The sequence below is a fragment of the Epinephelus lanceolatus genome, chromosome 1 (genome assembly GCF_041903045.1).
Source record: "Epinephelus lanceolatus isolate andai-2023 chromosome 1, ASM4190304v1, whole genome shotgun sequence".
Taxonomy (NCBI): Eukaryota; Metazoa; Chordata; class Actinopteri; order Perciformes; family Serranidae; genus Epinephelus; species Epinephelus lanceolatus.
In genome coordinates, this window is record NC_135734.1 from 16,406,426 (window position 1) to 16,507,634 (window position 101,209).

The 101,209-nt window shown below is 42.2% G+C and overlaps 2 protein-coding genes across 2 annotated transcripts; one reads left to right on the forward strand and one right to left on the reverse strand.

Annotated features, from left to right (window-relative positions):
• The first annotated feature begins 3,901 nt into the window (after window positions 1–3,901).
• Window positions 3,902–86,671, forward strand: ppfia4 (PTPRF interacting protein alpha 4). The gene is given in 31 exon segments (XM_078166269.1): window positions 3,902–4,301; window positions 4,492–4,792; window positions 62,484–62,585; window positions 62,736–62,900; window positions 65,098–65,172; window positions 65,803–65,874; window positions 67,279–67,500; window positions 68,746–68,880; window positions 69,545–69,679; window positions 69,862–69,945; window positions 70,824–70,955; window positions 71,114–71,176; window positions 72,689–72,780; window positions 72,888–73,017; window positions 73,513–73,688; window positions 74,427–74,655; window positions 74,749–74,784; window positions 74,875–74,953; window positions 74,956–75,052; window positions 75,258–75,370; window positions 75,454–75,535; window positions 75,669–75,750; window positions 75,971–76,171; window positions 77,569–77,631; window positions 78,014–78,040; window positions 80,003–80,178; window positions 80,409–80,506; window positions 81,223–81,398; window positions 82,604–82,672; window positions 82,752–82,938; window positions 85,092–86,671. Coding segments are annotated over 30 exon segments (3,600 nt in total). The 5' UTR covers window positions 3,902–4,301; window positions 4,492–4,534; the 3' UTR covers window positions 85,136–86,671.
• A 1,830-nt stretch (window positions 86,672–88,501) lies between these two features.
• Window positions 88,502–90,821, reverse strand: myog (myogenin). The gene is made up of 3 exons (XM_033625713.2): window positions 90,125–90,821; window positions 89,448–89,547; window positions 88,502–89,363 (listed from the first exon to the last, which is right to left on the reverse strand). Exons 1-3 carry the CDS (start codon window positions 90,656–90,658, stop codon window positions 89,245–89,247), a joined length of 753 nt encoding a protein of 250 aa, XP_033481604.1. The 5' UTR covers window positions 90,659–90,821; the 3' UTR covers window positions 88,502–89,244.
• Window positions 90,822–101,209: the final 10,388 nt, after the last annotated feature.

Consider the following 101,209-nt stretch of genomic DNA (forward strand, 5'->3'; position numbering starts at 1 on the left):
TTTCAGTTACAGAATGCTTCATAAATACTTGAGAGTAAGATAAGATAAGATCAACCTTTATTTATCCCCAGCAAAAACATTAGATTGGACAGAGACCTCAGATGTTGTACCTAGAATTTGCTGGAGCCATTCTCCCAGTTTGGGGGTCACAGCCACTGATGCGCCTGCTACCACTGGGACCACTTTGGACCTCACCTTCCACATGTGTTCAAGTTGCTCCTTCAGTCCTAGGTAATTCTCCCTGGTACTTCTCAATCTTCTCATACTCTCTCTGCCACATCTATCACATCTGTCACTTTGCCTCTCAAAAGGTTTCTTATGACAACATTACCCAAACAGAGCTGCCCAGACATCACTGAGCCAGGTAAACTTAGATAACAACCATCGGTCAGAGAAAGAAGTCACTGGCAGAAATCACATTGTTATCAGACCCTAGGGAAACTAAAAAGATCCACAATGCTGTGTTCAGTGACCTGTGTAAGTATTTTGTGAAAGTGCTGTGTAGGCCACCGCAGCATCCCAGAATGGCTGTTGACAATATTGTTGTCGAGGCCCTGAAAACTCAACGGCAGAGAGCCACATCTCCCAGAGGTTACTGTGAAACTTAAGACATTCCTGCTGTACTTTAAAGAAGACCAAAAAAGCAGGGATGGTGTATTTACCTTTGGTCATGAGAAATGATTCCCTGACAATAAGCCTAAGTTGTCAGCACTGTGATTATCTTGTCCTGTCCAACTTTGGATGGGCCAGTGGAGAATTCAGGAGATCTGGCTCTTGTCATTTATGGCCAGATCTTTCATCAAGCCCTTAACTGTCTGCATCTCAGGTACATAAAGTAGCTCCAATGCTGTCCAGTATCTCATGACAGCATTCATTGTCACAGCCCTCTCTTTCCTGTAACACAGAATATTGATTTTATCCTGAAGGAAAACTGTATTTTTTTCCAAATGATGTAATTGTTTCCCCTTATCAACATCTTTGTGTCAACAAGATGTATTCTCATTGTTACTCACCCCAACTACAACAGCTACACCAAGTAGGTCAGCCATTCAAATCAAATCTCACCTGCTAACAGCTGTGCAGCAATTGTCGTAAAACTGTAATAAACTTCAGTCCACACACAGACACAGACACACACACACACACACACACACACACACACACTCTGCTTAAATAAAACTGATGCTACTGCGATGTAATCGATAAATTATGATTAATTATTATTGATAAAGAAACTTTACTGGTACCTTGGTGAAATTCACAAGCTACCTGGCAGTATAAGCACAACCTTGGCCAGCTTCAACATTTAAATAATGTACATATTGTACATATTAATGCATGAACAATAAAAATAGAAACTACAGTATATCATTTAAAAATGGGCAGTTACAGAGTATATTAACATGCAATATGTTACTTTTACTTCCGTAAAAGATTCAAGTACTTCTTTCACCTCTAATTGTTGCACAGAAAACATCCAGTGAGGATTAGGTTCAGCCATTAGGTGGCAATAAATAGCCATCGCTGACTTAAATTCTTTGTAGCTTCTGTATTTAAACTTACAGGTAAAACATAATTGAGTGAAGGCTTTTTCTCTGAAGGTTGTGATCATCTTGCACTGTGTGTGAATGTATACATAAGTATATCTGTATCATGTATTAAACTTACAAAGGTCATATACATTGATGGGAAAAAATAAGAGTTTTAAATGAAACCCTCTACACTGGGGCGTACAGTAGGAGAAAAGGAATAAATAGTGGAGGAATTAATAAATGATGAAATTAATATTTTTATGGGTCCAATCATAAAAATGATAATTGGACAGTGAAAATAACCAGAGCATGTAAGCATTTTATCCAGTAATCTCATATATTGATTATGATGCATGGATTTACTCTTTTAAACATTTCCCACGTTTATCCTAATATCATCTACTTTTACTTGCACAGCAGCCAAACTCCTGCAGGACTTAAGTCTCCTCTTTAATCATCACTTTTCCATGTAGGTATTTTATTATTACACAGAACTGAGGTTCCCATTCAGTCACAGTTTCACTGCTCATTTTCTCTTGTTCTTCTTAAGCTAACCTTGTTCACATTTAACTTTCAAGACATGAACCATAAGCTTAGTGGAAATGTGAGGATACATCAGCACTAATGGGGCTTTAAGACAAAATCAGGCCTATCTTTAATGTGTCTGAATGTTTCAAGGGAAGCACAGTGACTTATTAGATATTCTTTACACCACAAGAATTATTTTTTTTCAATATCTTATTACCAAATGTACTGTGCCCTATGAAGAACTGCCCTACAACATGCTTATGACTAAATTAAAATATCATATTCACGTGTCATGTTAAATCAAGTTGTAGTAGTCGTATGAAGTCCCTTATTCTTTAAACTTTTAACAGTTATATTGTTCACACTTTCAAACTCTCTTGTTGGCAAACAAGACTGGCAAATAAGCACTGTCACTTGTGTCTGATTCAAAAATTTATCTTCTATGTTGCAAGGGCACCTGCGAGTCTTTGGATAGTAATTGTTTTAACTCCATTGTCAAAACCACAATATGTCATTTGAAAAGGCTCTTGAAATAAAAAGCTCACCTGGATTTTGTTCCTTTCTTTTTTTAAAGATATTTTTATGGCCATTTTTTGCCTTTAATTGATAGGATAGTGAAGTGTGAAAGGGGGAGAGAGAGAGAGGGAGTGACATGCAGCAAAGGGCCACAGGCTGGAGTCGAACCCGGGCCACTGCGGCAACAGCCTCGTACATGGGGTGCCTGCTCTACCACTAAGCCACCGACGCCCCTTGTTCCTTTCTTTTACCTAAGGGGTTCCTGGCTTTGCTCCTTTCACCCACACTTCATTATATATGTGCTGAAACCGTAGGCAGATTATGACACATTGGACCCCTGGGCTTTGACGTGTAAAAGGCAGGCCCCCCCCTACACTCCCCTCAGCAGGTACAACATGCTGTTGCTTCTCCCTGCAGAGTTCAAGTCCTAGATAAACTGAGGGGATTAAGACTGACTTAAAACATATCATGGCTGTTTCTTTCTTGAGAAATCTTCAGTGTCAATGTTGAGTTTTTTCTGTTTTTTAAGACAGAATGACTAAGCCCTTTGCAAAGAGTGACTTCACTCAGAAAATCCATTTTGGGGGCCCCCTGAGCCCTTGGGTCCCTGGGCCTGAGCTTTGTAGGCCCATATGGTAATGCACCCATGGCTGAAACACAAATAATCTTGAAGGGAGACATAGGACAGTACATGGAATTTTTTTTACTGAAGTCAAAAGAGAGCTACATGTCTGTACTCCCAGCAGGTAATTGTCACTACAAACAAAACAAAGTCCTAAACTCTTTGCTCTTGATCCCTGGCACAGTGTAGGGTTGAGGGCCTTGGTGTTGTGGAATGGATGCCCACCAAACAATTTACTGACAGTCAGTTAGTCCCTCAGAACAATGCACAGCCAGAGTGCAAAGAGATCCCTGTTAAATAATCTCACGGTTCATTTCAGATCCTGCAGGGTGCGCTGCTCACTCTTAGCGCACAGCCTGCCTCCGTGGTGATGCCGCTGGAACGCGCATCCTGTCTGAGGAGCTGTCAGCTCGTGAACGCGCTCAGTGGTGCTGATGTGAAAAGTTAATTAAATTTTACCAGCTAAGGGTCAAGTGTGTGTTGACTGCAGAAACATGATATCAGTGCACAGTTACGAGATTATGCCGTGACAGTAGTGATGGTCCAGCTAATTCCGGTCCTCTGATTTGCACGTGCATGTGGTGCAAAGCGCTTATAGGCTGAACGCTGGGAGTTGGTCCCTTATTTCCAGAGCTGTAGCCTGGTAGTGACAACTGCAGATTCCCCTGTGTGTGAGAGAGAGTGTGTGCGTGTGTGTGTGTGTGTGGCGGAGCGACTGTGTGTGTGGGAGGAGGAGTGAGCGTCGGTTCGGTGGCGGTGTGGAGAGATGGAAGCGGAGAAGGCGGATGCAGATAATACTCGCTCCCACTGTCCCCAAGACTAAGGACGCAGATTGAACGTTTCCTCTCGGATATTTTCTTGCTTTTTTTTTTTTTTTGTTTAAATTCTCCTGCCAATGTGCTATGATCTCCGTCGTGCTCGCGGGCACCACCCCTCCAAACGTACCCGTCTATCTCTGAGCTGTCAATCATATCACGCCGGGATTTCTACATGTGAGTGCATGGCGCGCCGGGCAGGGCGGATCTGCTCACGGGGTGAAAAAACGCCGGTTAATATGGATGAAAGGTCAATCATCATCTCATCATTTCAGTCACTCTGATTAGGTAAGGCTATCTGGAGCTGGAGGATGCACGTTTGATGCACGAGAAATGTAAAGCAATGGGAGTAAAACGTCTCTAAAGGATTGTGCTGGCTGTCCGTTGCTACGGGGCGTTAATAGGCCCTCTTATCAGTTATTGTAAGTCTGTTTATCAGGCTTGTAACACACATATTCCCCCTTCTTAATCCCGACAGCGACACTGTCCTATAGCGTTGCCCAGACCACAGAGAGGGGAAGATGATGTGCGAGGTGATGCCGACCATCAACGAAGGAGACTCGGCTGGTCCTCCCAGAGGCACCGGCGGCGTCCCCAACGGCTCAGACCAGGAGGCCAACTTCGAGCAGCTGATGGTCAACATGCTGGACGAGAGGGACAAACTGCTGGAGTCCCTCAGGGAGACTCAGGAGACCCTCATTCAGTCTCAGACTAAGCTGCAGGGGGCGCTGCACGAGAGGGACGTGCTCCAGCGGCAGATCAACGCCGCGCTGCCTCAGGTGAGGAGCAGTCGGCTTCTGGAGGGGGGAGGGTCGGGCTGTGGTGTGGGGTGAGGTGGAAAAGATTCTCCAAGGGAGCAGCAACAATGATGTAGCTCACAATATGGTAATGAAATGCACAAATGTGTACCCAGTAGGTCTGTGTGAGGAGATGATGGGTCAGTGGTGATCCTGAACCCTTTGGTACAGAGGGTGGTGCACCAACCTGGCAGAGTGGGCCCCAGAACTCCATGACCCAGAGCTCCACTGGTTTGTGCTGATGTAACTGAAAATTTGTTTGGGAAGATGCACCAACTGGCATTAAAAGGGCATCACAGTGGGATCTGCTTCATCTAATCTTGATTACCTGTCTTGAATGGACCCCTGCTTTCCTGATTCCTGCTTATATGTTTCATACCATTTATGTTACTGCCAAGTAATGTTCTACCCTACAAAAGTGTGTAGGTTGCACAAAAGTGGAAGGAACTGGGGGCCACGAGGGCTGAGCACCTTATTTGCCTCAGGGCTAACTAGCAGGTTAATGAGGCCATGGTGGTGCTGATGGTGACTGATTTGGAGCTAATTAAATGACACTATACCTCGATAATAGTCCCACCGCTGAAACCAGACCTGAAAAAGTTGACTGTTTCATTTATTCTTTTAGAGGTGTAAATCACAAGTTTCATCATGACACGACATATCAGTTCTTTGGTTGGCGATATGATATTTGTTGATATCACAATGTCTGCCATGATACGATTTCGATTCGATTCAATTCAGTAGTCTGTGATCGATACGAGATGATATCAGAAAACATCCTCATTGTCTTTCTCTTGGCTTCTTGCCTTTATCTGCCTGGCGCACTGTTGAATGTTTAGGAAGGAGGTGTGTTTGGACGGAAATAGTGACACATGCCATGGGAATTTCAAAATAAAGGCCAAACTTAAAGATGACGATAGACGACAGATTCAGTATTTCAATCTAGATCGATGTGTTGTTACACCCCTAATTTCTCTGGATTTTCCTGGGTGCACACCTCTGCTGGGGAACCCCTCTAACACTCCTGCATGTCCCGGGATATATCAGCATGAGAATAACTGTGAAGATGATGGGGATATACAGGCACATAGTACTTCAAAAGCTCATAAGTGGCAGTGTGTCAGAAAGGAGGATCTGAACGTCTCGTAGGTAGACAGGTAATGTAGTAGGTTGAAAGGCGGACAGGAGGTACGATGGAGGGTTTTTACTCACTAGGAGAATGTCCGCTCTGACTGTGGAGGTCTGCGCCAGTTGTTGAGAGTCCTGCTGGTCAGAGAGGAGGGCAGGGCCCACCTATCATTATCTGGATTGAAACAGCCTCACCTCTGTGTGTGGTGACCGGCCTTGTCAGTCGCAGTGCGAGTGAAAGGAGCTGATGGTAAACTGGGATATCTTTGTAGCCTGTGTGTGTGTGTGTGTATGTGAGAGAAAAGAGAGCTGAATAAGGGCTGCTGCAGTCACCGAGCATGACGACAATGAAGCCTCAGCACATAAAGCTGTGTTACCCTCTGACCCTCTGGTCTAAATGCGTGGCATGATGTCACAGTATGGTGTGTGTGTTCTGAGTGTGTGTGAGGGCGAGGGAGAGAACCATGCTGACGATGACAGCCTCACTGCAGCCTCTTGTGAAAGAAACATGGCCGCCTGCTAGTGTACATGGCCCTGGGCTGCTTGCTTCCACACATGCATATGTGTGTGTGTGTGTGTGTGTGTGTGTGTGTGTGTGTCAGAGACAGAGAGAGGGGGAGAGAGAGAGAGAGAGAGAGAGAGAGAGAGAGAGAGAGAGAGAGAGTGGGAAGAGGCTGTCATGCTTGTTTTCTAATCCTGCTTGGTTCAGCGTAATGTTTTATTCTAGCAATAATACAAGTATTAGTTATACAGTCATAGACCTTGGGGACATTATGCAGACATTATGACTGGTGCGCACATGCATAAGCTGTCTCCTGCACTCTCTCTCTCTCTCTCTCTCTCTCTCTCTCTCTCTCTCTCTCTCTCTCTCTCTCCCAACACTACACACACTCATGCACAAAACACAGCAGTGGTCATTTCCACAGCAGCCACAGAGCAGAGAGATGATGCAATGGACAGTGGGTGAAGCAATACTGAGAAATGAGAAATATCTCAGTTGCAATCGATATCTACTCAGTTTATGTCTGCTCAACTGTGGAAGAATGAGGATGTTCTGGTCCTGATGCATCATTGGATATTGCATCTCATCATGATGAGGGGGAAGTGTGGAAAAAAATAACATACTGTCTCTGATATCTCAAGTTGGGGTGTGATGAATACATTAGAGAAATGTTGTAGCAATTGGCCATCCCGCCATCCTATATGTGTCAGTGGTAATTAGGCCAATTCGCGGCTGCGCTCAACATGACCATAGTTGGTGTGTCCATGCCCTCGACTACAATACAGAATCACAGCTTTGTGCTTGCTCTTGCCGCCTTTCTTGTGTAGCCCTCCAGTCAGCAGTGTCTACACGTGTGTTGCCGGCTATGTGAGACATATTTTTCTGTGTGTGTGTGTTCAGTTCTCTCTGCTCCCAAGGTGTAGACTGATGTATGAGTGTTGGCACAGCAAGGCAACCTTTTTTGCCCCAAAACCAACCACTTTTCCCTTTCCGTTTGCCTAACAAACATTTGTCATCTTCACTTACTAGGTGTGTACGTGTGTGTGTATTTGTGTTTTGTTTTGTTTTGTCTTCTGTAGGTTCCCTGACTCCATGGGACTGGTCTGACCCAGAACTGTCAGATCTATGTCTCTCCTCCACATATACACTCACACACACGCACACGAAGTACACAAAAAGTGTGTGAGCAATTCAAAATTCAATTCTCTCCAATGTCGTCATTGTTAAAAATACATAAACCCACATCACCTTGGCATCAGTGCTCAAATTTATGTTTGCCTCAGTAGCGTTGTAAAAATGGGACGACGTTGCCATTTTACCACACACACACACACACACACACACACACACTAGGATGGATATGTTCATTAGCTACAGAGAATAGAGTTTCAGATTAACATGTCAGCCCATTACAGTGCAAAATGCTTCTAATACAGCCCTCAGAGATGGGTTTGCCCATAGACAAATTAGGTTTTAAACACACACACAGAGGCTCACACACACATGCTTGCATGCACGCACACGCATGCTTATACAGTATACGCACACACGCACAGACACACACACGCATAATGCCTCCTCTGTGTGAGAAAAACTGTTCCGACACTGTCAAATAGAATGTGTTGTATTGCGAGTGTGTGTACATACTGTATGTGTGTAACACTGGGATAGAGAGAGACAGAGCAGGCAGCGGGTGAACACTGTGTGTCAAACAAAGCAGGTCACAGATCCTCTTCCATCACTTTATATCTGTATAATATATTTTAGAGCTGCACAATTGATATACAGTACAGGCCAAAAGTTTGGACACACCTTCTCATTCAATGCATTTTCTTTATTTTCATGACTATTTACATTGTAGATTCTCACTGAAGGCATCAAAACTATGAATGAACACATGTGGAGTTATATACTTAACAAAAAAAGGTGAAATAACTGAAAACATGTTTTATATTCTAGTTTCTTCAAAATAGCCACCCTTTGCTCTGATTACTGCTTTGCGCACTCTTGGCATTCTCTCCATGAGCTTCAAGAGGTAGTCACCTGAAATGGTTTCCACTTCACAGGTGTGCCTTATCAGGGTTAATTAGTGGAATTTCTTGCTTTATCAATGGGGTTGGGACCATCATATGTGTTGTGCAGAAGTCAGGTTAATACACAGCCGACAGCCCTATTGGACAACTGTTAAAATTCATATTATGGCAAGAACCAATCAGCTAACTAAAGAAAAACGAGTGCCCATCATTACTTTAAGAAATGAAGGTCAGTCAGTCCGGAAAATTGCAAAAACTTTAAATGTGTCCCCAAGTGGAGTCGCAAAAACCATCAAGCGCTACAACAAAACTGGCACACATGAGGACCGACCCAGGAAAGGAAGACCAAGAGTCACCTCTGCTTCTGAGGATAAGTTCATCCGAGTCACCAGCCTCAGAAATGGCAAGTTAACAGCAGCTCAGATCAGAGACCAGATGAATGCCACACAGAGTTCTAGCAGCAGACCCATCTCTAGAACAACTGTTAAAAGGAGACTGCGCCAATCAGGCCTTCATGGTCAAATAGCTGCTAGGAAACCACTGCTAAGGAGAGGCAACAAGCAGAAGAGATTTGTTTGGGCCAAGAAACACAAGGAATGGACATTAGACCAGTGGAAATCTGTGCTTTGGTCTGATGAGTCCAAATTTGAGATCTTTGGTTCCAACCGCCGTGTCTTTGTGAGACGCAGAAAAGGTGAACGGATGGATTCCACATGCCTGGTTCCCACTGTGAAGCATGGAGGAGGAGGTGTGATGGTGTGGGGGTGTTTCGCTGGTGACACTGTTGGGGATTTATTCAAAATTGAAGGCACACTGAACCAGCATGGCTACCACAGCATCCTGCAGCGACATGCCATCCCATCCGGTTTTGCGTTTAGTTGGACGATCATTTATTTTTCAACAGGACAATGACCCCAAACACACCTCCAGGCTGTGTAAGGGCTATTTGACCAAGAAGGAGAGTGATGGAGTGCTGCGGCAGATGACCTGGCCTCCACAGTCACCGGACCTGAACCCAATCGAGATGGTTTGGGGTGAGCTGGACCGCAGAGTGAAGGCAAAGGGGCCAACAAGTGCTAAACACCTCTGGGAACTCCTTCAAGACTGTTGGAAAACCATTTCAGGTGACTACCTCTTGAAGCTCATGGAGAGAATGCCAAGAGTGTGCAAAGCAGTAATCAGAGCAAAGGGTGGCTATTTTGAAGAAACTAGAATATAAAACATGTTTTCAGTTATTTCACCTTTTTTTGTTAAGTACATAACTCCACATGTGTTCATTCATAGTTTTGATGCCTTCAGTGAGAATCTACAATGTAAATAGTCATGAAAATAAAGAAAACGCATTGAATGAGAAGGTGTGTCCAAACTTTTGGCCTGTACTGTAAATATATTGAAATTGCAATATAGCCAAGTGCAATATCCAAATCACAGGAGGTGCATTTTTTTAAAAGTAAAGTGCATCACAACATACCATATAAATGAAGCATTATGGTGCTGCAGAGAGTCCCTGGCCTGGAAATCATATTCAAGACATAAGGGAGTATGCTTGTTTCTTACAGACCCCAGCAAAAATCACATCAGAGTTTGTATTTGTATATTTCTTTCAGTGAAAGTCAAATGCAAAAATTCATTTCACCATTCTCACTTATATCGATATTGCAATATCTGTCAAAATAATCCCAATATGATTTTTTTTGCATATTGTGTAGCCCTAATAATATTCCTATATAATCACTATGTTCTATGATAAAGTGTCTCTTATGACTCAGAAGGGCACCAATACTAAAGTGGATTAAGTATCATTCCTATTGGGGGACTCGCAAGAGACGGTTTTTATTTATTTATTTATTGTTAATGTGGTCATAATGAAAAAAATAGTTCAACATTTTGGGAAATGAGCTTGTCGAGAGTTGGGAAGATGGGTACCAGTATCGTGTCTGTCTGTGTATGGAGTTGGAGCCAGGAGGTTGTTAGCTTAGCTTAGCATAAAGACTGGAAGCAGGTGGGAAACAGCTAGCATAGCTCTGTTGTTGTTGTTTAATCTGTACACGGGGTAATGAAGCTATTGATTACTATTTTATTATTGTTTATAATTGTTTTTTATGAACAACACTTAAGTCTCGGCTGGTTACTCGAAGCTCAGATCTTCCCGTCAAACCACACACTGTCATTTTCACATGACTGTTGGGGTACAGATTAAAAAATATAAAAAATTATTATAAAATTACTGAGTTTAAAACAGAAATAGACAAGTTTCTTTGCTTTGACATGTCATGAAGTAAATGTTGATTGCACAAAGCAATGGCATGAAGGCTCAATTTATAACACAAAGGAAGTGTGTCATCCTCTACGCAACCAAATCAGGAACAGGATAGCGCTTTTGTTTTCCCCGCCAGCTATTATAGCCTGATAGCCTTCTCCAGTTACCAATAAGTATCACTGTAAGTTTCTTGCAGTTACTATCCCCTGTAGAAGAAATGGTGGATGGTGGAACCACCAAAGTAACTGTGGAAACACAACCTGACAAAAGGAAAAGAACCCCATTGCTAGGCTCTGAGGAAAACAGGAAGCGATGTGGTTGTCTTTGCACCAGCAGTGCCAGTAGTGATACCACTTGATGCTAACGGGGTAAAAATTTAAAAGCTGTTTGTTTCCACTTAAAAAGGGCCTGGTAGGTGCATTTTTTAACTGTGGCCAGAGCCAGGCTAGCTAGTTACCCCCTGCTTCCAGTCCTCATGCTAAGCCAGGCTAACTGCATCCCTGCTCTGGCTCCATACTTCACACACAGACACGAGTTCAGTTTTCATCTTCTTGTCTAACTCGTGACCAAAAAACCAGATGAATGTCGCACTGTTCCGCAAAGGGAACCCCACTGATTTCATTGTGCAGCAACTTTTTTGGCTCTGAAGTAAGCTTTCCAACAAGTCAGAGAAAATATTCTTTGTGAGATAACACCATACCAAGAGCCTCCAGTCCTCCATCTTTCAAAGAGGTGTGTGCCTTCATGGTGGGGTGTGAGTTACATGTTGTGTTTGATGACTGTGTGAGTGTGTGTTGTGATGTTTGGACACCTGTTCCAGTCAGAGACAACACTGGCTATTTTTGCCAGCATACAAATACACAGAGAGAAAGACACACACACACACACACACACACACTACACACAGCTCGCTGCCCTTCCAAAACAACAAATGCCTCTTGTTCTAAATTCTAACCCCTTCATCCACATTGAAACGCATCCAAACACACATACACTTGCCCACAACCTTTTGCGTGTTGTGTTTACTTGACCTCACCCAAAGACCTGTCCTTTGACCTCTCATACCAGTGCTGGTTGCTTACTCTTGTACAGAAACATAAACACGCATCCACACACACTGAATGTGCACGTACATTCACTGAGCCTCTCTGAAGTGTAACATATGTCTATGTGTTTATGTGTGTTGGCCTCTCTCCATCCTTCTTCCTGTTTCATGTGTTCTTTGCCAAAATCTAGATGTGACACCACTTTGTTTCCTGGCATCTTTCCTGTTCGTTGGTCATTTTTCTTCATTCCCCCATAAATTGTTCCTCCTCTCTTATTCCTGACCTCTTTCTTTTTCTATCTCACCGTTTTTCTTTCACACACTCTCTCTGTTTATCTCATCAATAACCCAGTAGTCCATTATCTGGTCCCTCAGACAGTTCTCGTCCCTTCCTACTCCTGCAGCTGACCTTAGCCCACAGCACAACACGGTCTAGTGTGGGAGGGAAGGTTACACACGTTGCCCACTGTTTAAAGCTGTGGAGAAGCACCCTGTGTCTGTTTGACGACATAACAAACAGGCAACAGTTATGTTGTCATCTGGACTAAATGGAGGTTTGGTTTAGTGAGACAAATACGAAGTCCAGTTTGATATATTGAGATGAATTGCTGTAATTCATTAGAAGTATAAACTGCAATGCGGTGAGGTAATGACATAAAAAAGTTGGCACCCTAAGTCAAACAATTAACAATGTGTACAAAGTCAAATAAAGGGAAACTTCAAAATGTAACCAGCTCGGTGTCATCATAGTGTTTGCAGATAAATGGTGTTTGGCATACCCTGTGCCGAGAGAGATCCGCCAGCATCATCTAAGTCTGCCACTTGGCTGACCTTCACCATCAGATGGGCAGGGATCTCTGGGTGCTTGAGTCAGGAGGGAAGCCAAACACTGCTCATCTGCACATGCTATGTTGACACTGAGCTGGTTGAAAATCAGCAAAGTTTTCATTTAAACTTATAGAAAATCAGGGACATGCACAAATCTTTCCTGAAGCTATTTTCTCTTGACCTTAAAATGCACCTTAAAATCTTGCTTTGCTGCCATAACTTCTCACTTTCTGCAGTGATGTACAAGTGTACCCCAAGGTGTGTTAGTACACTGTGACATCCCTTTTGGGTGCAGTTACAGCTGCAACAGAGCACTCAGGGCAATGCAGGGCAACAGGGATAAGACCCAAATGCAGACCAAGAAGGAAGCAGGATGACCTCAGGGAATTATTTGGTGAAATAGCTTTCAGGGAGGTACAGGTAGGCAGACAGGCAGACCAGGAGGCAAGCTGGTAGCAGATAGGCCCATAGGAAGACACAGTTCCAGGAAAACATACAGACAACAGAGGCTCTAACACAAAAGTATAAAGCTAGAAACCAACAAAAAAATAGAATAAATTGGTGAATGAAAAACGGGATGGTTAAATACCTGGAGGACTGATGGGAGTGTGGGGTCAGGTGAGCAGGTGGGCGGGGAATGTCAGGTAACTGCAAAGCTGACAAGAAAAGTCGGAACATATGAGAAGATGGGTGGGGCAATCAGGTGATGTGGAAAGGAAAGAAAGTCAGAGGGCATCTGATATTTGGAAGAAAAATGTCAATGGTTTGGTTTGGGGAATAGGGCATGGGACTGGAGAGGAGGGACAAACTGTGATATGGCTGGGCGTGGCCACAAGTCAGGACAATGAAACATGGCATTTCAGCCTGGTGTTAAAGTACTCCCACATTTGAGAACTATTATCAGTACAGTTTATTGACTTCGTGAACATATCAGCCTAAAAAGTGTGGGTTCATATGTATCAGTGTAAGCCTTTTTAAGGACAAGGAAACTGATCAGAGACCTTAATCACCCCCAGCATTGCCATGAATAAATATATGGGCTTAATAACCCCATTCTTTTTTTATGGTAATGGTTAGCTCGGCCAATAGAGAGCCTGGTATTTTACACTACTTGAAGCAGGGCCAGCAGAAGTGCACCTTGCAGGCTTGGTACTCCGCCATCATAGTTACTGTACTGGAGGTGTGTTTTGCTTACAGGTACAGTGTGAGAGGGAATAGGTGTCAAAGCTAATATACTGTACCACACTGCAGAGGAAGGAGGAAGAGCTCCAAGGTCCCCCTGCACTGTGGTTGGAGGTGGCCTGAGCTTATCATGACACAAACATTCAGCAAGGCACAACACTCCGCCTCACATCTGCATCCATCCACAAACAAATAATAACCACACACACACGCACGCACACACACACATTGCCTGTGTTTTCTTAAATGTCAGCATGCTGCATCTACATGTCTCCCTGAGTCTGTGTGTTCGTATGTGTGTGAGCGAGCATGCCCGCGGCTAGCGTTGCTTATGCATGGATGGCTGAGGCAGCTTTGTGCACCATGATAGGAGAATATTGAGGAGGGTGGGCAAAGTCAGTTGAAAAATTACCACATCTCATTGGTCTGCTGCTGATGTCCAAATCTTATGCTACGTGTTATGTAAGCACAAAATACTGGAATTTGGGTTGATGGGGAGGAAAGTGGAGCACGAAGTGAGCAGCTGAATGTCACCAAGAAACCCTGTAAGGAAAGAGAGGGAGGCAGAGAGAGTCACAGAGAGCGAGTATGAGGCTGAAAGAAAGAGAGAGGGCAATGTTCTTACAGACTCAACCAAGAATGATGTTCCATCCACATTCTTACCCTTAATTGCACCAAACCATTGCTTGTCCACAACCATCTCCAGTCTTTCTTTTAATTATGTTTTGGGGCAAGGGGAGAGAAAAAGAGGGGGAGAGAGATGAACATAGTCCCTGGCTGGATGTTGTACTTCATGGACGCAGTTTTAACCCATAGGCCGACCAAACCTTCACAATTGGACATGTTCCATTAAACATTATATATATATGACAGAAAATAAGGAAAAGCATACCTCCCCTTTAAGTTAAACAAATCAACTGTCCACTGAACTTATCCATCTTAAGGTTTATAACTTAACAGGAAAATCCCAATGTCTTACCACTTGGTCTGATTTCATAGCTCTGTTCATCATTTCTTTTGGTTATGATAGCACTGAACTCGCATAGCTAAAAAGAGGTGAAACAGGGAAAGAAACTAGGGTAGGCCAAGGACAGGAAGTAAATGAAGCAAGGCAAGTTTATAGCACATTTCAACAACAGGGCAATTTAAAGTGCTTTAAATACAAAGTGCAAAAAAAACAAACATACACACATTATAAAATAATATTCAAATACATGAAACAAGCCAAAAGTTTATCCAAATTTTCTTAATTCCTTTATTTATAGGTAATACTGTAGTGTGTCCGAATTTTTGGTAATCATTCCTCAGTTGACAGGAAGACTTTGCAGACATAGGTGTGGATTTTGGGGGGATGCAGGGGACATATCCGCCCAATAAAAACATGGAAGTACTGTAGCAAAGGAGACAAAAATAAAGACATTTACACCATAAACTGATGCTGAAAAGGCAAAGAATTGTGCATAAAAATTCACCAGAATGCAGGAAATTAAATGTTTGATGCTAAAAATTTTCTGGTGGAGGACCCATCCAACCCCTCATTTCATGTAATAATAGTAATAATAATAATAATAAGAAGAAGAAGAAGAAGAAACTTTATTAAAAGCAAAGTGCTTTAGAATAAGGGCATTATATGCACCAAGTGCTTCAGATGTGTCTTATGTGTGCCCCTCCAAATGCTGAAACAAACCCTATGCAGGCCTACAACTACAGCAAGTATGGTAGGTCAAAGCTTAACCATGGCATTGGTATGTAAGCTGTGATGGATGTTTACAATGGACAGTTTGGGTTTTCACCCTTCACCTATGTTTTCTGTCTCAGTCTTGCTAACCTGGGTGATTGTTTAAAACCTGTATGATCGTCTGACCCCTTGTGCCTCATCAGACTTCCCAGATTTCTGCAATTTACTTTATTATCCTTTAATCTCATGCCTTAGCCAAGCCTTATGTTCTGATGGACCAGTCAGACCGCTTCTGTTCTTTGGGCAGACGGATCCATAATTTTTCAAGAGAGACAGAAACAAACTTAAATGACCCCAGAAGAGTCGAGAAATGAATCTAATTAACAGCACATCTCCCTCCCAGCAGCTGACTGACATCACACCTCTCCCTCTATCTGTGACTCTTTCTTATCCTCTCCTCCCCTCCTGCTGCATCATGACCGCTTTACATCATCTGTCAGTCTCTTTTTCTCCACTCCTCAGCAGTTCACTCCTCTTCTTCTTCCTCATTGTGTATTGTCCAGTCTTGATTCAAGAACACCCAGAAGCTCTGACATAGTAAGGCCTTCTCCTGGCAAGGGCTTATGCACAGCTTTCGGGCCCCTGAGCACTAATAGATTATTAGTGTGCAAAGCTAGCTCCCCCACGCTGCCCTGCCGCACCATGGCTTCTGCGCTCCATCTCTCAGTAGCATCTATCCTTCGCTCCCTCCATCCCTCTGCCAGTACCATCTGGCTCTCAGCACCAGGCACATTTAGCTCAGCCGGGCGCCAATTTGTCCCCCTGGCTGCTCGGGAGAGAGAAGGGAGAGTGAGGGAAGGAAGAGGAAGAGTGGGAAAGAAAGACAGACGTAGAGAGTAAGATTTAGCAAAGAGAGACATAAAGAGAGTAAGTCAAGAGAAAAAAAAGCAGAATCAAGCATACCTGACGGTCCCCAGCAGCGAGGGACATGCTCTGGTAATGGGGAGAACGAACAGTCACTGTATGTGTGTGTGTGTGTGTGTGTGTGTGTGAGAGTGTGTGTGTGTGTGTGTCCCCTCTCCCTGGTAATAAGAGCAGAGTGATTGGAGTTGCAGGACCACCAGAGGGGATGGCGAGAGTAATGAAGGAGGGAGGCAGGAAAGGACAGAATGAGAAAGAGGAGGAGGAGGAGGAGCAAGGGGATGTGAGATGAAGTTTTCCAGCCAGCAGTTAAGCCCACAGCGGCCCTGCCATGTCTAACAACTACACTATTGGAACTCTGTCAGTTCGCTTTCCCTCCTGCAACCCCCTCAGAATAGAGGATAAGGCATTGGTGGGCGGGAGAGGGTGTGGATATTGGACTGGGGCTTGGGTGTAGAGGTGGGGGAGGCAGAGCGAGTGTGTTTGAGAAAAGTATGGCAGGGTGTCAATGCCCGAGGTTATGAACTTCAAGGACATACACTCTAAAATCGCCCACATGTGCAAAGACACAGAAGAAAATACAAGCCAATACATAAACACAGCACTGTAAAAGACACACAAATGCAAACACACAGTTGTACGGGGGGACGTCTTCGAGACCCCAGTTTTTTCCCAGCAAGAGACTTAAGCAGCAGCAGCAGAGGCGGCGGCATCAGAAGCTAAGTCCCCGGCTGGACCCTTAAAGGGATTTAAAGAACTTCAAAATGCTTCATCTGCTCCATGAAATACAGCTTGTCAGTGTCTCACAACATAGCACATACCCCCCGCTGCTGACTGTCAATAACACCCGCACACACACTCACACACAGGCACAGAGATTTGAAAGAGCGTGGCGGTGCAAGTGAAATGCAGGATTTGAGAAAAGGACACAGTGGTAGGACAAATATTGCTGTATATAGCTAATGGCTCCTGTGAAGCATATATTTCTCTGTGTGAACAAGCTACAGAACACACTCATCATTTATGTTCTTATCTTCATTTATGTAATCATCTGTTGAATTAGTTTTCAGCAGATTTGCATTTTTGAGTGACATTTATGCAGAAAATGTGCATATTATTGATATTTTTCCACTCTAGTAGCCTTTTTAAAGCAGCAAACATGGTGGGTGATATGGAGACTACTTTTCAGGGGTTGTGTAGTCAACACTGTTTTTTTAATTTAAATAAATCGCAGACAGCCCCCAAACATAATGAAGCAAAATATAGGCAGAGTTAGAATTGATTAGTGCGGTAGAAAATTGTTTGCTTGACACTGGGGTTATTATTTCATTTCCATTTGTTGTAGAATAATTTTACTCCTCAGTTAAGCAGGAGACACAGGGACCAGTGACAACAACATAACTGAATTCATGGGGCACAGCAACATGAGAAGATTAGATTACCAAGTAACCTGCATTTACTGATTTGGTCAGTTGACAGGAGACAGCTGCTAATATACAACCCTGCCAGATTCGGGGCAATATTAGCATACTTTTGGAGATGTGTTTCTTACCATCTAAGAAATATAAGTCCAATATTAGCCCTACTTTTGGCTCAGTTTTGCTCTTCACCAACTCCTATATAGCTTTTAAGCCGCTAAATGCTCCACTAATACCCATGTCCTACTGGATGAAAACCCCACTAACATCTGGCTTTTGTCTTTAGTGGAAAGGGTTACAATCGGCATTCATTCTCTGGACAAATGACTCTGTAGCAGTCTTGGGTATTTATCAGCTCCAGCCTCGTTTAGCAGTGATGGAAACGTCAACCATTGACAACTTCTACAACTGTTTGTCACTTCAGCCACAAAGTTTGTCCGACTACATGCAAGCAGTGTTTGAGCATTGTTCCAGATTATTCTTCATCGAGTATGAAAAAGTAAAGTCAAGTCAACTTTATTGATATAGCCCTTTTCATACGACAAGCGTAAACTCAATGTGCTTAAGATACATTGTACATGACAAATATAAAATATCATATGAGATAATAAAGTATTACAATATGAAAACAAGCAGGACAAAAATAACAAGATATTATTATCATTATTCTTACAAAAGGGGAGAAAAATAACAATAGTACTAATTCCTAAAACAAATAAAAATACACACAGAAACCTAACTATAAGCTTGCGAAAAAAGACATGTTTTTAGAACACTGTTGTAGCGGACCGTAGTTCATGTGGAAGAGAAATCCAGAGAGTAGGATGATTAATGACTAAAAGCACCATGAGCAAATTGAGAGTTGATTTTAGGTACAATAAGTAGACCTTTATTTGAGAGAAAGAAAGGAAGAGATGCTTTACTGGCCTCTGTGCTGCTTTGTACTGTTTACTAACCCTGTTTTCCAGAACTAAAACAGAAAGGCACTGGTCTACTGGCAATCAGAAAGGAATCCATCACCTATTTTTCAGGAGTTTTCCCGCATTTAAAAACCTGCATATGCGCACTAATGTTGGTGGGAAAAAGGTATAGCTTCCTCAGCTAGTTGCTAACTCTGCCTGCTGTTTGATGCTGAACAGGTAGTGTACAGTGAGTTTATCAGAGCCTTTTACTGAAACAGCAGTTACCTGACAACAAGATTGAAGAGAGCAGTGAGACCAAAGCCACGTTCAGCCAGAGTCTTGTGAAATTATCTGTACTGTACGTCTGTAATAATGAGCAAGACCTCTTATATTACACACAGTCATCTGATCCATCGTTAATATAAAAATATTGATGAGTACAGCTTTAATCCTCTCATCTAAGGGGAAGTGGAAACACAAGTGCTGGAAAGCAGGAAGTAGCTCTACAATGCAATGGAGTATGGGTAATAATTCATGTTCACTTCTGTTTTCACTTCGGCCTAAGATGTGCAGGTTAAACTGGACTGTCTTCTTCTTCTGTTGGATCCCTGTTTGCTTTAAATCTAGAGATATAGAGAGAGCATGTTTGAATTAAATGTTCTTGTAATTGATAAATAAGATGGCAGACATTCCAAAAAAAGGGGCCCAGGCTGTAAAATATAGAATATGATCATTGCTGTGTATAGTACTCAATTAGTTACTCCTGGTAAACAGACGCTGGAGGTATCGATTCCCTGCATAAGAAAATGGTTCAAGTGATGAATTGCCCACACCGAGTGAGCACTTCCTGGTTTTCTAAGTGTCCAACTGGGCTTATAGACGCACAGCCACACATCCATGTGTGCATAAACACACACTGGACACTCAGACTCGGATGTGTCTCACGGAGAAAGATGTATGTGTTGATGTGAATGAGATGTTCGCCAGCCCAGAGTGCTGTCATGACTGGCCAGACACCAAAATACACTATGTTCTGAGGGTAGGTTTTGATAAATACACGCTGACATACACTAACTTTACACTACTGAATAGACTCTATCTGAGGCAGACTTCACTAAGTACATACTGGAGAGAGAGACTAATAAGATATTTTTGGTGTGCGATGTACGTATCCACAGAAAGCTCTCAGATCATCTTGTCTCTGTATTAAATCACAGCCCGTTTATTCAGCACCACCTACAACAGTTCTCAGCTGCAGTCTGTTATTCATTTACTTCCAGCTCCATTCACAGACATGTGGGTTAGTGCAGACACTCAAACTGTTTTATACACACACACACACACACACACACACACACACACACACACACACTGTATTGTGCCTTTGAGTCCTGCCGCCTCTTTTTTTTATCATCTTTGGTTTAATTAGTTTTTGTCTCTCCTTGTTTTCCACAAAGCGCAAGAACCTGTTGTTTAAAATCACTTGAACGAATACACTTGAGTTGACTCAGTGAACATCCAATATCCATATTAAGATTACCGACACACCGATCTGTTCCCTCGCTTCAAAGTCTCGCTCCCCTCCCTCTCTTTTCCCTCCTCAGTCTCACTGACTCTCTATCTCTTGCGCTCCCTCGCTCTCTGTCTTATCAGTGCTGATGGCTTTACGCGCGCGTGCTGAGAGGTCTATTAGTTAGCTATCGTTCTGTCAGATAATGCTTCATATCTCTCAGCTAGTTCACTGTACTTAGAGCTCCGACTGCCTGAGGTGGGAGCACAGCTGCTGGGATATGAGACTCCACATTCTTTAAAAAATATATATATATTTGGATGCAGCTTGTGACTGATTTAAGTCTCTTGTTGCTTGGTGAGTTTTATTTTAGGTTCATTAACATATCAAGTGGAAGTGTATGTGTGTATATGTCCTGTAGCAATTGCGTGTGTGCATTGAATTAATCTAAATCAGCTCATTAAACAAGGAGGTCTTCACATTTCCATAGCAGCCTGAGAACATTTTATATTGTGGATATGTTTATATGTGCATGGATATTCGAGTGTGCATGTCTTGCATCGCTTCAATGAAACCAAGGAAACATTTGCTTTGTGATTGCATTGTAAAGTCCATGTAGTTCATCTAATTACAACGCCAATAGCCTGGACCGCTCCCACATATTGTAATCGTATGAATAACTGATACACACACACTCACTGTCATCTCTGTGGCCAGCTCTGTCTGTCGATGATGAAGGTCAGTAAGCATCATGGTGCCCCATTAGAATAATGGGGGCTGTGACGTGGCCTGCCCCAATGCAAGAAGAACATCATTCACACTTAGCTGCTTTCGTCTCTCTCTCTCTCTCTCTCTCTCTCTGTTGCCGTATGCCCTGCACTGTGTCTTCTTGCCCTCAATTCCACACTCCAATAGCCCTTTCATTTACTCATGCTAACTCTCACCAACTCCATCTCTCCTGCTCACACACACACACACACACACACACAATTAGACTTTAAACACACAACACAGGCTCCGTGTCAGTGACATCAGATGCCTCTTAGATGTTTCTGAATTTGGTTTAAACTTCAAGCAGTGGACTCTTTGTAGATACCATAACAGTAGAGGATATGAATTAAGTGTGCTGAGGAATGCCGTGACTGTTTAATTGGAAATGTCCTGCGGTATATGCGATTGGAAATGGCCTAGATCTGGATAATTAGACACCTGTTAGTCAACAGCATTCTGTTTGACTAAAGATTGATGGCAGCTCTGTCTGTTTGCTATTAACACACAGCACATTGGGTCTGACGGGACATTTTCAGAAGGAGTTCTTTTCATTTCCTCGATGATTTTAATATTGTAGTGTAAACCACAGTGCTTTTTTTGGCAGTCTTTGTAAGATAAACAGTGCCAGGAAGAATGGCCAACCTTACATGTAGAGAAAAATTTAATCAGCTCACAAATAAGCTTCATAACTTCAGTGCAGTCGGTGGTATATTTTGTGTTCTACTACTACTGGAACAGCTATTTTGTTTAATAAGGAAATATAGTTTGTTTAGTTCATGAATATTTAATGTATGGGTTTATGCAAACTGGCAAATAATGGGGCAGATTCCTTATTTACATTTCCTGTTGGAAAACTTTAGATAGAATATGTACAATGCATTGTCCAGTGCATACATTTATAACAGGATCTCTGTGTGGTAGGATATTTGATTTGCTTTTAAACCGTGTTACTCTAGCTCCCATTAGAAGTCTCTGAATATGAATTTGGTATCATTTTCTTGCATGTAAAAATGGGTCTGAGCTTTTTAAAAAGCTCTCAGATCCTAAGGGGGCTCTCAGGTAGTGCTTTATTAAACACAGATGCACAGGAAAGGGCATAAAAACTTAAGTGTCTGAATGTAAAATACTGGGATAGTGTCAATTATGAGACAAATATGTTCCATTTGTTGTATGCTACAGATGTCTGCTATTTGAAAATAGTGATCCAGACCATTTTCAACAGAGCTGTGAGGTGGGAGGACTTTAGCAGTTTGTTTTTAATAATATTCTGAATTTTCTTTTCCCTATTTTCTGTCACTTTGGTATGGTCAGATGGCTCTAAACACTCTGATACCCATGAGCCCCAGCCATCATTGCTGTGGAGAAGTTGCCAGTGAGACAGGCAAATTAGAGCTGTAGCAAATTAAAAATGCCTCATTGTTGATACTGGGAGGAGAAAATCCCAGTATAGTTACTGAAGTCATCCAAAATTGACCCAGAATCTGCAAGTAAACAGATTTAAACTGATGAATGTTTTATTGGGTTTCTACAAAGGATAATGTTGAGCTTCCAGCAGAATTTTAAGCCCCTCAAATGAAATTCTCAAGTCCACTGACCTACACGACCATAAAAGTCATTTGTTCCTACCTCTCACGACCCAGAATGTACCAGAAAACCGATCTGTTCATGGCCTCCCCTGACCAGTGGGCTGTCCTGACCCTAATCTCTCAAGGTCAGTGTCTAACTTCAACCATCTTTGCACATGCATAACAAAACAGGTTTTCAGTACGAACCAGGCAGCAAGGCTCCTATCCAATCCGACCCACTGAAGCAATTCCTAAAATTGCACCCTTACCAGTGCCATACCTAAATGACAGAATAAGTCATGTAAGACTCAAACTCTCCTCTCTATGTGGATATTTGGTGCATTCCATTTGCACTGGGAAGTCTGAATTTCCACATTTTGAACCAGAAATTTCAACTGGGATGCTCTCTGAAGTAAAATTTTTGACTTGGAAAGTCAGAGGAACCTCATCAGCCCCAACCTTAAAATCCAATATGGCTGCTCCGTGCATCAACAGTAGTGAAAGCTGTAGTAACATACTGTTTATTAGCACTTCTGTCTTATTTGTGTCTCATTAAAGCAGTCATACACACAGTACATTCCAAGTTCAATCCGTGGACATGTTACTACGGTGTTTGTATGCGCAACATACAGTGTAATGTGTTGGTATCAACGCGTTTTACTAACAATGGCTAACCTGACTTGGACTGGCATTGCCAACAACATCTTGGATTTCTGACTTGTAATTCCCAGCTCTGACATCCAACTTCCAAGGTAAACGGAAAGCAGCATTTATAATCGTCACGTTACCAGACTTCATCCTTTGCTCCCATCATCATAACCTTGGCCACTAGAGGTTGCCCTCTAAAAATAACATAAATATAAGTCATAATAAGCTATACATATTTGGTCATATTTTCTCCCGAAAATCTGCTCAGGAGTCATGGTCTCCCTCAATCCTTTTATTGTACTTCTGACTTTTCAATCATGAGGACATTTTCTAACAGAGGTGCTCATCATTTTAAACCGAGTTCCATTTCTGTAACAGGATTTGGACTTCTGGATGTCTAAAATAACTCCACTCTGTTAAATACTGTGTAGGTCTCAATTCAAAACATTTTTAAAAGCATCTCACCAACATTTCAAAGTTCTTGAATACAATTTTCCATCTTAATGTTTTCAATTTTAACAATACACGATGAGTTTACTAGTTCACATTTGACTAGCGTTGTATTAACAGGGAGGACTGTGTTTGGTAATGAAACCTGTGCTGTCTGTTTTTAATCATGTAAATCATTGTATCTCGATTGGATGCTCGATAGTCCATGTGGTCTTCAGGCCGACCCCTCAGAGATGAATTTTATACCAGTCTCACAATGCCAAACAGCACTGCCTGCATAACCTTGGCAAACATAATGAATTCATGCACTTGCCATTCACTCCTGCTTTGCAGATGTGACAGCTGTGAGCTAACACCTTTTAAAATTTCATAGGGGAAACATAAGAATGAAATTAAATTTGAATTGCAACCACTGTGTACAATAGTGTGATAATGAGTTGAGGGGTGGGCGTGCGCTCGTCTCCTCTGCTCAAGTTTAGGGAAGGCTGCTAAAAGCCCCTGTGGAAAGCTGTTTTAATTTTGACACCATTAAGCAAGTGTCCTCTTGCAAATGAGAGAGGGAATGAGACAAGACAATTGTGAATGAGAGATGGACTGAGACAGAGAGGAAGCGCCCGTAGTTGAGTTACATAAAGGTCATATGAAGCTCCGCAGCTTGCAACAGACAGCGCCATCTCTCCTCCCATCCCCCTCTCTTCACTTCCGCTGCCATCCTCCGATATTCCCCTCCATCCTCTGCCTCTCCAGTTTCAGTCACATCCTTTTGTCATTGTGATCTGTTCTTTTTTGCCTTCTCCTATCTGATCCTCAGTTTCCTCTCTCCATGTCTTGTTCCCTCAGCCCCCTCTCAGCTCTCTCAGCCTGTGCTGGCATGTCAGCATCTTGTGTCAGCAATGTCTTCTCTTCTTTTCACATCTCTTCTCTTCTTCTTCTTGTCTATTTTCAGAATCAGGATCAGCTTTAATGGCCAAGTATGTGTGCACATACAAGGAATTTGACTCAGTTTTTTGTTGCTCTCAATGTACATTTTAAATGAAAATATAAACCACTCAGCCACAACATTAAAACCGCACGTGAAGTGAATAACATTGATCATCTCCCTACAGTGCAATCTGATGCTGGTAAACCTTGGGTCCTGGCATTCAAGTGGATGCTACTTGACACACTCCACCAACCCAAACACCATTGCAGACCAATTAAACGCCCTAATGGCAGCGGCTCTCCCCAATGGCAGTGGGCCCCCCGAACCAGGACAACGCACCATGCCACACCGCAAAAACTGCTCTAGGACTTGGTCCCAGGAACATGACAAAGAACTCAAGGCATTGACCTGGCCTCCAAATTCCCCAGATCCCAATCCAGTCACACATTTGTGGGACGTGCTGGTACCCTGTAGGACTCATAGGATACGCAAAGCCCTGGTGCTAGAAACCACAGGACAGCCCTGATCAAGAGTGATCCAAAGAATGAGACAACAAGCTCAAGGCATCAACCTGGCCTTCAAATTCCCCAGACCCCAATGCAATTGAACATCTGTGGGACGTGTCGGTACCCCGCAGGACTCAAGGGATCCGCTGGTTAAGCCCTGGTGCCAGAAACCATAGGGCACCCCCAGAGCTCCTGTGTCCATGCCTCGACAGATCTGAGGCCCCACCGTGGATTGGACTTGGCTCTGACCTGTCAAGGCATGGACACAGAACCCTCTCAGCTGCATACATGTTCCACAGATGCTCAATAGGATTGGGATCTGGGGAATTCAGTAGCCAGGACGATGCCTTGAGCTCTTTGTCACATTCCTTGGACCAATTCCAATCATTTTTGCAGTGTGGCATGGTGCGTTGTCGTACTGTGAGGGCCACTACCATCGGGGAGTGCTGTCACCATAAGGGGTCTGTAACAGTGCTTAGGATGGTGTGTGTCAAGTGGCACCCACGTGAATGCCAGGACCCAAGGATTCCCAGAGGAACTTTGCATTGTTACAAGATGGTCAGTACATGTATATGTACCATATATTAGCAACAACACAATGAAGTTTGTAAAAAGCTGGACAGACAAATGTGCAATGTTGCAAAGGGTGCTGGAAAAATAACCCAAGAGTTCATTTGCAAAAACAGATTCAGCTTTTTTCAACATTTATAAGTCATGTTTTTTTTAATGTGCACTCAAAGGAAACTATGAAAATATGTTTAATACATTTACTGGTATTGTGGATGCTTAGTGTTTCAGGGTTATTCCAAAAGGATTGTTCCTGACACTATGGTCTGGTGTTCTTGTGTCTGTTCATTTGGCATACAGTGTTATATGGCACCTACCAAAGGTGAGAAGTTTGAACAGGTTGTGTCCCAGGTGTGAAGAATCTTCGCTGCACGTTTTCTGCTGTTCTGGCTATCCGTCGTAGTCTGTTCCTTTCCTGTTTGGTGGCTGATCCAAACCACACAGTGATGGGCGTGCAGAGAACAGACCGGACTATTGCAGTGTAAAATTGTATCAGCAGCTCCTTCTCTTCTCTCTTTTTCTCTTCTCTCTGCCATCTTGCGTGAGCCGAGGAATGGTGGGGGGGGCACCCTGTAGGGAGTGTACACTGAAACACACAAATGCACACACAAACACACACACTCACATTCACTCACACATGCACACACACAATCAGGCACCCACGGATCTGTGCTTTAATTGGTCCAGATTGGCTGTGGACTCTCAGCCAGGGTGGTGGGCATGTTGTAGCATGTGCAAAACACACACACACACACACACACACACACACACACACACACACACACACACACAGAACTCTTTTTAGAGTTAAGGACGTCTATTTGATATTTCTTTCCTGCTCTCTCTCTTTTAAAACCATATCCTTGTCCGCAGTCTGTTATTGTTCTGTAACTCTATACTGTTTCCATGGTTGCCAAATCACAGTAATAGACCTCCCCGCTCATAAACAACTCAAGATATTGAAGAGCAAGGGTAAGTGATAATGCAGAAAGCAGGATATACAGTAACAGTGATATAATATTTAATGGAGCCCCTGATGATGCTGCAATATGGCTTTCATCATGTGATCGTGCATATATTAAACGGAGGAACTGTTCTGTTCTGGTGCATCCGTTAGGTTTGATAATTCTGCTCCTTTAACAAGCCATTCATCTTTACAGCCAGTTACAGATTAACAGTTAATGCAGCACAACTGCACTTGGTCTTTACTGGCAAACCTCCATAAACAGCTGCTTAAATCCTTCCAGTCTGGCTGATTTAGAGCATTTGAGCTGACACACCCTGAGGAATGCCTCTACAGTTCTGCAAGAGAGATTATACTCTTTATTTTCATTCATGAAGATAAGCTATTAACTAAGCATTTAAAAAACAGGGTATTTTTGTCCAGATTTTTGAGAACTATATAAAGGCTGATGTCATTGCTTCCAATGTCAAATAATGGGCGTTTACTATTACTGCAAGATCATCTGAATTTGTCATCGGGTTATTTTTATTCCTGTCTTGTGCGAAATCACTTCTCCTTCCCTCCCCGTTACAAATGACATTTCATATTTGTGGTGCATCATTGTCATCTCACACACACACATAAACACAGGTTCACACGTTCACACACAAACATGAAGACTGCACACGCATCCCCGGTGGGAATACACCACAGATCCAGTTGGCGCTTGTTTAATGCTGACCCGACGGAATATATGTCCGCCCCTTCAGTGTTCCCCCTCACCCTGAGGGCATGACGCCAACGAGTCCCACAATCACCCGCATACATCCACACATGACGTATACTGTGTATTCATCGATAACCTGTGGTCCCTCTGTCCTTCCTTTTACCTACTCAACATCTCTGCTTGTCAGTCTGTCAGCCAGTCAGACTCCATATACAGTATGCTTTGTGTGTGTGTGTGTGTGTGTGTGTGTGTGTGTGTGTGTGTGTGTTCACGTGCAGACTCAGGGTTTTCGCTCTCTTCCTCACCTCTCAAAGCCCTGCAAATTCAGTCTCCATGGTAACGGAGGGGAGGTATAGGGAGGGGATGATGTTGTTGACTTTCTGACACCTTCTGTCCCGTGGGACACCAACTGTCAGCAACTCCATATGTGTGTCTGTGTGTGTATATGTGTGTGGCTATGCCCATGAGTGCATGTGTGCACGTGTTTTCTCACGTGATTAATATGATGTATAAACTTAACCACCCTGTGTGAGCCGTGAAATCTTAATACCAGATGCAAGTAGCTACACAAGAAATTGGCATTTTGACTCTTTAAAGCTGAGGCTGTTTCTGTCTGTGTGAAGCTCCAACCACGATGGCTGCTTCTGATCAGCTGCCAAAGCTGAGCAGCTCAGTGTGTTAGTGGGTCTGGCTGATGGACTATGTGGAGGAATCCCCTGTTCACTGGGACAGGGTGATGAAAGCAATGATAGACCAGGAGAAAACAAACAGGTTGAAGCTAGTGTGGATACTACAGTGGATGTACTCCATGTTTTATCCTCTTTTTACTGTTTCCCATCATTCAGGGCTGGGCAGTTAGATAATCATTTGTAGAACAATCCTGCAATGCACCCAAAGTACAACAACAAGTCATATCTAACCGTCAGTACAAACAAACAGTCACAGTCACTGGCAGTATGTTGTTGCATCCTTGGTGTAGGTTCGCTTTTAACAGAGGAAGCAGAAGCTGAAATGAAAGTCAAGCGGCTGTTTTGATCATCAATCATTTAAGTCATTTTTTAGATTGTATTACAAAAAAGTCACTAGTTTATGTTTCTCAAATGTGAATATTCGTTGGCTTTCCTAGTTTTCTATAATAAATATCTTTGAGTTTTGGACTGTTAATTTGACAAAACAAGCAATTTATATATGTTTTGTTGGCCTCTGGGAAAACGTCATGGATATTTTATGGGCAATATCATTAGATGCAGTCCTATAGTCAACATTGTCCCACCCAGGCGGTTATCTATAGGTCTGAAAAGTGAAACCAATGTGGAAGTGCCTTAAACCTGCATTCTTTCTTACTGCCAGCATGGAGTGACTCCACTGTTTACAAAGTCTGATTGTATGTAAGTTTACGAAAAAATTACCCTACTTCTCACTTGATTTATTACCTCAGTAAACATCCTCCTAATGTGTTTATGGTCTCAATTGCTAGTTTTAAGTCACTACAGCATGCTTTTCATTTTGTGAATTAGGGTCCCATTCAGAGTAAAGTAGACAATATATGATTTAAGGCATGGCTACCTTGTGATTGATAAGCCGCTACCCAGATGTTGCCCTCAGGCTCTCAGTGAGATCCGCCTGCCTCACTTCTCCACAGCTCCGCCCTCTTGTCTCTTCTGGCTCCAAAAAACAACATGGCAATGGCCAAACTGCTGATCCTATGGTTTCAAAACAATAGTCTGTAAACCAATAGGTGACATCACAGTAGGTACATCCACTTCACACCTTACAGTTGAACCATAAATTGGATTAACCATGAATGCTTAGTCCAACTGACAGATTTAGAGATACTACTCAACAGTTGGAGAAACGAGTGCTAGGGTACAGATGAGGAAGAGATGGTACAGAAAACAAAAGATGCTGTGCCAGAGGTATGGACACACTTTGGCCTCAGTATAGACATTAGAAAATCACATTGAAGCTCAGTGCAAATGCTAACAAAAATAGTTGCACCTTCAAGAGGAAAGGGGAGCAATTTGATCCATCCTGAAACACAGTCATGTCGTGCAATATGACCTGTGTATGGCCAGAAAGAGAAACTGATTGATATTTATTACGAACATGTAAAAAAACAAAAATAACAGCAATGAAAAAATGAAATTGAAACAAAGCATATTTATTGCGTATGGGGGGCATTCTGGCCTTTGACACGAAACATGAAATGCAGTAAACCTCCAAAATGGTTTGATAACCAATGATAACCAATACTGTAGTTCACCAGAACACAAGGTAACCAAGATGCCCATAGAAAGAGCCTACAGTATTTATTCTTTGATTTTCTATCTTAAACACTGCCTAAAAGATTTCTTAAATACTGAATATGTACACCTACAGTACTAAGAGGTGCACTGTGAGAACAGAGTCTTATGCACAGGTGTAGTAAAAAAAAATGTTTTATTTATTATTAAGGGGTGAATCCAACAATTAATTAAGGGCTAGCAATTGTTTTTATTATCAGTTAATTTGTACGTTATTTTCTCGATAATTTGTGAAGTCACTTTTTTATCACCAGGTCCATTTAGGAAGTTTTGCACTTCGCCAGCTATACAGTGAATGTAGTGTATCATGGAGTTTTGTAGGCTGCCATTTTCTTAAATCTTGGGATGAGAATAAAAAAATTGTGGTTGCTATTGACAGCAGCTTGACTATTTAAAAATGGTGGATTTGTGCAGGATGTCTGACACTGATAATTCTCTCTGCCCAATCAGTTGTCTGCAGTGCAACTCCTAGTATCAGCTCAGCTTGCTTTGGAGCCTTGACCCAGAGTTTACCAAAAAAAGTACTCGTTACTATCCACAACTTTTGCTGATGGAAAACCAAAACAATGTAAGTCGAGTTGACAAAAGCAGCGCCATACCATGCAGTGGAAATGCAACCATAGAAGACTGAGAAAACCAGCAAATATTCACATTTGAGGAGTCAGAATAGTGGATTTTTGGCACTTAAGCTCAAATAAACAATTGAGTAAGCAATTACTTGACTAAGCGTTTCAGTTTTAGAAGAAATCATAATGTGGATTTCAGATTTCATACATAATTTTCTCATCCTCCTACTATCCAAATGAACTTTAGAGGAAAGGTTTTCCTTTACAAAGTAAACAGAAATCTAACAAAGGAAGTGAGGATGGTTAACAGGAGAAATCAAGGAAATAGGTAAAGGTGAAGTAGTATGATGAAGGTAGGACTAAGAGGAAGAATGGGAAGAAAAATGAATGTAGGAGGTAAAGGAAAGGAATGCCATAGTGAAAGGAAAGGAAACATAGAAGTTTGAAGATGTTAGTGTTTGAGCTGTTCGAATCATTAAACAGCCGAAGGCTCTGCATCCCTACCTACCACACCCCAGTGTTGCCATGGATATTAGGCCTTGGCAGCACAGCTGTGCGTGTGTTTGTGTGTGTGTGTGTTTGTCAGTTAGAGGTGTGCCAGGATGACATCATACAGTAGCTTGCTGAGAAGGTCTACTGCAGGCACATGGCATCTACAATATTTATAGACCCCCAGAACAGATGAGCTCACTCAGTCACTCAGTGTGACTGGCTTCACTTCACACACACACACAAAGAGCAAAGAAGTGGCAGAGAAGTTACTCACGCAATCCGTGCCACACCCGCTCGCATAAATATTTCCTCCTCTCTCCTCCATTTTTTCACCCAGTGGCCTTGAGGAGTGTGCTGCATACAGGCTGACCGTACACACAGCACAGTACATGCAGCAATTATTGAACCACATTCAAAACGACCATCATGCCATTCAGGATTATTGTTAGTATGAAAACATAAGAAACACACACACACACACACACACACACACAGTGACATAAAAAGCCTCTGTATTCTCAGTGAAAATGAGCTGCCACTGTATGAGTCATAAGGAGAGGGAATGGTACTTTGTGAGGGATTAAACCGGTGGAAAAATAAGGGACTGCTACAGCAATGGCACACACACACACTCACAAACACAATATAGGCACAAACACACACTAAGTGACCCCACCCCCAAACATGTGCATATTACACCGACAGGATTTAAATCCTCATATCCCAAAATAAACAAAATCATTTCTTGGTAGAGCAAATACTGTACATCAGTGTAACAGCAAAGTATGATTGAGAGTGACCAGTGTGTGTGTGTATGTGTGTGTGTGTGCGAAAGAGTGTGTGAGCCTGAGTTACAAGGCAGGAGAGCTTCAGAAAGAAAAATCACATTTCATAAATAAATCATCCAGGGTCTTGCGATGAATGTGCGCGCGTGCACACACACACACACACACACACACACACACAAAGCTGCAATGCTTCATGCCATGGCCATCATAGTACGGACCAGATTAGGGGTGAATCATTTTTTAAAAGCTACGTGCTGCTCTGTGTGTGTGTGTTTGTGTGTGTTCATGCTCCTAAGCTGGTGGCAGAGCCTCACTGTATGTGTCCTGTTGTCCAGAGCTCTATAGAACCATGACAAACATCCACCCTAGCATGTACCGCTACACTCTAACACATAAAGTGTGAGCAGATGATTTTCACAGCATTAAATTCAGGGTTATCAAACAACATTGAAATGTAATGTAATGTGTGTGTGTTCTTGTACTTGCTACATAGTGAGGACCAAAACATGTTTTTAACCCAAGAAAGGGAGGACATGTTTGAAAGTGAGGACATTTTGATTTTCACTTCCTCGGAGGCCTGTTTGAGAGTTAAGACTTGATTTTCAGGTTGAGGTTAGAATTTAGTTTTGGTTAGGGTGAGGGTTGGGGTTAGGCATTTAGTTGTGATGGTTAAGGTTTTAGGGTAAGGGTCACAGGAATGCATAATGTTAGATAGGGTCTTCACAAAGATAGTAGTACAGGTGTGTGTGTATGTCTTTGTGTAACCATGTTGGCAAATGCTGCTTATGTGCAGATGCAGTATCACTTTCTAACACCTCTTGCAGAACATAGCTCAAATCTCAATTTTAATATAGTGTCTGAATAATCATCAGACCCTGTTGAAAGTATCTGTATCTGTCTGTATCTCTACATGGGGCCAGGCCATTATATCTGTATGTGTGTGTCAGAGCTATGAAAAGAAAAGCTTGAGTATTTTAGGATCCTGCGTGAGAGAAAGTCTTTCGTGCTACATTCTCCATGCTCCTCTCTCTCTGTCTCCTCTTCTGTCTCACTCCCTTTTCTCCTCCTGCCACCATCAGACAGTGACACTCCCAAAGGCTATGATGTTGAATGAGCAGTTTTATAACTTTCACTGGCTGGAAGGGGATTTGAGATGAAGAGGAACCCACGGTAGAATCGATGAGTGATGAAATGCAGTAGGCAGATAGAGGGACTTGGCATTAAACAGCTAAATCAATTGTAACTATAAGGAGCCACTCCTCACATGCACCCATCACACCCAGATGAGCAGGTGGGGAGTGAGAAAATAAGTTGTCATAGGAAATAGCAACACTTCTGATTTCAGAATAAGCATGTGGTGTGATGATATAAGCTGTGGACTGGTGCTTAATTTTTTATTAATTTAATTTCCTTTTTTGTAGTGGATGCAGCTTTAAAGACATTCTACATGCGCGCATTGGTCTTTCTTCACATTTGGCATCCTTTCTTTTAAGTTTTAAGCAAATCTATTCGTCCTCATTTTCTTTAATCCAACAATTTTATTATAGAGTAAACTGATCTTAATCTTGTATTGTGCACCTAAAACGTCAGCCAGAGCAAACTGATAAAGAATGAAATGGACAAATTTACACAGTGCTCCATTTCGACCCGGTGTAATCTCGTCCATACAGCAGCTATATTTCTCCCTCTTTCTCATTACCTGCTGTGGACTACAATACCATTGTGTGGTATTTCTTCCCAGAGAGAGACAAAGACCCTATCCTTTCGGGTGACCACCATCAGACCTTATTTTGGGAAAAAAATGAATATGTAGTTAAGCGCGAGAGACAAATAATGTTTTGGTTCTTTCTGAATTGTACCATGACATATTATAATATTGCAAGTCAGGAGAGTCACAGTTTGCTGTAAAACTGTTAAAGTATAAGACCATGAAATTATGTAACTAGAAAGACTCCCCACCGAAAAGTTGCTCAAGTGTCATCTCCTGCTGAAGCTGCAATGCCTCAGTGTTTCTTACCAGGATGAACCCACATGAGCAACTGGGCCTCATTTTCTTCCCGGCTGATAAAAAAGAGTTGCTGGATGAAAGACATCAGGTAAGATAAAGTTTGTGCATAGAACATGGCTAAATTACATAGCTCAACGTATCCTCATACAGTGGTTTGTATGATATCTCAAATGGCGTCATTACGTAATGTACCAACACTGCTCTCCTGGGAGAAAGTCTTGTGATGGTTTGACCACCCCAACCAGCCATCTTATACGAACTTCTGCTCTTCATGCTAATTCCATCTTTACTCCTGCCAGCACATTTGTCTCATGATCACAGCCTTCATGATTACATGGGTTATACAAGAAGCACTGGCTTGTGAGTGGGTTACATGCGAATTGTGGTGCTTTTTTGTCATACCATGTATGAGAACAGCCTGCCTTGCTGTCTAGCTAAGGTAACAGCTGCGCTGGTGTTGATGACGTATATATAGTGCAAGACGAGAGATGTAGTCCACTGAGCAGTTTCACACAACAGTAAATGTTACAACAAACTGTGACTTTTTTGATTTGCAGAATTGTCTTTTAAATTGACAAACGTATAATTCATTGCACAATTTATAAATGAATTTTTTGCTGATAGCAGATATGCCGATATATAACAAATTGTTACCATAACTGATACCAATATAAATATATCCACTTTTACCCCCACCCACCTTTAGTGATCAAGTCTCTTCATTAGTGGAATTAACATCATATTATGTATACTTACTCTTCTCATGATAGCCCACCAGCAGTTGGAGACATAAAATAGAATACTTTTCAGTGTATGCAATATTCAGTCATTATGTAAAATAAGAAAAAGCATATTGGCAGATTCTAATAGTTCATTTTAAAGCCAATATTGGCCAATACTGATGATGTACCGAGATGTTGGCCAATTCCGATATTTCAACTTTAAGCCAATATCAGCTGATACCAATGATGTACCAATATCATCAGCATATTGGGCGTTTCCAGTATTTGATTTTAAAGCTAATATCAGCCAATAGCGATGGCGTGTCTGTATTATTGTGCGTCCTTAGCACAATTCAAACAGGATCAAGACATTATTTGTCTCATGCCGTAGAGTAACGTACATATTTTTTTCCAGACACCGGACACCGCAGACAGGAAGGAGAGGGACTTCACCTCTCTATCCCCTCTTATTCCAATCTTACTTTCTTAGCTTTTAAAAGAAATTTTTTGAAAGTTGTAGTCAAAGCAAACTTTTGGTCATAGACCATCTTCAGGCATATCATGCAAACAGAATATATATATACATGTGAGTGTGTGTGTGTGTCTATACCCATACATACTGTATATACATTATGGTAATTAGTCCCAATGCAAAACATCTGGTTGTCCCTGACACAAGATCAAACTCAAGGGTATTGCAGTCCCATGGGATGTGTGGATTACAAAGACGGAGGACAAGGGGAACAATGTACATGACAACAAACGAAGAAAGCACTTACATTGTGCATAAACAATGATGCTATGAAACACTTATTTTTGTACCTCTTGTTATTGTTTGTCAAGCACCTGGCAAAGCTTTTAACCCTGGTGAGCTGTGGACCTTTTAAATTAACATTAGAAAACTTTATTCTTACAGTTACACTTATTGCAGATATTGGTTTTGTATTCGCCCCCACACTCAGTGTTCCCATCCATGTGTTTACTGGTCTAAAAAGGACAGAGGCTGTGGAGGGCACCACAGCAGTGTGATGCCTCACTTCCAGGCACCATGAGAGGTGCTTGTCGTGCCTCTGTCATTACAGTTACAGTTATTGTAGACGTACTGTAGAGACACACACACACACACACACACACACACACACACACACACACACACACTCAGTGGTGTAGAGTTACATCCTGTCACTGCAGTTTGCACTATGTGAAGGGCAAGAGCAGCGTTCCTGACCTCCACAAACACGCACAAACACATAGCACCTAGGCTACTCATTACTCACAGCCATTTTTAGCTACATGAAGGATTGGGGAAGAGAGGAGATTATTGAAAATTATGCCGGAGGTACCCTTGGAGCAGTTTATTTACTCTGAGTATGAAGATTAATATTAATACAGCTGTGTTTGGTGCATCTCCTGCCTTCCTCTAAAACCACGATACACTTTCATCTGCAAAACAGAGCAGCTGGGATGGACTGAGAGTGTGTGTGTTTGTGTTGTCTCTGGAGTATATGTGTGTTAGTTTGTGTATTTTTTAGTGAATGAGGCAGTGTGTAGTAGCAGTGTATCTTAATTTAATCAGCCAGACTCAAATGAAACTGTGTATATGTGTATCATAAATTGGATAAGCATTGTTTTTGTAGACTTGATCTTTTTTTATTCTGAATAAACTGAATATTAACATATTTTTATGTATAAAATGTGAGAGTACATTATCCTCACATGGATAGAAATAGAATGGACTTGTAGGGGCTGCGTGTAGAGTTCAGATGTGAACGTGGTGTTTGCAATGATTGTGTGCACTGTGGTAGTAATAGGCTTCCCTCTGGGCTGACCGGGAGCTTGAGGAGGACACAGTGAAGGAGAGATGGAGAGAGGTAAGCCGTGCGCTCCGACTGAGTGATGAGGACAGCGGGAGAGAGAGAGACAGAGCTGACACAGGTGCTTTAGACAGGGGCAGAAGGGAGGAGGTGATCGAGGAGAGCAGGAGGAGCAAGAGAATGAGGTGATGAGGAAGGCGGTGATCTAGAAGGACAGCGAAATCCTCCCAGAGTGACGATTGTCTGATGTCTCTGCTGCATAGGGAAACAGCAATGTGCGTACAAACTAAGGTGTAAGTTCCAAGTGTTGTCCCTGTCAGTTTTACAGTTTGAGTAATTCATTAAAATATATGTTGTTATGTTCATTCCTCATTGTCAAGATGAGCTCTGAGTTGGTTGAAATGCAGATATTGTCATCTAGGTTGCTTCAATTTGAACAGTGAGCAACAAAAAAATCACTAGACTTTTTTTGCCCTGGGTTTTACCTCTCTGCCTCCCCTGGGGGGGACTGGACACAGCTCGACAGGCGCTACTCAGTCTGACAGATACTACTCGAGGCTTAAGCAAGTGCAAATTTGCAATAACTGTGACTGTGTACATGCATGCAAACATGCAGCCACACATTGCCCCCTTTTTGTCAATAGGCACATGAGCAGTCTCTCCAAAAAATCTTGGGCAAGTCTGTGAATCCATTTGGAACTTATCCACCTTTTGCGATAGGACACTCACATTGCATCCCATAGCCAACTGGCATGAACACAAACACAGATCTTCACACAAACACTTGACCTCCATGCCAAGTTACAGCCTTCTTGAGCAAAAACTATGGCTGCCAAATAGTGGGAAATTTATGTGGACCAACAGAACAAGCCATAGAGCTACTGGTCGCAGACAAAAACCTCCTCTGCATATTTTAACAAAAAGAAAAATGATTAGTTAATTAATCGGTCTGTCAATCTGCAATTTTCAGCCATACTTGCAGTGTGGGAGAGAAAGGCTGGTCCGCCAGTCTGGTTCAGACTGAAATGTCCTGACAGCTATTGGAGGAGTTTCTATAGAATTTTGGACAGACATTCGTGGTGCCCAGAAATAAGCCTGCAACCTCTGGTGATGCAGTGGCTTTTCCTCCTGTGCCACCATGAGGTTGACAATTTTGCTTTTAGTGAAACATCTCAACAACTAAATGGATGGACTAGCACTGTTTATCTAACACTGTCATTTTGACTCATACTTTATGACCAAATACATGGAACTGCAAAATAAATGGCATTTCCCATCAGCTTCAGCTGCACTTTGTTTTAGCGCTAATAGCAAATGTTAGCATGCTAATATCCAAAACTAGGACAATGAACATGGTTTTATCCTTTATCCTGCATATGAGCACTGTCGCTGTGTGAGTATGTTAGCATCCTGATGTTAGCATTTAGCTTAAAATGCTGCTGTACCAAAGTACAATCTCAAAAAATGCCAAATATTTGCTGTTTCCAACTTCTCAAATGAGATTATTTAGTGCTTTTCTTTGTCTTATATGATAGTAAACTATTTTTACATTTTGTATTGTAAGTCAAGGTCAAGGGTCAAGGTCAAATTTATTTATATAGCACATTTAAAACAACCGAGGTTTGCCAAAGTGCTGTACAATCTAGAAAGCACTAAAGTATTAAAATACAACTATAGAAATAGAAAAATACAGTATTAGAGCACACAGTACATATAAATATTAAGAGTAACAATAGAAAACAAAATAAAGTGCACAATAGGTACAAAATTCAATAAAAACAGTCCATACATCGGCAATGTTCGGCTCAACATGCGTCAAATGCTAACGAGAAGAGATGGGTCTTCAGCAACGACTTAAATATCTCAAGAGTCTGGGCAGATCTAATATACAATGGTAAGCTGTTCCACAATTTTGGGGCAGCCACAGCGAAGGCTCGGTCGCCTTTAGTTTTGAGCCTAGATATCGGGACATCTAGAAGCAACTCATTTGATGACCTCAGTGCTCTAGCTGGTGTGTGAACATGGATGAGTTCAACTAAGTACTGGGGGGCCAGACCATTCAATATCTTAAAAACAAACATCAAAATCTTAAAGTCAATCCTGCAGCGGACAGGAAGCCAATGCAAAGAGGCCAGAACCAGTGTGATGTGGTCACGTTTTTTCGTGCTGGTCAAAAGGCGAGCAGCAGCATTTTGCACTAGCTGCAGACGCCGCAAAGAACGTTTATCTAAGCCCACATACAGAGAGTTGCAGTAATCAAGCCTAGACGTAATGAAGGCATGGATAACTCTCTCCAAGTCTTTGGGTGAGAGATAGGGCTTTACTTTGGCGAGCAGGCGAAGCTGAAAGAAAGCACCTTTGACCACAGAACCAATTTGCCTGTCAAACTTAAAAGCACTATCAAAAGTGACACCAAGGCTTTTAATAAAAGAACAGTTTTTGGAAGCCAGGGGGCCCAGAGCACCAACAGAGTCATTTACACATTCCGGATATCCAAATAGAATAACCTCAGTCTTATTATCATTTAGATTCAGGAAATTTAGGCCCATCCAAGTTTTTATGTCATTAAGACAAGCTAACAGAGGCTGCAGAGAGTCCTTACATTAGTCAGACAAAACAAGTAGGCAAAAAGGAAGGGGTCACCTTGGAGTTTGGGAAACTATGATAGATGTTTTTCTGACAGTGTTCCTGAGACAAGAAGTAAGTTTTCATATAAAATATTTGCATGTGCTATTTTCTTTTTTTTATTTTATGCACTTGTGGTTAAGGATGCAAATCCAGCCCAGTCCTAGTTCTCTGTCAGTAACACAATTTTCAGATTAGTGTGTTACATTAATAATACAAAAACTAATTCAGCATTTCCAATCTTTTTGTTAGATTTATGTAGGAATCAAGGGCCATTTTCATTATAATGTTTGTTTGTGGTTCAGACTTACAGTAGTGTGCAGGTGTTGCTCTCATCTTAAACCAAACATACACCCCGTTATATTTATGTCTGTACATTTGTGAATTTATTTGCGTTCATGTATTGTATGTAAATGTATTGGTGCAGATGGGGGGTAGGGGGGTGGGGGGGGTTGCCCTCTGCTCCATGTTATGTTATGATGTAAAATGGCTGCTCTCCGTCGAGAGAAGGTTCAGCTGAGATTAGCAACGCTTGAGAAAAATATGGAAGAGAGGAAGAGCAAAGGAGGGAAAAAAGGACGAGAGAGCAAGCATGGGGGAGCTGGAGTGGATAGAGTGTGAAAGAAGTAATCAAGTGTAGTTAGGCGGCAGCAGGAGGAGAGAGGTAGCAAGAAGGAGAGAAAGAGAGGGAGGAAAATTGTGAGAGGCTGTCAGATAACAAATAGTTCGAGTCTCCCAAGTCTTTGCATTCTGCGACAGAAAATGCTGTTTCAAATGTGTCAAGGTTTTAGAGTTTTTTTCAGTGCTGCTGCTGCTGCTGGTCATGTGTGTTTTGTGGTGTGTTTGGGATTGTTTGAATTTTTGTTTCTTTCTCTGACATGAAATCTCATCCTACTGATGTCATCAGCTAAAGTCATCCCCATACATGAATTCTTATCAGTTTCTTTTGCCATCTTGTTTACCTGCCTCACCTTTTTAATCATGGATCATGTATAATCAGTCAGACTCATTTAAAAACATCCTTTCTCCTTGGAAACCACTGGCTACTCTAAAGCTGGTGAAGCCGCCTTCTCACATCCATATTCTGCCTGTCTGTGTGTGAAAATGTAAACATAATGACTCTGTTTGCCCCTACGTTGTGTAAGCACCTTGTGCTGCCAGTAGGGGTCTCTGTCTCATCACTAACTCAGATGGCAGCAGTGACCGGTGTGTCTGGCTACTCAGTCGATGTAACGCTGAGGTTTGAGCCTGCTGTGAGCTGCTGTCAGTTAATAGTGGAAGTCACTACAATCACTAAAGGATGTTTTGATGTGTAGTGACTTGTCTGTCTCACCGATTCATCTTCTGCTCTCTCTCGCTCCTTCCTGTGAACCCTGTTTCCTTGACAACCAGGTGCAAGCAAGTAGACCTGTGGACAGAAATCGTTTTCTCTCCGTCGTTTTCTACATTTATGCACAGCCACTCCCAGTGGTTATGATGTTGATTAAGCATTTTAATATGTTTCTTACCGACTGAAGATAGAGCGTGGAATTGTTGAATGGGTGAGCACGCTGAGTGATGAAATGCAGGAGAAAAGAGAGATGAGAATTAATGAATGAATAAAGAGTGGAGAAATGCAGAGTGAAATAAATGAACAGTTAAATCAGTTGTAACTAATGAGACACTGGCTCATAACTTAATCACAGAGACACTCTACTGTAAGACATTTTTTGTATCCCGTGCTAAACCGCTTTAGCTGAGGTGTATGTTTGCAGGACTGGAATCAGAGTCAACTTAATTGGCCCAGCATGTTGATACAGGGACAGGTACTGGTAAAATAATATGTTTGTTTTTTCATTCAGGTTAAGGTGTTTTTATTCAAAGTGTGTGTGTAGTATTTACAGTCCAGTTTGTGTGTTCCACTTAAAATGCACCAATGTTTTGTTCAAAGTGGCATAAAAATCAATATCAGGCTCACAAGCTGCCCTTTTTTAGATGAAAAAAAAAACATTTCAAGAGATGAAAATATAGAATGTAGGTGATAAAATATTAGTTACACCTGATGAAAAGTGTCATGATAATAAATGCTTCACATTTCATGTTGTTATTTGTGCATCAGAGGCACAAATCTAACTAGAGGGGAACTTGGAAAGGGGAGACGTCTGCTGAAGCCAATAGTTGAGTCTTCGGTGACATACAGTACAGGCCAAAAGTTTGGACACACCTTCTCATTCAATGCGTTTTCTTTATTTTCATGACTATTTACATTGTAGATTCTCACTGAAGGCATCAAAACTATGAATGAACACGTGGAGTTATGTACTTAACAAAAAAAGGTGAAATAACTGAAAACATGTTTTATATTCTAGTTTCTTCAAAATAGCCACCCTTTGCTCTGATTACTGCTTTGCGCACTCTTGGCATTCTCTCCATGAGCTTCAAGAGGTAGTCACCTGAAATGGTTTCCACTTCACAGGTGTGCCTTATCAGGGTTAATTAGTGGAATTTCTTGCTTTATCAATGGGGTTGGGACCATCAGTTGTGTTGTGCAGAAGTCAGGTTAATACACAGCCGACAGCCCTATTGGACAACTGTTAAAATTCATATTATGGCAAGAACCAATCAGCTAACTAAAGAAAAACCAGTGGCCATCATTACTTTAAGAAATGAAGGTCAGTCAGTCCGGAAAATTGCAAAAACTTTAAATGTGTCCCCAAGTGGAGTCGCAAAAACCATCAAGCGCTACAACAAAACTGGCACACATGAGGACCGACCCAGGAAAGGAAGACCAAGAGTCACCTCTGCTTCTGAGGATAAGTTCATCCGAGTCACCAGCCTCAGAAATGGCAAGTTAACAGCAGCTCAGATCAGAGACCAGATGAATGCCACACAGAGTTCTAGCAGCAGACCCATCTCTAGAACAACTGTTAAAAGGAGACTGCGCCAATCAGGCCTTCATGGTCAAATAGCTGCTAGGAAACCACTGCTAAGGAGAGGCAACAAGCAGAAGAGATTTGTTTGGGCCAAGAAACACAAGGAATGGACATTAGACCAGTGGAAATCTGTGCTTTGGTCTGATGAGTCCAAATTTGAGATCTTTGGTTCCAACCGCCGTGTCTTTGTGAGACGCAGAAAAGGTGAACGGATGGATTCCACATGCCTGGTTCCCACTGTGAAGCATGGAGGAGGAGGTGTGATGGTGTGGGGGTGTTTTGCTGGTGACACTGTTGGGGATTTATTCAAAATTGAAGGCACACTGAACCAGCATGGCTACCACAGCATCCTGCAGCGACATGCCATCCCATCCGGTTTGCGTTTAGTTGGACGATCATTTATTTTTCAACAGGACAATGACCCCAAACACACCTCCAGGCTGTGTAAGGGCTATTTGACCAAGAAGGAGAGTGATGGAGTGCTGCGGCAGATGACCTGGCCTCCACAGTCACCGGACCTGAACCCAATCGAGATGGTTTGGGGTGAGCTGGACCGCAGAGTGAAGGCAAAGGGGCCAACAAGTGCTAAACACCTCTGGGAGCTCCTTCAAGACTGTTGGAAAACCATTTCAGGTGACTACCTCTTGAAGCTCATCGAGAGAATGCCAAGAGTGTGCAAAGCAGTAATCAGAGCAAAGGGTGGCTATTTTGAAGAAACTAGAATATAAAACATGTTTTCAGTTATTTCCCCTTTTTTTGTTAAGTACATAACTCCACATGTGTTCATTCATAGTTTTGATGCCTTCAGTGAGAATCTACAATGTAAATAGTCATGAAAATAAAGAAAATGCATTGAATGAGAAGGTGTGTCCAAACTTTTGGCCTGTACTGTACATATCTTCAAGCACAACTACTATATAGGCCTATCAGTGGATATATCTCTAAAACAATTAGAGTTATGTCAAAATATGGTTGTGCGTAGCTGAACATCTGCATTTGAAATATTTCACATACTGAATATGCATGTGTGGAAACCAGAAAATACTTTTATCATGTACATGACTGCAAATAGCAAATGCTTAGACTGAATAACATGAACATGGCAGCTTGTTCAAGTTCAACTTCAAGTGCTTTATTTGTCACATGTACGCATATGGTGAAATTAAAAAGGAGGTAGCAATCTGCTCTGTGCAAGCCCACAACAGAAGCACACTTAATAAATATTAAATATGTAAGAATAAGAAAAAAAGCTATATATAAATATATACTTTACTTAAAATGAGTTAGTTAGTAGATAAAAGCTTTGATAGTGAAATTAATAAGAACGTGCTCAAAGGTCCTCAGTGTTAAGCAACCTTATTGCTTGTGGGAAGAAACTCTTCCTCAGTCTCTCAGTCCTGGCCTTAAAGGGCCAGTGTGTAAAATGGGTTGAAAACCGTTGGAAACAGTGACATCAGTGGTCAAATTCTAGATTGCAGGGCTCACTCGCTCACCCCTCCCGTCGGGTAAATGACGGTTGCCTCGTAGGGACAAAAAGCCTTGCGCACAAGTTTTTCAGGAGTAGGTCTATCTAGTGACCAGGTGAATGTTTATTTAGAAATCTAAACCATGTTACCATATTGTAATGAATCCCTCACGAGCAGGAGACCAGAGGAGCGTTCGGGAAAAAGGCCCGTTTATTTGAGCACTCCAGAAACTCTGGTAACACTCCAGGGGGTAAAAGACTCCGTCCCAAACTCTGACTCTTCTGGCGTAACACACACACTTAATAACTTTACACACATACTCGTTTACGATACTAAGTGGGCACCCCCTCCCCTCTCTGCTCCACCAATCTCCAGCCCGCACACTGACTGACAGCGTAGCCGGTAAACAGAGCTCAGCTGTTTATTTAGCCTAGCAATATCTCCGGACTATAGTAGCTGCAATGGACGACTTTAAACGCGATTTTGAAGAGTTTCTTGTAGTGGACACAGACCCAGAGCCATACCTGTTTGAGCCGGAGCATACAGATGAGGAACTCCATGTGTTTGATGCTGAGCTGGCGAGAAGAGAGGCTGAGTGCACAGAATGGGATTTGGTACTACTGCTACCATCGTTGGGGAGATATATCATCAGGAGGAAAAGCGCCGCAGAGAGTGCATCACAAGGGGTGAAGTTGCGTCTTCTTTTCCTCGCAGATGACGGTTCGGGTTCATTTTCTCCTGTTGCGTGGTAAGTGTGGTCCATTCACAAACTTTATAACTAAAAAAACTTTTCACTACTCTCTATCGACGAACTACTAACACTCTCTGCTGTTTCCTCCTCCTTCTTCCTTCCTCCCGCTGTCTTCGTTGGTTCATTTATACACGCGAAACGCGTTCTCTGGCTGGCTGGATTGTCCACTCGGTCTGTCGTACATACATGGCGGCGCAAGATGGTTGATCTCTCTAAAGCAAGGCCCTTACTATATACAGTGCCCTCCAAAAGTATTGGAACAGTGAGTCCAATTCGTTTACTTTTGTTGTAGACTGAAAACATTTGGGTTTGACATCAAAAGATGAATATGAGACAAGAGATCAACATTTCAGCTTTCATTTCCAGGTATTTACATCTGGATCTGATACACAACTTAGAAGATAGCATTATTTGTAATGGAACACAAAATTTTTAGGTGAGCAAAAGTATTGGAACATATAAACTTAAAATAGATTAAAGTGAATGAGACTTAATATTTAGTTGCAAATCCTTTGCTTTCAATAACTGCATCAAGCCTGTGACCCATTGACATCACCAAACTTTTGCATTCTTCTTTTGTGATGCTTTTCCAGGCTTTCACCGCAGTCTCTTTCAGTTGTTGTTTGTTTTGGGGGGTTACTCCCTTCAGTCTCCTCTTCAGCAGGTAAAATGCATGCTCTATTGGGTTTAAGTCTGGAGACTGACTTGGCCAGTCTAAAACCTTCCACTTCTTGCCCCTGATGAACTCCTTTGTTGTTTTGGCAGTGTGTTTTGGGTCGTTATCTTGCTGCATGATGAAGGATTTCCCAATCAGTTTGGTTGCATATTTCTATAAATTAGCAGACAAAATGTTTCTGTAGACTTCTGAGTTTATTTTGCTGCTGCCATCATGTGTTACATCATCAATGAAGATGAAAGAGCCCGTCCCAGAAGAAGCCATGCAAGCCCAAGCCATGACATTACCTCCACCGTGTTTCACAGATGAGCTTGTATGTTTGGGATCATGAGCAGATCCTTTCTTTCTCCAAACTTTCGCCTTTCCATCACTTTGGAAAAAGTTAACCTTTGTCTCATCAGTCCATAAAACTTTTTCCCAGAATTTTTGAGGCTCATCTCTGTACCTTTTGGCAAATTCCAGCCTGGCCTTCCTATTCTTCTTGCTAATGAGTGGTTTGCATCTTCTGGTGTAGCCTCTGTACTTTTGTTCATGAAGTCTTCTGCGAACAGTAGATTGTGATACCTTCACTCCTGCCCTCTGGAGGTTGTTGCTGATGTCACTAACAGTTGTTTTAGGGTCTTTCTTTACAGCTCTCACAATGTTTCTGTCATCAACTGCTGATGTCTTCCTTGGTCTACCTGTTTGATGTCTGTTGCTTAGTACACCAGTGGTTTCTTTCTTCTTCAGGACATTCCAAATGGTTGTACTGGCTATGGGCAATGTTTGTGCAATGGCTCTGATTGATTGTCCATCTTCTCTCAGATTTACAATTGCTTCTTTTTCACCCATAGACAGCTCTCTGGTTTTCATGTTGGTTCCACCTCTAAATGCAGTCTGCACAGGCAAAACCTATCGTACCCAATCTGAAACTGAGTTCAGACATTCAGTGCTATTTATTGTTTGAATAATCAATGTAATTGGGAGACACCTGGGCAACAAAACACACCTGTCAGTCACATGTTCCAGTACTTTTGCTCTCATGAAAAATGGGTGGGTTCAAACAAAAGGTGCTATCTTCTAAGTTGTGTATCAGATCCAGATGTAAATACCTGGAAATAAAAGCTGAAATGTTGATCTCTTGTCCCATATTCATCTTTTGATGTCAAACCCAAATATTTTCAGTCTACAACAAAAATAAAGGAATTGGCCTCACTGTTCCAATACTTTTAGAGGGCACTGTATATAAAAGCATAATTATAAGGCTACGAAAACCAAACAAATTTTATTTTATAGCGATCATACACTTGTATAAACATATTAATGGGTAGAATATTCAGATTCAGATTCAGATTGACAATAAACCATGCCAAATATTACACACTGGCCCTTTAAGACCACAAAGGTGTCTGCCTGATGGCAGCAAGGTGTCATCAAAAACAGTTTTTAAGAAAAACCATATGTTGGCATAGAAGAAATTTTTACCAAAGTCAAATTTAAATTTAGTTTTATTTCATGTTGTAAAAGAAAAACCTTATCACACAAACCAGCATGATTTAAGAACTTAGTTTTCATACATATGGTGTTACAGTTGTCCCATGAAACCACTGTCTTTGAGTGCTCCACAACAACTTCTTTCTGTATCAGTTTTGAGCAACTACATGTGTAAGCTACTCCAGAGGATTACAGGTAGCCGTGAATGTGGATTGTGATATGGAGTCATTGTGCTTCTACAATTGGCTGTGTTTTGTCACTACTGAACTTCACTGTCATCTACTGGATTTTAACACGTATGGCATTTATTCTGCCATGGCCAAATGCCTTAATGAAGTGAAAAAAAAATTGTGTATCCACCCTGTGATCCGGATCCGCTCCAGAATTTAATGGGTTCTTCCTTAGTCCATGTTACACTCTTCCACCAAGTTTCATGAAAATCGGGCCAGTACTTTTTCCATAATCCTTCTGACAACCAAGCAAACTGAAGCAAAAACATGACCTCCTTAGTGGAGAAAAAACAGTGCATGGTGCTGGTTTATATGAGGAGCAGAATCAGTAAAATGACTGAAAAATGCACTAAAAATACTGAAATCAATATTCAAGGGCACCCTGGTGATTCAGTATTGTATTCTGAAGTGTGGGGACTAGGAAGAAACACAAAAATCGAAGCAGCAGTGGTCAAGATATCCTGACTTTTAGTCCCTAAAATGGGTCAAGCTGCAAAAATGATCATGATGCAACTCAAAAGACTCTTTGAATGGACCCTCCCTGCCTGGTTAATGCTCACGTCTTTGAAACTACACACACACACAAACACACACACACAAAATGTAATGCAGATTTTCTGCTCAAAATATTTTGTTTTTAAGATCTCCGTCCCAGATTAACCAAGTGACATCATCAGGGTTACTTGACAAAGATCCTCTACGACAAAAGGGGATATTATAAAAGCTGTCTTTTGGCATGTGTTGTAGCTTACCCAACTTATCGAGTGAAATGACTTTAACATGTAAAATCAGTGGAGTCTCTCTTAAAGGGGACCGATTATGCTCATTTCCAGGTTTATACCTGTATTTAAGGTTTCTACTAGAGCCACTTTAATGGTTAAAAAAAAAAAAAAATTTTCCTCACACAGTCTGAGCTGGAACACCTGTGTTCGCCCACTGTCTGCAGTGCTCATTTTTAGCACCTGTCTCTTTAAGCCCTGCTCCTGAACAAGCCCAGTCTGCTCTGATTGGTCCGTGTTTCTGGATCTTTTGTATCGTAGCATCTCTGCACCATCACAGAGTGCCCCAGGAATGAGTCCTAAAACCCAGATATATGTTAGCATTTTTGCACTCCCGGTTCACTCATTTTGAAGTGAATAGGTTTTTTGGAAGGTCTGTGGTTAACACGAGCTTAAGAGACTTTCACATTTTGTTCTGGGACATAAAATCAATTACCCCACTCATAAACTTTGAAGCTTCTATATGTCTTAAAAAAGGTGGTTGCTAACAAGTGGCTAAACAAAAGAGAGATCGTCATCATGCAGAGCTGCGCTGCACATGGCTTTACTGTCTTGTTGTGGTCGTGACGTTAGGTCATATGACCATAGTGTAGTTCGTTTATAGCCGAACATTAGCTTTTTAATTCTTGCAATTGCATTAAGGCTTCAGTAATCACTAAAGTGGTGTTCATTTGTGAAGACTATCTTACCAAACAAAAAATGTAATTATAATGTTTTTGGCAAAAATCCAATGGAAAAATTCCATAGACTTTTTGATGAGGGAACCAGTGCATTGCTAACTTCCATGTTAGCCTCCAAAAAAATGTGTTGGGTGCTTTATTGCAGCCGGGAAATGACTGTAACAGAGTACAGTTGCACTTTCTGTCATGAAAAATCACCAATCAAAGCTTCAAAGCACAACTGGACATGTTTCAACAGGAAATTGATCCAAAATTGAGGAGAAATTAACAAAATCTGCAATCTTGATTCCGTGTTTCCCTGTCATTAGCATGTAGTTACATGCAGAAGTGTATTTGCAGCCAGGGAATGATTGTGTATAGTGACGCTGTCTGTGGTTCAAAGTCACCAATGATAGCTTCCAAACAAGAGCACACATGTTTCAACAGGAATATGGTCAGAAATTTAGGTGAAGTCAACAACATCGGCTTTCAAACCATTATTGTAGAATCAAATAAGATGTGCCATGTATTCTACATTTCAGTAATCAGGTAGGCTGCAGGTTTGTGGTGTGTCATGGCACCAAAAACCAGGTTGTGAATCACAAGTCAAATGACAAGCATTGCAGTTGAGACAACACTAACGAAATGATGATAAAATATACTTGATATTCTTCGCTGTGTAAAAGCACCGGGAGGTGTTTCAGACTCCAGTCAAGTGCATGCACTGTGAAATCCTACTGAGAGAGGAGGGACGGAACAGGCTGCCATTTATAAATAGAAAGAATCAGCGCACGCAGTGTCATGCTGGAGGAAAATGGGTCTCTTGAATTTGTGTTGAGTAAGCAGTGACTGGAGTTTTTATTAGGAGGAAATAGAGCGTTTAATTTCATGCTAATTCTTGGCATTAGTTCCAAATGTGACTTAAAAACTCCATCTAAGTGCCTGAACTTTCATGTGTGTGTGCATGCATGTGTGTGTGTGGGAGCAGTAGAGAACAGGTGGTCTGAGCCCCCAGCAGTCTTTGTCTTAACCCTGCCTCTTCCTCCCTCCATCAGCTGATTACTACGAGTCGCTCCGTCCTCTCCTCCTCCCTGCTGCCTCATCATTTCTGTCTCATTCTGTCTTCCTCTCTGATCAAAATCATCCATGTTTACTTCAACCCGTGCTCTCCCTCTTTTTTTTTAGCCTGTCCCTGTCTATCCATCTCCCTACCCTCCCTTCTCTCTCTCTCTCCCCTTACCCCTCGTCCCTGCCGTCTCTCGTCCCGGCTGCAGTTAGAGCAGGCTGACTAGCGGAGTGCTGTTGTCCCGGACGGAGGGCAGAGGGAGCAGCACAGGAATCTCATCTAGTCCTGCTACACAGCTCAGTGTCGACCAGGACTCAGAGGAACTAGCCCTCTTTCTCCATCTTCATCACCCTCTCCTCCCATCACTCCTCATCCTCTCTGCCTGTCTGTCTCTCTGTCTTTTTATGGGGGGTCTGTCTGAGGGATCTGATATGTTTAACCTTCACCATGAACCCAACAGTGAAGATCCACCTTCAGAATGGGACCCACTTTAACACCTACATGTACCAGGTAGGGACTCAGCACCTGTGCAGTTTGTGGATGTTACTGGTGAAGGATTGTCTCCAGCTCAAATAGCTCTGTCTCTCTCTGTGGTCTCCACGTGTCCTTGCCTGAGTATTGATTTCAGTGCTGATGACTCTTTTCTAGGACTGAGATATGGCCTCCTCTCCACCTCTTCCTCTTCCTTTTCTCCTTTTCACCACCACGCCTCAATCAAGATGCTTGCAGTGATGCAAATTGCATATCGGTTTTAGAGATGTGGGCACACCCTCTCCACTAAGGCTTTTCGCTGGTTTACGTGGCTAGTTGCATGTTTTCCTCTGATTGTCCAAGAAAATAACAAAGATGAATACCTGTCATGTACTGATGGGGGATTCTCTCTTTTTCTGTGACTGCTGTGTGTGCTCAGTTTACCGTATTACAGCATGCATGCGAGAGACAGACTCTGCTGATGCACCACAAAAACTCTTTTGTGTATCTGCTTTCATCCAAGCAAAGGAAGTATTCCCCTCTCTTCCTTCCTCTCTTTCTTTTGTCCCTCTTTCTGGTTCAGGTTTTGTTTTTCTTTAATGAAGAAAACCAGGATACATGAATGGATGCTATTCTGGGCTCAGGCCTTCAATGGGCACAGAGGAAGAGAGAAAGTTGGGAGACTTGATACCTTTGTTTGCTGAAGCGTATGAAAAGGATATTTTGGAAAACAGAGACAGTCAATGTGTCAGCTATGCAGTAAAAATGCTTGTGCTGCGTCAATCAACTTCATGGCCAATAGTCAGGGTATTAAATGACTTTTGATATGCATGTTTTTACATTGGTGGGTTGTTGGGTTTCATTTAAATCCCTTCAAAAGTGGTTAGAACTCTTCTAGATTCACTTACACTTGGGATTTCACGTTGAAATCCCCTTTTTCCAAGGTGTTCAGAGCAGGATTTACAGAGTTGTATTCACACCGAGCACATTTGCTGTTGTGTTATCGGTGCTTCAGAAGTGGGTCCAGAGCTGGCACAGCTTCAGTCAGTCTTGGCTTTATCCCTAATGTGCTTCACTTAGGCTGATTTGCTCATGACTCGCAATGATTATGCAGAAACCGAATTTTACTACATCTGTCTCAGCCACGAAGAATAATCCGCCCCCCAAAAAATGTGTTTGCTTTTTTTTTTTTTTTAATTTTTTTTTTTTAATTTACTCTCCATGTTCTGCATTCTGAAGGGAAAAAGCTTTTAGAAAAAGTTTTCAGCAAGAGTTGTTCCTCCGGAGCGCCAGTCAGGGTGGAGATCTGTCAAGTGCTGCAGTCAGCTGCTTCACTCCGCGGTCTCGAGAGCTGTCACACCATCACACAGAAGGAATATCTCTCGGAGGCTTAGTGCGTGTTTGTGTTTCAGGCGTGTGCGCCCGCATGGGTGTGCGTTCGCCTGATGAGACGTTCATGTGAAGTTCACACGCCGCTCAAACACTTCACTTTCCTAATGAGCTGTTGCCATGGCGACGGCTGCAGTGTGGCGTCATGGCAACTGATTACTCACTGCCTACTTAGAGGGCCAACACCCAGACAAGGTGTTGTGGTGGTGGGCGTGTGTGTTTGTCACAGTTCTTGTGTCTAAGATTCGTCAGAGGAAGGTCGAGTCCACCTCTCTGCTGTTTGCCGCCTCACTCTCTCTGCAGTGGTGAAGAGTTACAGGGCTGTGATATCCGAGTCTCCCCGGGGACTCACTCATTCTCCAGTCTCCGACCCTGCATTCATCTTCGGCATGGCACTCCTTAGTGAATTACAGAGATTTACATCACAGTTAATTTAGTGTCTTTTGGTGCGCACAAGTGAAAGGAGCTCAGTCATTGCTTACGATCTCTGAAGAGGTGTCTCCTTCCTCTCTGCCTCTCAACAGCAAACAATCATTTCTGTGGGTGATTGTGTTCTTGCATTTGCATTGTAATGCTTGTACAGCGTTCCTGCAGAATTGCCTAAATAAACACTTTCTACCTTTGTTTCTGGGTCACAGTTACAGTGACAGAGTTCATTCAGTTAGACTGAGAAACCCGAGTGAAAATCTGAACTCTGTATTTCGTGGAATTGGCTTTTTCTGTTAAATGACAGAGGGAAAAAGAGGACATGCAAAACTGATTTAGTGATTTTAGTGACTGCACTGTGGCAGTGCTAACTAACACCCACCTCTGTGCTCAGGAATTCATGTACTCGGGTTTTGCTGGTCTTTCCGAGATGCAAAATACAATCTATTCACCGGTGACGTGCACTTGGGCTGCCAACATTCTCAGACTATCATGAATAATATCGTTTACCACAACCCTACCCTGTGAATCATACAATGTGTGAATGAGTTGATAGCCCTGTTTACAGTTTTCATCTCCTTCCTTTTCTTGCTTAGTCACACATTTCCCTCGTTTCCTCTCCTCCCACCAACTGACGCTCACAGGGACGATGTCACTGTCACTGTTCTTGGGCATCAGCGGACATCGATTTATATTTGTTTTGGCTTCAGTCTCCTGTCTTGTTAATCTGCCCACATATAGAAGAGGTTGCTATGAAGTTAGAGGCTGGTAGTTGCTTAGTGCATTCCTTCTTTTAAAGGTATGATATACTGTATCTGTAATCTTCAATACAATCCTGGAGTTGTTTGTCAATGGAGTCTAGTAGAATATAATCCTGTAACCCTCTTTCCCTCACCCTGCCTTGTCTAAAGCTTCTTTTGTGAGTGCTGTTTTCCCTCCTCAACCTGCAGAGAACAAATGTGAACTTGTTCCATTCAGCTGAGAGTTATATTGTGAGTGAGGGCAAAGAGAGCGCAGTAGTGAGAGCGAGCGCACATTGAAAGCAAGAGACTTTTCTAAAGGAGGAAAGTAGATATTGTGTTGAAAACACAGTGGATTGTGGTAAACTTAGCATCCGGTAAACAACATTTGCTTAGTGTGTACAAGTACACCAGGTACTGTTATAGAGTGCTGCAGGAATGAGTCCTAAATCTGGAAATGAGTTGGCATGTTTGCACTCCCTTGTCAGAGGGATCCCTCCTCAGTTGCTCTTCCTGAGGTTTCTACCATTTTTTTCCCAGTTAAAGGGGTTCTTCTGGGGAGTTGAGGGATGTTGTATGCTGTAAAGCCCTCTGAGGCAAATTGTGATTTGTGATATTGGGCTTTATAAATAAAATTGAATTGAATTAAAGTTAATGGGTTTTTGGTTAGATGCCTAAAACAAGGTCTGTGGTTGACATAAGCTTAAGAGACTTTCATGTTTTGTTCTAGGAAATAAAATACATCAGTCAATACCCCACTTGTGAGTTCTGAAGCGTTTGTGCCTTAAAGGGATAGTGCACCCAAAAATGAAAATTCACTCATTATCTACTCACCCATATGCTGAGGGAGGCTCAGGTGAAGTTTTAGAGTCCTCACAACACTTGCAGAGATCCAAGGGGAGAGGGGGTAGCAACACAACTCCACCTAATGGAGGCTTACGGTGCCCCAGATTCAAATGTCCAAAAACACATAATTGAAACCACAAAATATCTCCATACTGCTCGTCCGTAGTGATCCAAGTGTCCTGAAGCCCCAACATAAAAAGTTGTTTGGAAAAACGTCATTTGAACTCTGTTTGTAGCCTCAGTGTAGCCTGCAGCTCTAACTGCCTCTCTGTGCACTGCGTTCACATGTGTGCGCTTGCGCGCGAGACCAGCAAAAGCACGTGAACACACATGAACGCTGTGCCCATGTCTCACGGTCTCGCGCAAGCACGCACATGTGAATGCGGTAGATAATGGGTGAATTTTCATTTTTGGGCGCACTATCCCTTTAACAAAAAGGAGGTTGCTAACATGTGGCTGAATTAGACTACAGATTTTGTCGCTTTGTCGATGTTGAAGCCATGCGACTGTGGTGTAGTTAATTTATGTTACCTTTTCACTTCTGGCTACTACTTAAATCTGACATCACAGTGATGTTACTTTTCAGCAGACGCAGGTGTGAATGTTCAGCAGATGGTGTGGTCTAACATTACCACAGGACAAAATTTGTATTCAATTTTGGGAATGGAATAAACACAACACCTTTCACACAGGCAGGGTGTCGAGTGTTGCTTCAACAGGTCCCCCATTAATGTCTTCTAGCTATCTTCAAAATTCAGTTTTATTTCAATATAGACGAGCCCAGCAGTATAACAGGAAACGGGAAAAGCTGACTGAGGTTCTGTCAGGTACAAAGCTTTCAGCTGTTATGGAGCACAGAGCAAATAGGGGCAGGACTTAGGAGGGACCTTTTAAGTAGCTTATACAGTTTTAGGACATTCTAAAAGTTATTGTACAGTAACACTGTCATGACGCAATCAGGAGGATATTCTCTATCTATTCTTTCTCTTTTCTGTTGTAGGTTCCCATCTCAGAGAGCTGTCTCATCAAAGAGACAGTTTCTCCACAACACTTTGAATTGGAGAAGGATTCTTTGATTGATGCCTAAATGGGCTGCTTCATTACTTTTGCTGTCTTCAAGAGAAGTAACTGTAGTTTTGTCATTTAGATCCCGAGGACAACAGACGAAATAAGAACAGTAATGAAACAGACTACAAAACACAGCCTGTCACACACAAGCACATCCAGACAGCATCAAAAACAATCACTGATATATCTGAAAAAGGACCGAAATTCATACAAAAATAAATAATATAAATAATTCATTCCATTTGTGAGGTGCGAGGTGCCGGAATGAAGTACTTCCAAATTCAGTGTTTACTTAGTCAGTCCTGGGATCTGGTCTGAGGCTGATAACCAGCAATTTTAGCTTTGAAAAGAGATGTGATATATTGAGGCTGCTTCAGCAGGATACATTTAGATGGTGCTTTTTCCACTGCTGCATATTACACGGGAGCTTTTAACGGTGCCGTAAATACTGCTGGCAGTGGGCTGATGAATGAAGGACCAAGGTCCTTCAAAGTACTCAGTCAGTCTCCTCAACCACAGCTTTACTGCTGAATGACAAACAGGAAATAACTGGCAAACCGAAAAATGATCACATCATTTGTGATGACTGCTGAAGCACCTGTCTCGCATATGGCCACACGCTTTATATTTGCATCAAACAGTGCGGAAGTTTTAAATGTAGGGGTTATAGTAGTGTTCATTCATACTTTGTTTTTCAGTCGTAATTCAGGTGTGTGATGGTGTAGGTTGAGTCTCCACAGTGCTGACCTCTGAGTGCACACACACACACACACGGACACACACACACACACAAGCACAGGCGGATAAGCACACTCACAATAAACCTTATATTTTTGGGATTGCATGTGTGTGTGTGAGAGAGGGACTATTTTTTTTATCCGACTGCACTCCAATCTCTTCCTCTCTCTTTCTCTCTGCACATTCACACACACACACACACACACACAGAGCATTTTTTTCATCCTTTAATCCCAAACTGCTTAAGGAAGCGAAGGGGAGAAATCCCTTTACAATGTCTGGGCTCAGCAGTGTTTGGTAACCACTTGCTATCTCACATTGTGGTTGGAGGCAGAGGAGCCGCGTTCCTCCAGACGCCCAGAACCTTCTCTCCGCTCTATATGATATACTTTCTGACAGACATCGAGGTTGTGTTGTCAGAGAGCTGCTCTCTGTATCTAACTGTTGTATGAAGTTGAATAAATATCCTGGGATTTTTCGTAGCTCATACGGTTTTGTGGGGTTTGCATTGCACAGTACACGCACACACACACACACACACACACACACACACACACACACAGTGATGGCGTGTGTGTGTGTAAAAGATAATAAAAGCAGTGGAAGTTGCCGCCGGGAAGGCGTTCAACAGACCTCCATGAGAAATTAAAGTAACAAGTTTTTTGTCTAGACAGTGATGTTACATTTTATATGATAGTTTATATATAACACTTGCCTGTCATTATATAATCCCTCTAACATAGGTGATGCATTCATACCTTTATCTATTTTTAGTTATTTGTCAGTGCGTTTTTTTGAGTGTTGAAGCAGTTTGTGGGGAGATGCAGGGAGCACCTGAAAGGCTGCAGGGTGAAGGGATGAACTAGAGAGCACGAGAGGTGGCCTGTTGAGCCTTTTTGCCATGATTGAAAGAGACAGAGTGCTCCAACATCTGTCAGTGGATTTGGGCTGAGCTCCTGTCTATTGGTGCGCCCCTGTGGAATAAGGGAAAGTAAAATGAACAAGCTGACCCATTTTCCCCCCTTTCCTCTCGATGCTCCTTCCCTCTCACTTCACTCTCCAGTCGCTCCGCTCCTCTGACTTGTTTTTTCGCTCACAGCGTGATGGGCAGGATCAACAGAGATCCAGATCATTCTGTGTGACTTTGCATGTGTGAGAGTGTTTGTGTGTGTTTGTCTCAGATCTGAATTGTGTGATTTAGATTGTGACTGTCTAAGCAGTTGAGCTAGTGTACCGTGTGTGTGTTTTGCCTGTCACACTTGATTTAATTAGGGATGGGGGATGTGGAGAAAATCAAATATCACAGTATTTTGTACCAAATAACTCAATATCGATATTGCAGTGATATTGTAGGGTTGACTGTTGGTGCTTTCACAAAATATTTACACAGTGATTTTTATTTATCAGTAATCATTCATAATGTGGATATAATGACTAAGTGGGTAAAGTCAAATAATAGAACAGTAGAACAGTCTGGTAAGTTAAAAAAAAATGACATCACTTTACTGTAATGTAGCCTTTAAAACCAGGAAAATACAACACTTAAGATATTATGATATCCAAAATCTAAGATATCTAGTCTTATTTTTCATTTTTGAGTATTTTGCCCAGCCCTCAATATAATAATGTTTTTAAATGTATCTTATATGTATAGCAAAGTAAAGCACTACAGGTCAGTGCCCTGGACACATTTCAAAAGTAGGGCTGCACAATATATTGTTTTTTTTTTTAATTGTCATAGCAACGTCAACACATTGACACTTTGAATAGACCACCAATGTATTAAATCACATTCTGTCTGTACGCATTATTTTGTCTGATATGCACCATGCTGTTAACTTTTTGGCCAATCAGACAGAGCTCTCGCTGCTGGGCAGGATCCAACATTGCCTAATTACCTGTACTCAATAGAAAGTTACACTGGGCCAGTAAATACAATCAGTGAGCGAGTGAGGAACGTTGCATTGCTTTGGTTTGCCTTCGTCTGTCTTCATTCACGTAAACCATCAAGACAGACACAGGCAGGCTTGTTTACTTCGTAGATGAAATGGCAGCCATTCCTGACAAGCAAGTTCAAATGTAAAAGAACATTCATTGTGGGGCATCCAGTAGCTCAGTGGGTAGAGCGGGTGTCCCATGTACAAAGGCAATGTTCTTCCTGCAGTGGCCGCGAGTTCAATTTCAGCCCACGGCCCTTTGCTGCATGTCAGCCCATCTCTCTCACCCTTTCACGCTTAACCTGTCCTGTCCTTTCTTGAAAAAGAACATTCATTGCGCCTTGCAGAGAAACATACAAATGGGGTTGAGAATGATGACTGGTGTTATAAGAAGCGTAGTTCCTTCGGGAAATAGCTCACTGCGCACTGAGCGTGTGGTCAAGCAAGAGAGGATGAGTGATGGCGGATGTGCCCAGAGCGGACAGCTGTTGGCGAATGGAACAGAGAAGAAATTAGCAGGAAAGTTGTCAAGTGGTTGTAAATGTACAGCGTAGGTTTCAGTCTGTCCATGAATAAACACTGCAGCTCCTCAAGATCCAAGTAAACTCTATTTATACAGTATATATAAGCATAAGCACAGGCACTGTACAAGTCTGAGTATACATTATATCATATATTGCATATTCTCCTCATATCCTGCAGCCCTAATTAAAAGCACGAGGCAAATTTAGAGAGACACATTTGTGTGATTACACTCAAATTGTTGTTCAGATCACATTTTTACTCCTGATCCTTTAATATACAGCAACTATCCATATTAAGTTTGATTTCTTTTTAGAAACCTATACATTTAGGAGCTTTTTTTCTGCAAAATACAACTGCACAATTCATACTGAAGCCACACTAGTCCACACTGGTCAGCCTGTGCATACTACTTTACAGATAACAGGCAAGAATAGGTAATACCATCAGGATCAATGTGACACAACACAGTGGTGAAGACCAGTGCAAACCAGAGACTCTTGCTGTGTCTCAAATCACATACTTCCGTTAGTACACTTCCATGTAGTATACTGTGTGCACTATGTACTTATTGGCGTAGTGCGCAAATTTTGACAGGGTAGTGTTGTCTCAAACCAAACACTGCACTCACCGGAAATGACGACCACAAATTAGCTAGTTAGCAAACTAGCATTAGCATTCGCGCTATCGTTCGCAGTACCAAATCATTACAGACTGCTCAATTAACCCAATAAACATACTGCTGGCTTATACCCGACAACAGTATAGTGGTGCTTAGTGCAAAAACACATGTATAACTTAAATTTGTACAATGCAGCGACGTTCACGGTCACACAGTCCTCGGCCGCCATTTCCAGTTTGAAAAGTGGTCCCTCCCCTTCCGCTACATAGCCAAGATGGCAACCATTTAGGGTGAGAAGTGTCCATAGTTCCACACTCAACTTCTTGACCGTTTTGAGTGCACATTCTGGGTACTCATAGTGCACTGCATTTTTCCATACTTCTCAGTATGAACGCACTTATGCACTCAAAATAGTAAGTGTAAGTACAGAAGTACACGATTTGAGACACAGCATCTGTCAAGACCACAACTTTACTGGCCATTACCACCAGTTTACAACTGTAAAACTTAAGACCAGAATGTTTCTATACAAGATATATACAGTACAGCCCTAAAACTGGGATGTAGAGATGTTCTTCTCCAACTTAGTTTTCCAGTCACAACTGTTCCTGTTCCACCTGCCTTACCAACAGGCCCTGGTGTCGGGTGTTTTGCTGTACTGGCATGTTCAACCAGACCTGGCACTTAAAGGGGAACACCACCTAAATTAATTTGCTATTTCCAGGAAAGTTCAATCAATAGTTGTGAACATGAGCTACCCTCTCTCAGAGCCAGAAACCAGAGAAGTGAGTCTCAGACTTGTGATGTCATTAAGTATAAAGTCTGGAGCTGCTCCATAGACAATGAATGGGAGCCTGGTTCTGTGGACCCCCAAAGTATTTGTACTCTATTTTATACCCAAATGAGCTCTACACTGTTGTAATGTTCTCAGTTGTGAAACAGAAAATGTACCCGTACACTCAGAACACTCCCCTGGGTGCTCTCAGTGTCAACGATAACTTTTTTTTTTACAATTCTTCGTCTACAGAGCAGCTCCAGACTTTATACATCACTAGTTTTAGTTTGAGCTCTGTAGCTTTGGGATTTGGGAGACAGTCGTTCATGTTTACTTATATTTTGGGGCTGTCTTAGACCATAGTAATAAGGTATGAATTTTGAAAATGGTGTAGTTCCCCTTTAAATTGTCACCATATTTTTTGAGGGCATCAGTGTGAAATGTTCCAGATTTTAACTTTAAAGAAGAACTTCTGTGTCATGCCGAGTGTTTGGGTCATCAGTGAGAAATGTGAGACCAAGAGTGCAGTGTCATGGCTGCAGGGAGCACCAGGACTTTTAAAACTCTGTGTGTGTGTGTGTGTGTGTGTGTGTGTGTGTGTTTGAGACAAGCAGAGAGAGCATAAGCCTCTGGGTATTGGCTTGGACTAAAGCCAAGCTTAGAGGAAATGCCAACAAAGCACCAAGAGATGTTCAAACAACATGCACACACACACACACACACACAACCTCTCACACACACTGGCGCACACACAGATGTACACACTTTAGTAAACAAACAGCCACCCACTCTCTGCTCCAGTGTGATCAAACCACAGAAAATATTAAAAACCAGCTTCCAGGAGAAACTGTGTGAGTCACTGGCTCCTTCTCTGTCGTACACAGCACTGTTAGCCTCTCACCTCCTGTAAATCTAATCAATGGCAGACAATAACTAAAAATCATATGGGCAAGTGGATTACGTCCTCTGACAGAAGAGCAGAAGAGTTGACTGCTCAGGTAGCAGCAAAACAGACCTTGAAATATTTGTTGTTCAAGAATGACGAAAGCAGAGAGTGACATTTCAACCCTTTTTTCTTCCACTGATCTGAGGAGACTTGTGTGAGGATCTGTTTACACTGTTATTACTTATCTGAACAGGACAGAATGTGGAGACTTTATAATCCCAGACCAGAGCAGGTGAAGCTTATCATTTTTAGCAAAAGACGTCTGACATTGTCAGGATTTGTAAAACTCTTTGCAGATGCATTAAATGTTGTCTTGCAGCAATGGACAAGTAGGGTTGCATCAGGTTGACAGATATCAGATATTCAGTCAGGCACATTATGTTGTCAGTCACAGAAAAGCCCACTACAACATTTTGAAATACGCTGTTATCACAGATGTGTTTAAAGGAACTGTGTGCAACATTTAGGTAATATCTATGATTCAGGGTCTGAGCCAGTAGTGCCTGCACATGGTTCTTAATATGGTGGTGGAGGTAGCAGCTAACAGAGCTAACAGTGTTAATGTGGGGGACCTGGTGGATGGGCATGATGCCTCTGCAATGACTCCATTCTGCCACTGTGGAACAGCGCTATCAGCAGTACAGTTGCAGTGCAGAGCAGCAGCATCTAGCTAGTCGCATGGGACTCACATTCACAAAGGGTTCTGAAACACATAGCTGAGGGTTGACAGTTCGTCACTGTCAGGCCATCAGTGCGCGTCTCTCACTCTAGTTTTTGCAGTGTGCACTGCACCATTGGGATAAGTCAGCCCTTGTTGAATTTTTTTGGCCAATTCAGTGTGTTGAATCGGCGTCTACGACTGCAGAACCTGTCGGTAAATGAAATCACTCTGATTGGCAGTTCAGCTCAGTGCAGGGGAAGAGAAACGAAGTGATGAAAGTAAACAAGTGGCTAAAGTCAAGAGGGCGTGAGATCAAAATAGACTTGTTATACAAGATGCTATTGCATTTTTATCCATTCAGCTATTTACCAGAGATGGTTTGTAACTGTGTGTTGTTCACTAGCACACGGCAAATTTGCTTTGTTCTTTCAACATCATGTTGTGTTGTTAATATGCTAAATGGCTAAACTAGCATCTTAAATCCGCCTTGTTGGGGCGACGGTGGCTTAGTGGTAGAGCAGGTGCCCCATGTACAAGGCTGTTGCTGCAGCAGCCCAGGTTCGACTCCAGCCTGTGGCCCTTTGCTGCATGTCATTCCCTCTCTCTCTCCCCCCTTCACACTTGTCTGTCCTGTCAAATAAAGGCTAAAAATGCCCACCCCCCACCTCTCACGGAGGCGCAGAATGCACAACTTGCAACTACATGAACCTTTCTGACCGAGATTCAGGCGACATGAGCTAACGCAACAGTCGGCCTCCATTGTTGATTGTTCTTTTATGTTGGTTATGGTGTGTCTGGACCTTGACAGGCACGTGCTGTTGGACACAACAAAGAAAAAGGAGCTCAGATTACAACACACACAGAGTGTGCGTGACCTCATTCTCTTTTCAGCATGCCATCACTTTACATAAGCCTATCTACCACTTTATCTTTGCATAGCAAATTGTGGTTTGCTGCTGTGATACTGCTCTGAATATCATGTAGAGCCCCTTGAGAACACCCTTTTGTTAATTCGCAAGAAATATGCCATTATGTCTTCACAGATCTTGATCAGACATATAACAATGATCCTTAAAGGACTAGTTCATCCGAAAAACTGCCAGGTAAAATGCTATTAAAGTTTATATACTGTAAAAACCAAACACACAGCAAGTTAGCGCGGCAGTTCTATCACAGCCCCCTCCCAAACTATTAAAGTTAATGGAGCCATCTCTTTACAGCTCCAAAAGAGCATAAAATGTCCATCAGATTTGCCATATGTGGTTGTTTGTGGTGCTGTAAAAAGGTGGTGCTATCTTGAATAATGTAGAATGAAGTAACACACTGCTCACTCAACAGACTTGGGGATATATAGATGAGTTGTATGTCATGTCAAAATAAACATTTGAATGTTAGGAAGTGTGTCCTTGCTCTATAAGGCCTCAAATCCTATTTTATGTACTCATCCTGTTACAAGGACGATGACTTGATCTTACCTTGACACAAAATGAATCAAAATCACACAGTATTTCACTCTATGCCGTGCCATCCCTACAAAATGTCTGAACCCTTGACCGAAAATTGCTTCAAACATGGCGTTCCTGACAGACTGAGTGGATCCCAACCAAACAGAAGCCACTGTGGTCCAAATTCTAGTCACTTGTCGGTCGAGTTTTTCAAATGTGGCTATAGAGGACGTCTGGAGTGCTTAAAAGCTTCCTTGAAGTGCACAGCCATCTGTCAACATTGAGGAGCCTGAAGAATTAACGTCAATAAATCAAATGGCTCTTAAGTGAAATACACTTTCCTCACAAAGCTAAGAATTCATTTTGGATAATCTAATCTCAGTTTAATAATGAGAAGTCTCCCTGCCATCACTGGGAACTGGACACTGTTTTCACTTCATTGTATTTTCTTTTTGGACAATGTAATGAAATTTGTCATAACATTTTGATCTGGCTAATATTATATAGTGCTGCAGATTTGAAGGAAACTCGATTTGTTGCTACTGGAAAAAGAGCCACAGATAATTCTTTCTCCTACAGTTACGGATTAGACATATTGGTATTGACCATTGTTATTTAATACAGTTAATACATTCTGAATGTGGCTCAGCCATAGTTAAGGTCAAAATCTTGACCTTTTTGTCACACTTGGCAAAACAAATTGACTCTTTTGTACAATTGGACGCAACACCATTTGGTCACTTCTTTTTGCACTTGCTACTGTAGTCTTATGGCTCCCAAAAACCCAGAGGCAGGCGCTGAGGTGGGCAGAGTGGCACAGCTGAGGTTGTGTTTATGCAGATCAGATAGCACAGTGCCATTTTGGTCATTTCCACCTGCTCAGACCATCTCTTATCGCAGGTGCACAGAAAGCTTTTCTCAGACAGGATCCTTCGGACAACAAGTTAGGAGCATCCGGTCTGAACTGCCTATTATTTAAGTCTGCCCTCACTTCACCTACTGATAAAGTATTCCTCCTACAGGTACTAACACTGTGCTCATCCTGTGCTGCTCTGCGCCAGGAGTGTGCTTGTGCCACAAAAACTGCAAAAAAAATACGTCAGCCACGCCCACATGTTTGCACCCTGAGATTACAGCTGCATAATATGTGCTCGGTTTCACAAAAGTAGAGCCCATTATGTTGATCGCTGATACAGTATTAACCTCGGAATGGGTGTTGTGCTTGTGTGTGTGTGTGTGTGTGTTGTGTAGGAGTTTGCCACCCTGACGAAGGAGCTGAACATATGCCGGGAGCAGCTGCTGGAGAAAGAGGAGGAAATATCTGAGCTGAAAGCTGAAAGGAACAACACCAGGGTATGTGTGTGTGTTTGAGTGTGTGCATGTGTTAGTGTGTGGTGATGCTGATAAAAACAAACAATGTTTCTAAGCTAGAAATTAGTATTCTCTTTGGTCGTGCATGCAATCGTGTGTGTGTGTGTGTGTGTGTGTGTGTGTGTGCTATAGCTGCTGCTGGAGCACCTGGAGTGTCTGGTGTCTCGTCACGAACGCAGTCTGAGGATGACAGTGGTGAAGAGACAGGCACCCCCACCATCTGGAGTCTCCAGCGAGGTGGAGGTCCTCAAAGCTCTGAAGTCGCTGTTTGAACACCACAAGGCTCTGGATGAAAAGGTGAACACACACAAACACACAGAAGGGCTGCGATCTGTTCTAACAAATATATGCTGAGGAAACGATTGCATCATTTCAGGGGCCAAAGCATTGAAAGCAATAATTGACGTGCTTCATTTGAGGAGTGTCAGTTGATGCCTCTCTGGCACTCCAGAACCAGAGCCAGCTGTATCTGAGGAGAGGGTCATTATTTTGGAAATATTGTTGTATATGACACATACTGCGATTAATTCTCTATGTATTTCTATTTGATTAAAGTTATATGCAATTACAACTTCACACAACCAGCGGTATTTTGGGGAAAGATCGCTATTTATGCAGACAGGCAAAGTTTGTATGCTTTACAGATCCCCCTTGTTAATTTTCTAATTAACATGTAATGTAGAAGGGCAACTGTTGGCTACATGTGGTTGATGAACTCGCATGTCATATACGTAGCGAAGGCTTCTCTGCTTCTGATTGGCTTACCCTGACATTCTTACCCTAACTCTCACCAATCCTACTCCTCTTGCCCAAACTTAATCAACCTATCTAACAAAGGCAACAAGTACTAGCCAGTCAGTGGAAGAGTAGTGCAGGTCATGTCTTCACTATCCTAGGAAACGCAAATTCATGTGCGGTTGGTTAGCTGACTTGATATGTATTTTACCTGTTGCACCGACGTCTCTTATCTCTTGTCCTTATTTTATAAGTTTTTAGTCTGCAGTCATAAATCACAGGTCATTTTTGGACTTCATTGAACTTCCCGTCATTTATGTTTGCATATTCCTTAAGTCGGCTAGCTAACTTAGCAAGATGTCTTAAGGACCCTACACATGCTGTTGGCAGGTGCCTGTCAAGAAGTGTTCAGCCAGGCCTCCAAAAACACAACTCCCCTAAAAACAGGCTTAATATGGAAATATCATGTCAGTTTAATTTTTTTAATCTATTTGTTTAGTATTTTTTTATTGTTAATAATTTATTCTTAAATCAAATACTGTACTCTGGGAAAAAATTCTTACCTTTTAATTCCTTTCAGCTCTCTCCAAATGGTTACTGCAGCTGAAGAAAAAACATCTTTGGTCACTGGGTCTTCATTTGATGCTCCAAAACAAAACAAGGTCAGAGTAGGGCTGTCAAAGCAGTTTGATGTGCCTCATAACACTTTTGGTGCGTTTTGGGGCATTCAAAACAATAGGCGAACTTCAAAATGTGTGGGTCATAATGCCTCAAGTGTCTTCAGGGCATGGTATTTCCATCAGCCCTGTACAGGGGCACCTTCCTGATAATTCACCAAGGTGTATACAGCATATGACAATTTATTTGTGTTACAAAAAAACACCCTTCTCGCTGGAGGACAAAATGACACTTGTTGCCGCAGCAGATGTCGACTCATAAGCGAGCATTGAACAAAAAAAACTGGTTTATAAACTGCTTTTGTAGTTGGAAGAAGTCATCTCAAGATAAAGTTATATGTAGCAATACTCCCAAACAGGGGCAGAGACCTTTTCTTTTTTTAGTCCTGTAATGTTATCCCCACTACTGACAGTCCCCGACTTTCTCAGTTCAGCTGCCTGGAACACCAGTTGACACTGACCTCTGGTGGTGCGTGCTGAGCACTACATCACCTCAATACAACATCTCCATATCAGTTCAGTGGAAAGATGAGTGTCTGTATATTGGACGGTATTGAAAATCATACCTTATGTATACCCCTGTATACTGTAATACCCTACTGCTCAAGCCTAGTGCTGTCACACACGCCACTTTGTTGCTCCTTGTTTGTCTTATTAACAGAGCTGCTCTTCTCCCTCACTAATTAATTCTGATGAATTTGGTTTGTCTGCTTGTCTTCTCAGTGTTAAGCTATTAATGAACCTAAGCAAGCCCTGAGTTTCAGAGTAAAAGTTTTCTATTGGAGGGAAGAGATTGTTGTTGAAAAGCTTTTAATGATGACTCTAAACAGATGGAGGGATTCTTGAGTTTGCAACAACAGCAAACAGTTGCAGCAGCAGATTAAGACAGGAAGAAATATGATAATGTATTCATATAACAGGGGGAAATTAACTTTGAACTGAACTCAAGGTAAAAAGAGCCCCGTTTCCAGATTTAAATTCTCTGTGTTTCTAAATTATATCCAGAACTGTGCCTTTACATCAGCGTGTCCTCATGTCTCTGGACTTCATCGTGATATGTGTGATCTTGATGTGTTTGTCAGGTACGTGAGAGGCTTCGTGTGGCTCTGGAGAGGGTGGCCACCCTGGAGGGACAGCTAGCAGCTAACACACAAGAGGTAAGGTGTGTGAGTGTGTGTGTGTGTGTGTGTGTGTGTGTGTGAGTTCCTTTGTGTGGTTATTGGTAGTGAAACATCTGTTCAGTCCCTTGCAGACATCTGTTGAAGCCTGCGGTCTGATCTTATATATGCTTCAAGTGTCACGCTGGGTGAGAGGCTCTGTCGTCTGAGCCCTCTGTTCATGCACACACACACACACACACACACACACACACACAAATACACATGCACGGACACAAACTCGCCTTCTGTACTCATCTAGTTAAAAATGTCATTAAAGAAATCACTGTAAAGATAAATTATGCTAAATATTCACAGCAGGCTCAGTTAAAGCAAATCCCAGTGGGTTATGTAAGATTTAAAGTGAAGTTGCATTGATCACACAGTTTTGTAAGAGGAGCAGACCCTCACTGAAACAACCCCTCCTTCATCTATTTTGAGTCTAATTCATATTTGTAGTTGTGTAAAATATAGCAGGGTGTGTTGTTTGAAGCACGCTGGCAGCCTGAGAGCCAGGCTTCCCCTTTGGGAGGCTAAGTTTTGTTCTTGGATTCACTGAAGGAAGAGAGAAGATGGTAAACGTGTGAGTTTGTTCATTGTTCTTTTTTTCCTTTTTAATCTACATTGCAGTTGAACATGGTGAGGCAAAGGAAGGATGGTGACTCGGTGGAGCGAACAGATGGATCCAAACCTACATGGAAGGTCTTCCTGGCTGTGTGATTGTTTTTCTGCTCTGTGATTTATCTTATGTCTGCCTATAGTAATAGTGTCCGTTTGGCTGTCGGTTGCTGTCTTTGCATCTTATTATGCCTTTTTTCCACACATTGGCACGCATACTGTACACAGGACAGGTTAATGGAGCTAAAATGTAGCATGAATCCTCCTTCGCCTTTCTGGTAATTCTGATGTCATCAAGACTCTTGCTCTTTATATCGAGCCTTGTCCTCCATGGTTTGAGGCCAGCCCTGAAATGAGCACGCATTATGTAACTGCGTCTGGGTCCATCCGCAGGGACTAACAAACCTCCCTGTGATTAAACAGCAGAGCCTGGAAATCTCCTTCGTCTATACGGGCCGGCAGCCGAGGAGAAGCATCACAAGATCCACTCACTTTGGCTCCTATTTCTTTGGCCTTAGGATAAAGAGGGGAAAAGTGTCAATATACAGCACTTTTATTAAAGGAATAATCAAACTTGGAAAAACATCAATAGCAAACCATTAAGTGGAGAGCTAGGAGAAGACTGTATCAAAGGATGGCCACAGAGTGAGGGAGAAAAGATGAGGAGAGAATTGGCTGGAGTACCAGCATTTGGAGGAAGAGTATAGTGTAGATGTGTGAACACAGTGTGAACTGTGCAAACACACACTCTATCAGGACATTTATCCACGGCTCCTGCTGCCCTGCTAACAGTCACTGCCCCCCGGATGTTACAGTTAGAGGATATTTGAATTTAAAATGGCATAAAATGATCATGATCACATGCACTTTTTCAGCAGGAACCCAAACCAAGACAACATTAGAGCCATGTTGTACCTGTTTGCTACACATTGTCAGTCACGTGGGGCTTTAAAGTCCTTTTTCCAAAATCCACGGGAGTAAATCTAATAGCTAAACTGGAATTACGCACAATCACTTGTATCACCGGGTGTGTTTTATTACACAGCCTCAGACCATTTGGCCCTTTTGCCTCCAGTGTGTCTGTGTATGTTTATGTTTCTGTAACATATTCATGAGCTGGCAAAATTGGCACATGAGGGAGCTGAGGGGGTCCTACTAACTTTTGCTGCCCACTGTGTTGCCTGTCTGAATATGTGTCCCCGAAGGTTTGTTTAATTAAGGCCCTGGAATTAACTGCACTTTGAGCTGCGAAGAGAAGAGAAACAACATCAAAACAACAACATGGCAGCCTAACGTCACACAACCCACCCTCGTATACATAACGCTCCACACTTTTATATCTAGGTCATCCAACTTTATCAGTTCTGCAACAACTCTCAATATCATCCACCCATAGTGTGCACATTTCTATGTGTGTCTCTGCCCTTAAATATATTTCATGTGAGAATGTGGATGTATTTCTATTAATGTTGTGTGTCCACCTTACAGAGACTGCCCAACGGCTCCATAGATGCCCACGATGATGGCAGCCGGGTGTCGGAGCTTCAGGAGCTGCTGGATAGGACCAACAAGGAGCTGGCTCAGAGCCGCGAGCACTCAACCACTCTCAACGGCCGCATAGCCGACCTGGAGGCAGAGCTCGCAAACGCACGCCGAGAACTGAGCCGCAGCGAGGAGCTGTCAATCAAACAACAGAGGGAACAGAGAGAGGTGAGAGTAAAAGAAGCAGGCTTTTGTTCTGGTAGCAAGCACCGAGAACAGCCGGCCATAAAAACCTGAGGCTTTTTCTAATAGAATTTAACATTGTGCTGCTTTGTGGAAAAAATATGTCCCTGTATTAATTCATTATGTCATTCTTTAAAAAACTACACACTAATTTCTCATGCCATTGAGATTTCTCACTTCAACACAGAAACTGTATATGACAGCTCATGGCTCATGGCTCATGGCGTACAATAATGAGACACAACTTTACTACAAAAGGGTGCAAGAAGACTCAAAATGACCACAAGGATCTGGGCTGTTGCCACACAGACACTCTTATGTCAGCTCTGAGTAAAAAAAACTACCCTAAGGATGCACATTGATAATAACAGCCAGAGGAGACTGAGTTCCTTGTTTTGGTTTTTTAATATTCTGAGCCTGGGCAGTGGCAGGTCATCATCAAGGCTGGGAGACTTGGTGGTTTCCTTCCTATCTCCAAGATACATAAAACTGTCTTATCATGAACATGCTTTGTCTCATTTTTGCTGTCTTCATCAACTTTAACTACAACACATTTGTATCATTACAAAGTACATGCACGTCTTGTATATGAACCGCAAAAATACAAGATACTATGAAAGTTAATACACTGGGTTCCCACATGTCTTTGAAATCCTTGAAAGTTTAAAAAACTGAGGATAAAAATGAAGGCGCTGAAAGTTTTTTAAAACACAGATAAATAACCATGGGTCATTGAAAGCTTGGATTTTAATATTTCGTGCACAAACAGAAACTGAAATTCTTTTTTCTTACTTAACGCTAGTAAATAGATGATGATTCACTGTCTACAAGTGTCTCCCGCAGTTGCGTCATTGTTTCATGCACCACCTGCCATCACAGTAACACAGCACATTGTGTTCACACATTCAAGCCTTTCTCTTTTTTTAATGTTGTCTGTGAGCTTTTGTAAAGCCTGCTAATTCTCATTATGAAAGTTCTCAGTGTTATAACAGTAATTAACTCTGATCCATGTCTCAAACTGTGTCGTGTTGAGCCCTTGAATTGGGCCTTGAAGGTCCTTGAATATGATGTTTAAGAAGTGTGGGAACCTTAAATCATATATTGGGGAAACACAACCATACATGCAGGGATGATGTACAGCATTGTGGGTCTTTGCCTCATTGTGCCTGTTGTTGTAGGCTCGACTCTCATGATTTCCCTGTCGTTGTTGTTGTGTCTGTGCACCCATAGAGAGAGGATATGGAGGAGAGGATAACAACGTTAGAGAAGCGCTACCTTGCTGCTCAGCGGGAGACCACACACATCCACGACCTCAACGACAAACTGGAAAATGAACTGGCCACCAAGGACTCGCTGCACCGACAGGTAACACACACACAACAACACGAGCCATAAAGAGTGCCTGACTTGGATTTAAGCAGAGCGTCTGGGAAGACAAAGAACAACAGCCATGCAGTAAGCTGCTCTGTCACAAATCAGTAAATGAAGCCTGACGTAAGGACTAAATCAATATTTATAAATGTGCCATGTCATTATTCCGCTTCATGTTCAGGCTTCCTCGGATGTGTTACAATCCTAATGTGTTGTTAAGTGACACCAAAAATGGCACAGTTGTCTTGATGCAAGGTGACATGTGAGTTGTGGATTCAGGCTAATGTGCTCTCTCTCTCTTTCTCTCTTGCAACATTTTAATATTTCATGCCTCAACATTGTCATCCACAATAAAGCTGAGATAGTGACACAACCAATAAAGTTTTTCAAAAGTGTGCCGATGTATATAAAGCATTGTAGAAAAGTTTATTCTGGGTTTGAGCGAGCAGTGGAAAAATGGCGCTCAAAGGTTCACGTGTAGTTCAGGGTCGATCCGAGTTCAGCACCACATGGGGAATACCAGAAACATCCTCGGTTTGTGCCCACGTGTCGTGTCCTTGCTACTCGCTGGCTACACTACACTGATTACACCTCTCTGGTGATCGTGCTAATGTTCGGTGCGCGCTGGTGTGTGTGTGTGTGTTTGTGTGTGTGTCAGAGCGAGGAGAAGGTACGCCAGCTGCAGGAGATGCTGGAGATGGCTGAGCAGAGGCTGGCTCAGACCATGAGGAAGGCTGAGACACTGCCAGAGGTGGAGGCTGAACTGGCACAGAGAGTGGCAGCCCTTTCCAAGGTAACACACACACACACACACACACACACACCAGCACACAGCTGTAGAGAACATAGCAAAGGATGCTGATGCAATAAAACAAGAATCAGTTATACAAATCATAGAAGCAAATAGATATTGAACACATTTACAGAGCTTAAAGCCAGGCAGTTGTATTTACATGTAAGTGTCTCCCCCTGCAGGCTGAAGAGCGCCATGGCAATGTAGAGGAGAGGCTCAGACAGCTGGAGTCACAACTGGAGGAGAAGAACCAAGAGCTAGGAAGGGTGTGTGAGCATATGTGTGTGCGTCTGTGTGTGTGTGCGTCTGTGTGTGTGTGTGTGTGTGTGTGTGTGTGTGTGTGCACCAGCCCTGCAGGGTTTCTCTGACCTCTCACTTTGTTGCGTGTGTGTGTGTATGTATATGTGTGTGTGTGGGGGGAGGGGGGGGGCTGATGCTTCACATTAGTTGGACGCCTTGACTCTTGGCTCCGTGCTCCTTCATGCAGACACGTACATACACAAACACACAGGACAGACGCACATATGAAAGGCTCTCCATTTTCCCGGTGCATTGTTGCATGAATTTGAACCAAATCCACATATCTTGCTGCAACACATCCCCTCCGCCCCCCCTCTATACAACTGATTGGCTGCTATCTTTAGACTCTGAATAATTCACGCAAGGCTAATTTCTCTCTCTCTCTCTCTCTCTCTCTCTCTCTCTCTCTCTCTCTCTCTCTCTCTCTCTCTCTCTCTCTTCATGCGATCTCATGACTATATTTAGTTAAAGGAGCTCTCTGAGGATGCAGATTTTTGTTTGTGTGTGTGTCTGTGGTGTTAATTTACTTTAATGAAATTACCGGAGAACACATATTAAGCACAGCACTTCCCATTTAAGGGAAGACATTTAACCCTTTTTCATTGACACGTAAATGACAGTAATTAAATCATTCCGGCTGTGAGATCCATTGTTGGCCAAGAGGACCTACTGTATATCTGGCAGCTGGTGATCTTGGGCTAAATACACACTTCATCCTTTAATCCATGTAGAGATGCTTGATTAGCTGCATAAATACGCCCAAATGGAGTCTGTGTCAAAAGAGAAAATTTGATGATGTCATTCGCCCCCCGTCTGGTTTTTTCTCTCTCTCGCCACTCATCAGGCTCGTCAGAGAGAGAAAATGAATGAGGAACACAACAAGCGCTTGTCTGACACCGTGGATCGTCTGCTCACTGAGTCCAATGAAAGGCTGCAGCTCCATCTGAAAGAACGCATGGCTGCCCTGGAGGACAAGGCAAGGCCTGTACACATGCATTCATCTAGTCAGCGGCAGCAGCGGCTCATATTGCTGTTGTTATCGCTTCACAAAACAAATGAATATACAGTAGAGCACATGTTCTACTTGGACGCACAGATATGTTTTGACACAGTTACGTGATTTCTTTTGTCTAGAATTCGCTCATTCAGGACCTCGAGAACTGCCAGAAACAGCTTGAAGAATTCCACCACACCAGGGTCAGTGAGACTTGAATCAATCACCCTAAATGAATAAGTGAAAACTGCAATTGTCTCCCCACTTCCAAATATGCCCCATATCAGCAGTGGAATATTGTGCTTTGAGCTACATAAACACAGTTTTGTGGTACCTGTACTCTATGCAGCTATCTCCATTTTCTTTTACTTCACTACATTTCATGCATATTCATTTAATTCCATTTAATTTATTTGACAGCTGTAGTTTGTTACTTTGCAGATTAAGCTTTTGCATAAAAAACACTCATGGTTTTAGAAAATATAAAGCATGATTATGACTGACAATGATATTAAAATAATTTTTACTAGAAATAGTACAATATTTTGGTAATATGTTAATTGGATTTCTTGCAGAAAGTTGATTTGATTAGATCAATACCACTCTCATAGCTGTGTGTTAAATATGAAACTACAGCTAGCAGACAGTTAGCTTAGCATAGCATAAAAGATGGGGAAATAGCTAGCCTGGCTCCGCCCAAAGGGAACAAAATACAGTTATGACTCTTAGCACCTCTAAATCTCAAATTACAGTATATCTTGTTTTTTTATCTGTACAAAAGTGCAATGATAAGTTACAGTTTTCTGGGGGGCTATTTCTTGGCCTGGAGAAGTGAAATTTTACCAGCTTACCAGAGTCAGGTTGGCTGATTCCCTCCATTTTCAGTCATGCTAAGTTAAGCTAACTGGCTGCTGACTATAGCTTCATTTTGACTGTACAGACATGAAAGTGGTATCAATCTTTTTGTCTAACTCTCTGCAAGAAATTAAATACATTTTATTCCCAAAATGTCGAACTAATATAACACTGACAGTAGTCATGCATCACCCTGTCAGTGTTATATTAGTTTTACATTTTATTCCCAAAATGTCAAACTAATATAACACTGACAGGGTGATGGATGACTACTTGCCTTTGAATCACAAAGTGCATTTTCCTGATTATACTTCTTTACTTTTACTCGAGTAGAATTTAAAATCTTACTTGTAATAGAATATTGATAAAGGGTTACTTGGGTATTTTTTTCAACTTGGACCCTATTTTCCCATGTTTTTGTGTCTAAGTGACTAATAGGAACAACAATTTTTAAAACTAGTCTAGTATTGAGAGAGAGCACTGCAGCCAGCAGCCATGAAACAGGCTGCAGTACAACCACTCAAAGGCTATTTACATCCACTAAAAATGCTTGTTTTTGCCACTGACAGGCTCAGATTGTTACTGTAAGTGTCTGAAAACATTATGAAAAGGATCCCTACTAGGACAGACCTTTTTGTCAAAGAGTAAGATTCTTTTGGTTTAACTAGAAACAGCCCCGAAATTGCCATCGCTAATCCCACCAGACTCCAGTGACTTCCCATCACTCACTTAGAGAAAAAAACATGGAAAAAGAGGGTCCAGGCTGAGAAATAGCAAACTTACCCTTTAAGGTTAAGTTATTTCTGCTTTACTTAAAAACAATCTGAATACATCACCCATAATGCCCCTTTCTCCCTCAGGAGCGGCTGATTGGAGAAATTGAGAAGTTGAGAAATGAGATTGACCACTTGAAACGCCGCAGTGGGGCGTTTGGAGATGGAACTCACCCTCGGTATACACACACACACACCTCATTAACACGTGCTCTCCTCATAAACACACTGTCCAACGTGATGCTATGTATATTATTGATGGAACGCTGTTCTGTGTGTATCTCAGGTCTCACTTGGGCAGCTCCAGCGACCTTCGTTTCTCTGTGGTGGAGGGCCAAGATGGCCACTACAGCACGACTGTGATCAGGAGGGCACAGAAGGGCAGGCTGTCGGCGCTACGAGATGACCCAAACAAGGTGCTAATGATGTCTTTATCAGGCCAAAACAACCCCACAGTCCCTCACATACACATACACCAAGCAGGATGGCCGACTTACAGATCACAAGATCATGTGTCAACTGTTCTTCTAACCACATGCAGCTCCTTACTAGTGCTTTATCCAAATGCATGTCTGCTTTGCTATAAAGTGTCAGTGCTTGGCTGATGTATGATGATCTTCATGCCTAACTTACCATTCTCTACTAACCTCTCTGTCTCTCTGTCTCTTTCACCTGCTGCCATGGACATGCTGTCTGATGTAAGTTCCCTGTTCATTCATTTCTTCTCATAACTGGCCTCATACTTCCACAAGTGTCGTATTTTTACATGTATGCATTTAATCAGAATTGAAGCATATTCTTCAGGCACATTTATTTATTCTTTAATGTTGTATTTATCACATGTACTGCGTCGACATGTTTTAAAGCTCTTGTGTATTTGTTGTGTCCAGGTGTGCGCTGTGTTCGAACAGGACTATCCTTCTCTGCGCGGGAGTGTCAGCCACCTCCTCGGCAGCGACATCGAGGCAGAGTCAGACCTGGATGATGACGTTAGCTCGACCCTGCTTTCCCCCAGCGGCCAATCAGACGCTCAGACTCTCGCGCTCATGTTGCAGGAGCAGCTCGACGCTATCAATGAAGAGATAAGGTGACAAAGTGCAGGCACATTAGATTACAGCACATGACAGTTTCATGATCCCCATTGGGGAAAGTGGGTCAGCACGGCAGCGAGAAACGGGATACAGATAAAAGGAGAACAAAATATTCAAGATAATACAACCAATAATTGGAAAGAAAGGGGACGTTTTAAAGATGCCGCATCAAAATAAAGGTGCTGCTGCTTTGCCTTGTTAATGCAATGCATGAAGGAGGCCTGTGGCCAGACAGGATGCACCGTAACTGATAGTGGCATTAGATAGTGAGATGATAACATGTAGATAAGATTCTTCATTCTTCAGTTCTCTTTGCGGCTGAAAGAGGACGCTATTTATTGGAGTTTACAGTCAACAAGGTCCTCTTGTGACACCTCAGAATATGCTTCTGGGGAGGAGATGCAAAGTAGATGCTGATTATGCTGCAGAGGAGCCAGACTCTCTCCAAGAAAGACAAAAAATATGTCTCTACCTCAAATTGTATTTTTATTACAGTCAGGATCTTTGCAATATTACATTTTTCATGCAATTGTACAAGATAAATTAATAATTATTTCCCAGATTCATTGAGTAAATAAAAAAATACAAGTCCTGCTGTAGAGCAAATGAGAAAGTGTTTTTATTATGAGCTTTTTAACTCCATATAAGGACTGTACTGAGATTTATTCATTACAAAAATACAAGGTGTGTGTTCTGTGTTCAGAAATAGTATGTGTGCACGTGTGTACGTGTAGGATGATCCAGGTGGAGAGAGAGTCAGCAGACCTCCGCTCGGACGAGATCGAGTCTCGGGTGAACAGCGGAAGCATGGACGGACTCAACGTGACCCTTCGACCCCGGGCGCTGCCCACCTCCGCCACCGCCCAGTCCCTGGCATCATCCTCCTCCCCGCCCACCAGTGGCCACTCCACACCTAAACACCACTCGCGCAACACCAGCCACCATCTAGGCATCATGACTCTGGTCAGAGAGCACATATGCTTTTACATGTCAAACAGCTCTATGTTTGCTGTAAAAGAAAAGCTGTATCTGTAACTGTGTTGTTTTGTTTGACAGCCAAGCGACTTGAGGAAACACCGCAGAAAAGTAGCAGTAAGTTTGCAAACACAGCTAAAATTATACTTTCTTTTGGCCAACTGTTGCTTTCGTGACCGAGCTGAGGTTCTTATGTGACTCTTCTAGTCTCCAGTGGAAGTGGACAAAGCTACGATCAAGTGTGAGACATCGCCTCCCTCGTCTCCTCGCAGTTTACGGCTAGATACCAATTTCGCCCAGTTCACAGGCAGTCTAGAGGACGGCCGAGGGTAAACACACACACACACACACACACACACACACACAGCATGATAAATCAGCTCCAGTGCAGACTTGCTGTTGGGTTATTTTATGGGTCCACTTCAACTTTCCAACAACAAATTTTGAGGACTGTATTGGCAGGAATTGGATCTGAATCTCGCTTCTCAAACACAAAAACAAAAGTTTACCTTGCTGATTCAGAGTTGATAATACTATCATACCAAAGATTTTTGCATTAACAAAATTGTCTCTGTTTTAACTGTTTGCAGCAAGCAAAAGAAAGGCATCAAGTCATCTATTGGCCGATTGTTTGGGAAAAAGGAGAAGGGTCGAATGGATCAGACTGTGGGCAGGGATGGACAGCCTCTGCCGTCCTTAACAGGTAAGCTGCAGGGTATATATCATATCCCACACTGATGCAGTGTGAGAGAGATACAAATAAACACTTTTTTGGCTGTATTCCAGACTTTGAGATGGGCATTGGTGACACAATGACTCTGGGAAAACTGGGCACACAGGCTGAGAGGGACCGCAGGATGAAGAAAAAGTAAACACAGCATTTCTTTTTCTGAATTTGTGTTTTTTTTCTCTGTTCCTGTTGTTTTAATACGTTCACCAAGCCTTTTTTCTGGAAATTCTCACGTCTGTTGTTCTTTGTCTGTTTTTAATTTCCTTGTTAGACACGAGCTTCTGGAAGACGCCAGGAAGAGAGGCCTGCCGTTTGCTCATTGGGATGGCCCTACTGTCGTCTCCTGGCTAGAGGTGCTCCCCTAATCTTCTTTTATATCTACCAGCCATAAATTTTCACAAAACCACACAAAAAGTATGTCAGGCTGCTACTGCATCTAATACAGTGATAAACACAGCACTATCAAATACTAGACAGACCATTACAGCCTGATCTGCAGTCCCTTCCCCTTCTAATCTGACCTTTTATGGCGACAATGGTGGTGATGTTGAATATCTTGATGACTCTCGCCAGCTGTGGGTGGGTATGCCGGCGTGGTATGTGGCAGCCTGTCGTGCCAACGTGAAGAGCGGAGCCATCATGTCAGCTCTGTCTGACACGGAGATTCAGAGGGAGATTGGCATCAGCAACCCTCTGCACCGACTCAAACTCCGTTTGGCTATCCAGGAGATGGTGTCCCTCACCAGCCCATCTGCACCACTTACCTCCAGAACGGTAAGATGATTCAACAAGTATACCTCCATGGTCGCACATGTGCATACACAAGCAGCAGATGATAAATGAGCACATGAACGCACACACAAACGTAGGAGGGGATTACAAACACATTACCCTACACAAAAAACTCCAGACCTCCTCCAATTGTTAAAGTCAAAGGAACACTTCACCCCCCAAATGATCATTTGTATATCAATATCTCATCCTGTGTTAGGTTTGATTTGTGAAAAAAAAAACCAATTTTTCTCATATGCCTCCACTGCACGAAGAATCCAAAAACAAAGAAAATTCTTGATAAATTGAGGTCTGAGGGGTCCATGTTTAACAACAGCAAAATTACATAAAAATATCTGTTTACAAACTCTCACACAACTCTTGCAGTATAATCCAAGTCTCATTTATCCAGTCCTATGCTCAGGACTTCCCAAACAGACAGTCCTTTCCAATGGGGAACTGAACTAAAGAGGCTTATCTATTTTCTCTTCAAAGCCACACTCCATTGACAAAAACAGTAATTTTACTTTGCTGAACATGGGAGCTGTTGGTCTATCACTGCCTCAGTCAGTTGGTTTATTTGTGTTATTTTGGGACTCTGGTGAATCTAAACTAACCCTTTATAATTTAAACTAACTAACTGATGCAGCGGATCATAGATAGGTTTCACTTTCATTTCAGTTCCCTGTTGGACAGGACTGTCTGCTAAAGAAGCACTGAGCATATGACTGGACAAATGAGACTTGGATTATACTGCATGAGTTGTGTCAGAGTTTGTAAACGGATATTTTGATATAGTTTTGCTGTTGTTAAATTTGGACCCCTATGACTTCAATTCATCAATAATTTTCTGTTTTTGGATTCTTCATTCACCGGAGGTATGCAAGGAAAAGTTGCAAGTTTTCTCAACAAATTCAACATAATATTTGCTGAGTGACTGACATACAAATGGTCATTCGGGGTGTGAAGTATTTCTTTAACCTTCACTTTGCACCCTGAGGTGATGACTCCTCACTCTTTTTTGTTGTTTTGTGTCCTTGTTGAGACCACGGTACTAGGCTGACATGTCCTTTTCTGCTGCCATAAATTGCATGGGGTTCTGTGTGGGAAAACAAATAATGCCACATATAGCTACAAGCTACCTGCCTGAAATACACTCCCTCCCTTGGCATCACTCAACACAATGTTTGTCTGTGTGTGTGTGTGTGTGTGTGTGTGTGTGTGTGTGTGTGTGTGTGTGTATGCGCGTGCGTGTTTGTCTCTGTCTGTGTGTGTGCGCATGGGGGGTATTATGTGTGAAAATATACACATGAGTGCATTCTTGGGTGTGTTTTTGTGCGTGTTTCTGCATGCATGTGTGCGTACGTGTGTGTTCGGGTGTGTTTTCGTCCTCTGAGCAGTCCTCCGGAAATGTGTGGGTGACTCATGAAGAGATGGAGAACCTGGCTTCCTCCACTAAAGCGGTCAGTACCATCTGGGTGCTCCCCTCCCCTTCCTACCCCCCCACCCAACACTTTCTCACACTCACACTGTCCCCACCGTGACACACATATGTCATCTTCCGGAAGACCCCTTTAAATACACACTACACGCACTAACGCATTTTTGTGCTCGTGACGGTATATCTACGTGGGTGTCGGATGGAATTGTTGTAACCTGTGGTCATGTGATCTGTGTCTTTGTGAAAGGTGAAAGTAGTAGTATGAGTGTGAGAGATGTGAAAAGGTTAACTGCAGAGTGGAAACTTTGTGAAGGGCTTTGTGTGTGTCTGTGTGTGTATTTCTGAACGTGCATCACGTGTGTCTCTCTGACCTTGTATATTGTCTCTACCATGCTGCCACTCAGGAGAATGAGGAGGGCAGCTGGGCACAGGTGAGGTCACTGATCTGCTAACATCTGTCTGCACACACTCAGCCCACGCTCTTCACTAACACACACACACGCTCATATTTGACTAAGAGACTGCAGCCAATTCAGTGTCAATATTATACTCTGCACACAGTAATTGGGAGAGTGGACACAGAGGCAGAGTAGGAGGGACACTGAGTTTTTGGCAGGCTCCAAAATGTTCTATTGAATTTATCAAGTGTCTTTTTTTAACACACTTCAAACTAAACTGTGTTCATCTCTGCTGAAAAATGGCGTTTTGTAATTTGGGTGATCTGACCCTGTAATCAAGATAAACAATGACGATTTCTTTTACATTTGCCAGCAACATATTCTATCATCCCATATCTTAGTAATTGTTATGTTTTATCTGTGTTAAATAAGCTACAAACGCATGATCCACCCACACAGGTGTTTTTACTTAGTCTCCCAATCAGAGCTCTTTTCAGGGCTGTGTGAGTGTGTACAGTCTGTACCTGATTGGCATATAGTAAATGCCGTCCTAACTTTGGGACAGCTCACCCCAAAATAAAATAAAAACATATTTATCTTCTAACTTGCAGTGCTATTTATCAAGATGGTTTTGGTGTGAGTTGCCAAGTGCTGGAGATGTCTGCCTTCTCTTGAATATAAAGGAACTAGATGGCACTCAGCTTGTGGTGTGCAAAGTCCCAAAAAATACATTTGAAAAGCTCAATAACATCCCAGAAATTATGACCAGATAACTCCACAGACCTTGTTGTTAGCAGTTCAATGTAGGAACTATTTTCTTTCTACCTATATACACCCGCCAACCATATCACTGCACAGAAGGCGGCGTGTATCTACTGCTAGCTCACCTAGCACCACTGAGCTAGCTAACATTACAGCTCAGCCGAGGAGGACGCCTCTTGTGCATGATACATTTATGCTTCCTTCTGTACAGTGTTATGTTTGACAGGTGTAGTTTGGCAGAAAGAAAATAGTTCCTACATGAAACCTCATAACATGTGTGGATTATCTTGAGTAACCAGCTCATGATTTCTGGAAAGAGACATTGCTGTTGAGTTTTTCAAATGTATTCTGTTGGCATTTTGAGCACCACAAGCTGAGTACCATCTAGTTCCATTGTATTGTAAAGAAGGCAGACATTTCTACGGCTGATATCTCCAACACTCTGCAACTCACACCAAAACAATCTAGATTGATAAATAGCACTACAGGTAAGAGGAAAAATATGTATTTTTGATTTTGGGATGAACTGCCCCTTTAATAGGACTTTGTCACAGCAGACATTTTTAACCTCAACTCTGAAAGCAGTTCAATAGAATTCAGTCATCAATTATTTATTTTTATTTTCCTATTGTGACCTATGAGTTTGGTGGCTTATTGTAATTTCCAGCATAATTCTGCCCAGTGTTAATTTCAGCAGAGGCCTAATCAGAGAGAATGACTAAAAACACCTGTGTGTGCTAGAAGAGCTGATTTATTTTAAAATACAGAAAACCACAGGAACATGTTTCAGTTCTTGAGATAGACAGATCAACAGGATTCATTTTTTTAATATTTTGGTTCATCTTAGCATAGAGAGCACAGGTGTATCTACTGAAAGTAATAACAGTGCACAATACTGGTGCCATGGATCTGGAAAACCCAAATAGACAGCAGCTATAGTAACACCTGTGCCTTTGTGTCAATGTCTGCTGTGAAAAAAGGCCTGTGGTACATTTGGACTCAAAGTGTAATCATATACGCAAAAAAATTGGGGATTATTTTATTCATTTACTTCCACAAAATGGCAGACATTTTATTAGTCTTACCATTTGAGTAGCGTTTGTTTTTTCCACATACAGCATTCCCACATAAATGTACACACACACACACACAGTATATAATCCTGAAACAGAGAGCAGTCTCTCTCTTTTCTGTTGCACAAATTAGTAACATTCTGTGCTCCTCTCCCCGTAGACTCTGGCGTATGGTGATATGAATCATGAGTGGATAGGGAATGAGTGGCTGCCAAGCCTCGGTTTGCCTCAGTACCGCTCCTACTTCATGGAGTGTCTGGTGGACGCACGCATGCTGGACCACCTGACCAAGAAGGATCTAAGGAGCCACCTCAAGATGGTGGACAGCTTCCATAGGTCTGTAGAGAGGGCGATCATCTTAGCTGCTGTTTGATGAGCCTCCCCTTTCATGTGCTAACTGGACACATTAGCAATGGAGATGAGAAAGCTAATGATGCATATGTGCCTGTGCTTTTCTGTGTTTGTGTTTGAGCTTGTTTGTTCCATCATGTTTGTGTGTGTATGTGTGTGTGTGTGTGTGTGTGTGTGTGCATGTGTGTGTGTGTGTGTGTGTGTGTGTGAACCAGGGCTAGTCTGCAGTACGGGATTATGTGCTTGAAGAGACTCAATTATGACAGGAAAGACCTGGAGCGCCGGAGAGAGGACAGCCAACACGACATGAAAGGTACACTTTACACACACCCCGATACACACGCGTGACAAAAAAAGCCCACACGTGCGCGCGCACACACACACACACACACACACACATACACATTTTCAAACACTAGTGCACAGGAATGCACACATCCACGGTCTTATCGGGCCAGAGTACCACCTACTGGTTTTGCCTGATATTTTCAATTTGGCCTGAGCAGTGAAACAGCTGCACCTTAGACTGTCAAAAAGCCAGCTGAAGCAGGCCTACAATCTTATGATCCAAAGCTCTACATACCAAGAGTAGTCCACACACACACACACACACACACACACACACAATCACAAACACACATACACTTAGATCTATCCAGCTCTCTCGCCCTTTTGACCTTGAGTTCTGCACATGAACTTGACTCAGCTGTCATGTCAAATCAGAGTCCTGCCCTGTTTACGCACACACACACACACACACACACACACACACCCATGCACACACACGCACACACACCGCCTGTTCCAACTTGGAAAGCTGGCTGACAGCTGTGCTTTAAATGAACAAAGGGAGTGTGCCAGTGAGTTGACACTATGTGGACATGCACATTATCTCTTTATCTCTCTCTTTCTAGCTCTCTGACTCTAAATCAAGCTGCTCTTATTTACCGGTAATGAAGTGTGCTGACATTTTTACATAACATTACGGTACAGTAGCGCAAGTCTGAAGCCTCTCTCTTTTTACTTTAGATGTGTTGGTGTGGACCAATGAGCAGGTGATCCACTGGGTCTTGTCCATTGGTTTGAGGGAGTACAGCAGCAACCTGTTGGAGAGCGGCGTCCACGGAGCGCTCATCTCTCTGGACGAGACCTTCGACTACAGCAGCCTAGCGCTCATCTTGCAGATCCCTATGCAGAACACACAGGTGGTTATAGAGGACATCACAACAGTTTACGCTCAGCATGCAATTACTGAAGTAACCTGAAGGGGACAAAGATATCAAGTGTATGATCTGATTTTTAAAGGCAATAAGGAACATTTTGTGGGCAGTCTGAAAGGTCCAGTGTGTAGGATTGAGGGAGATATGTTTGCAAAAATGGAATATAACAGAATTAAATATGTTTTCAATAGTGTATAATCACCTGAAAATAAGTATCATCATCATGTTTTCGTTACCTTAGAATGAGCCATTTATATCTACATAGGGAGCAGGCCTTCATCCACAGAGTCCACCATGTTTGTACAGTTGCCAAGAATGGACAAACCAAACATTGGCTCTAGATCAAGCCATTCGCTTTTTTGTGTCGGCCACCATAGTCAGCAGCCTTCTGCACCAAGCCAAACAGCATCGGATCCAACAGTAATTTTTGACGTGAAACTGCTTTATTCTGTGTTTTTCCTGGTTTACATCACCGTCCGTTTGTTCTGGAGAGTAAGAGGCCTCTGCGGATAATCTGGCACCTGGTAAAAACCTCCTGAACAATGAATGCCAAAAGAATCCTACCCGGGATTTTAGGTATGGCACATGGGAGAAGTTTCAGCAGGTTGCAGTCGCAGTTGTCACCATAGATGCCACTAAATCGGACACACTCCTCCTTTAAGGAATTAGGAAATAAAATATATAAACTAGAGAATTGTACCAATGAGATCTATTTTGTTTAGTACACACATTCAACACCTTCATCCCCAGTAGTGCAAACTCATGGCAGGCCATGAGCTTACAGCCACCAGTCCATCTTCCAACAATAACAGTTTATTGAAGTTTTTATGAGGTTGGTTGATTTACTCCTTGGTGGCGCGGCAATTTGTGTGCAGTCAGCATTTCCTTCTCCCGCTGGCCGCATGCTGCCAGCATTTACTTGTGATTCAGATTCTGTATCAGTTCTCTGATCAGAAGGCCTCTGTTGCTCTCACTCAGGCTTCACTTGAAAGAATATTACCAGTCACAGGCTTCAGTTGAGATGACAAGCCCACAGATTCATATTCACTGGTGAACAAAAAACATAAAGGTTACTTCTGTTTATTAGAGGTATTCAAGAGCTTTCATTGACGTTTTGCCATCAGCTTTGGTTTGTTTCTGAGTCTGGCTGGTCAGCCCACAGCTTTACTGTGTCTCCTGCTGTTTCTCAGGCACGGCAGGTTCTAGAGAGGGAGTTCAACAACCTGTTAGCCCTGGGAACCGACCGCCGACTAGAGGAGGTGACCTCTTAAAGCTTTGATCAAATACAACATTGTTGAAAAAGGACCAAGTGTCTGACCTTTCTTTCTGTCCCTGTAGAGTGGGGATGACAAGTCTTTTCGACGCTCTCCATCGTGGCGCAAAAGGTTTCGGTCACGTGAGGGAGGGGCGGGCCTGGGCATGATGGCGGGCTCCATGGAAACGCTGCCTGCTGGCTTCCGCATGCCCTCCATGTCCATGCCGCCCTCTGTGAATTTGATGCCCAAGAAACAGCTGCAGCCTGAAGGTGTGTTACAGTACTAACCAAACTCCTTTACCCCAGTTTGTGTATTTTTTTCTGTGTGTATCTATGTGCTTCTCTCTGCTTGTCTTGACTGACTAACTGCACGCTGTGTCCTCTCTGTCCTGCTGCGTCCAAACCCCTCTGTGCCACCGTCCTCTCAAGCTCCTCCCCCGGCGCCCCCGAGACTCGACCCCTCGGCTGTGCGGACCTATTCATGCTAACTTCTCTCTGCTTACTAACAGGAGCGCTAATGCTAACAGGTAAGCTAACAAAACACCACCTGAAACTGCTGAACTGACAGCTCAGTGCGCTTTTAACCAGCATTGCCCAGCTTTGTGGCATGAGGCAGGAATGTGGCACTTACTTACAGTACCAGGCGTGTGAATGATAACCTCTTCTTCTTCGAATCATTAATTTACGCAACCGCAATTTGTACAATGGTAATGGTGTGATTATACAGGATATAGTTCTACTGAAAGTCTATACATGATGATACTGAATTATTGCTCAGGTTTTGGTTCACTGATTCCACAATTAGTGGAAAAGTGTTAGAAGGGACCTATTATGCTCATTTCCAGGTTTATACTTGCATTCAGGCTTTTCACCAGAACATATTTAAAACACACCTTTATTTTCCTCATACTGTCTGTACTGGAACACCTGAACCCAGGCCGCTGATCAACAGCCCTGTACATGGGGCGCCTGCTCTATCCACTAAGCCACCAACACCCCCTACCAAACACTGTTTAGCTGCTATTGAGAGTTTAGCTTCAAAACACAACTAGACATGTTGCAGCAGGAATATGATACGAAATTAACAACATTAGCAACCTTGATTACATGTTTTCCTGGTGTTAGCATGTAGCCACATGTAGCAGTGTATTGCCCCTTTCTCACTCCAAAAAAACCCCCAATAATACCTGCTTTTTAATGCAATGGGAAAGGGTTTAATCAGCATTCACACCCAGGTCAAATAACACAGCAGTGGTCATAGGTATTTATCACCTCAGACTCCAATTGGCACTGATGGGAACAAAAGACCTGGGTGACTGCGCTAATTTTAGTTCCTTTACCAGTGAGATGCAATGACGCACCACCACAAAATAGCATCCACCTCCGTCTAAGCAGTGCTCAAACTAAAATCGATCCAAATGAGTCTGCACTGAGTTTAAGAGAGACTTAATAAATTAGAGATATATTAAAAGGAGTACCCACCTTAACATTTTCACTGATCTCTATGCTCCTCTCTACTGTTTATTGATGTGGCCCATCCATGACGTCGACGTGACACATTCAAGAATACACCCACACACAAGGAAAAGGCGTACTCCTCTGCTGCAGAGCTATATACACCGCACTGTCCTACTGGCAATGGTAAAGGAGTCTATAGCCTATTTTTAGCTGGTTTGCCGAATTTAAAAAACACGCTTACATGCGCTAATTTTGGTGGAAAGGGGGTACAAGTGATGTAAACACTTGCACTGGCATCTCTAGAGCAGATGACCATATAAAGAAATCTGTTGTAGGGGTGACCTCTAGCTCACTTTGTTGAGTGTGTGCCTCATATAGGCTGAGTCCTTTGCAGTGGCCCGGTTTCGTTTCCAACTGCCAGCCCGTTGCTGTATGTCATCCCCCCTTCTCTCTCATGCGTTTCCTGTTTCTCTTAAGCTATCCTATCAATAAAGGCAAAAAACACCCAAAAAATAATCTAAAAAAAGAAATAGAGAGTAGCGTATTCAGAGCAGTCTGAAGCCTGAGGTTTTTACAGTTTTTTTTTAAAACTTTGGCCATGTTTAATATGAACAGCCAACATTGTAACATCATACAAATGACAGAAAACAAGGGGAAAAAAGCATAATGGGTCCCCATTTATATGGTTTAAAATGTTATTGTGTAGAGTGTCTTCTATCCTGCGATAAAATGATATTGATTTTTGTTGTGAGAGTGGTTTCATTTGAAAATATTAGGGTTGTTTTGTTTTGGGTTTTTTTTGGCATTTATGGGCTTCTACTATATAATCATGTCGTGATTTAGATATCTGCTTGTATTGTGCATGTCGGGATTAGGGTTAGGGTTAGACATGTATTGTACATGTCAAAGCAAAACATTTCTCTTACATGCTCTCTCACTTTCCTCCCCTTTTTTCTCTCCTTCAGTGCATTCTCATTACCTATACGGACACATGCTTGCGGCCTTTTGAGAGTGATATGCCAAATCTGGAGAGGGCAGTCCTGGGTGCCACTGAGGAGGGGTCTTCACCCCTTCGTCGCCCGGCCTCGCCTCCCACCTTTCACCTCTCACCTCTCCTACGGACACGTGCAATACAGAGGCCAACTCTGACCTTTGAACTCTTGAGAGTGCTCATTGGCTGCGCTCGCTGCTGTAAAGGAGACTCATCCCTGTCTCTCCCAGTTTACCCCAGTGCTCCCAGTAGCCTTGTTGTTGTGATGTTGTGCTCCCGCTCCCTGGTCTCAGCTGTGGGTTCTTGTCCTGGTTCTAATCTCTCAACATGGCCAAGTCCAAACCAATCGTCCTGTGTCGTTGCTTCCTGAGCAACAAGAGAGTTGGTTAGTGTAGAAAAGTTTTAAAGGGGTGGTGACACATCGTTGATTTGGACTTGGGAATGATGAATACTTGTATAAATGGCAGATCCCACTGCACATTGCCCCTCTACCGGTTATGCAAGGTATTACTCATTTATCGTCTCTGTACATAAAATGGATGACTTATGTTTTTTATAGAAATATTATATATATAAATATATATATATTGGAAATATATATGGAAAATAATATAATATTGCTGTATGAAACCCAATGCCCTGTATTCGATAGTGACTGTTCTCTCTCTCTTTCTCTTTCTTTCTCTTTCTCTCCGTGTTGGACCTTTGTGTGTCTTTTGCTGTATGCTGTAAGTGTGTGAATCGTTAGTGGGAGGGTCTCACTAAGAAGGGGGTGCATTTCTACAAGGACTCTTCACAGGTTCATGGGTCCAATTTCAGACTTCTCTCTTTGCCTCTTCTCCTGTTCTTTCCTTTTCCCTCCTCCTTTTCCTCTTTTGACACTATGTAGCTGTTACCTCTCCTCTTTTTCGCCTCTCTCGCCTTCAGTATGACACTATGTAGCCTAGACTAGAGAGAATCCTTTAATATGAAGAGTGTGTCTGTGTGCGTGTGTGTGAGTTTGTGAACGAGTCTCTCTGCTCAAGACTTGTGGAGAAATTGTGCGTGAAAGGCCGACCCCAGCCGTGTGACCATGACTTTTCTCTGTGGATGGGTAGTGTGAACACTGTAGCTCCTCCTCTCTGTTGATTCCTTACTTTCTCTCAAATCAAACTGTAAACTGCTGCTCAACATCAGCCAATGATACACACGTAAAACTGCTCAAAGTGACGGACTCGTCTTATCCCGTCCTGTCACCTCCTGTTTAGTTGCCATGGAGATGTGCCAGTGAGCAGTCAGTACTCTTGGCTGACCAACTCCTCATCCAATGAGAACACAGCATATGAACCAGTGAAGTGCTGGATGGGTGTACAATCTTTGATTTTGTTTTTTTTATTTCAGAGTTTTTCCAAGGTGTCTAAAAGGTGTAATGTGCTATGTGGCAGCTATGAGTACTGTGTCTTTATTCCAGGTGTGAAACAATGCTGACAAATCAAGATTTTATTATTTGGCTATTTAAAAAAAGTGAACTGTATTTATGACACTATATAGACATGAGTAAAGCTGTTTTTTAAAGATTTGGGGTCCGTGTTTGTGTTCCTTTTGAGGGTATCATGTCAAAGTATCTCATTGGTAGTTAAAGCTCGGGTAGGCAGTTTAATTTTGATGTCACTGGGCAAAAATCCCATAATAAACTTTGAGCATATTGTAATTCAAGTGGTCTTAGAGAAAACTAGACTTTTGCATCTCTGCTTTGCTATGTTTTCAGGCTTTAGAAAATCTAGACCATGATGGGAGACTTTGGACAATCACAGGACATCTTCAGAGAGAGCAGCTGTCAATCACTGCTCATGCACTGCGGTCAATGTTATGAATCAAGATTCTCTCACTGCATCGCCTATTTTTTGCTTCAAATGTTTTCAGAAACATATTTTAGTGTACTGTTTAGCTGTAAAATGAGAAAGTTTATGACCTGGACATCAAGTTGAAAACAGTTGAGCCAAAAACAAAGTAGCGCCCAGAGCAAATGTTCTCATTTTACAGCTAAACATTACACTAAAGCATACCTGCCAACCTGTGGTATCAACAAATGATTTATCCTATACAAATTAAGCATGAAGGAGATTAGACAGTGTGAAACATCTGTTTGTTTCGGCCACTATGAAATCAGGAGAATGGCAGGAGAAATTACCAGGTGGGGTCACAGAGGGGAAATGGTTAAAAATCAGGAGAATCTGTGAAAATCTGGGGTGTTGGCAGGTATGCTAAAATATGTTCCAAAAACATTTGAGGCAATGCAGTAACAGTCTTGATTCATATTTGATCAGCGCTGCCTAGTTTGACAGTTTGACCGCAGTTCACGAAGTGATTGACCTGATTGCCAGCAGTGTTAGAGAATCCTTAACTCTGATTCATTGTTTTCGTGACTCTTGCAAATGCCATTAGGAGCACTATGAAGAGGCAGAGGAGCATGATTTTTCTCACAGATCATCTGCCTCATATACTACTGTCAGGATACCAGAGGTGGGACCATGTCATTGTTTGCAAGTCCCAAGTCCTAAACTTTGCCTTCCCAGACCCAAACAAGTCATAATGTACTCCTCATTAAATGTAATGTCAGTGTTAAACTTACAAAAATCATTAATGCTCTCTGATATTTGCATTTATTTGTTAAAACAAGTTTCTTAAAAGGTTAATTAGTTGATAAGCTAATGTTAGCTAAGCTTTAGCTCGCTAACCATGCTAGTATTAGCCTTAGATTATTGTTCTTTTTACAACTTCAAATGTCGAATTAAGTTGGAAGTTGTTGCATCTTTATCTGTAATATTTGACCCACATGTTTTGCATACTGCAATCTGTAGTTTTTTTATGTAAGCGCAATTATCTTTTCTAGAATTTTTTTTCCAAATGGCGCTCAATAGAGCACTGTTAGTTCATCATGGTTCTCTCCTGCAACTTAAGTGGATGCCGTCGGATTGGTTCAAACAAAGTGGTCCATCCTGGGAATTCAGCAATGACTTGTTGGAAATGGGTAGCAGTAATGTTAGTTGATTCAGGGAATAAGGGGAAATAAATTGTTTCGTGTTACACTTTTTAATGACATAGCCTATTTTTTTTTTAATCTGTGTCCTGGGGCAAAGTATCAAGTATCAAGTCAAAAGGCTCAAGTCCAAGTGAAGTCAGGAGTCACTGGTGTTTAAGTCGGAGTTGAGTTTCAAGTCTTTTTAGATTTTGTCAAGTTGAGTCTAAAGTCATCAAATTTGTGATTCAAGTCCAAGTCATGTGACTCAAGTCCAAATCTCTATATGCTATAGTGACAGTTAAAAAAACAGGGGGAAAAAAAGTTTTTGTCACATTTGCAAAAAAAGTTACCTACTGTAGCTTCAAAGACAATGACAAACAGTGTATTGAAAATGGTCTTTAATGCAAGAATTGGACGGAAAATATCACTTTTCAGAACATCTACAAATACACAACAATCTTAGTTATAAAAGTCAAAAATAAGTTAGCAAAAAATAAAAAATAAAATGGCAAAACCACTCTGTAGAAAAAGGGAACGTATTTACATCACTAGCATTCATAACCAGTTTAAATTAAGCAGATCTTGGTCAAAACTGCCCTGGTACATATTGGCCCCACAAATAAACTCATGTTTTTTTAAGCATAAAAACACACACAAAAAGAATGAAAGATCAGGGAAAGGTTTCGAAAAAGAGGAAACTTAAATTAAGTAAGGAGAAAACCAGGCTTTATCATTCCTCTGTGGCTCTGTCAGACTGAAGGGAAGCCTAACAGAGATCCACTCTAGTAACTAGGTGTCGGGTTCATGCAGTAAAGTCCTTGAATCTCTAGTTAGACTAAGCTCCTGTGGCTCTGGCAGACACCTCTGGACCACGGGATAAGGCAGAAAATGAAGGGAATAAGGCCTCATTGTGAACGGGAGGAATTCAGTTTGACTAGCGGACCCATCAAACAACAGAGTTATAATTCAAATAAATCACTATTTTAAATTTTTAGAATAAGACACTAACATCAGTAGAGCTGAGAAATAAATTAAATTGGACCAGTTATCAGCCTGCTTTGCCAATTGTCATTTTCCTTTTTGTCTGTGGCTCTCTGTGCACCTATGGGTCCGCTGTGTGGAGGGTCTACTTGGGAATGTCCACAGGAAAGGCCACAGCTCCGCCTGCTGTAGAGATGCCCTCCACGATGGAGGTCAGGGCACGCATGTTCCCCTGCTCTGGAGAGTCAGCAGCACTTAGGAGATCTGCAAAGAGACCCAGTCACACGTTGAGTATCTGTGCGATGGATCTTTTTGTGCCATCCAATAAGACTTATGAACCGTACTCACCCTCACTGCTGTAGCTCTGTGTGCACTGCTCCGGAGTGCTGCTCCACTCTGGGCTACTGCAGCAGGTGCTGCCTGAACTGGGCTCACTTGAAGACGACACCTGTTACCATGGAGATGCACACACAGAAGTTGCTGTCAGTCACACTGTGTTATGACACGGCACACCCCGTCCCTCACAGAAACACAGCACATAGTACAGTGTGGTGCAATACCCAAAAACACACCAACACCAATACATTTTTTAATCCCACACAGACACAAGATGAACAAGAGGAGCAAGACTTTCCCATCAGAAAATAACAGCTGAATATCAAACAATATCAAACCGTCTGACAGTTGTTGTCGGATTGATATATTTCAGCACCTGTCCGATCAGTTTGTTATCGTCTCTTTGAACCTTCAAATAAGCTTTCTATTGTCTGACACATTACAACTGAACACTGGACTATATTTTAAAAAAAAAAAGAAGTGTATTGATTCGATCTGTGCCTCAAACAGTGATTGATTATAGAGCAGGTTTTAAGGCGTATCAGATCTTCAAAGTCACACATCGTCAAGAACTTTTTTACTTTGACCATTTTTCCAGATTCACCTACTTCATGTATCTCCTTCTCTACTTCTCATCATCTGCTTCTCTGACCTTCTGCTTCTACTCATCCCTCCTCTGTCCTACTCACTCTGGGTTGGGTCGGGTTGGGTCGGTAGTGCAGTCCCTGCTGTCCTGTCTCAGTGTCCTGCTGGTTGAGAGAAGACACCAGGGCCTGCAGCCTTTCGATATACTGGATGGCGCTCCGCAAGATCTCCACCTTGGGCAGCCTCTGGTTTGGGTTCATCAAGGTGCTCCTCTTCAGAGCATCAAAGGCCTCGTTCACCTTCTTCAGACGCCTCTTCTCCCTCATCGTGGCCGCTCTCCGACGGTCCATGGTAACCGTCTTCCTTTTGCACAGCTTACAGGCCCAGGGCAGGCACTGACCCGGGCAGTGGGTCTCGGAGTGAGGCGACAGGCTGGATGGAGAGGGTTTGTCCTCAGTTCCTGTCACCCCAACTCCAACGCCCCCAGACAGACTCCCACATAAGCCCATCATGGAGTTCCTATCCTGATAGGTGGATTGGTCGTACCCCCCGGGCAGGCGAGAGGGGAAGTAGCTGTCCCCTCCTTCATAGAAGCGCTGGTCAGGGAAGAAGTAAGGGTTGGTCTCGAAAAGCTCCATGCTGGACGATGCCGTGGTCTGAAAGGGGACAAAGATTCCTGCTTCCCCTGGAACTGCTCTACTGTATGTGGTGTTCGGTCCTGCGCCTGGAGCGTGTGTGTCAGAGTGTACGTGTGTGCGGCTGTCTTCGTCCCCTGGTCTGAGTTTGTGATGAGTGGAAGACGTGTGGAGAACAACTGGTGTGGAGCAACTGTAGGCTGGCATTTAAACCCCTCTGCCTGCTGCAGGATCACAGGGTTAAATTTAGCACGAGCCCCCAGAAACCTGACACGACGTTTAGCTGTTGCTGCACATCTACACTTCACATCTTTGTTGGGTCCTGCTCTCTAGGGCTTTGGTGTGTGTATGTGTGTGTGCGCGCGTGTGTGCGTGGTTAAGAGGCCAGGATATGATCAAGTTGCCGTGGAAATGGGAGTGATAACCTGGGATCAAAGATGTCCGTCTTAATGAGCTAATCCCAGACTTGCGTCTCCCTCCATGACACCATACATAAAGTCCCCTGGCATGAGGGTGGAGGAGGGGACAGTAGGGACAGTCTGGAGACAGCTGTCACTTCTAGTAGGAGCCAATGATAAGCAATGACAAGAAGTTGTTTGACTCCTAGTTCTAGATGGGAAAGGGAATGAGGCCAGAGATTGTTGTTTACTCAAAACTAGGTCACAGATAAACACTCATACCTTGTTGTGACTGACGGTTCAGAAAGATCAACCAGGTCGATACTAAATATGTAAAAGCGTAGGTGACATAAAAGCTCATGCCATTGTTGGGTCTTGGTTTTATGTAACCACATTCATATCTACTGACTTCCCTTCTAAGATGATTGCACAGGATGATGACAGTGACCTTTTGAGCTATACTGGACTCACAGTCAGACAAGCCCACGCAGGAATGGACAGATTTAAGTACAGTAAATCGAGAAGCAAGTTGACACCCGCTCCCGTTACTCTCAGAAATCGAGGGGCAATAATGACACGGCCACGCAGAGGTGTGGCCTTCGTTGTTCTGACCTCTTCCAGTTAGTCGCAGTGTTAGCCTAGCCACCGGGTGCTAATCCTTCCAGGACATGTCTCGCTGAATAGCTCACCAGTTAATTCGGACTGGCTTCCGATAACATGGACAAACAGCCAAAACACACACTTCTGTCAGAGGAGAGGTGGCCTGGAATGACGGGCATAGTGAGAGATGTGTTACATCCCTGTGTGTCCTATATCATCACCAGAGGTTTATCACAGTAATATACACATACAGGCAGGAAATGTTTGCTGGAGATGGAGAACTGATCAGTTTTGTGGCCACAGTGCATGATATGGTGTCTGGTGCATACTTCTGCCAATGACACATCAAGTCAAGCCTGTCATCTTTCCAACAACAATTGCCAAAAACAATCTTTAAAATATTTCATCATAGCACCACAGGTTTATATTTACTCTTACAATTATGTTTTTCATAATGAGTAGTGCCCCAAACTGCAAAAGGCACTAACAGATTTATTAGATGTGTCAAAAAATATAAGTAAATTGCATTATAACAAATACTGGTGAAGTAAATAATAATAATAAATAGTGTTCAATTATTAAAATTGAATGTAGAAAGGAACCAATTGCTAAAATAAGTTAAAACTTTGTTTATTTAGCTCCTTTATTTATCTGTCACTATCTATCTTTCTCACATTTCTTTACTTTTTCACAGGATTCCCAAACTTCCTTATGCACATTGACATGAACACAGCCTAGAGAGGAACTGAGAGAACTGACGACAGCTAATTTACCAGCAAACTCAGAAAGCCAACACACTGAGCACCAGCTTTTACAGCCAGGGGTGGAGAATGGGCCCCTTGGCACAGATTATGCAAAAGGCCACCACCACGCAAGACATACAGACTTGGTGGTGGTTTTGCGTCTGTTTTTCTAGTTTTGTGTCTTTTTGTGATTGTTCTGTGTCTTTTTAGGTCATTTTGTGTGTCTTTGTGGTTGTTTTGTGTCTCTTTATTGTCATTTTTTGTCTCTTTGTGGTTGTTTTATGTCTTTTAGGTCATTTTGTGTCTCTTTTTATGTCATTTTGTTTCTCCTTGTTTACATTTTGTGTCTCTTCATTGTCATTTTTTGTCTCTTTGTGGTTGTTTTATGTCTCTTTGTAGTTACTCTGTGTGTCTTTATGGTTGTTTTGTGCCTCTTTGTTGTCATTTTTGTGTCTTGGTGGTTGTTTGGGTCTCTTTGTAGTTATTGTGTGTGTCTTTGTGGTTGTTTTGTGTCTTTTTAGGTCATTTTGTGTCTCTCTGTAGTCAATTAGTTTCTCTTTTTAGATAATTTTGTGTCTCACTGTGGTTATTTTGCACCTTTTTGTAGTTATTTTGTGGCTCTGTAGGTCACCTTATGTCTCTATGTGGTTGCTTTGTGCCTCTTTGTTGTCATTTTGTCTCTCTTTGTGGTTGTTTTGTGTCTCTTTGGTTGTTTTGTGTCTCTTTATTGTCATTGTGGTGTCATTGTGGTGACTGTGTCTCTATGTGGTCTTTTTGTTTCTCTTTGTTGTCATTTTGTGTCTCTTTGTGCTTGTTTTGTCACTTTTTGTAGTTATTTTGTGTCTCTGCAGCTCCTTTCTCTCTCTTTGTGTCTCTTTGTGGTCTTTTTGTCTCTCTTTGTAGTCATCTTGTATCTCTTTGTGGTCTTTTTGTCTCTCTTTGTGTCTCTTTGTGGTCATTTTGTGTCTCTTTGTGGTCTTTTTGTGTCTCTTTGTGGTCTTTTTGAGCAGGTGAAGGCCAGGGAGGTCCCTGACACTTTGGGCCCTGGGCTTGTGCCCGGTAGGCCTGTTCAGTAATCTATCCATGTTTACAGCTGGCCACCTAGCCACAGCTGTTGTTATAAAACTACCAGTGCCAGTGCAGATAATAAATAGTGTGGGAAGCTTTAATGTTAATTGTCCACATACTGTTTACTGCTGTGGCAGCAACAAACTCTTGTTACAGCATTAAAACAATTTAGCTGTCAAGCTAACACTAACAAAGTTTCATCTTCTCAGCAACTAGCTGCCAGCACAGTGCACAGTTTATTTAGTACAGCACCTTTCACAGAGCAAGATCACAAAGTGCTTCACACAATAAGCACTTATTAAGAGTAAACTAGTGCTTTAATAAAGGCAGGTGTGCAAGAGGCCTAAATATATGTAAAAGCACTCAAAAAGTGGGTAAATACACACCATGTTGTCTGCTACAGGTGCCTAATTTGAGGGATTAGGCTGGAGGTCATTTGCAAGAAAAAGTCATGACTACACTTGTTACATTACCTGTTATCCCATCCTGTACTTACATATACTTATTTCAGTACTTTATTTATTCTGTTTCTTAATTTGAGGGCATTAACAATGAAGTTACTTTCACAGTCTAAACAGAATTGATGTTTTGTGGTGAGTGAAAGTATCCTGCTCAGTGTAAGATGAAATAACTCGCTGATACAGACAGAGGAAGCCTCTGGGACCGGATGCCAGGCAGCGGTCTGGCAGGACTGGCTGGTGGCTCGTGGTCTATAGTCTACAGTCCTGGGCTTTGGGCTCGGGGTTTGGGTTTGGGGTTGAGGCAGAGTGCAGAGACGAGGTTTGGCGCAGGGCTGCGGTGGGCTGTCAGGTTAGTCTGTGATGGATAGTCACTGATGGTGGAGCGAGTACAAAGACGCCTGTGTTGCTCTCAGGGGTACAGCAGGGAGGGGGTCTGCAGTGTGTCAGAGTCACTCATAACCCTCTGTCATCGTAACCCATTGTCAGCAGAACCAGAGAACTTGTGTGTGTGTGTGTGTATGTGTGTGTGTGTGTGTGTGTGTGTGTGTGTATCAGTATCAGGCACCCACTTGTGTCTTGTTTGAAGAACAAGTCCCCTCTCAGCATTTTCAAGTGAACACTTGAGATGCAGTAAACCAGAGATCAGGTGTTTATTTACTGTTTGCAGACACTGCTCATGTGTATCTTCCATCCCTAAATTCAGCTAACAAATCAAATGAGACTAACAAAATACAGATCAGATGAAACATTCACTCAAGTGACAGAATTACAACTAGATTTGAGCTGTCTTTATCTTTTTGAGACTTGTGCTGTATATCTGTTTGAACATGACCACCCACATGTAAGAGGTAACACAAAATAAAATATGTTTGAATATTTATAATTACATTTGATTTTATTCTAAAGAGCACATCTTTTCATAGAACAAGTAAAGACCTCAGAGAAACCAAATAAACAGCAATAAACCTTCAATGTGCTATTATTATTTACACTCCAAAAATATTTAGACTCAAAATCCCCTTTGTATGTGTGCACAAGTGTGTTTGGCTCCACATGTGTGTGTGTGTGTGTGTTTTATGTATGTGTGCTTGCATATCTATGAGTGTGTGTGTCTAACAGGGATTGCCCTGTCACTGGCAACACTGTTCCACTTCTCCTCAGTGACAAGCAGCAGCACATTGTGGGACAGCTGAGCAGGAGGCAGGGGGGAGGAGGGGGAGAGGGATCAATCCTCCTCACCCCAGGTTAGCCTCAAGATCATCACTGACCTGGAGAACTGTCATCTGAGCGCAGTCGGGAAATCTCAGATATGTAAGAGGAGAAAAACACAACAACAGTGACAGTGTGTTGATTAAAGGGGGATAAAGAAGGACCACTATCCAGTGAGATAAAATATGATACACAATAACCACAACATTAGACTACAGTCAGTGGAGTGTGTGTGTTGGGTGCTGCTTTTACAGGCCCTCGATTTTCTTGATGTCTAATGTTGATGTTCTAAGACAGTTATTTGAGTTTGAGTTTTTAAGCCCTTGTGCTCTAGAGAGAACTATTTAAGAGTTTTATTCATCCCCAAACTCATTTGCCACCAGAAACAATTAATATATACAACAAACTATATAGACAATACATTCGTAATACACAACAAATACAAAAACAACAAACAAATGACACAATAAAAAGCCATTTGAGACATAATTTTTAGAGACCATGTCTAAGTGTTCATTAGAAATCTGACTGCTTGAACAAAGGATCGTTTCTAGTTTGATGGTTTTTCTCTTTACAACAGTGACCTCATGTCAGTCTAGAGTAAAGCCAATCGCTAAGCCAGCCTTTCTGATCATCTTATTGATCCTGTTTTTATCATCTTCAGTGATTCTGCCCCCCACAGCATGAAAGAGGACACAGCTAAGATTCCCTGATAACAAAAAAAAAAACACGTAGAAACGTCTTGCTGATATCAGAGGACTCAAGCTTACTTTAAAAGAATAGTTTGACTGAGCCTTCTTGAATACAACATCAGTGTTGTTTTTCCAGTTTCCGTACACTAAAACTAAAACGGTAATTGCTGGAAAGTCTGCTAGATGTATTTAAACTTAAGTAAATACTCATTATATGTGCTAATTATATGCTTGCCGACAAATGGACTCTCTTAGGTTAGCTAGCATCCATCCATCCACCAGGCTCATGAGGGGCTTGAGCCTATCCCAGCTGATACTGAGCTTAAGGCTGGATACACCCTGGACAGGTCTCAGGACTAACACTGGGCTAGCTAGCTAGCTATTATTTGGAAGTAATTGGAAGTGTACCAGTTGAACGCTTCCGTTTTCCCTTAACTTAGAACCAAGCAGACATTGTCCTTCCCAGGCTCCTTTACAATTCATTGTAATAAATTCAAGATCAGTTCCTTTCCAGCAAAAAAATTTGGTAACTTTTTGTAGTATTTTGCCTTAGAGATATATTTTTATAGAAGTCATTAGAGTGCCCACTACCTCTCCTGGTAGAGCAAGCACCCCACATACCAAGGGTGTGTCCTTGCTGTGGTGGCAGTGGGTTCGATTCAAACCCACTGCCCTTTGCTGCATGTTATCCCCCCTCTCTCACTCACGCACTTGTGCTGTATCTGTTCCATGAAATAAAGGCAAAGAGCCCCAAAAATATCATTAAAAAAAAATCGTTTTGTTTTTTAAAATGTAATGCAATTAACTGATATTATTAAAGTTTCTGTCAACATACAAACCTGGTCAGCCTCTATTCCATTACCAAAACAGTGGGTACCTTTTAATTATAGGATGAATAGAGTTGTGGTAGGAGCAACATGAACATTAGATACAGATTTTAAAGAATGTACTGTTAATATTAATAAATTAATTTATTTTTATTTTGCCTTTATTTTAACAGGAAGTCCCATTAAGATCAAATTTCTCTTGTTCAAGTAAGACCTTGCCTACAAGAAGCAGCTGTAGAAAGTCACAAAATATTAAAATACAACATAAATAGCATGACAAACAAAAACTTACAATAAAACAGATCACCACATTCTTTCTTATACCCTTAATTTCATCAATAAATATGAAAGTTTTTGATTTAAGATCTTTTTGCAGATTATTTCATGCCCAAGGAAAAATGCAGTTTTCTCCATGCAGATCCATCAAAACCTGGGGTACTTTGACTATCAACCACATATAGGAGTGCAGCTGATAACTGCCAGAGCTAAGCCAGAGAAGGGGACAGAGGTAAGATGGAAGTTTGTCCGTTTGTGGATAAAAATATACCAATGCTGTTGTCTGTGAGAAGTCAATGATGTCAAACCACCATATCATGAAGAATGAGTAAGGGACTAATGATGCATGGTACACTGAATCAAGGCTCTGTGAAATGGAGGAGGCTACATGCATATACATCACTGTAATCAATAACAGACAGAAAAGTAGCTGCCACTTTTTAAAAAAATTGAAAGTAAAGCATTATATAGCCTATTTTTAAAATAAAAGCCAATATAAGGACAAGGAAAAGATAATGTGTCTATTTCATATTTAAACGTGTGTCTCCGCATTACTCCTGGTATGCATTGCTCTGTTTGAAGTCTGGACTCATGCAACAATGTTCTAAACTGGTTAAGTGCCTTTCAGAGGGGACATGGTCACCATAGTGACAGCAACAGATGCCCGACTGTGTCGCTTCAGAGACTGTTTCCATGCTGTCGCCATGATAACTGCACGTCCATTACTGGACCCTTTCATATTAGTTTTTCATAAGACACAAAACAGAGCTTCTCATCTTTAAGATTATGTAGAATTTAAACTGACTACACAGCATTAACAGTGAAAGATGACAAAGCAGTTTACTTCTCATCAATACAGTACCATGAAAATTCAATCAATCACCTCACTAATCTGAGGTAAATGAATGGAAGCCATCAGAGCTGATTACTACTCCATGATGTCTCACTAATTCTGTTGAGTAATCAACCTTACATAAGCTGTAGTGCTGTGGCGTTTGACTGATGCCTGAAGGTGATGTGACACTACTACGGCCCAGCTAATCATCGGGAGAATACTCCCATTCATTCCTGTTCAGAATGAAGTGCCCACACCTGTGTTTTCACAGGGCTCTGGAGGCCTGGAGAAAGCTTTCTAAGTCAGGGGGGAAACAGTAGTTCTGTAGCCCAGCCATGCTGCTGCTCACTGGGGCTTTTATCGCAGGGTAATCCCCTACAACAAACAGAATGGCCGGCATGTGCATACGCAGCTGTTGCAGTCTTAGTGCAAGTGGTGTCATGTTAAATCACAGGAATGGACTGAGCCCCATGAGCCATCCGCTGCCCTTCCCTTCACTGGCATCCTGCTCATTGCGAGGCTCCAGCACACATGGACAAACACATATACATACTCATACCTATGTACATAACCCACTTCCCACTAACATACTTTGCAGCACATGGTAGCCCTAAAGTTATTCACTGTAAATAACCCCGTGCTCCACTGCTTCAAAACAACCAGATTATTTACGAGACTTATATTCCGATAATGCCACAGGCTGTTTGATAACTCAAGATAGGCATCAAAGTCCAAAAAACACCCATCCTTCTGAGACTGCCAGTTTCACTTGAGTTAATCATAAAGGTATCTGATAATGTGACAGGTTAATGCCAGGCCGTCATAAAATCTATCCACTTTAATTTGAAGGCATTTACACCCTAATGTGGCCCAAGTGTAAACCACAATCTGCATAGCTCCTCTAGGAGACACGTCCGAATCCTGTCTGAGGCCAGGGATGTACACAACAGTGTTGTGAGATCTGAGTGGACAGCTATGTGGGAAACTATGCCCCGAACCCAGCCTCCATATCATCTTCCATATCAAACCCCCTGCTGTGGGTACAAGGGAAGAGACAAGCCCAATAAAGGTTCTCCTCTTATCTCATTTTAATGTCTCACATCACCTGCTTTGCCCTTAATTCTACTCATACTTTGAAATTCTCTTTGTCTTTATGGCTTTTTCTGTTTCTCCAGCTCCACTGACCTTCTCCCGTGTCAGTAGTGGGACAAATTTAGCGGCCTGGTTTCTGGAGCGACCAAATAGTCGGACACAACAGAGGGAAAGTGTGGGTGGTGTGTGTGTGCATGGAGTTGAGAAAAAACAGTCCTGTCCGCACAGATACGGTTACAGATACCCAGTCACACAAGCAGAAGAAAGCAAAGGAGGGCAAACAGGTATGCAGACGCAGGAAGAGTGACACAGAAATACTACGGGTATTTATAAAGGTGCTTTAACAGGACAAGAAGGACAGTAAGAGCAGTAAAATGATAAAAATGGATGAAAGTATGAGAGCAATGTTCAACAGAGAGCTTCCATCCTAACTATTTTCCCTCCAGGAAGTATTGCATACGCCATAGGGGATAAAGGGAGAATGTGTTAAGTTATTCTGGGATGTTGGGATGGAGGTGCTGTTGCCATGGAAACATGCAGATCCCCTACCACTCCCTGGTCTGCGCCATTCTAGAGCTGCCAAGCTCTGGGTGCCATGTCACCAGGGGTGTTATGCCATTCTCCATCTCTACGCTTTGTGACATGCCAGACGCCACAGACAAAGCAGTATGCCATTCTTGAACTGGAGGCAGAGCAAGGGAGAGTCATGAGCACTTAATACTGTAGGACCAATCACTGGCAACTCACACCCTACTACGTGACGTTTACCAGTGGTGGAATGTAACTAAATATTGTATTAATATTGATCAAAGTTCTGTACTTGACTACAAATGAAAGAAAATTTGCTTTACTTGAGTATTTCCATTTTATGATACTTTTTATTTCTACTCCACTAAAATAGTTTGCCAGTTATATTTCACAAATTAAAGGTCCAGTGTGTGGGATTTAGGGCCATCTACTGGCAGAAATGGTATATTCATAATTTTGTTTTTATTAGTATATAATCACCTAAAAATAATAACTGTTGTGTTTTACCTAAGAATAAGCCATATATGCAGTGGGTGCTCTCCCACATAGTCTGCTATGTCATTTTACAGTAGCCCATAATGGACAAACTAAATACCAGCTCTCCACCTTAATTCTCCTACACATTCGGCACATGGGAGGAGTTTCACTTCTGCAGCCTCACCACTAGATGCCACTAAACCCCACACACTGGACCTTTAAGATTTTACATCTAAACATGTAATGATCTTATATGATGCACTGCTGTAGATTTAACTACCCAACAGTATAAAATCTTACAGCTGAAAGAATTAGTTGATCAATTGATTAGTCGACAGACAGAATTTTTTGATTATTTTTTATTTGTTCAGCTCATTCTTTTTGTAAATGTCAGTTCATGCTTCTCAAATGTAAGAATTCATGGTTTCCTCATGTTAAGTGAAAGCAAACTAAATCATTTAGAGGCTTTGGACTATTGGTTGGACAAAACATGCAATATGAAGATGTTCCCCTGGGGGTCTGAGTAATTCCAAGTGTTTCTATTTTTTTTTTTAAAGTTTTATAAACCAAATTAGTTTGACAGAATAGTCATTGATTGTAGTTCTATATTAAATAGTTAAAAAGTTAAAAATTTGCTCCATCTCAAACAAGTACTTTGGAAAAATGCTGCTTACACCAGTGGTTTTGAAAAGAATTACAAATTTCATGACTTTAGACTTAACCTGATAAAATCAAAAAAGGACTTGTGACTTGACTTGGATTTCAGCACCAATGAACCATGACTTCACTTGGAGTTGAGCCTCTTGGCTTGAAAATACCCGATACGTTCCCCTAAACCCAAATATTTTAAACATCTTTAAACAGCTAGGAGTCAATTAAGTTCCCTTCATTTCCTTAATCAACTAGCATTATTCATTCCCAATAAGTCGACTTAATTCCCCACTTTGTTTGGAACAATCTGACAGCTTCCAGTGAAGTTACAGGAGAGAACGTTACTGAGCACCTGTTGTAAAATAATGACATCAAATACTACATTGCATACAAAAATGGTGGTCAACAAAACACAAATTACAGTAGGCTATGGAAGGATGTGGACTGAAAATTACAGAGATGCAATAACATATTACAAACTTGTTTTATCAAATAAGTACACATTTTAAAAAGCATTCATGGTGTTTGTAAATTTCATACATCATTACTCTGTTAAAATGTCATTACAGTTGGTGAGTAGAACATTCTTACTCAAGAAGTCTTGGGTTCAAAGACTTGAGACTTACAAAACAATGACTTAATTCAACTTCTTGCTTACACATTAATGCATTAGGAATAATAATCCCAGGATATAATA

Bases quoted from the DNA above. Each gene is read 5' to 3' on its own strand.
- myog (XM_033625713.2), bottom strand. From the start codon at position 90,658: ATGGAGCTTTTCGAGACCAACCCTTACTTCTTCCCTGACCAGCGCTTC. The intron at 89,548-90,124 runs GTGAGTAGGACA...CCATGGTAACAG, and splicing joins CCAACCCGACCCAACCCAGA to GTGTCGTCTTCAAGTGAGCC. The intron at 89,364-89,447 runs GTGAGTACGGTT...GTCTCTTTGCAG, and splicing joins ACAGAGCTACAGCAGTGAGG to ATCTCCTAAGTGCTGCTGAC.